The sequence below is a fragment of the Dipodomys ordii genome, unplaced genomic scaffold (assembly GCF_000151885.1).
Source record: "Dipodomys ordii isolate 6190 unplaced genomic scaffold, Dord_2.0 Scaffold197, whole genome shotgun sequence".
Lineage (NCBI taxonomy): Eukaryota > Metazoa > Chordata > Mammalia > Rodentia > Heteromyidae > Dipodomys > Dipodomys ordii.
In genome coordinates, this window is record NW_012267413.1 from 1,246,795 (window position 1) to 1,362,193 (window position 115,399).

The 115,399-nt window shown below is 38.8% G+C and overlaps 1 protein-coding gene across 3 annotated transcripts; it reads right to left on the reverse strand.

Moving 5' to 3' along the window:
- Positions 1 to 12,934: 12,934 nt before the first annotated feature.
- Rnaseh2b (ribonuclease H2, subunit B) lies at positions 12,935 to 76,056 on the reverse strand. 3 transcript variants are annotated; one of them, XM_013034854.1, is made up of 11 exons: positions 75,734 to 76,056; positions 53,333 to 53,404; positions 51,306 to 51,413; positions 48,013 to 48,089; positions 45,361 to 45,475; positions 36,158 to 36,222; positions 35,022 to 35,124; positions 30,201 to 30,282; positions 28,421 to 28,463; positions 24,467 to 24,547; positions 21,375 to 21,880 (listed from the first exon to the last, which is right to left on the reverse strand). In XM_013034854.1, exons 1-11 carry the CDS (start codon positions 75,795 to 75,797, stop codon positions 21,764 to 21,766), a joined length of 927 nt encoding a protein of 308 aa, XP_012890308.1. In that variant the 5' UTR covers positions 75,798 to 76,056; the 3' UTR covers positions 21,375 to 21,763. The 3 variants fall into 3 exon arrangements, with proteins under 3 accessions (XP_012890310.1, XP_012890308.1, XP_012890309.1); XM_013034856.1 differs by lacking the exons at positions 21,375 to 21,880; positions 24,467 to 24,547 and adding an exon at positions 12,935 to 14,824; XM_013034855.1 differs by lacking the exon at positions 75,734 to 76,056 and having other exon boundaries at positions 21,379 to 21,880; positions 51,306 to 51,426; positions 53,333 to 53,384.
- Between the last annotated feature and the right edge of the window lie 39,343 nt (positions 76,057 to 115,399).

Genomic DNA, 115,399 nt, shown 5'->3' on the forward strand with positions numbered 1-115,399 from the left:
CATTTTTTAAGTTCTGTGTTGATTTCCTTTTTCAAGATTTTAAAGTTTTCATCATAGAGGTCTGCTCTGTGGGTTTTGTAAGCAGAGGGTTTTCAAGGGGTTTTGTTTCCCCTCTCACAGGGGGCTCCATTTCCTGTGAGAAGAGGAAGGAATGGTAGCAATCTGAAGTCTACCTGATAGGCCAGCTTTATAGCTGTATTCAGTGGTGTCTAATCAATGTCTCTGTAGACTCTTAATGGTATCTAAGACCATAACACCCACTCAGACATCAACAAAACTAGACAACATCATCATGTTATGCTAGAAATGACACCCATCACATGCCAAGTACCCAGCTAAGTGTTGGCCCTGGTTTATATTCTTGTGAATATGAAGCAGTTATGTCACCCATGCAGGTGAAGGGTTGTAAAGTTTCCCTCGAAAAGCAGGAGTCTTCATTTAGGGTCCTTGACTTCAATATCAGGATACGAATTTCTGGACAAGTCATAATGGTAAGAAAACTTGGCAGAGCTTTATTGAGTAAGTAAGCCAGCAGGCAAGCAGATGGGCCAACAAAGAGACAGACAAGCAAACAGGGGACCTACTTTAACAGAGTAAGGGTGCTCTCAAAGGGATAGAGACTAAGAGGGCTAAATACATTTCACAGAGAGGAAACTGAGGCACAGCTCTAGTCCTGCCCATCTTTGTCGGACCTTTGCTTTCAGCCACTGTGTAAGCCCTCACTAATACTTTAATAGCCAGAGAGAGAAAAAAAAATCTATTCACTCACATACATATAACATGTATTGGAATCAACTGAACAGGAGAGTCTTAAATAAGACTTAATTTTATTAAATTATAATAAAGTTAAACCTTATTTTCCCCTTAGAATACAAAGCTGTTTAAATAGCTCATTAAGTTGGAGCCAAAAACATGCAGAACATTTTGTCAGTTAATGAGTTCTAAAGTAGGTTTAAAGAATGAAGAAGAAGGAAGTTGTAGAGCACAAGAAACCAAGTTTTGAAAAATACAGCATAACAAACAATTTAGGAACAGGGAGAACCACAATTGTAGTTAATCACCCTCAAATTGTGTCACAACTCATGTCATTCAACTGCTTAATGTCCACAATGTTATCAACTAAAGAACAATTTTTTACAAATAACTTATTTCATATCTTCATCACAAATTTTTTAACCAGTTTTCCTCTCTGTTTGTTTGTCTGTCTCTCTTTCAAAAGAACTGAGGTTTGAATTTAGAGCTTCCTACTTGCTAGACAGGCATTTTACAACTTGAATTATGCCTCTAGTTCTTCTTCCTCTGTTATTTTTTTGTGTTAGTGTCTTACTTTTTTACCCAGGCTGCCCTGGATGTTTATCTCCCTTTTATGTTCTCCATTGTAGCTGAGATGAAAGGCATATGCCATAACATCTAGCCTTTTTTCTTGATGTGTGTGGGGGTGGGGAGGGGAGTGGGGAGTGTTAGGAAAATGGAGGGGAATGGAAAAGGGAAAAGGAATAGGCCAGTCGTGATCAGATCATCAGCAGGCATGGACTGTTTATTGAGGAACAGGAGGGTTACAGAAATTCCCGTGGGTTTTGAGGTTGTGCCGAAGAGTTGGGACGGGAGCTGGGTTTTTATAGGAGGTCTGAGCAAGGAGGCAGAGGTTAATAAAAAAAGCCACTAGGTCAACGAAGGTGGGGGCATTTCAGTTGGGTACACAATGGAATGTTTATAGCTGAGTTTGGGTGGGTTCAAACAAGTTGACACATACCTGGGATTTTGCCTGGCATCTGTATGGGCCTGGAACAATAGGATGGGGGTCAGTTCTTCATATTCCATCTTTAGATACATAAAATGATTGGGCCAAGAGAGGAGAGGCAAGTCCTTCAGGGAGTGGTCATGAAAATTTTTTGCCTAGTCTCGCCTAGATCCCTGATTTTCTTTCTCTTAGATTCTTGTGTAGTTTGGGTGATAGGCATGAACCACGATACAGTTTTTGGTTGAGGTGGTTGGGGGACAGGGGAGGTCTCATGAACTTTTTGCCTCAGCTGGCCTCAAAATGGCCTCAATCCTCCCAATTGCTACCTTCTGAGTAGCTAGGATTACAGGTGTTTGCTATTAGCACCTTCTCAAAAAGTATTTCTGATTAAGCATTTGATTTTAAAAATAATTTAATGGAGCAACTTCTAACACTTTTCCAGAGTCAACAAGTAGCATTTTCTACATTATGGCAGAAAGATACAAAACCAGAGGTGTCAACTATTTTTTTGTGGTTGATAAACATACCTATCCATACACTATCATTAGTCACTTCTACTTCTAGAATATAGAAAATCATTTAGAAAACAATTCAAAAGTTTCTGGCTATTTGTGATATGTCTTTAAAATCCTCTAATTAAAAATAAAGGTTTTCTTTTTGCTATCACATTTACTTTAAAGTATTTTAAAAAGTAATCTTATAGTGACTGAGAGATTATGATTGGCAGCATCAAAATTTGTTTTTGATATAGCTATTTCAATATATATATATATATGTGTGTGTGTGTGTGTGTGTGTGTGTAGATTATATGTAAATGTATGTGAATAGCAACCAGCCTCTCAATGTATATTGTGACCACACAGGTGACTACTGTTGTCTTCATACTATCATAAAACTCTAGCATCTTAGGAAAAGTAAAGCAGATGTCTGGCAGAGAGGGCCCACAGAAATCAATAGGATTATCAAGATACTGTCTACTGGTTATTCCATATCAGCTAGTTGACATATCAACTTTGTTTACCCCTGATTATGAGCAATAGACCATAGAAAGCACACACATAGGGTTTTTCAGACTGCATTCTTTGTACCCAGAAACTCAACTCCAAATGAATCATAGTTACTCATGGAAGTGTCACTGGGGTTCGATGAATTGTGGTAGAGAAATAGTGGAAAACTGCTGATGTAGATAAGAACCTAAAAGGTGGTCATCATAGGAGCTGGGATTATGGGTAATTTCCTTTTTCTTTTTATGCTTCTTTAAATGATAGTATTGGCATGGGGCAGAAGTGTATGACACTGGATTTGAGCCACAAGGTTTAGGCTTTGTAGCTCATTGGCTTCTGCACCATTTTCTACTATTGGACCTTCCACTTTGCCTTGGTTGAAAGGAAGGCATCAGTTTCAAATATTTAAATTGCATATGAAATGGAAGCTTTGGGTTTGACAAGGAAGGAAAATAGATTCCTTATCCTCAGCTGAACGCAAATAGGATGATTAATTTGTCAGCAGTAAAACCAGTGGAACAATTAGCTATAAGCTAGATAACCAAAGGGACTATTTTCTAGGCTGATTATACTGCTTTGGTAGCAAAATGCAAGGAAAGCAGTGGAACTATAAAGATAGGACCTATTATTATTTCTCCCAAATAAGTTCATCACCTTGAGGAAATGAGAAAGGAGGTTTGAACGTCTTTTAGCTTTCTTAAAATACAAGTAGTTTCATTTCAAAATTTGAAAAAAAATAGATACATTAAGAAGTTTTAGCTGGGTGCCGGTGGTGGCTCACGCCTGTAATCCTAGTTACTCAGGAGGCTGAGATCTGAGGATCAGGGTTCAAAGCCTGCCAGAGCAGGAAAGTCAGTGAGTCTCTTCTCTCCAATTAACCACCAGAAAACTGGAAGTGGAGCTGTGGCTCAAAGTGGTGGATCACTATCCTTGAGTTAAAAAGCTCAGGGACAGTGCCCAGGTCCTAAGTTCAAGCCTCACGACCAACAGAAAAAAAAGTTTTATTCTTACACCCAAATATATGCATAGGTATTTTCCCTTATTCCTATCTTCTTAAACAAATTATACAGTAGTCACCTTATCCATGTCTGAAACCATGGATGGTTAGAATTCTATATGTAGTCTTTAAGTCCCCCCACCCACTATACATATCTTCTCACTTAAAGGAAGATCTTTATAGATTCTCCTTGAGCCACATGCTAATAATGCAAGGTAATAGCACAACTGCTGGGGGTCATTATGATAACCAATGGCTTGTAAGGATCAGTACATGTATAGTGTGAATACATTACAAGGAGATGATTTGTGTACCTGGCAAGATAGCATGTAATCATGATATTCAGAATAACATGAAATTGAAAACTTACGACTTATTTATTTCTAGAAATTTCCATTTAATAATTTTTGATTTCAGCTGATCACAAGTAACTGAAACCAAAGAGAGAGAAACTATAAATTGTGGTTAGTACCATGTCATATTATTTACATTGCCCTATGTTTAGCTTTTATTCACTTAAAACCTTTTCCAAGTTAGTACCTCCTTACTCTCTCTCTCTCTCTCTCTTTTTTACAATTGCATATACTTCCATTATGAGGTACATTATAGATGGTCCAAAATTATTTGCTCCTCTCTCCATTCAGAAGTAGATTATAGTTCTTCTCCCCTTGAATATGAGCTGGCTTTAGAGATTTATTTGACCCACAGAATGCTGTGTAATTGACAGGCTGTACCAGTTGCAAGTCAGGCATGAGGAAGGTCTGCTTCTGCCTCCTGCCATATGGGACATTCACCCTTGGTGTAGTCAGATGTCTGATCACTGTAATATTGCCTTGTTGTGAGGAAGTCCAGGCTAGCCTTACTTAAGAGACCACTTGGGGAGAGATGCTCAGCCACTCTCTCACTTCTTCAGCCACACCAGGACAAACAGCAGACATGGAAATGAGGATGGTGGAGCCTCCAGAGGCTTCTAGCCCTGTCAACAGCTAAGTGAGAACTGCCAGGCTGAGTGTGGTCAGCCCACAGAATAGTGAGAGAGAATAATGAATTGTGGTTCAAGCCATTAAATTTGAGGAAATTTGTCATGTAATGATAGATAACTCGAAACCATTATTCAGACACTGTAATTTAGCCCTTTACAGATGAACAGTGATGTTTCCAATCTTTCTTTATTTCAACCAACAACATAATGAATAAGCTTGCCTACATATATAAATGCTCAGAACTGAAATCAATGAGTCACAGTTTGTCACTGGGTTCATTTTGTTCCATTAATTGTCTTTCTCCACATCATTTTCTGTTGACTTGTGCCTTTTTTTAAAATCTTTTATAATATTTGATCTATTTGGAATTTTTCATATTTGCAATTTGAATCTACTTTTTAAAGAAATTACTAAATTGTACCAAATCATTTTTAATGACCCTTTCTTTCAGCTATAGATGTAAAATGAAACTTTCATTATATACTAGATCTTTGAATGCATTTGTAGCTTTCTATAGTCTTTCTGTGTTTTATCTTTCTATTTAACTTATATCATGCTTTTAATTTTTGTAACTTAAGATTTCACTGTGAGATGGATAAAGTATTCCTATTATCCTTTATGTGTGTGTGTGCACGTGCACACACATGCATTCATGAGCACACACATGTGTTATGGTAACAGGGATTGAACTCAGGACTTTGTGTTCATGCTACTAGATGAACTACTAGATCCATGCATTTTGCTGGTTATTTGGAAATGGTATCTTATGGACTTTCTGCTTGGGTTACTTTGAACCTCACTCATCCAGATTTCAGCCTCCTGAGTAGTTGGGTCTACAGATGTGACCCACCAATGCAAGGTCTAGTTATTGATAGTTTGAAGAACTTTTCTGAATATTTTATCCTAATTTCTCAAGGAACTTTAGTATCAACTTGTTGGGCCATAACACTATCCTAGCAGAGTATTTATTATAATTATAAATGACTTAGTTTAGGGAGGTTTAGTGTCAGTCTGATGTTCACTCCTTTTATTCAAGAATATGGCATAACTGCATTTTTCAAGACTGCTTTGTTTCTGTCAGTTAAAGTTTCTTAATATAGATCTGTAATTTTTCTTACATGTATTCCTGGTTATCTGAACCATAAATTCTTTTTTGGTTGGTTGGTTGTTTTAATGCATTGTTTTGCCATGTAGACCAGGCTGACCTAGAGCTCATGGTATTCTTGCCTTCTCAATGATAGGTGTGCATTATTATTATTTTTTCTTTCCTGTCATGGGGCCTGGGCACTGTCCCTCAGCTCTTCAGCTTAAGGTTAGTGCTCTACCACTTGAGCCAGAGTGCCACTTCCGGCTTTTTCTGCTTATGTGGTGCTGAGGAATTGAACCCAGAGCCTCATGCATGCAAGGCAAGCACTCTTACCACTGAGCCACCTTCCCAGCCCACAGGTGTGCATTATTATACAGCCAAACATGGTGTCTTACCTTCTGTAATTTCTGTGAATTCTTTTATCCCTACTGTGTGCCTGAGGGTTTTTTATTTTTTGGGTGTGTGAATGGCTTCATTACTACGTTTTGTAGTTAATTACTATTGTTACTACTTTCACCTGCTGTTTGACAACATCTTATCTGTCATTTCCTTTTCTTGATATCTTATTTCATGTCCTTCTCTTTGACCTAACTTGGGTTAATTCTTGGAGATTTCTCACTTTTGAGACAGATGAGTATTTCTTTGATATTTGTAGGGTCACATCTCAACCTTGTAGGAATTTTATGAACCACAGTTTTTGTGTATATTTTAGGACTATTTCTTTCCAGTAAATAAAGGTTGCTATGGGGCTTTGAAAAGCAATGTCTCTCTTCTACTGCCACTAAGAGAACATCTTTCCTGAAAGTGTGCTTCCTATAGGTGTTTTTTTTTTTACCTCTTGTCAAATTAAATAACATATCTATTACCTATCTGTGAGGGTCCTTGCAATGGGTGACACATACCTGGTAAACTATGTGATTATTCAAAGATGTCAGAGAAAAAGAGTTTTTATTAGTGAAAAGAAAGACGTTCATGGAAGACACTTGGGCACATAATTTAACTGGTTTTGAATACTTCAGGCTGGAGTTGTCATATGCTTATTGCTTAGAGGTGCCATTTTTTAACAAAGGTTCTACCAGGGCATCTTATCTGAATTGCTATAGTTTTAAAGAATGTGAAGATAAACTTGGGTTATAGAAATCCATGCTAGGTGAGAGGCATGACGAACATGGATGTGTATAGAAGGTGATGGAATGTCTTGTGGATTTTTTTCTCAAGTCCTTGAGGCAGTGATTATCCCAGACAGGTAGGCATGAGCCTTCTTCCTCCATGATTTCTTGGCTTCAGTTTTGTTTGGTCTGACAAGAAAATTTTCATTTTTATCAGTAACTTTCATAACCATATCACCCTCTGTCTTTCACAACTAAATTGAGTTCCAGAAAGTTCTTGCTATCCTGGTATGTATGATGTTCCCCTCTGTTTAGACCTTCCCCTTGTGTTACCCCTTCCTAGTAACAGATGTGTTTTTCTTGTTCTGGTTTCTTCAGCCATACTCTTCCTTCCTTGTTCTCCTGGATGCTTCCTACATTGTGTAGTACTGTATCGTTTTGTTGTTCATGGGTTTACAGAATGAATTGGTTTGATGAGTATTGGAGTGGTGGACTATATGGTGGTAAGATGGAATAGAGAGCAGGGATGGGAAAGAGGACAGTGGTAGCTGTAAACAGGAATGCTGTTGGTGGATTTCAGGTGGGATGGGCCTCACTCTTTCCCTCTGGGAAACAACTCTGAGCTCCAAAACCAGAAAGACCAGGACTTCAGTTCTTACACTGTCATCATAAGTCTTTTAACCTCTTGCAGGAGTGGAAAACATTTTTCTTCTTGGGGCCACTGGAATTATAACACTACTAGAGAACTATCAAAATTATCAGTACGAGCAGACAGACCAGGGAAGCTGACAAGAAGTATATAAGAAACATATATTTCTGCCCTGTCATGTACTAAATGGTTTTGTAGGTCTTATATACCTCAATTGACAGGAGCTGCCCCCATCCACTTACTGCCTCATTTTGTATGACCTTAAAATAGAGCTGATAATAACATTATTATCAGTATCAGTATGTAAAGAATATTGCCATACATAGTTTCTAGCACAGAGCCAAGCTATGCTAAAAGTAACTGCATTCAACCTGCATGGGTCCTTTCTCTGGGGCCTGTGTGCCTTACAGGAGGGTACTCATTTACTAAAACTTCCGTAAAACTACTCACTCAAAAAAGAGACCAAGCCAGGTGCCAGTGGCTCATGCCTGTAATCCTAGCTACACAGGAAGCTGAGATCTGAGGATCGCGATTCAAAGCCTGCCCAGGCAGCAAAGTCTGCGAGACTCTTATCTCCAATAAACCACCAGAAAACTGAAGTGGAGCTGTGGCTCAAGAGGTAGAGTACTAGCCTTAAGCTGACAGGCTCAGGGATAGCACTTAGGCCCAGAGTTCAAGCTCCATGACTAATGAGAGAGAGAGAGAGTGAGAGCAAGAGCGAGAGAGAGAGAATGAGAGAGCGCACAAGAGGAAATCTTTGAAAATATAGACTCTTTACCTAAATAATTGGGTAAACAAAGAAAATCCCACTCATTTTTCTCTGTATTTTTGGTTATGGCTCACTGATGAAATAATTATACATATATTATATATGCATATGAATCAATATAAACATCTTTATTTTTAATTTTGTGCCAGTCCTGGGGCTTGAACCCAGGGCCTGGGTGCTGTCCCTGAGCTTCTTTTGCTCAAAGCTATCACTCAACCACTTGAACCACAGTTCTACTTCTGGCCTTATGGGTAATTTATCACAGATAAGTCTCACAGACTTTCTTGCCCGGACTGCTTCAAACTGTGATCCTCAGATCTCAGCCTCATGAAGAGCTAGAATCACAGGCATGAGCCACTGGCGCCCAGCAAGATCTTTATGTTTTTAGACAAGTAAAAAAAAAAATTCATTTCCTACCAATGCACTTTACCTTTTGAACTTCCTTGGCCTTATAAAGCTGTCGTTAGAGAAAAGCGGGAGCCAGTTTTCTGAAGTCATGAACTCCACTACCCTTTTTACAAGTCTTTCTTCTTTGGAAAGGTACACACTTATTTTGCAAAGCATTAACTGGGAAAATAAATGAGCAGCAAAATGATTAGCTTTCATTGAGTGATTAGCTGCCTCTGGTCTGCTTGTTAAGCATGGAAAGGTACTTGAATAGCTCTGAAAGCTGACACCTATTTTCACACCTGGGCAAAGGAAATCTCCTGACTTTGCACTTACTCTGCCTGGACTTGTCCAGCCCCAGGGCCCTCACACAATTGCTGCCCTTCCAGGTTGTATGCCTGCCAGCAGGTTAGCTGGCTCTTGTGGTTCTAACCACAACTTAAACTGGAATTTTCACTGTGCTTTTAGACTACAGCACCAGGGAGAAAATAAGTGAAATTATATCCCTAAGCCAATGTGATATTAATTCCTTCTTGTCTTGATGTCTTGACACAGGCTGCCTGCCTTTGCCCTATGCTCATTCATTCCTGCTCAGGTCTACCTCTTACCCATATCTAGAAATCCTGTACATCTCTTTTCTGTCTCTTTTACACTGGTAAAAAAGTTCCCATGTCCATCCCCTTCAAAGCCAAAGTCTACTGAATAGCCATCCCTCACCCAGTTTATTACTCCAGGCACGCACACAATTCATTCATGGACAGTCATGATGAGTGTTATACAGGAAAGAGAAATCACAGCCTGTCCATCAACACCTGATTTATCTCACGGTGGCTGTCTTGCCTAGAGAAGCATTGGGGGAAAAAAGACAAATGGAGGATAGATTTACAGGAGAAATAGCTTTCCTTATATGCATCCTTGTTACAATAATGAGCTATCTCCAAACATTCAATATAAATCACTTACTTTCATCCCCCTTTGAGAAACATACCTCTCCTGAATGAGTCTGTCCCAGGATCATTTCACTTTAGGAGGGATTTCAGCACTTTTTTTTGGGGGGGAGGGGGGGTCCGGTCGTGGGGCCTGAACTCTGGGCCTGGGTGCTGTCCCTCAGCTCTTCAGCTCAAGGCTAGCACTCTACCATTCGAACCACGGCTCCACTTCCAGCTTTTTTCTTTTTGCTTATGTGGTGCTGAGGAATGGAACCCAGGGCCTCAGGCATGCAAGGCAAGCGCTCTACCACTGAGCCACCTTCCCAGCTAGGAGGGATTTCAGGATTTCACTTTCAGTAGCCCTAATGGGCCTGGCTTCAAATTTCACCTTATTGTCCCAGTTACTTCAGACTTCTTGTGCTTTTGGGGTATTAAGAGTGTGCCTGGGCTGTGTGCTAGGAAACTAGACAACAGCAAAATTAAAAAGAATACACTTGTCTTGGTGAAAGTGAGGGCCTTGTGAAAACTGACAGGGGTAGGGATGAGGAGGAAGAGGAGAGTGAAACACCAATAGGGGCCACATGTAAACACCTAGTATCCAGACACACCTACACCAACTAAAGCAGCATGTCTACAGTCAGGGCTGGCATCAGGACTTGTTAAAGCTTTGTAAACCATTCATGATATCTGGCTAATTGGTCATCAACCCAAATACACAGTGGGGAAGAAGGTGACAGTAAGTTTGTAAAACAGCCACTGAGCCAGAGGAAACCTTCTGGAGATCCATCTCTCACTACTACCACTTTAGAAAAGGAATGTTCATTCCTCCCTCCCTCTCTGCCTTCTTTTTCTTTCCTCTTTCTTCTTTCTCCTCTCTTCCTTCTCTGATCCCCCCATCATACTGAAAAAATATTTGTATTTCTAGGAGTTTTACAATGTAAAATGTATTAAGATAAGTGATCCACACTCAATTGGGAAAGACATTTATTGTACACTTGTCAGTATCTAGCCTCTTAGGTCAACATCCATACCAAAAAACTCTCAATCTCAAAAAATAGTCTCAATAATATTAATGTCTCATAATTTTATTAAATGATCAAATCATGCAAAGTATGAGGGGAAAAGATGCAACATTAATTTAGGATCATCCAGTTTCACATATTCCTAGAAGTGGTCCAAATCATTCCAAAAACATTAAAAGTACAGTCACCACTCATCTTGACTCATCCTTGTAAAGTCCTTTTGAAGAACCAGTAAGGAGCATTCAGGAACTGGTTCTCAAAAGCTTTCCCAGTAAGGCTGAGCAATTTGGTTCCTGTCTCTAAGGGAAAAAACTAAGAAGATGGTGGCTGTCAGTGAGTGTGAAATGTTCTCTTCTGTCCTCAATGATGGGATGCTTGTTCTCTCTACTGTGCTGGAGACAGAAATAGTCACTCTTCATTCAGGCTGTGATAGACTCTAGGGCATTTACAATTATTTCCAGGACCCCTACGAAACTTTCAAGGAAACTTTTTCAAGGAAAAAGAAATAGTTTATTTTGTCATCCATGTACACATTCCAAACACACAACTTAAAGCCCATCATCTTTTTGACTAGGGGAGGGAGGCAGGGAATCCCATAGAGAAATCTTGTAAGTCTAGGGATAGAAGAAGAGCCATTATTTGCTTCCTGGCAGTATTTGCTATGCATCCATGAGTAGTCAACTTAGAACAGTGGAATATCACTCTTCCATGCTGAGTCTTTCTCCAAGAAATTAACTAAGACTCATTTTTTTTTTTTTTAGGACTGGGGAGGTGGCTCAGCGGTAGAGTGCTCGCCTAGCATGCATGAAGCCCTGGGTTCAATGCTTTAGCACCACATACACAGAAAAAGCCAGAAGTAGTGCTGTGGCTCAAGTGGTAGAGTGAGTTTCCTAAGCAAAAGCAGCTCAGGAACAGTGCCCAGGCCCTGAGTTCAAGACCCATGACCAGAAAATTTTTTTTTAAAGATTTATGAATGTGAAAGGAACTAATTGTATACATTAATTATTTTTTAATATCACTAGGTATCCACCCTCCCTTTTTTCGTGCTGACACTGGGCCTTGAACTCATAGCTTCACATTCTGGCTTGGCTTTTTTGCTCAAGACTGACACTCTACCACCTGAATCACACCTTGGAGCTAAGAGTCTCACAGACTTTTTTTCTGGGCTGGCTTTGAACTGTGACTCTCAGATCTCTTGTCTCCTGAGTAGCTAGAATTACAAGCTTGAGCCACCAGTGTATGGTGTTTTAAAATTAATACAACAATACATGTTTATCATAGAAACTTTCTAAAAGAGGAAGAGGGGGAGAGAAGAAAAGATTGGAAAAGGAAAAACAAGGAATCATTGTACTTTCAATACCAAAATTTTAAAGTATTTCCCCTATCTTTCAATTTAGGTCCCCCCCCCATTTTCTATTAGCAGCCCCACAAAGAAGGTTCCTCCTTCTCCTAAGACAGTAATTCTAACCATGAGCATTGCTGACTCAGGGATGCAGAATTTGATGCTAAAAGAGATGCAGGATGTTTATTTCCACATTGGCTTTTCCAGCAGCCTCGACCACCTCCTCTGCTGGTTGAAGCACGATTGTTTTCTAAACGAATACCATAACTTGGGAAAGAGGAGGAATCTTAATCTGTCCATTAGTGACTCACATTTATGTGGGAAGACATGGCATGCTCATCACTGGGGTAACACCTCTATTTGAGACCCAGGCCAGATGGTCTCTGCTGGCGAGAAAGCTAGATATCCACGTGGGAAACATCCTTGGGCTTGTGGCAATAGGTATGCAGTGGGAAGGGCTGGTGCAGCCAGTGTGGCTCAGTAGTAGAGGACATGTCTGGCATATGTGAGACTTGAGGTTCAATTCATTTTTTAAGTTCTTATATGTGTTGACATATTTTAGTTTAATATTTCCCATGAGATTTCTGAAGGACTCAGTTAAGATTTGACTCGGATAAAATGACAGAAGTGAATTGCATAAACAGTGCCCACAGGCTAATTATTAAAAAGAGGACAGAAGCCAGGCACCAGTGGCTCACACCTGTATTCTATCTACTCAGGAGGCTAAGACCTGAGGAACGCAGTTCAGAGCCAGCCTGGGCAGGAAAGTCTGTGAGACTCTTATCTCCAGTAAACCACGAGAAAACTGAAAGTGGCACTGTGGCTCAAGTGGCAGAGTGCTCACCTTGAGTTGAAGAGCTCAAGGACATTGCTCAAGCCCAGAATTCAAGCCCCATGACTGACAAAAAAAAAAAAAAAAAGAGGACAGAAACTGGATGTTGGGCATTGTGTAAACTAAGGAAATTAGCAAATTCAGAGCTTACAACTGCCAAAGAACCTGTTTGGTGCTGGGGGAAGTTGTAGATCACTTTTGTTTGTGCTTGGCTTTATTTTTTGAGGGAATGTATGTTACTTACATAAGGGAACAAAATGAGTTTTTATAATTTTAGATGTGCTAAGTTTGACAGTTCTTCAAAGGTCAGAGGCCAATGGAATATGAACATAGGTCACAATAAGAGAAAAGGGCTTCTGGGAACAAGTTGGGCATATCTAGTAGCTCTGGCAGGGTGTGACTGGGAAGATAAAGGGCAAGGAGGAAGACAGAGAACAGAGAAGCACTAGGCTGAAGCTGGGAGTGATATGTAATATGAGGGTGATATGAGCCAGTGATAGAACTGTACCAACCAGTCATTCACAATCTGGGGGATCCTCATACTTGGAACCCACTTTCACAGAGTAAGTATCTTGCAGGACATACAAGGGTAGGGCTTCACTAGCCACTGTGCTAGGCTTTCTTGCTCAGAGGTTAGCCCCCACAAAACTATTAGGTCAAGGACTTAGCATCTACTCAGCAATAGCACTCTAGTGTTAGCAATTGCTTTGGGCCAAAGGCAGTGCTTGGGATTGTACAAGATGAGGATAGGGAAAGCCTTATTGTTTAATTCCATAAATGCACAACTGGTAAGGCTCATTAACCTTACCCAAATGGCATGCATGAGTTTCAAGTGGATCATTTCTGTGTAGCACCCCTTTCTGGAAGTCTGTAAGATATCCAGAGTTCTATACTGACTTTGTAGAGCTAGGGTTTGGGAAAAGATTTGCAACTCAACTTTGGTAAGCATAGAAATGTTAAAATTTCTCTGAGGTTATAAAAATAATTCTACATATAAAAGCAGATGTGGAAAACTAACAGACTACCTGTCAGAACTAGGTTCAACTTACTTGATGGATTTAGAAATTTAGAAACTCAGTTCTTGCAGATGATGTTGGGGGTCCATGTGATGCAGGCAGATCAAAGAACAGCAGCCACTCCACCCATTCCTCCTGCAGGTCTAGTACATGACCCTGCTTAAATCCCAGGACATGTTTGCATACGACCCCCACTACCTCCTACAACATTCCCCACTTAATTAATTACTTTTTGGCACTTACTTTCAGCATTCCTTCACAGCTTATACTCCCACTCTAAAAATAACAATAATACATACACTGGGCAAATCTATTATAAAAATGAAGAAATGTTTATAACTCTGTAAGATCATAAAATGCACATGTTAATATCATGAGGTATTAGAAGCTGCCAAGTTGGTAAGGAGGAAAGAAGGGTCAAATTTTTGGTAAATATTTAAAGTATGGGTTGAAACTTGGTTCAGCAGAGCCTTTAAAATTAATCAAGGGCTTATGTCACCATCTGTAGGACTAAACCATGCTGATTTTACCCAAGTAGGACAGGTCAACCAGGTCAGATTTAAGAAGTGACCCAGATTTCCCAACAGGCTTTCTCCTCTCTCCTCTTGATATTTTGCAATCTGAAGCTTTCTACTGCAAAGACCCACACTGTTATGGGAGGCTGGGGCTGGGGAAGAAGGTAAGCGAACCGAATTACTCAAATCTACATTAGATACCTTCAAGCCTAAGATAAAACTACCTTGCCAAAGGCTGCAGGTGGAAATACCCATAATTGATCAAAGAAATACAGCATCCATCACCGATTCTTCAAAATACACTATGGCATTTGGCGGTTTTCTAGAAAGTGCAGCAGAGTTTTAGACTTTCGCAGAGTTGGAAGTTACCCAGGAAGCAGCCAAGCCTGGTGTGGAGCTGTGTCACATGTCATTTGCCCCTTTTCTGTCTTTGTGTTGCCGTCTAGAGATGAAAGGAAAACAGTTACCTGAAAGCCCAAGCACTATCTGTAGCTTCTAGAACAGAAAGGTAAGGCTGGCTTGTCCTGAGTATGGGCAGCTGTACATTTACACTTCTAAGGGAGGGGAAAAGAAAGAGTTCCCTGATGCCACCAGCCTTGGCCACATCTTTCCCAGTCTAATCCCAGGCTTCTGGCCAGCTAGAGAAGAAATACAATTCTTGTACTACCAAAAAGAATTCTTCCAAAAGAATTCCAAGAGTTCTTCCAATGTCCAAAAGAATTACAAAATCACCCAAACTTATGGTATGGACACCATTATTTTAGGGGAACCCCCCCACAAAACTACAAGAACGGCATGAAGACAAGTTGCTGAGATAAATTCTTAAATAATTTTGTCTTTCTCTAGCATTTGTTTTTGCTCTTTTTTCCTTTAATGTAGATATTTTTTTTAAAAACAAAACATGTAGACTATGATATAAATACAACAAAAAACAGATAAGCATAGACTCGTAGGTAGTAGTTCCTGAAATCCTCTGGGAAAAAATGAAATTGAACAAATGTCATTGAACAAGTTGGTTTCTTACTGGGCACAATGTTAAGAAAAAAAAAAGTTTAGTCTGAAGTTATACAATACAAAAAACCAAGTTGCTATAAATCAGCTCAGCCTTTCCCATAGCCTCTCACACCATCTAACATGTCTTCCTATCCTAGAATGGAAACATTTCCAGGGCAGAGATTTTAATCTTCTACACTGTCAGTTTCACCATATAGTACACCTAAATCAATGTTTGAAACACAATGGGTGTTCAGAACATATTCTTAAAGAGATGAAAGAATCTAAGCATATTCCTTGGCTTCCTCTTTTTCAAGAGCATGATTTTACTTTTATACATATCCTAACTAAAATACATGTGTAAGGTAACAATTCCTTTAGTATTTATGAAGCTTCTGATACCTCTGTAAATATCTGGTGCTTCCCCTCTCTCACATAGGATTGGTTAGTATGACATGATCAAAATATCATTCACTAATGAGAGTACAGTAAACGCCAAAAGGCTGGCAGTTGAATTAAAGCTTTGACAGGCAAATGTGCAAACTAGTAAAGCTCTCCCTCAATTCTGGCGTGGCCTTCTGGGAACAAACTGACCTGCAGAATTCATTAAAAATATAGAGAGAAGACAAACAAAAATAGATTTGATTTTTCCTTTCTTAAAGTGAAATTTATACTTACAACAGAGTAGTGAAGGATGAGTGGTTATAAGCTACACAGACAAGGTAGAGGAAAGATCTGTGGGAAGCCAAAGGGAAAAGCCTGAGCTTCGGTATAGAAAGGAGGGCATCTGGGTACTGCCACCTACAGTCTAAAAACCAGGGAGGCCAACCCCTCAGGTTTACCTTTGAGGGTTATAAAGATGAATTTCAATTATAGCTGGGCTCCTATGGCTCAGACCTATAATCCTAGCTACTCAGGAGGCTAAAATCTCCAATATCATACTTCACAGCCTTGGCAGAAAAATCCCTGAGAGACTCTGGTTCCAATTAATCAGTAACTAAGCTAGACTGAAATGAGGCTCAAGTGGTAGATTGTAAGCTGCAAGTGAATAAAAACAAGCAAGAGCACAAGCTCTGGTACTGTCACTAAGTAAATAAACGAATGAATAAATTAATAGTTATGTGATTGCTGTAAAACCTGTGAAGAGATTTTACATAAAGCTAGGAAACATCCCAGTCACTCTGATAGGCCCCAAAGATGGTGTGTAAATTACAGCACATAAAAAAGGTGTAAAAACGGAGTCACTTCTTTTAGTTATTCAAACAGGGCAAAGTTGCTGGACATCTTCCAAACACTAATAAGGATACCCTTCCATCACCTCCTTAACCTGTCTTTTAGGAAGCAGATCACCAAATTTGGGTAACTCTTAGAAAAAGCAAACTTGAAAATACAGCAAAAGAAAATCTAAAAGTAGAAGAAGAAGAAAACAAAAACAAAAACAAAACCAGAAACTCAGTTCTATTCTCAGGACTATTAGGACTACTATGTGGTCAAGCATATATATAGCTGAAGTTCCAGAAACTGAGGGGAGAGCCTGGGGAGAACATAAGACTATTTGATAATACTGGCCAGAAATGTTCTAAGTCTGATGAAAATTATAAACTCAAATCCATGCTTATCCAATTTTCAAATAAGATGAACAAAGAAAACAACATTAATATATAAATAACTTGTAAAAAGTATTATGAAACAAAAAAACTATAAAAAGCCAAGGAGAGAATGCATTTATATAATGTGGAAGGAATCTTAAGAATTATCACAGATGTCTCATTAGGAATTATGCAATCCAGAAGGCAATGGTTCCTTGGATGGATAAAAGGAATTGATGAACTTTGCCTGTGCTAATCAAGAAAACAAAAAGACAAAAATGTCTGATATGGGTATAAAAAGGGAAATACCATTTAAATAGTAAGAGAGTAATGCAAAGATGAAATCCTATGCCAAAGAACTTGAAAACCTAAACAAAGCACACATATTTAAAAAGATATAAATAATCAAACTGACACAAAAGAAAGAAGAAAAGTGAAATAGCTATACAGCTACCACAAAAATTGAAATTGTAAACTCCTGGCCCAAATGGCTTCACTGGTAAATCTGTCTGCCTTATATAGAAGAAACAAAGCCAATCTCACAAGATCTTTCAGAATACAAGCTTTGATATTCCTAATTCATTATAAGAACAGTATTATTCTGACACCCAAACCAGACAAAGTTATAACAAGTAAATGAAAAGGCAACATCCCTCATAAGTAAATACATAAAAATCTGTAACAAAATGTTAGGAAATAAAAGTTAATGCTGTATATGAAAAGAAATAATATATGCACTGAGAAAACATAGTTTTTCCCAAAAAATGCAAGGTCAATTGAAGATTAAAAAAGCAATCGCTTATGCAGAAGGGAGACTACTGGAGGAGAGAAGGAACCAGTAGGAGGAAGAAGAGAAATAAGAGAGGGTAAGAAGATAACTATAAATAAAGTGTATAGTATTCAAGAATGCAAATGTCACATTAAAATCATTTCATAAAATTAATAAAAAAAACAAAATTTTAAGTGAAGGGAAAGAAAATTGGTTCTCTATGATTCAAACATTAAAAGATATTCCTTTATTGAAGGAAAATTATGGCCATCTCATTAGATACAAAAATTATTTGACAAAATTCAATACTCCTTGTGTACCTGGGCGCAGGCTCATGCCTGTATTCCTAGTTACTCAGGAGGCTGAGATCTGAGAATCGCAGTTCAAAGCCAGACTGGGCAGGAAAGCCTATGAAACTCTTATCTCCAATTAACCACCAGAAAACCGGAAGTGGCGCTGTGGCTCAAATGGTAGAGGGCTCGCCTTCAGTTGAAGACCTCAGGGATAGCACCCAGGCCCAAAGTTCAAGCCCCACGACTGACAAAAAAACAAAACAACAACAACAAAAACTCCTGGTGTAAAAGGAATAGAACACCATTTCTTCAACCTAAATATTGACATGAAGATTTAGAAATTCTGATGACTATATAATTTGTCTCTCTCGCTCTCTCTTACGTACGTACGTACACACACACACACACACACACACACACACACTTCTTAGCTTTGGACACTATTAGGTATTAACATGCCAAGAGCAAAGAACATAACTACTATCTAGTCTAAAGCTTTACAAAGGAACAGTGTTCCCTAGGGAAAAGATTCATTCAAGTAATAGACAGGGAAAGGAAAGGGCCTCTAATACCCTGCAGCAGAAGTAAGGAAATATGAACATAGATAAAAATTATACTGCAGCAAGTTTCTGGAACTATATGTACATTAAAGTTAATAGAGATACTATATTATAGCTCACTATATAAAATAAACATCTACAAACACATTCTGATCTGCATTTCTTTATTTTTGCCTGTCTTGGGGTTTACTCAGGTCATGGGCACTGTCTCTGAGCTTCTTTTGCTCAAGGCTAGCACTCTAACACTTGAGCCACAGCACCACTTCAGACTTTTTTTGGTTTATGTGGTACTGAGGAATTGAACCTGGGGCTTCATGCATGTTCCACAAGCACTCTACCCCTAAGCCACATTCCCTAGCCCCTGATCTACATTTATAAATGCTTATGTAGTAAGCAAAAAGGGAAATCTGTTCCATACAAAAGGATGCCAATGGATACAGAAGATATGATAGAAAAATCAAATGGGTTGGATATGGAATAGGATACTTACAATGTCTTAGACATTTTATCCACAAGTTATTTGTTAATTTCAAGGGCAGTTGATAGTAATGTGCAGTGGACACTATTCTGAGTGACTGGGGTTAATCTGACTAGCATTGGGAATACTGATCTCAATAGGATGCACTGAGAATGACATCACTCCTCTGGTGTCCATCCAAAGTATACAACTTGTATTTAATCAAGAGAAAAACTGTTAGACAAAAACTGAGAATCATTCTGACAAATAGGTGGACTGTACTCTTAAAAAATGACAAGTAAAAAACAGAAGAAATTCTTCCCAATTACAGAAAAAAAACTACAACAAGCAAAAAAAAACTACAACAAAATTGAAAAAATCTTCAGTTCTAGACACTTGTAGATAGAATACTCCTTGCAAAAGTAATTCTCTAGAACACGGGAAAAAGATGGAGAGCTAGTGTATGTCTAACACTTAAGTACTACCAGCAACTCTGTCATTGAAAATATAAAATTTTTAAAAACCCTAGAGATAATAATGGAAAATGAGTTTTGATACACACTAACCAGTCAGGCAGCATCCACAACATAACAATCAAAGAAAATGCCAAAGACAGTCATTGTAGTAATGGCTCGTTTCAAAAATCAATGGTAAAGCACATCAATAAAACCAGAAGTCAGAGGCTGAGAAGGTGGCTCAGTGGTAGAGCTCTTCCCTTGCATGCCTGAGGCTCTGGGTTTGATTCCTCAGCACCACATAAGCAAAAAGCAAAAAGCCCAAAGTGGTGCTGTGGCTCAAGTGGTAGAGCGCTAGCTAGCCTTGAGCTAAAGAGCTGAGGGAAAGCGCTCAGTCCCAGAGTTCAGGCCCCACAACCGGACCCCCCCAAAAAAAAAAACAAACCAGAAGTCAAAGATGATTATTATTACTCTTTAACACCACTCTGAATATCCTAGCATACATAAGAATACAAAAGACAAAAAAACAACAGGTATACTAGAAAGAATTACATATAAATTTTTAGAATTCATGACCTTATTTTGAGTTGAATATTCAGGATAAATAAAGACAGAAATATTTTAGATTGAGTTTAGTTAATTGATTATTTAAACAATACACATATAAAAATCTAAAATTTACCATAAAATGACCAATTAGTAGCAAAAAACAGATTCCATTAAAATAGGAAAATGCCGAGACATTCTACTAAAAAGAAGTATCTCTGAGAGATGATGAACAAAATCTCAGTGAAAGGAATGGTTAGGATCTGAATAAATATAGAGAATACTGTGTGTTTCTGAATGAAAACAATAAATTCTATAAGAAAATATTTGATTTCCTCAGAATAACTTATGAGTCTAACAAAGTCATAATGTAAATCTCATCAGAACTTACTCTTAAAACCCAAGAAATTAATCCCACAGGCAAAATGGAAAATAAAAATGGTAAGAAAAATAACCAAACCATAGCTTTATCTCATGTGTTGTTTAAAAATATTATCTGAGTGATTTAAGTAATTAAATACAAAATAAAAAAACTACCAAAATAGTAGAAGAAAATAAAAGCAACTAGCTAAGTTTTCTGTAGAGGAAACACTTAAGTGAAACATATTTCAATGTCATTACTAATCAAGTACAATAAATTTCTTTGAAATATATTTCCACATACATAAGCATATATATGGATAGATATAGATATATCTGCATATTATTATTTATTTTAGAGGTTGAACTCAGAGCTTTGTGCTAGGCAAATGTCTTACCATTTTAGCCATGCCCCTAGGTTACTTTTGCTTTAGTTTATTTTTAAGGTTGGGTCTTGAACTTTTGTCTAAGCCAGCCTGGAACCATAATCCTCCTACCTGTACTACCTAAAGTAAATCCACATTAGTAAATTTGTTCTAAGGACAAAAATATGTGGACAAAATATTTACATATAATCTGATTCTTCAAATACTGAACATTTGTAAATAAATGGGGACATTACTTAAATAACCAAGTATCTAAACACCTGAAAATTATATTGTCATAAAGGCATTTATTCACTTATACTAATCAATTTTGGTAGAACTGGGATTGAACCTGAGGCTTTAAGCATGCTAGTCTAGCAACAGTGTTTCACCACTGACCTATAGCCCAGCCCTGAAATATCTGTATGAAGAATATCTAAGAGCCTGGGAAAATGTTCACAAAATGACATTCCAAAAAAAAGAAAGCTACTAAAGCTGCTATTCCTTCAATTTTTTTTCAACACTTTATTGAAAGAAAATATACCAAATTATCTTTGGGCAATGAAAAGGTAGGAGATTATAATTTTTTTATTTTTATCTTTATTTTCTGAAAAATGTATTTATAAAAATAAAAAAGCACTTTTAAATATAAGCTTACTAAAATGTACAGTCTTGTTTCCATTTCTTTCAATACTCTGAAAACTATGTTTATAAAAGTTTATGCAAAGGTGCATAAACTAGCAAGCCATTCCCTCAAATAGCTGGTTTATGAGGACACTTCGAGGCTTGAGTTACCTCAATTTACCATGATCGTGAAGCTATACAATTAGTTTCCATATTTTGTTCAGAAATACTAAATCCAAAGCAACATTGAGGGATGAAAATTTCTCCCTGCCAAAGTGGTGATTAAAGATCAACATGAAAGAAGAATGAAAATGGAACATGTAGGAAACAAACATTTTGTTTTGCTTTATGAGATTTTATTTCTAAAGTTTCAGATCTTCCCGATTTTTTTTTTACTTTTTGCCCCAAAAAAGGTTTCAATACTTTTCATTCCGCTCTTGTCAACTTTAGCCAAAGCCTTCTGAGCTGCAGTCATTTTGCTACTTTTCTGTTGTGAAGATAAGAGAGAAAAGTTGTTATGAATGTACAACATTTGTAAACTAAACATGCAAATCAGACAAGACCGTGCAACCCTCAAGGTTTTCTCAGGGAGGTAAGCATCTGTTGCTAACAGCTTCATAAAGGAGTGAAGCAAGTTCTGATATCTATTCAGAATTCAGATTTCAGAGATGGAATATGTTAAGACAAAACTGCCACCTTCCAAGAAGGAATGTTACAAGTGGTGGTTTACTTTGGGGGAGTAATTCTGGAGGGTGCATTAAGTGTAATAACACAAACAATGGGACTGCCACAGGCGGCAATTGTCAGGGGGAGGAATTACAGCCTTGTATTACCACACGATGAATAATTCACAGCAATTTACAATCTGATTTTATTCACTCACTCTATGGGAAACCAAGGACAGCCTATATTCAAAAGATGACCTGTATTGCCAATTATCCCAGACCAGCAGGATAGCTGTCCTGTTTTTTTCCTCCTAAAAGAAATGCTTTCCATAAAGCTGCCTCCAATATTTCTGCCCTGTACATTTCTCTCTCTTCCTGGTCACTGTATATATTTTTATTATATCCTGTAAAATACACTAGAAGATGGTAAATAGCAACTGAGTTCACTAGGAGGCATTACAACTTTTTAAAACAAGAATCAATAATGGAAATCAGAAAAGAAAAAGAAAGATTTGTCTCCTTAGGAACTCTAAGACCAGATCCTTTAAGGACACTGTATAATTCTGCCATTTTGCTTCTCAATCTGCCTACCTTTGGTACGCTTATTTTGTGACTAGATGGTGAAAAGTGACAGTCTCTTTCAGACAAGTTTTCCCGTGCATTTAACTATAATTCTGATCCAACCCTCTTCTAGCACTGGTGGCTGGCCAAGTGAAAATACTGGGAAGTGTTATTTCTCCTGAAGGCAGGGCAGAAAGATTCTCTGAGAAAATGAAATGTCTCTGTCGAGAGCTAGCTATTTAGGTCAGTCTTAAACTGGCTCATTCTCAGATTGATATCTACTTATGAATAAAAGAATGACATTTATGCAAACATTGAACACTATTCAAATCTAAGAGGAAGTTAACATCTTGAAATGGGCATAAACACAATAAAAAAAACCCATCTCTATACTTAACTTCAGAAAGTTTAATTGTTTAAAAAAAATCAATTGAAAAGACTAAAAACACACCAGAAAATTGTTGGTACCATAAATGGGTATAAATAAATGGCTTTAGTACTATCCCAACATAAAAATAGGTAAGGAGAAGTGGGACTGTGCTCAAGTGGCAAAGCACTAGTCTTGAGCAGAAAAAATAGGCAAGGGACAAAAATAACTATGCAAAAATGCAAATAGACAATGAGCAACTAAAAAATCTTCTTCTATTTGAAAGGTAAACATTTTCAAGAATAAAAACAATATTTAATTCTGTTAAGAATGCTAGAAGTAAAGCTTTGACTCAAGTGGTAGCATGCCAGCCTTGAGCAGAAAAGTTATAGTACAGTACCCAGGCCTTGAGTTCAAGCCCAAGTACTGACACATAAAAAAGAAATAAATGAATAAGCAAAATAAATGTACATTCACAATTTCCGGGGCTGGGAAGGTGGCTCAGTGGTAGAGCGCTTTGCCCTGCATGCATGAGGCCCTGGGTTCGATTCCTCAGCGCAACATAAGCAGAAAAAAAAAGGAAGTGGCGCTGTGGCTCAAGTGTAGAGTGCTATCCTTGAGCTGAAGAGCTGAGGGACAGCGCCCAGGCCCAGAGGTCAGGCTCCGAGACAGAGTGGGGGGGGGGGGGAGGCGGGGACAATGGGACGGGACGAGACTTGAGCACAATTTCAATTATGTCAAAAATCATGGTCCCCAATTTAGTTCTAAATTGTGTCAAATGAAATAATCAGAAATGCAGGCTGTAAAAAAAATTATCTATCCTTTCATTAAAAAAAATCTAGAAGTAATCTGTATGTCTACATGTAGAGGACTGATTAAATGCCAAATCCCATATGATGGAAAAAAGACTTATGATTGGGTATTACGAAACCATGATTATGATTTCAAAGAATGTGTAATGACACGTGAACATTTTCACAATATACCAATAACTGAAAGGGGCAGAACCAGAAGCTATGTAAGTATTACAATGCCAATTTAAAGGCTACCTGTTATTATAAAGCATGTACAACTAAGTAAAAAATGTTATCCAACTCACATTTGTAAGGTGAATGCTGACTAGTGGAATTATTATTAATAATTTTTATCACTCTAATTCCTGAGAAGCTCTGGAGAAGTTAGGGTGACAAAGAGTTACCTATAGTGAAACTTCCCACCTACCAACAAACATGGCAAAACTTCAGGGCATTGTTGTTAAGCAGAATGCTTTTCTTTGGTGTGTAAAAGGTCTTAATGCCTTAATGCTTTCACTACCATACACTATTTTGAATGAACTATTAAGCCACAGAAATGCAAGTGAATAGTTTTCCCCAGTCAAAACTGTATCCACAATCAAGCATGCAATTATTTCTGGATGTGTACTGTATCACTCACTGAGGTCTGAGGACAGACAGTAGCCACTACACCTGGACAAACATACCTTTTCAGTCTTCAAATCTTTAGTGTTAAACTTAGTGTAATCTTCTTTTGCTTCTATAGGCTCATCTGATAACTTTGGTTTCTGCAATGTTAGAGCAGTGAAGAGCATCAAATATCACTCTGCCACTTATACCAATCCATTAAAAACAACCATGCAACTAAATGTGCAAATTTGTGCCTACACAGAGGAGCACAAATCTGGCAATGATTTTACTTTTATAAGCTGCTTTTTATTTGGACCAATCCATAGGGAAGGAAGCCACACATCACTTCCAGAAAGAATCCATGGTGATGATGGGATATGACACAACCTGGCCTCAGCCCCTTAACAAAATAAATGGTTTGTATATACTAGCTTCAGTGGGCATCTGGGTGCTGTAGACTTAAAGGATGTTAAGAGGCAAAATGCAAATCATGAAAGCTAAAGATGAGGATTCCCTTCTAGGGGAGCCAGGTGTCCAGCTGCAATCCCCACGTCTGGGGCTGGTTTATGCTCAAAATGAATATAGGGCAGCATTATTCTATTATTACCATCTATGAGTAGCTTCATATCCTTCCCTCTTTTTTAACTCAACTATCTCAATTTATCCACATGAGAATGGCTATATACAACAATCAGCCAGTAAGAGAGGAAACCTAAATTAATAGCTAAGGTCACCTAGTAGAGGGCTTCATTGAGATGTTAATGTTTATAAGTGTCCTTTCCCTTAGGCTCAATGTAGCTAAGTTGAATCTTTGTATTTTCACCTTTCACTAGAGTTTTGCACCAATGCATGTGAGAATCCTAGCAAGAACCAGACCTTAATAATAAATAATGGCCTTAATAATTATAATATAGAATGGCCATACTGCATGGAAAAGGTAAGAAGCAGGGCAGATTAGTCTTGTTTGACATGGAGGATTGATCATATGGTAATTATAATTTGGAGTTTTAAAGACCTTTAAGCTGTTAGTGGAAATATGCAGCAAGAGTCAACACGGATTTCCCCTAGGAAAGAGAGATTAGTCTCCAGATCTCTTCTTCATACCCCTGCCTTGTTAACCAAAGCACCAGTAGAGGTGGTGCTAACAGATGTCAATGCCTCCATGACAGGTGGAGATAAAACTATTAAAGTTTTTCAAAAGCTTTGCCATTAAAAAAAAAAAAAAGGAGATTCCCTTCGCCACAAAGCAATCTCTAGCAAATAAATCATTAAAAGGAAAAGACTAATTTACTACAAATCAATGACCCACCAACACAAAGTGAATGGATGTATCTCATGAATACATGTTCATGTTTAAAAGAAAATTTCAGTTAGGGAATGCCTATCTTAACTAGAAAGTTACCATCAACCAGTAAAGTGGAATTACAGCTTATAATGCTGAAGGCCACAACTGTTTCAGAACTTGAAGACATGAGGATATATTCAATGAACTGTATCTCACAGATAAGTCATTATAAATACTTGGACATTATTATAGGACATTATTCACATTATTCACCTTTGACAGTTCAAGTTGTAAAAAGTTCATGGCTAGAACTTGAGACAAATATATTTCTAGATGAATATGAAATGTTTATTAAGGGCAAGGAGTTGGTCAGATCTTTTAATAGCACACATTCAAACAAGACATGAGTTACAAGTGCATCTAACAAAAAAAAATAACTGTTACACTTTCTGCCCATAACTAATTTTTGTTATTCCCAGCACACTGTTGGAAATGTTGGAAAAATAGGATTGTCATATTTATTGAGATTCTTGCTATTTAAAAGACCAAAACTCTATAGTTTGGGGAGATACTTCAGCAGAAAGAGATGAGTGTCTCAGAAGCCAGTACAATGGACATAACCAAAGGGAGAGAGTTCCGGAAGAGAACAGAAGAGCACCACAGAGATTAATGTCAGGCCTGGACTTACCATCTTGCAAATAGTTTACAAGAAAGAGATTGGGAACGTCTCCAAACCCCTGACTGCATTCAGCTCTGCTAGTTGACAATGACAAATTCAAAAGACTAAAGAAGGGAATGGAGGAAGTCCAGCTTCAGAACAGACAGATATGTGATAATAAGGGACAATGAGGCAAAAAATAAGGAGAGTGAACTCCATCTATCCATTACAAATACAGACAGAGATGCCCAATGGCTGTCAGAAGGTATTTCCTGAAAATAATCAAGGATGTTGCTGTAAAAAAAAAAATCAGTCAAATCCAGGGCACACACAGGCAAACTAGTAGAAACTTAGCTTACACTTGTTTAACCTATAGTACAACATATACCGTGTACCCCAGAATCCCAGGAAAACGTACAGAGAAGAAAGCCTTGAAAAGCAACTAATACAACCTAAGAAGTGAGGCTGAGGTTCAGTGACAGTATTCTGAGCTCTAAATCAGGAAAAGAAAAAGAAAAAGAGACAAACTATGCCCCCACTGGCCAAATCCAGCTGGCCCTGGATTTTATAAATGTAATTTTGTTGGAACCTGGCCATACTAGTTCATTTACAATGTGTTGTCTGGGATGTTTTCTCACCACAAAAACAAGAGTTTAGCAGAGACTTATGCTTTAGGAACCAGAATCTAAACAGACCCTGAATCTAAGTCAAAATTTAAAACAAAATACAAATGACCTAAATTTTAGAAATAAAATAAAAGTGGAAAAGAGAAAAATAAACTATGGAATGCATTACTCCAGGAAATAACAGAGGTTAAAATCTTCAAGAACAAGTTTAGATGAATCAGTGGATATATTTGGGGAGGAAAAGAAATATTCCTAATTTTTCTGATGGAGAGAGATAAAAAGCAATTATTTTAGAGCACCTACCTTCCTAGTTATAGCAAGACGGTTATTTTTCTGTGTTCCCCAAGCTATTCTCAGAGATTAATTCCTAGTTTTTCTAAGAGCAACTGATTTCCATCCAATGCTATTCTTCAGAAGAGTAAAAGATATATCTGCTTTAATAATCTACCAAACATGGCTCTAAATTAATACATGTTCCATTTTCTAGTAAGACTCAAGGTGATAAATGTTTTCAGAGCTGCCACCATTACCTTTATATAGGACATGATACAAAAAAAAATCCAGAGTATGTTGGTCCTTCTGAAGCCCAAGGAATGAATGAATAAACAGTAAAAGAAAGTTATTTAGCACCAACAATGTGGGCACTGCACATTCACAAGGCATCCATTCCTCAACTGAGCAAGGACCAACCAAACATAGAAGAGGTACATGTGCTTATTTTCCTGGCTTGGAGCAGCACTATACTTAGCTGAGATGTAGCCTAGTCTGAGACATGCTAGATTGCCATCAAGTGTGGTTTATGACTGACTGGCTCCTCTAGTCTTAGTATCTGGGCAATTAACACAATTTGTAGAGGAGTTGTGGGTGGCAGTACAGAAGTCTAGAAGAGGAAATGGATTCCCACTAACAGATGAGATTTACATACAGATTCTTCATTTCAAATTCTGAATAAAAGCCAGGTTATCTTTCTTCAAAGGATTCTTTGTTACAAAACTCATGGTCTGTATACCTTTGTGTTAACAACAATTATATTCAGAAAACTATGTTTAAATTGTGTGTAGAGTATTCTGGGTGATTAGTAAAACTAGCGATCCATCTACTTTAAGATTTCAGCTAGGCATGATGGTCCACACCTGGCATGCAAAAGCAGAAGTAGGAAAATCGTGAATTTGAGACCAGCTTGGGCTAAGTAGTGCGAACCTATCTTTAAAAAATAAATAAAGATGTATTTATAATACTTTTAGAGAAGTATCTTTCTAAAATGAATTTAGTTTTCAGTATTCAGGTAAAGTCTAAAAACATAAGAAATACTATTGGAGAACAGTCTACATTCCACATTGCAATACTCCATGCAAGATGGATTTTGTATGCTTTAAAATACATAAGGACAAGCTAAATTCGTGTGGTAAAACGTGTTATATTGTTCCAAGCCCCTAGAGATAGCTTGGCCACAGTCTCTTACCTTTGATGGAGGGTTTGGCAATGGAGTTGAAGGCTCTGGAAGCCTAAGGAAGTTAAAAATAAGAATCATAGTCATGGTTTTTCATAGAGAATCTGGGCCAATTTAAGACTTAGGTAGTCCTTATTATAACTTTACCTCCACATGTCTTTTCAGAGTGAAGAATGCAGAATGCAATTTGTTTAAATGAATGAATCTTTATTTTGCTACTTAATTCCATATATGGGAATTGTCTAAGAAATAAAATTGGAACTCATTTTTTCTTTGGCCTCCATTTCTCATTTTGACATTGGTGTGTTTTGTCTTCATAAATAGTTCATTTGCAAGTGCAAATTATTCTAATTATTATACTGTCCAGAAAAGCCATACAACTCTATCTCTTCTATTAAACAGAAATTCTATTTCCATTATTTCTGCCTCCCAAATCTTTAGCCCAAATTTAAAAATTTCAGTGGAAAAGATCTAAACAAATAATGAAGTACCAAGACATAAAGTCTCTAAACAAGCATCTAAGAAATCCAGGCAAACATTTCTTTTTAGAGAATGTCATCCCTGGGGGCTGGGAAGATGGCTCAGTGGTAGAGCGCTTGCCTTGCATGTATGAGGCCCTGGGTTCGATTCCTTAGCACCACATAAGCAAAAAGAAAAAAGCCGGAAGTGGCACTGTGACTCAAGTGGTAGAGCTCTAGCCTTGAGCTGAAGGACAGCGCCCAGGCCCAGAGTTCAGGCCCCGTGACTGGACCCAAAAACAAACAAACAAACAAAAAGACCATCCCCACTACTACCAACAATAAAAACAAAATCCCTACATTTCCATTTCCCGGAGTTTATTTTAATAAATAATATTTTAAATGTTCAGAGAAGCTACATCTTTGCATTCCTCTCCTAAGGGTATCCTTCCATTGATTAGTCTACGTATGATTGCCTAAGTTAATATGCCCAGTTATATTTTAGCCCTCGTTTCCACATATGAGAGAAAAATGTACCATTCCTGTCTCTAAGCTTAGCTTACTTAGCATAATTTGTTCTAGGTCCATCCATTTCCCTGCAAATGATATACTCTTATTCTTTCTAAAGAATAAGTAAAATTCCACTGTGTATCTGTACCACATTTTATTAATCCACTTATCTGCTGTAGGGCATCTGGGCTGTTTCCACAACTTGGCTATTGTGAACAGCTGTGCTAGTTATCTTTAAGAGTCTCACGTTGTGCCACCTACCCTCAGACCTCCATGTCTAGGTGGAAAAACAGGCACATACCACTGTGTCCAGTGAGATTGAAATATTGAACGCTTTTTGGCCTCAGCTGGCCTGAAACCTCAGTTCTCACAATCTCAGCTTCCCACACAGTTTAGGATAATAGTCACATGTCACCATGCATACCTACCAGATGAGAAAGGGCCTCACAAACTTCTCTGCTAGGACTTGCCTCTAACTGAGATCCTCTCAACTTCTCAAGTAGCTAGGATTACAGGTATGAGTCATGGTGCCTAGCTTCTCTTACTCTCAAAATATTCATGAAGAACCATAATAGTTGAGTCTCAGTAAGGGATAAAATTTTAATAAACTTCATCCTCTACAATCATACAAAGCAATGATTCTAATTTTAACACTCACTAGTTGCTGCAGATCCAAATCAATTCATTCCAGTCAGTTAATTTGTATTAGAAATCAACTCTGACCCATATATGACATAGCCCACATCCACCAAGGAAAGCCATTGTTGGGGAAACCAAGAGGCATGAATACTTGTTAATTACAACTAAAGATGAAAGACACATACTTTAAATGTTTAGATAAGCCATCACTTAATTCTTTAGGGATGTAATCAGAGATCAGACCATGAGCATAATGAAGATAATCCTCTGAAAGAGAAAAATTATGAAAGAAAAAATTAGTGAGATTATGATAGTTTTATAGTCAAATTGACTTCAGTTCAAATTCTTCCTATATCTGGATTTTTCTATCAGGAAATTCATGTATGCTCTCACTTCAGTTTCCTCATTAGTTAACTAGGGATACTAATACGTATATGTAAGGACAGGAAGGAATACAGAAGATAATTCCAAAAATATGATATATTGAACATTAGATGGCCACCAGATGCTAGGAAACTAAACTAAAATTCAAGGTTGCTTTCTTAGTTGAGGTCTCTAAATATGAAAAGCCAATTGTAACAATACAAGATATTCATGTGTCTTTTTTTTTTTCCCTCTGCTGATCCTTGGGCTTGAACTCAGAGCCCAGGCACTGTTCCTGAGCTTTTATGCTCAAGGCAACCACTCTACCACTTGACCAACTGCTCCAAGTCTAGTTTTTTGGTAGTTAATTGGACAGTCTCACAGACTTTCCTGCCCAAGATGGGCTTGAACCACAATTCTGGGATCTCAGCCTCCTGAGTAGCTAGGATTATATGTGTATTTCTTTTTACTTTCTTTCTTTCTTCTTCTTCTTATTCTTTCAGTCATTGGGCTTGAACTCTGGGCCTGAGCACTGTCCCTCAGCTCTTCAGTTCAAGGCTAGCACTCTACCACTTGAGTTATAGAGCCACTTCTGGTTTCCTGGTGGTTTATTGGAGATAAGAGTTTCACAGACTTTTCTGTCCCGGCTGGCTTTGAACCATGATCCTCAGATCTCAGCCTTCTGAGTGGCTAGGATTACAGGTATGAGTCACTGGCGCCCAGCTACATGTGTATTTCTTTTAAGGTAACTTTTTCTACAATGTTTTCATATAGAATAAATGTAATAACTAAGCAGTAATGAATATTAGGATTTAAGCAAAATAAAATAAAAATAGTAAATAAAATCATCTCTTTGAGTTGCCTGTTAGGTATTTGCTTCCTAACAGCATTATATACACTCCCAAATTTAAAAAATAAAGCTTTTTCAAAAAAATGAAAAAAACTTAGCAGAATATATAATTAATAATTCATTTTCTAGTATCTGGACCCTTAACACTGACATCACATTAAATATAGTTACAACGAAATCTGTCTCCAAATCCTCTTTCCTAATTCAGTATTGTGTGTAAAATATGATGAACAATTGAATTTAACCTTCAAATGGGATAAGCACAGGGGCTATATAAAATACCAACAGTTGACCTCAGGTTTGCTGCTGGGATGTTCACTTACTTTCTTCTTCCTTCTTTTCTCTTCTACTTTCAATGTGGCTCAACACTATTTAGAAAATTACTGCCATCTGGTGATCACCTGATTTCATTTTTTTTCTTTTTTTTTTGTACATCTTTTTATTGTAAAAATTCTATACAGAAGGGTTACAGTTACATGAGCAAGGTAATGAGTACATTTTTTTTAGGGAGGGGGGCCCGGTTCATGGGGCCTGAACTCTGGGCCTGGGCACTGTCCCTCAGCTCTTCAGCTCAAGGTTAGCACTCTACCACTTGAGCCACAGTGCCACTTCCAGCTTTTTTCTTTTTTCTTATGTGGTGCTGAGGAATTGAACCCAGGGCCTCATGCATGCAAGGCAAGCACTCTACCACTGAGCCCATGAGTACATTTCTTATTGAGCATTGTTGCCTCCTCCTTTCTTTTCCCCCTACCGTCCTTTCCCTCCCACCGCCACAAGTACCTCCCCTCCCACCCTCCTCTCCCCCTCTCTGCCGAAAGTTGTAAAGTTCATTTTGAACATAGTGTTTTGTACATCTCATTGTTACAATGGGTCAATCTCTATCCTTATTTAACCATTTTGTTTTTTCCTTCCTCTTCCCGAATTAAAGAGGTATATATATAAGATACAAGCACTGACATCAAATTGAAACAATAAAAAGAAAGAAAAAAAATACTGTGTCTCTATCTTGGGGTTCATCATTTCGCTTAACACCATCTTATATGGTCATATGTACATAGCTTTTGACCTTTTCTGCTTGTCCTACACATGTACTAGTTACTGCAAATAAGGGAAACTATGGGACCTATGTTTCTTTGGGCCTGGTTTACTTCACTTAATATAATTTTTTCCAAGTCTTTTCATTTCCTAACAAATGGGGCAATGTCATTCTTTCTGATGGAGGCATAGAATTCCATTTTGTATATATATACACATTTTCTTGCTCTACTGAGGGACATCTGGGTTGGTTCCATATCTTAGGTAAATAATGCTGTGATAAACATAGTTGTGCTGGTAGCCTTAGTATGGCCTTGCTTGTGATCACTTGGGTAAATGCCCAAAAATGGGATTGCTGGGTCACAGGGGAACTCTATGTGGAGTCTTTTGAGTAACCTCCATACTGCTTTCCAAAGTGGTTGAACAAGTTTACATTCCTATCAACAATGCAGTAGGGTTCCCTTTTGGACACATCCCCTCTAGCATTTGTTGTTATTAAAGTTCCTGATTATAGCTATTCCAACTGGGGTGAGGTGGAACCTCAATGTAGTTTTGATTTGAATTTCTTTTATGGCTAGAGAGGTTGAGCATTTCTTCATATGTCTATTGGCCATTTGTATTTCCTCTTCAGAGAAGTATCTTTAGCCCACTTATTTATCGGGCAGTTGTTTCTTTGAGGATTTGTTGTTGGGTTTCCATGTATGAGACCCTTGTCCGTTGTATGGCTAGTGAAGATCTTCTCCCAATCCGTGGGCTTTCTATTGATCTTGCTAGCTATGTCCTTTGCCATGCAGAAGCTCTGCAACTTCATACAATCCCATTTGTCCAACCTTTCTTTGATTTGTTGTGTTTCTGGGTCTCTATTAGGAAAATTTAGGCCTGTGCCAAGGAGACCTAGGGTTTCTCCTATTCCTTCCTGCAATGTTTTCAGGGTGTCTGTTTTAACTCCAAGGTCTTTGATCCATTTGGAGTTGATTCTGGTGCAGGATGATATATAAGGATCTAGCTTTAGTTTTCTACAGATGATCACCTGATTTCAAAAGGTCTTTGGCAGATTATACTGTCAATGTGTAAGTTATGTTTGGACCCTTCTTAAAATATGTTCATGGTTATGCCAGGGTCCATGAAGAGATAAAGAAAACTATTTTAAGAAAGCCAACATACGGTTCGTTGGCTGTTACCACATGAAGTTAATGGACTATAAGAGGAAGAATGCAAGGTGTAATAGCTTCTTGGACACACTAAAGGGCAGAACAGCCCATCCCAGATCCTCAAATGGGGAATCTTAGCAGAAGCACTGGACTCAATGCAAAATACTTTGTTTACCAGCCAGAATAAGTCATCTATCTCTCTAGAACCAGTTTCCCATTCTTAAAGTAAGATCTGCCTGAAAAATATCTAATATCCTTTCTCCTTTGTTAGAAAAATGATCATATGGTTTTATCAACTGATAGCTCCATCCATCCACCTATCCATCTACTTGATTTAATTCTTCCTCTTTTTTTCTTAAAGCCATTTAGGACCCTAACTGCTGGTAAACTCAATATAGCAGGTGTGACATCTGCTACTCCTAGTAGTATGTACAAACAAGGTGTTAAAAATAGATTACTGCAAATCAAAGACTATTTGAATCACTACCACTCACAAACAGGCCACTGTTCCTCAGTCTATTTTCTGTTTGTATGCATGTGTGTGTTTGCTTTTTAATGGCTGAAGTCAGATTTTAGGAGTCACATAACCAGGTTAAGAAAATACTAAATTAGAGCTTAAGGTTAGAATAATTTCTACACCACCCATTTGGGAATGTTAACTGCAATACATAATTGTTCACGTATTTGTACATATAAAAATAAAAGGACACTATATTGAAAAGAGCAAAATAAAGTTCCTTGGTAACCAAAAGAAAAGAATTGCCAAGTGAATCAATTTCATCTAAGTGCAAAACATTGAGAGCTATCTAAGGAAATATGCCTCATGGGAACAAACTGCAGCAAAGATGAAGCCTATGTGCGGTTTTCCTATGTTAGTGTGGGTACAGTACGCCCAACAACAAGGTGAAGAGTGGGGATAGAGAATGCCAAGAACCATCCACAGCTCAGCCCTGCCACTTGCTAGTAAGGCAACTCTAGGGTGAGCCTCAACTTTCCTGAGCCTTCCTGTGAGGTCAGATGAGAAATGTGTGTTATATAGGCCAGTTAGCCATGGGCCTGGTACATCACACACTCAATAAATGATAGCAAGAGTCCCTAAAATTGTTCTCATTATTAATCTAAAGGAGCTATTTGCGGGCTAGCTCAGTGGTAAAGTGCTTGTCTTGCATGCATGAGGCTCTGGGTTCGATTCCTCAGCACCACATAAGCAGAAAAGGCCAGAAGTGGTGCTACGGCTCAAGTGGTAGAGCCCTAGCCTTGAGCTGAAGAGCTGAGGGACAATGCCCAGGCCGAGTTCAGGCCACACGACTAACCTCCCCCTCCCCCCCAGAAAAAGAATGTGTTGTTGTTTTTTTAAAAAGAGCCATTTGCTGAATGAAATGACACAAGTAGCAACTAGTAGCAGTCATTATGTGAGGTAGAAATAGTGCTGAATTTTGAAAGAACACACTTGTCCCAAGACCAATGAGCATACTGGCAAGAATACGAAGAGTGACAGTATCTTAATTCTGACAGTAAGATTGTTAACTCCTTAGATAAGCATTTGAAGAAACAATAACAACAAAAAAGAACTTATTCCAAACAAAAATAATTTCTGATTTACTTACCTTCTTTGTCATTAGAAACCTGGTCACCAGAGAACAGAGATGACTGGACCCGGGCACCAACAATGACATTATTGGCTTTTAAAGCTGCCACAGTCTGATGAACCTAGAAGCAACCACAGGGGAATCAGGATTCTTTCACCTTAGTTCTAGAACTCCTTGACTTTACAGATAGCCCTCAATCCATTTAAGAAGTACCTGAGAGCCAGCTATCAGAAGATGGGATGGCTGAGGATTTGGAGAGATGCTGAGAATCAATGCTGGTGCTCTCAATACATGGGCTTGCTTAGGTCTCCACAGTAGGGGAGATGGCATGTTGTGGTGACTGAGAACACTGACTCTGGAATGAGGCTGCTTGGCTTTGCTCTGTGATCATGGGTTAGTTTACATCTCTCAACTCTCTGTGAAATTGGCAAAAAACTAGTACCTATTTCCACAGGAGTCTTATGAGTCCAATGAGTCCTGTGAGTCCAATGTAAAGCCTTAGAACAAACCCTAGCACAAAACTTAAATGTAATACTTCCTCCCTCCCTCCCTCCCTCCCTCTCTCCCTTCCTTCCTTCCTTCCTTCGTCCCTTTCCTTCTTGAGCTGAGGAATAACATCTCTGGAGGTAGCTGTGGGGTTACCACACCCAACAACATCAGGCCTGGCATGATCTGGTTTAGGGATATGAGTCTGCATTAACCAAAAGCAGAAAATCCTTGCATTCAGTGGTGGGACCAGCCTTTTATCTTTTTATACAGTTTTTCTCTTTATAAAGGATATACAGGATGGTCTTTGAACCAGTCTTACTGCCTTAGCTAAGGATTTTTTTTAGAAGCAACATTACTATTTCTTTTAATCAAAAAGCAGCAGAAGAATCTTATACATACATTTTTCTAATTTGGGGAAGGGAAGGGAAGTAACAAAATGCTGAAACAAGGATACAGATTGACCTGTTTTAACAATGAGACATACAAGATACTTTGTTGAAAACAAACTTTACAAACTGGGTTTGGGGGAGAGATATGAGAGTTAGGGAGTAACAATGCTAGAAAGGAAATGTACTCATTATCTTACTTATGTAATTATAACCCCTCTGTACAGTCTCTTTACAATAAAAAAAATACTAAACAAAAGCAGAAGAGAGGTACTATACCTTTTTCTCCAGCCACTTCAATGTCTTTTCTTCACTATACTTGTAATATTTCTTCTTGTCTATTTCTAAATTAAAAGTACTACAGTAAGTTAAAAACACTACATACATCAGTTACAAGTTAACAATTTAAAAATAGTTTGTAATATTTTCTATTTCTAAAAAACCCTCATAAACCTGAGAAACATCATGAGATATTTTTTAAATGTTAGAAGTCATTCTACCATGAAATGAATGGGGGGGGTGTAAGAAAGCCCTCAAATTATAGAAACAACTCTCTAGAAGTAATTTTGAAAACTCAGCCAACTAACACACTAAGCAATCTATTTCTTCTGGAGAATTTAAGCTCACCTTAATGTTTTCAATGAAAGACTTCCTTTCTAAAATAAAAACGGAAGTCACAAGGGGAAAAAAATAACATTGAAGGCAGGTGCCTATGAAGTTCACTGCATATATTCAGGGGGAAAGAAATCTTATTAACTACTCAATGCTGCCCTGGTGGGATTAGTGGAGTAAAAAGAAGAGATCTTTTAATGTATTACCAATATAAGCATAGCTATTTCAGGGGAATTTAGATTTATGGTGGGCTCAACTGAGCCCTTTACAGGGATTAAAGTTTCACCTCTTATAAATTATACTTCCTTTCCTTACAATGCACATAGCTTTATATGCCATGTGATTAAGCCAGGATTTCCTTTGCAATGCTTTTCATTCACGGAGTTTCTTTTTCTTTTACTTAGCAAGGGCCACAACCCCACTTTAGCGGAAGTCACCTTTATGACCACCGAAAGCCAATGCAAACTAACCATCTGTGAAGTAAACAGGATAGCCTTTTCCCTCCTCCCCTCCATATCATGGAAAATGGACATTGCTTATTCAGGGGTAGTTTTCTGCAGTCTGTAAAAGAATCCCCAAGAAAGGTACTAAAGATCCTCAATCTTAGTTTTGGTGCATTTGCATACACACCCTACCTCATTTGAGCCAATGGTTGACAACACAGTGGACAGGAGAAGACAGGATAGAGTGGGGACAGAACCCTAGCACCCATCTTCTGAGGATGCTGGAGTAATGGGGAAGGATGGCTGCATATGACATCCATTAGAAGTGTGAGAACTGCTCTTCTATTGCCAGATAGGGAAAATAGCTTATTGTAGAAGCAAAGCCCAGAAGACTCGATTCCATTTCTCTGGAAACAATGTCCCACTGTATGCATAAGTCAGAAATTATATGGGCACACAGTAGTCACTCAGTACTTGTATAATGTTGAAAGCCTTTTAGGTTCTATTCCCCATCAGACTCTCCAAAAAAGTTCAGAACTCAAGTCCAAGACTCTGTTGTTAGCCTCTCTAGCACCTACCTCCAAATTTTCTGATAGAACTCCCACTCCTTGAATCCCCTGGGCCAGGGGGAGGGACTCTCCTATATCTCGTGAAGATGCTCTTGCTGAAGATGTGAACAACAAAGTGAGCCTTCTGCCTGAGTCCATGTGAACCCTAGCATGCATCCTCTCAGGGGAAACTCCCACCCTCTTGAAACCTGTTTCCTGATGAGTGAAGGAAGTTTCCTAGGAAGCTCTTTTGAACATGAAATGAGTGGGATAATCTACACAAATCCTATCGCACAGTGCCTATCAACAGAAGATACTTCATATTAACTAAGAAAAAAATGAGGACAGTGATACTGGTTAAGTGCATCAGAAACTAATGTTTGTTCAGGCACTTTACCTACATCTTGTCTTTGATGGTGAGAGTAAATCTCAAGTGAAAATGAGCTTATATATCCCATGTTGGAGGACTGAGTTTCAATGACATTAAGTAAATCGTCTAGAGGCAATGGCAAGTAAGTAGGAGCTTCAGCATTTCCACCCAAGCTGACTTCCTAGCCATGGACCTGATGTTCATTAACAAAAAGTATAAAGATCTGCACTCTTCTAGGTATCTCTGCTTACCCTGCTCTTAAGGGGAACGTTGATGAATGTGAATGCCACTCTTTTGGCTTCTATGAGACTGACTACTTCTCTGATTCTTTTGCCAGCTTCCTCCATAACTGAACCTTTTTTCCTGAGGTAATAGGGTCCTGGTTCAGAATTACAATACAAACCCAACCAGGAGTATATATCACATTTTCTTGATCCATTCATCTCTGAGGAGCATCTAGGTTGGTTCCATATCTTAGCTATGGTGAATGACGCTGCAATAAACATAGTTTTACTGGTAGTTTTAGTATGGCCTTGTTTGTGATCCTTTGGGTAAGTGCCTAAAAGTGGGATTACTGGGTCACAGGGGAGCTCTACATGTAGTCTTTTAAGGAACCTCCATACTGCTTGAGTCATATAAATTCTAGGGTCAGTTTATCAACTTCTAGCAAAAAAGAAAGTCTGCTAAACATTGAATCTACTAAACAATATGGAATCTTTCAACATATAAATGTGTTGTATTTCTACCTATTTAGCTTTTCATTGATTTCTCTTGGCAATGTTTTGTAGTGTTCCTTATATTGATCTTACATATACTGGGTCATATTTACCCCTCAATACTTTATAATATTTGAAGATCACATAAATGTTATATTTTGATTCTATTTTTTCTCTTTCTCTTCTTTTTTTTTCTTTTCTTTTTTTTTGGGGGGGGGGTGGTCCGGTCCTGGGGCCTGAACTCTGGGCCTGGGAACTGTCCCTCAGCTCTTCAGCTCAAGGCTAGCACTCTACCACTTGAGCCACAGCGCCACTTCCAGCTTTTTTTCTTTTTGCTTATGTGGTTCTCAAGAATGAAACCCAGGGCCTCAGGCATGCAAGGCAAGCACTCTACCACTGAGCCACCTTCCCAGCCCCATATTTTGATTCTACTATCCAGTTGTTCAATGCTAGTAGTCACACACTGTAGAATGATATTTTAGATCATATATAAAACAATGGTCCTGTAAGATTCTAATAGAATTGCATCTAGTGCTGTAGGTATTGTAATGTTGGGAGTGCAAGGAATCACACGTCTTTATGGTGATACTATTGTGAATAAACCTACTACACTGTTAGTTGTATAAAAGTCTAGCCTGCACAATTAAGTACAGCAAAATGACTTAATTATGCTAAAAAAAATTACACTATTCACTTAGGTGCTAAGTACACTACGTTTTATTGTTCTTTCTGACTGTACTCCTATTTGTGAAACAGCCTCCACAGGTAGTTTAAGAAGTGTTCCAAAAGAAGCTGTAGTGATCACAGGAAAGGAGAGCCCCATGAGTTAGACTGCCCTGCAGTCCTTCCAGTAGGCCAAAAATGTGCAAGTGGCAGACAGTGATGAAGATCCTGATTCTGTGTAGCTTAAGCTCATGTGTGTGTTTGTTAACAAACTTTTAAAGAATAAGAAAAAGTTTACAGAACAAGGATATAAAGAAAACATGTTCATATAACTATATAATATGTTTCATTCAGTCATTTATAAGATAACCTAAGGAATTTGCCACGGATACACATTAGCATATTAGAAAGTGCTCTTCTGTTCTTGATTTGCTGAGAATTTTTTTCAGGAATGAATTTTGTCTATTGCCTTTTCTGTACTATTAGATCTGACCAAGTAGTTTTCTTTTAGTAATGTGTAAATTTGTGAATTACTCTAAAATTCTAAGTTTCAAACAACCTCGAATTCCTATAATAAATCCCACTTAGAGCTCATGTATTTGATTTTGTAGACATGATTTTTTTGTTGTTTTGTTTTGTTAATTACTTCATTTGGTACTTACATATATTTAAGCTATCATGGTCTACTTTTAGTTAACAGATTGTTTCAGGAACAGTATACGAACTTGTGACAATATACTTGCATTTATCTCTCTTGGCTTTTAATGTGAGAAATAAGAAATTATAGACTTGATTTTTCTAATAATCTAATAATACCTTGTTAAGAATGTTTCAAGCTTAGCTGGGCGCTGGTGGCTTTCATCTGTAATCCTAGCCACTCAGGAGGCTGAGATCTGAGGATCTTGGTTCAAAGCCAGCCCGGGCAGGAAAGACCGTGAGACTCCTATCTCTAATAAACCACTAGAAAACTGGAAGTGGTGCTGTAGCTCAAGTGGTAGAGCGCTCACCTTAAGCTAAAGAGCTGAAGGATAGCGCCCAGGCCCAGAGTTCAAGCCTCACAACCGACAAAAAAAAAAAAGGAGACAAAAAAAAAAGAATGTTTCAAGCTATGATGGAATAAGATGGTCTAATTTTCTTTTTATAACATACCAGGGCAATTCTAGTCTCATAAAATTAGTTTTGCAAAATTCCTTCTTCATCTATTTGCCAAAAGAGTTAGACAAGAACTATCGCTTTGAGTATTATTTATTCCTTAAGGTAGAATAAAATTCACTAGTGAAGCCATTTGGACCTGGAGTTTTCTTTCTAGAAAATTTTAAAATTGTACCTTATTTTTAAATTAAACATTGCCTAAATAATCACCTTATCGCAGGTACTACACAAGGCCCAGTGAATAAACTATAGGTTATTTTTGAAATTTATAAATTCTGAAAAGTAAGAAAGTCTAAAATATTCATGAAGACTATACAAACTATTGGTAATTATGAAAAACATTACAGCATGTCCTAAATTTCATACTATAAGAGTCAGTGGGTTAGACAATATGTGTATGTTCTAGAGGGTTTCCTCCTTATGTGTCTGGTGCCTATAAAACTAGCCTGAAGCATCTGGAAAGTCTGGACTTACAAAATAAAGATGGAATAAATGTGCGTCCACAATTTAATTGCATGTTCAGCAATCGAGTAATCGGTTCACAAACTTGAATTTCCCCAATGTATCATTGAATAAACTGCCTAGAGCACATTTTCACTTCTATTTTCTCAATGTTTTCCATAACTGAGAAACTCATATAGTCGCTTGTTTCTCTGTCTCCTGGGGCAGAATCTTGGCAATTGTACTGGGATATTTTAATCAGGTAAGTTTTCTTGGCTCTTCTTGTTGATCACATCAGACAGTATGGTGCAGCTTTGGCTTGTACCATGAAACAGACTATTACAGGCAAGGCAAAGTTCATGACTCTTTACTAGTCCCTCCCAGGGTCACCTCTCCACTGAATGTGAGCTTTGTTGGCCAGAAATGTACTCTAAGCCCCAGAGTAAGCAAATGAAGACTTTATTTATTAGTGCATTTTCAGCAGTAATAAAGAAGTCAGGGCTAAGGTCATAGCCACATTCATTCAGATCACCCAATGATAGTGGCAGGGCTTGCATCAGGGAGAAGGCAGAGGAAAAGGAAGGCTTACATACACCTGGAGATCAGGACAGGACTCAAATTTATTGCCACAGCCACTGGGGCCTTTCTTGGGCTGAGTTTATTATGCTAATATCCAACTAGCAGGGGAGCCAGGGGATATTTCAGATTTTACTCTCTGTTCAAGGGACCATGGGGAAAAAAGTCCAAAAATAATCAGCTTTTCTTTCTATACCTTTGCTCCCTCTTATAGATGTATTCTGATCCCACTTTAGTAGGCAGAAAAATTGACAAGATGGAGCCAAACACTAATTTCTAAGAAGACAATGATCCAAATTCAAATAAGCAACTGATATACTCAACACAATCACTCAATGATGGCCTGGGCATTCTCTGCATAGGTAAGTGTCTGCTTCTGAAGCTGTCTCAGCACTGTCTCCCTTCCTGCCTCCATCTTCCATACAAAAGACAATAATTAATGGGGATTCCCCAAGATTTCAAAAGTAAAGCATGTTTCTATTTTAACCTTAGATACCACCTAAAAACTTTATCTGAATATCATGGAAGTAATTCAGAGCATTAAAAAGGAAGGGCAAGAGTTGCTATCAACAGACTTGGGGATAGATGCTGGATCTACTACTTCACATTCTTGGATATCAGGCAGCTTAGTTAAACCTTTTGAGTCCTGGTTTCCTCATCTGTAAAGACGCAGATTACAAAAGCAATGAAAGGGAATTACTGAAGGGCTGTTAACAGACATAAATTAGTAAGTACATAAGTGCTTCTGTTTGATAGGCTCTCATAATCAATTATAAGCCCCTAATGATAAACATTCCCTTGCAGATTTTCATAGAAAAAGATGTCCAGATTACTACACAGGCCTTACATACAGAAAAACAGCTCACATATATTTTAGGCAAAATGGTGAAGCAAGTAATGGAGAATTGCTTATACACATTTTGATAAAGAATCCATTAGAGGCTGAGGCCTCTCCTTCCTTCCCTTCTTTTTTATTTTAAAATTTATTGTTTGGGCTAGGTGCTAGTGGCTCACACCTGTAATCCTAGCTACTCAGAAGGTCGATATCTGAGGGCAGTAGTTTGAAGCCAACCAGGGCAGGAAAGTATGTAAGACTCCCATATCCAATTAACAAGCAAAAAGACTGGAGTAGAGCAATTGCTCAAGTGGTACAACACTAGACATGGGGAAAAAAGGTCAGGGACAGTACCCATGCTCTGAGTGCAGGCCCCAGGACCAGTACACACACACGCAGGCCCCAGGACACACACACACACACACACACACACCAGCACCCATGCTCTGAGTGCAGGCCCCAGGACCAGTACACACACACACACACACACACACACACACCAGCACCCATGCTCTGAGTGCAGGCCCCAGGACCAGTATACACACACACACACACACACACACACACACACACACGTGTTTGGTTGTATGTGTATGTGTGTATTTTTTTGTATCAGTACTGGTACCTGAACTCAGGGCCTGGGTGTTGTCCCTTAGCTTTTCCACTCAAGACTGGCTCTCTACCACTTCAACCACAGCTCCACTTGAACCACAACTCTACTTCTGGGGCTTTTTACTGGTTACTAGAGATAAGAGTCTCACAGACTTTCCTGCACAGGCTAGTTTCAAACTACCATCTTCAGATTTCAGTATCTTGAGTAGCTAGGATTACAGGCATAAATTATTCAACCCTATGTGATTTTGTTTGTTTTTAAACCTTTCTTTACTTCAACTTTATAGACTATTGTTCTTTCATGGAAAAAAACTGATTCTGAGAAAATTGCCAAAACCTCTATGGTACATGTCTGTTGCATGTGACACTTATTCTGAATGACTTCTCTTTCACTTACTATCATTTAAACAAAACAAAGAAAAACATCAGGCCTAGGTTTTAGAAACCTAATTATATAACACCCACACATACTCACACACACACACACAACACACATAAAAGTTGGTAACGGCTACTTTCAAAAAGAAAGTGCAGATCTTCTAAGAGTATTAGGTAATGTGGAAAAGTAAAGGGAACTGGGATAGAAATTCAGTGACACAACAGATAGCTGGAAGGAAGGAATGAGAGAGAGAAGGCCTATTTTAAGACACAGACTTGAAGCAAGCAAGCAGGAGACATTAGTCCTGTTTTAGGCATCTGGGTTTCTGAGTTTTGTTTTAAGATGACTGTTTTTATATAGCTAATGGCAGAATTCTGGATAAGTTAATTGCATTTTCAACTCATGTTAAGTTGACAGAAATTAAAATGACTTGTAATTATTCTTCATTACTATAGCTTTCAAAAGTGGTTATGGGCTATTTCATTTGTCACCCACAAAAAGATTCCTGTCTCCTACAAACTCAGAATCAGGGAATGCCTTTAATGGGACTGCTTTGATAAGATCTTGGCGCCATGCACCCCCCTAGATCCAAAGTGGAGCCATAAGTGTGGCCAAGAAAGAATTAGTAGACGTGAAATGCAACCAGCAAGGTTCTCCCTTTCCTACTGTAAACTTACACTTACTGGAATCACTGCTTTCTTAAGTCTTAGAACTGTCAGTTGGCCAGACTATCTATGACCCCAACAGCTACAGCTTATTGGCCTGTTCTCATTCCCACATCATTTTCCAGATTAACCCTGAAACTATTGGGGTGGTTTTTTTTAACGACACTGAAGTTTTCTTTTCAGTGATTCTAACCTGTCAAAATACATCCAACCACAGTGCCTCTCTTCCTCCTTTCAAAATTCAAAAAATAGGGCTGGGAAGTTGGCTCAGTGGCAGAGTGCTTGCCTTTCATGCATGAGTCCCTGGGTTTGATTCCTCAGCACCACATAAGCAGAAAAAGCCGGAAGTGGCGCTGTGGCTCAAGTGGTAGGGTGCTAGCCTTGAGCTGAAGAGCTGAGGGACAGCGCCCAGGCCCAGAGTTCAAACTGCACAACCGACCAAAAAAAAAAAAAAAATCAAATAAATAAATGCTACAATCTACTTCTCTCCCGGGCCTGCTTGCTCCTCCATGCCACCACCACATATCCTCTGGGTCAAGGAGCTAACCTAGAAATCATTCTTGACTCCTCCCTTTCCTTGACCACACTGGACCATGCATGTGATTAGTTCTGGGTCTAAATTGCTTCTTGCTTCTATCTCCATCTCTTAAGCTCAGGTTAGATTACTGTAACAGTTCTCTGCTCATGGTCTTGGCTTTTCTAGTACATTCTTCACAAAGTCACAATATCCTTATGAAACTTTCACAGGCATGCCATGACTCTTGGGCCAAGACCAAAGCCCCCCCACCTCCCATTCTGAACCTTTGCCCAGCTTTCCTGCCTTAATTCAGTGCAATTCCCTAAAACCTTACATTGCACTCTTAGAACTTTCCTCCATGACCACCTTTGCACATGCCCATGCCTTTGTTGTGCTGCTGTTTTGACTCATCCTTCTAGACTTTACTCAGAAGTCATCCCTCCCCACCCCCCAGAAAGCAAAACAATATCCACCAATTCACCCCATCCACACCCAGCCCAAGCCTGTCCTATGTATCCCTAGAAATATAGGGATCACTTCTACCTGTCATACCTGTGCACTGCTTGTCACTTGCCTCAGTCAAACTCAAAGCAAAGTAAGTAAATGCACAGTGTCTTATTTATCCCCAAAGCCTGGACCTCAGAAGATATTCAATGTAAGTACAGTTTTATACACTTTGACAAATGAGAAAGTTGAAGACTAAAGCAATAAAGTCAGTTGCCTAAAGTCAAAGAAATACTGAGACTAAAGCCATGTTCTATGACTCCTTTTCTGTGGATAACCAGCAGATTTCACTGTGTGCAGCTCCAAAGTAGGCAATCTACTGACAAGTAGAGCCACCCTGCATAACAGATTTCCCTTCCACCGATGAAGACTAAGCATCACCAGGGAGCTTTCTGCAGCTGCTGCGTGACCTTCCAATCAGCCTGATCTCAGAGGCCCACATGCTGTACCTTTTTCCTCTGTCACATGGTGAAGTAACTTCTCAAGTTCCGGCAGTTTCAGCAACAAGATGCAATCTGGAAATACATCATCCACCACAACTTGATCTAGGGGCTGAAACTTGCCCTGAAAAAAACACATTTATCAATCAGAATGCAAACACTCTCATGGATTAGCTACACATAAGGAGAGAAAAAGACACATCTCCACATGGCTAGTCCTTTAAACTTAGATGAGACCCCCTTGTTACATCCAAGGAATCATTCAAATGGGATGAGCTTAGAACTAGATTCACTCTCTATTCACTTTAGGAAGCTTTTGTAAGCAAGAATTTTACACAGTAGGCACCAAATGAAGAAGGGGACAAAACCCCTGGTAAGTTTAGGAAGCCCCAAGATCTTGAGATTGCCCAAAGTGACCCAACCTTTCAATTTGAAGAAGGGCCCACTATGGTCACAGAAAAGTCTGGATCAGCACAGTTCTGAGAAGATTTAGACATTCTAAACCAGCTTCTGCTAGGTAGGACTGTCCAAGCATGAGCTGTGTAGACCACAAAATTCAGAACCATATTCTTATCAGTTATGATTAGCTTCTCTTAATCTTACAAATTGCAAGGGAAACAAAGTTTGGCTAAGCAAAGAGATCAGTGCCCTGATTTAGGGATGCCAGGCCTCTAACAGGTATGCGATTGCCCAGGTTCTAACTCTGATCATTGGTTTCTGTGACCAAGCTTTAGAAGACAGAAAATCTGATCAGTTTTCTTTCTGCAAGAGCAGCTTTCTTTAATTTTAAGAGTGGAATCTTATTCATTCAGTAGCATGTGTGACAGCTTGCCACACTATCAGGTTAACAAGTGCTAAGAAATGTTCTCATTTTCCCTCCAATCACAGATTCCTCCAATCACACATCCCCAAAGTCTTGCTGTCTGTAGATTTCTACCTTACAACTATGGTCTTCTATGATCAGCTAATATTTTAAATATTTAAGTACCCCAAGGCAATACTTAGCACATAATGGACCACCACACAGTCACAATATAAAATAGCTTCAAAATTAGTATTTCTGAATTTCTTTATTATGCAACCACACACACACACACACACACACACACACACACACACACACACACACACACACACACAATGAAAATACAGGAAGCAATTTGCAAAACTGGTATCTTTTTTGGCCTTTTTCTTGCACAGACACTTGGGCCTGAACTCGGGGCATGGCCACTGTGTTTTAGCTTTTTCTGCTCAAGGCTTGCATTCTACCACTTGAGCCACTGCTCCACTTCAGCTTTTTGCTAGTTAATTGGAGTCAAGAATTTCATGGACTTTCCTGCCTGGGCTGTCTCTGAACTGTGTTTCCCAAATCTCAACCTCCTGAATAGTTAGGATTACAAGTGTGAGCACTGTTGCCTGGCAAAACTGTTATCTTTTAAACTTCAAGTATATGGTGCTAGAGAATACAGTGGCAGCTAGGGTAGTTGATGTCACTGCCCTGACTTCAGTTGAGGAGCTGGCAGTTTAATCCTCTAGATTTTGAATGATTAAATCATATCCACAGTGAAGAAGCCAGTAGCATCTTAGTATTATTTATGACAATAATAAAGTTTTGAGCTTGAGAATCCCAGGAAAGGGAATTAGGAATCCTTAAGGATTCATCAACAACAGTATGGAGACCTTGTGTTGGAAACTTTGAATGAAAGAATTATTTGAACTGTTTATGAGACTGGTGGGTTTCTTTTAAAAACTGTAAATGCTTGTAAGTTTGTTTTATGTGGTTCCTAAACTATATTATGTAGTTTGTGTGTGTGTGTGTGTGTGTGTTTGATGTTAGCATTTCTTTTCTTTTTTTTGTATGTTTTTAATTGCAAAAATACTGTACAGAGGGGTTACAGTTACATGAGCAAGGTAATGAGTACATTTCCTATAGAGCATTGTTGCCTTCTCCTTTGTTTTGGTTTGGTTTGGTACGGGGTTTGAACTCAAGGCCTTGTACTTGCTAGATAGGTACCCTCCACTTGAGTCATGCCTCTAGAACCATTTGCTTTGGTTATATTCAAATAGGGTCTCACTTTTTGAGTGGACTAGCATGGACCAAGTTCCTTTTACTTATGCTTCCTATGTAGCTAGGATTACAGGTACCTGAGACATCATCTTGGACATAAATGGAGAAGGGAGGTCAAGCAAGATTGTCTTTTCTTGTAACTTACATGCATGTATGAAAAACAGGATAGTGAAGCCAGTTAAAAATTGTTTAAGGGCTGGGAAGGTGGCTCAGTGGTAGAGCGCTTGCCTTGCATGCCTGAGGCCCTGGGTTCAATTCCCCAGCACCACATAAGCAAAAAGAAAAAAGCCGGAAGTGGCGCTGTGGCTCAAGTGGTAGAGCGCTAGCCTTGAGCTGAAGAGCTGAGGGACAGTGCCCAGGCCCAGAGTTCAGGCCCACTACTGGAAATAAAAAAAAAAAAAATTGTTTAAAAAGTAACAAAGGAGGATGAGAAAGAGTAATAGAGGGGGAAAATTTTATCAAAGTACATTATATGCATGGATGGAAATATCGCAATAAAACCACTTTGTTCAGTTAATATACACAAATAAAACAATCATAAAAAACAGTCTCTTCTGTCACTTCACTGCCAACATGTCAAGGGGACAGTTTACCTGTTTGTCAGCTTTTATGAAGTAGTGGAGGAGCAGAAATAGAGGGTCCATAGGGGTGGCAAAGTGAAGAAGGCCTCCTGTGAATGAAAAAGAACAAAGTTGTTTAGAAGGACAACTTGGCTACTGCATCTTAATCTCATTGTAACAAACATTTGTTGAAAAATACATACGAAATATCAAATTGAGAAGCTTTTATACAGACCTAAGAAATCTCATTCTGTGGCTTGTGTGACAGTCTGTCATGCTTCCATTAGGTTAACAAGTGGCAAGAAACTATTTCATTTATATGTACTCGTTTTTCTTTCAAATCAGGTATCTCAGGTCCTACTGTCTTTAGGTAAGGTTTTCTCATGATTGGTAAATCTCTCTCAAAAATTATTGTGGGCTCTGAGATTACCCAAACTCGTGTGGAAAAAAAGAGAGTTAAAACACCAGAATACAGTTTTAACTTTCCATTTCTTCTTTAGAAATCATTTTTATAGTCTCTCCCTTCCTCACCCTCCTTCCCACCTTCCCCCGGCCCCTCACCCACCCCCACAAAAAAAAAAAAGAGAGAAAGAAAAAGTCTACCTTAAGCTACAGGATAATGTAACTTCATGTGCCTTTGAGGATGAAGCTGACTTGGCTTTCTGTCCTGTGGCCTGGGGGGTCATCATTCAGTTCACTGCTTTAGCTCCCTATTTCACCTCAATGCTTGCTCAAGAGGAAAAAGGCAAATGAGCAGTGTCTAACCCAGCAAACTGAGAACTCTGCTCTCTGGGCGGAAAGGAAAAAGGGCAACCACAAAAAAGACTACCAGCGTCCTCAACCCCATCCTGGGCTCCTCTTTCTATAGAGCTGAACCACAGGAGCTATTTTCATTAATAAAACAATAAACACTTCATTTGCCTCATTCAAACTTTATTTTAGTTTCAGGAAACACATGTACTTATTTCTATTCTCAGACCAACCTACATATAGAAGCAAGATATCTTAACTCTAAATTATATGTATTCTAAGAAAAACATAATTTTATATTATGATGCCTTTTAATTATTTTTAAAAAAATAAAGTTTGTAAAAATAACCTATCAAAAGCTTTTCAAGCTAATTTTAAGTTTCTATTATACATAGAAACTAGGAATAGGTTTTTAGGTCTAACAATAGTATTATGGTGGTGGCAATTCTTTCTTCAAATATAATTTTATCATTATTATTAAAGTGTTGCACAGAGGGGTTACCATTTCATAAGTCAGATAACGAGTACATTTCTTTTTGGACAATGTTACCCTTTCCTTCACTTTCCCTGTTTCTCCCTCCCATCATCCTTGCCCACAAGTTGCATAGTTTATTTTCCCTTTGTACCACGACCATATTTGTCCACCTTTGTGGTGGCTATACTTTAAAATAGTTTTTTCTTTAGAATTAAATTTGCCAGTATTGTGGTTTGAACTCAGAGCCTCAAGCTTGCTTAAGCAGCTGGTTCTCTACTGTTTGAATTATAGCATGGAACTATGGCATGAAACCTAAAATAGGAGGATCAAGGTTCAAGCATGAACTTGGGCAGGAAAAAGACTTTATCTCATAAATAATCAGTGCAAAAAGGGGCTAGAGGTAAGGGTCAGTGGTATTATACTTGCCTAGTAAGCATAAGGCCAGAGTTCAAAAACTCAGTCCCACTAAAATAAATATATTAGTTAATAAGTAAATATGAAAACATAATTTCTCAGCAGGGCGCCAATGGCTCACGCCTGTAATCCTAGCTACTAAGGAGGCTGAGATCTGAGGATCATGGTTCAAAGCCAGCCTGGGCATGAAAGTCTGTGAGACTCTTATCTCCAATAAACCACTCAGAAAACTGGAAGTAGTGCTATGGCTCAAGTGGTAGGATGCTAGCCTTGAGCTGAAGAATTGAGGGACAGTGCCCAGGCCCAGAGTTCAAGCCCCATGACCACAAAAAAAAAGAAAAAAAAAATACTTACAAGCAGTAATCCTTTGTCCAGAGAGACAATCAAAGTGGCCTTCGTACCTTAGCATTACACTTGGAGCCAACAGACAGAGGACACAGGGAGAAGCAGAAAACTTGTTGTGCACTTGATCATATTCAAAAGGCTGAGAAATGACAGCAAAGTGCTTTCTGACAACAATGCAGGTGTGAGCAGTGGGAATGCAGACTGCCTCAGATATCTACCAGCTACATAACCCCAACTCACTCCAAACCTGGATGAGAACATGGCTTTCTTGAGTCTTTTTTCCCCTCTTCACCTAGAATTTTGGTGGTGGTGGCTTTTGTGTATGAGTATATATATAGGTGGGTAGGGGAATCATATTTTGAATCTAGAATGGCCCCCAAAGGCCCATATATTAAACGTTTATTCCAGAGTGATATTTTGGGATTGGAGAACCTCTCAGAGGTGAGGGTCAGTGGGAGGTCTGGGGTCATTGAGGTGTGCTCTCAAAGTTGACTGTGGGACTCTGATCTCTTTGTATTCCTGTCTTTAATTCCTGGCCATGGGGTGAGTGGTTTCACCACACACTACTAAGATGACACAGAGTGCAGGCCTCCAAAGCAAGAGAGCCAATGAACCATGGAATGAAACTTCCAAAACTGAGAACCTACATAAATATTCTTTCTTGTAGGGTTGGCATTCTCAGGTACTTGTTATCATAGTAGAAAGTAATTTATATCCCATATCATATTATTTATTTCTCATATAATCATTTATATATCATAATGGACAGTAATTCACATGACAAAGGATGTTAAATTCAAATATATTTTAGATTTACATTAGGATGCTCAAGGGAATAAGTTAAAAACTTGGAGATCTTCAGGAGAAGGAATTTCTAGTCAACTCAACATATACTTCACTGTACAAAGGTAATCTCACTTCTGCCTAAGGATGTGTTGATGTGTTAGGAGACAAATCAGAGTTATTAAAGTTTCCTATCTGGACACACATTGAGGTACACTGGAGACCCAAGTCCCAGTAAATTGAATGGATTTTTCCATTTCTTTCTTTTTCTGTGTGTGCTGGTACTGGGGTTGCACTTAGTGTCTTACGTTCTCACTTGGCTTTTTTGCTTTAATGCTAGAGTTGTCTTTCTTTTCTTCTGGACTAACCCCTTTCTGATGCCATTGAAAGCTCTACCACTGACTGCAACCCCATGTGAGAAGCACAGAAAAGCTAAAGCATGCATTTAGTTAATGTGTATATATACAATATATATGTATATATATATTATGTATATGTATTATGTATATATATGTATATATTATGTATATATACATATATACATGCACCAGTGGCTTACCTGATTGAACTGACTGATTTATAAACCAAGAATGATGTTTTTCCTTGAAAACTTTGATTTCAAACAGCTGCTGTAGACACATATTGAACAAGTAAATGGTCCCTTCCCCTGCAAGACAAATCTGTTTTTTATTTGTAATTTTTCTCACACATATACACACACATCAAAAGCCTAGACATAGTTCTGAAGAATGTTCCTAATATAAACATAAACATATATAGATATTCTCTATACAAACTGACTCCACAGAAAGCTTATGGCTATTATACCCAGATGCTTATTTTCCAGCTCCATAAACCTCACTGAATTTAAACCATAAAAGTAAAAAGTACAAGTCATTTATGTTAACTGCTACAAAATCTCTCATTGAATCTGCCATCAGATCAAGAGGGAAAAACAGACCTAAACTCCCAAACCCTAGTGATTTAGCCAGATGTTCTAAGCTGGCATATGGGTTCCCTCTCCAGACCAGCATGTGTTTTCCCCCACCCTCCACACACATACACAGGAACTAAGCTGAGGACCAAGCTCTAAACCCCAAGGGCCAAACTAGGTAAAAAATGCAAGGACACAGCAAGTGAGTAAAGCCCCAGTAAAGGGGATGGATTTTTCCCTGCCTCCCTCTCTTCCTGCCTTCCTTCTTTCCTTCCTTTTTGTGCTAGTACTGGAGTCTTACATTCTCATTTGGCTTTTACACTCAAAGCTGATACTCTACCACTTGAGCCATACCTCCATGCCTCCATTTTTTTTATTGAATGAAGCCTGTGCATATCTTATGTTTACCCTCCTCAACTCATGAATTTTCCTCCCCAGTTATCAAGGACCTAAGTTTAAATCTGTGTCCATCACTTGCTCAGTGTCACTAGGGAAGTTATATAACCTTTATGTGCTTCTGCTTCTACATCTGTCTATGGGACAACATCAAATCTATTTCAAAAGGTTTTTATAAAGATTATGATAAACATGTAAATATCTTAAAACATAGTAAGTGCTTAGCTCACCCTTATGTTTTGATTGCTATTCTAGCAACTAAAAACACCTGCTCCTGTGTTGCCTCTGCACATTTAGAAACTTTGGAAGAAGGCTTGCTTTCTGTTGTACCTATATTTTTGTTAAATGCTTTGGATAGTTTACTATTACCTAAAACTTTTCTTGAAGAAATATTTCTTATATTAACTTATATTCAGGCATAACTAAAAATTTCAAATAAGTAACCAATTACATTCAATTTAAGAGAAGTTTTCCTCTCTCATTGTTGTATTTATAATCTTTCCAAAAAGGTACTACCATTGCCTTTCCCTTACCTTCACTTATGTGGTCACTAGGGAATTTCTAACTTGCTAAATATCAGATGTCTACTCAAAACCTTACAAATTAATGGAAAAACAATTCTGCACAGAGATGAATGACATCACTAATATCACTACGTAGCTGAGTACTATTTCTAAAAAAAAATAGGAGATAAAATTGAATATGTATTGAATATAAAGTTAAAACTGTTTTCCAATAAACTATATGCCTCTGTAATATGCAATGCTTTTTTTTTTAATCATTCCTGATTGGGGAAAAATGTACCGCTTTTTGGTCAGAATAAAAGGAGGAAAGTACAGCTAAAAATGAAACTAATCAAAATGTCAGCATGCCAAATAAAAACCTTCTGCTTTTATTTTAGTTGTCTATTTTACTTCCTAACATAAAATGAACTAACTTTAAGAAAACTACTTTAAGAGAAGCTAGTGTAGGGAAGCCAAAAAAAAGTCGATCTGTTTTCAGGGAGAATTCAAGCATGCTACTTTTTTGTTATGCCAATAGTTCTGATGACTGAGAAGTTCTGTGAAGTAAAATTATAGGAATTTTTTTAAGTCAAATGAATAATCTGGGAAGGGTCATAATGCCATCACTTCATGATGGCACCTTAACTTTAAAACAAATTAGACACAGGCAAATCAAATGCCAAATGTGCATTGGCCATAATGTTCAACAAGGAAGAAAGGAGATGGGAAGGGATACTGTGTGGAGAGACTTACCTGAACATGGGTTAATCAATTTTACAAACATAAGGCCACTTTTCATTTTCTTTGAAGTATCTTTTAAATATTCTGAAAAAAAGGGTTGATTTATAAAAATTAAAAGGCATTTTCTCTGATGTTCACTTTAGTTACCATATTTTTATTTCCTTTCTTCAACCTCATAATTGTCCTTTCCACAATTTTTAACTCAATGTATCACTTATAGGCTGTGTAATCTGGAATAAATTATCAGTTTCTTGGCAAATCTACAGTGGTTTTCAAGTAGTTTTAAGTAGTTTTTTTTAGAAGTTATGAGGAGCAAGGCTCTAGATTCAGATGGCTTATAATCTGTCACCTTGAGCAAAGGTCATAGTCTCCTGACTCAATTGCCATTTATAAAATACTGATAATAATTACCCATTTGCTTCATAAAGAATCAAACTAGTTAATTTGTTGAGCACTTAGATAATCAGACCAAAAAAAAAATAAATGATAGCTATTGTGATTATTAATATTACCACTACTATCATGAAGTAAAACATTTTAAAAATATAAATTTATGGGATATTTATATTTTTTAAACTCTGAATGTTCTGTTAACCTTTTTCTTTGCCCATGTATAACCCAAATAAAACAGCAATTAAATATATAAAACCACTGTCCTCAAGACACTGGGCCATGCTGGGCATGTAATCTCTGAAGGATGGGAACAAACAAGGTGAACCCTAATGCTTCCTAGCTTACTCCCTTTCCAGTTCAAAGCATATAGGGCACAGGGCTCGGAAATCTATTATTTATAAGAAACATGTTTAATATAAAGACACAAGTAGAATAGAGTAAAATGAAAGCTTCTTCTACACATAGGTCAAAAGAAATATTTAAGAGGCTATACTCATCACAAAGGAAATTACTTGTAATATAAGATCATTTTATACTAATAGAAGAGTGAATTAACTAAGGAGATACAACACTCCTAAATGTTTATGCATCAAATACAGAACTTCAAAATGCACAAAGCAAAATCTGATTCTCCTCATCCTCTGCCTCAGATCGCAGCCTCCTGAGTAAATACAATTACAAGCATGAGCCATTGGTGGCTGGCTTGAGATATTATTTTTGATGAGTTATTATCATTTCCCTTGATGAGTATTGTAATAGAGAACTTTGGATCCAGTGATTCTTACACATTATCCTTCAGCCTTCTGTTCTTCCATAGCCTAAAAGAATTACAAGATTTAAATTCCAGAAGTTGAAAAAAATATATATCTATATCTATATTAGCTGTTCAAGGGAAGAACTGCTTTTATTTTTCCCATGAAAGCAGTAAGTCCAGAGGATAAGCTACTACTGACTGTATCAATGCATTATGCATAATACATTGTGAAACGTGTTCTGGGATATACAAATGTAGACAGACCTAAAATGTCTGTTTAGTAGGGGAAATCTTTTTTTTTGTTTCCGGTTAGTTGTGGGGCTTGAACTTGGGGCCTGAGCACTGTTGCTCAGCTCTTTTGCTCAAGTCTAGTACTCTAGCACTTGAGCTACAGTGCTACTTCTGGTTTTTCTGGTGGTGGGCTGGCTTTGAACCACGATCCTCAGATCTCAGCTTCCTGAGTATCTATGATTACAGGCATGAGCCACCAGCGCCTACCTGAAATTTTTCTTTACACTGAATAAGACAACACAACTTGCTCTTGGGCTGAATGTTTCAACACTAATTTCAAGTGAGATGATATAATCAGGTTTTTAACCTCTTTACTATGGAATTATGTTTCAAGATTACTTTGTCTTATCTATTTCACTTATTCATTCACCAAGCATTGACTAGTACAAAATAAATCCAGCATTGTTCACATGGAGTTCATGGAAACTCTACAGAAGAGACAGATTTTAAACATTCACAAATTCATTTTGCATTCACAAATGCAAAGTGTACAACTGGTTAAGGAGAAATAGTTTAATAGGATATGAAACCTTACGATAGAAGAGGTAAACAAGGAGACTTGGCAAGCTTCCAATGCCTAGAACTGCTTACATTGTCTACTTTCATAGCTAAGGAAATATATAGTTATGAGGTACAGTATGTTTTGATACATATGTTCAATGTGTGACTGTATACCCATCATTATCTCAAACCTTTCTATTCTGAAAAATACAGTAAATTATTAACTAGTAACTCCACTGTGAGACCCTAGACCTTCCTGCTATCTAATTATAATTTTCACTCCATCAACCACTCCCTTACCCCTTTCTACCCTTTCCAGTAGTAACCACACTTCTACTCTATTTCCATGAGATAATCTGTTTTAGCATCCACAGAAGTATACCAGGCAGCCAACTGACTTGACAAGGGTGTCAAAAACATTTGTCAGGAAGGGTCTAATCTCTTTGATAAACAGTGTTGGGAAAACGGAATATGCTCAAGAATATTCAGAGTGAAACTAAACTTTCATCATATACTAAAATCAACTAAAAATAAAGACTTAAATAAAAAACTTGCAACTATGAAACTAGTAGAAGAAAATGCGGGAGTTTGCTCTAAATAAGATGATGTTTACAACAAAGCCAAAAATAGACAAATGGGATATATTAACTGAAGTTTCTCCACAGGAAAGGAAATAAGAGTGAAGAGAAAGTCTGTGGAATGGGTGAAAGGTTTTGATATGCTTATTTAAATTTTTTTGAGTTAGATGCTGATATCTGAAAGCCAACTCGTTTTACATTCAGCACAAACTTCAAATATAAATATTTCGCCTATCCATAAAAAATGTTACTGAGTAAAGATTTTGACTTTTACAATTAAAAACCCTGGCAACACACTGACAAGCAGCAACCACCAGGATCTAGTTCTTTTTGGTCCCCTTCAGTATCTTGTATATCATCTCATGATTAGGCTATCAAATGCTATGTCTGCCCTCCCCTCCCCCACCCCCACACACCTTGCTTTCTACATTCTATGCATTCACAGCAGAACTGGTTAAATATTCAACATTAGGTAGCTAAACAACCACTCAGCCATAACCACCACTACATCTTGCTGAACCTTTTTATACTACCAATTTCATGCTGCCAGTTCAGACTGTCAGTTCCAGGAACTAGGAATTCTGCTGTGAACAAAACAAAGCTCTTTCCCTCATAGAAAGCCTGTGTAATACATCTCTTTATCTCCGGTTTCTACAACTCCAAACCAAAAGGATCACCCTGATCTGCCTTCACCTCTCCATCACTCAGTCCCTACAGGGCAACAAGGTGGAGGACCCAGATCTACTGGAGCCTGGCAGGCCTGATCTACAATTGCACTGATCAAATAAAATACATTCCACAAACCTGAACCTCATATGTAAATTTTTCTACAAGCCACATTAAACATGGTCAAAAGAAATTTTAGTAATATATTTTATTTATCTTAGTCTACCTAAAATATTTTCACCATGTAAAAAATTTCACTGGCATGCTATCTGAGTTTCTTGTAGATGCCTTTTATCAGATTGAAAAAGTTTCTATTAATAAATTGTTAAGTGTTTTTTCTTTAAAGTGTGAAAAAATGTTAATTGTGTAAAATGTTTTTTCCTATGGTTAATGAGGTGATTAAATGGATTTTAGCTTTTATTCTATTAATATAGTGTATTAACATGTTTGAGCCAATTTTCATTCTTAGAATAAATCATGCTTGGTCATAGCAAATAATCCTGTTTATATATTCCTGGATTTAGTCTGGTTGTTGTTGAAGATTTTTACCTCCATGTTCATAGAGAATATTGGATAAATTTTCTTGAAATGTCTTTGTCTGGTTTGGGTTTCAGGGAAAAACTATCTTCATAGAATGAGTTAGGAAGTATTTCTTTTTTCATTGGTGGGAAGTTTGTAAAGGATTGGAGCTTTTCAATGTTCAATAGAATTCTACAGTGAAGCTGTTTAAATGCCCTCCCCTGCACCATGGGGGGAGGGGGGAATCTGATAATTTAAATTTATTTACTTGCCATAGTTGTATTCAGATTTTTTTTTATTTTTTTTTTTTTTTGTCGGTCGTGGGGGCCTGAACTCTGGGCCTGGGCACTGTCCCTCAGCTCTTCAGCTCAAGGCTAGAACTCTCACTTGAGCGCTACTTCCAGTTTTTTGGTGTTTTATTGGAGATAAGAGTCACAGTCTTTTCTGCCCTGGCTGGCTTTGAACCATGATCCTCAGATCTCAGCCTCCTGAGTACCTAGGATTATAAATGTGAGCCACCAGCACCCAGCACAGATTTTGATTTTTGAGTCAGTTTTGGAGTTTATCTTCTTTTGTATTTTATTTTTTGTAGTTTATCTGGAAATTTTTCCATTTCTTCTGAATTATCTGTTTCATTGGCAGACAGTTGTTTGTAATATTTCCTCACAATGTGCCAATTACAACCTTTTAATAGAAGTGCTTAATGTTTCACATTTAGTATAATTATTGATTTATTAGCAATGAATTTTCTGTTTTTTTCTTTATCTGAGAATATCTTCCTTGTTTTTCAGTGATAATTTTGACAGACACTGAACTCTCTATTGTGAGTTATTTTCTTTCATTATCTTCAGCATACCATCCCAGACTCTAAGTTCACTGAGTTCTCTTTTGCTTGATAACTCATTTTTTTGCTGTTGCTTTCAAGATTCTTTCTTTTGACCATCTGATACTTGTAGAAATGGATCTCCTTTATTTTATCCTGTTTAGAATTTGTTTCACTTCTTAGCTGAATAGATTTATTAATAATCATATTTTGTAAGTGTTTGAACATTAATTCTTGAAATATTCTTATTCTTCTGGGAGATTTCTATTATGCATATGTTGATAGGATTGATGGTGTCCTACAAACCTAAGCCTATACTCAGTTTCTCTGTTCTATTTTCTTTCTGTTCCTTAGGCTAGATAATCTCGATTAATTTATCTTCAGATTTTCTAAAGCTTTCCTCTACCAGCTCTACCAGCTCATATCTGCTGTTGGGTATATCAGGGAATTTTTCATTTCCGATATATTTTTCAATCTCAGAATCTATATGCTCTTTGGTAATTTCCACTATCCATATTGACATTCTCTATTCTATTTCATTGTCATATTTTTTAACACATGCAAAGCCCAAAAAAGATATACCCCTATTGACATAGTCCCCTAGTAGCATACGTCATCCTGCAAAGTTCTACATCCTAACTTTTTTTTGGCCCTCCACACTATTTGGGGACAAAACATTCTACACAGAAGACTATGGGGGATATTTCTGTGGTATTACTGGAAATGAGATGCCCTTGCTTTAACTCACTAGAACCCCAGGATTTTTGTTTGTCTTGGCAGTACTCCCTCTTATGCTTGGGATATTTTAAAGATTTGGTCTTATATTTAGGCCCAGGCCAGCATGGACTGTGATCCTGTTATTTATATTTCCTGCACAGCTGGAATGACAGATATATACCATCATGTTCAGCTTTTTATTGGTTGAAATGAGGGGGTCTCAAAAACTTAACGCTGGGGCTGGGAAGGTGGCTCAGTGGTAGAGCTCTTCCCTTGCATGCATGAAGTCCTGGGTTCGATTCCTCAGCACCACATAAGCAAAAAGAAAAAAGCCGGAAGTGGCGCTGTGGCTCAAGTGGTAGAGTGCTAGCCTTGAGCTGAAGAGCTGAGGGACAGCGCCCAGGCCCAGAGTTCAGGCCCCTCGACCGGACCATCCCCCCAAAAAAAAAACTTAAGGCATCTGGATGGGCTTGGGGGGGATTCTCAGCCAATGCAACAAAGGTAAAACTGAATTCGGAAATCCTTACCCAAAAGACAACCAGAGACTGTCACCAATGTAAAAGCAAAGGAGTCTTTATTGCAAGCTCGAGCTTGGTCCCCCTGATAAATGGCAGCAGCCCATGACGCTGAGAGGCCCCGAGCCCAGGGTTACAGCACTTGTTATACATTTTTTAGGGAAGGCAGGAGCTTTGCATACATCATAACTTCTTGTAACAAATGACTACAAACCACGGGAAAATCATAAAACAACTCTATAGGTATGATTGGCGCACTACAATGTGGGGAAAGGACCAGAAACAAGTTGTTGGTTAGATCAAGGGGGCTGAGGTACTTTAAACTGGTTGGCTTGCACCACAGGGGAGTCTCAAGAGGATAGGTGCTAAACTGCAGGGTGTCTGGTTTAGATAATGGTCACCAGACCCCAGGAGGGGCAGTTCTGGAATTTCAGATACCTTGACATACTGTCTTGAGAAAACACCATCTCTGTTCCGAGAATTGTTTGTGCAAGTCTTGTTGTCCTAATTCCTAGCATTGGGGCTGAAGTGGGTCAAGGGTTAAGTTGCCGAACTGAGATGGGGGGTCTTAAGTGAAATGGAGTTGCTTAGGTTCCTCAATATGCCACCATGCTCAGCTTTTTATTGGTTGAAATGAGGGGTCTCAAGAACTTTTTGCTCATGCTAGCCTCAAATCACATTACTCCAATGGCGATCTCTCAAGCAGCTAGGATTATAGTCATGGGCCACCACACTTAATTTGGGGTTTTTGTTGTTTTCCCCCTCCCTTTTTTATTTTTTTTGTCCCTCATGGGACTTAACTTGGGGCTTGGGCATTGTCCCTGAACTCTCTTGCTCAAGGCTATGTTCTACTACTCTGAGCCACAGCAACTCTTCCTGTTTTTGAGTGGTAAATTGGAGATAAGAGTCTCCAGGGGACTCTTCTGCAGGGGCTGGCTTTGAACCACAATCCTCAAATCTCAGCCTCCCAAGTAGCAAGGATTACAGATGTGAGCCACTGGCACCCAGACTGTTTTTTCCCTTTTTAATGTCACTGCAATTGTTGCTATTTGCTTGTTTAGTGACTTTCCTATACTAATTCTGTAAAGTCTGTATTCTCTGTATTGTGGAGTCACTGATACCTCTGTTCAGTTATCTTAGTGACTTTGAACTAATAAGTTTCTCAGCCTTTGCTAAGAAAATAAAGCAGGTCTTCAGAGTCTCATCATCAGTCATTGAGAGGTTACAAAGTTTTCTCAAGTCTTTCCTGAGCATGCCCACATACATGTAACTTTCTAACTCCCTGGGAATTAGTTCGTTTTCCAAAGTTCCTTATGGACATCTTGCTCCACAGTATCTTCCCGTTAAGTTTCTAGCCATGGACTGGGAAGGTGGCTCAGTGTAAAGTGCTTGCCTTGCATGCATGAGGCCATGGGCTCCATTCCTTAGCACCACATAAGCAGAATAAAGCCAAAGTGGTGCTGTGGCTCAAATGGTAGAGCACTCGCCTTGAGCTGAAGAGCTGAAGGACAGTGCCCAGGCCCAGAGTTCAGGCCCCACGACCAAAAAAACCCAAAAAAGTTTCTAGCCATATTATAATCTGCTAAGGCGGTATTGCTCCTCAGAAGCTATAGTGTTAAACAGCTGCCATTGTTTTTGACTAATGAATGCCCTGGGGAGAGCACTTTTCTCAAAGAGTAAGCTTTGGCTCCAAGTCAGGTCAAATAACAACACAGCCTTGTATATGGGATTTTCCAGGGAATTGGAAGGCAGGTCAAATAGGGACAATGTTGTGGGAAAGGGATTTTTTTTTTTTAACAGCATCAAACCAGTCTGTCCTGTCCAGCACTTGCAAGGCTGCTGGTTTTCACACGTACCAACTTTGCAAACTGCTAAGTTTCAAGCCTACTACAGAATGGTGCAGAGGGAAATCGGAATAGTTCAAGTTACAATGCCACAAACCCTGCTGTTCCTAATGAAATTCAGCAGCTTTCCTTGAATAAACACTCTTCAGACTGTTGGAAGCTTTTGGCTTATTTCAAGAGTTGGGAAAAGTTGGATTGACTGTCTTGCCATGTTTCATTGTGTTTATGGAATGGTGGGTTTGTTCTCATTGCATTTTGAAAGCTTAGCATGAAAAATTGCTATAATACCACTGATATGTTCTTTAATCTGTACCTGGTATTAGTGTTCAAAATAAAGTGAGTGGTGGTCCATTTTTAAGACAAGACATTTGATTTTGAGTGGAGAATTAGCAGTACATTGCTTGCATAGCAATTTTCAGATGTGTTGGAAAGCCTGTAGATAAACAGACAAAATTAGAAGAGGGCCCAGCTGATTAGCAAGGGGAAGAATAAAATGAGAAAATGGGTAGAAACTGTAGGTACCAGCAAACACACAAGAATTCCCACCACAAAAGAACAAAGGTAAGTAAAGACAGCCAAAAGCTCCTTTCTAAATTTTAACCAGTCTCACATGGTACATGTATTCAAATTACCCAATAGAAAGTAATATAACTTAGGAGAAAGAATGTGAGCCCCATATTTCTCAGACTAATTGGGGGAAGGGAGCTCTCAGCACTAGATATAAAATTGCTGTTGTAATCTTGGAGCACATGCCTACCATCACACAGACACTCCATCTTCTAAGATTACCATTTAAGTCTCACTTTTATTGTACTTCTTGTCTTGGAGTCAGTACTTGGAGCTTGAACAGGTGAATGAGCTTTTCACATCAGGACACAATATTACTTCTGCTTAAAGAAGTTCTATCAAAGTTATAGTTTTCACTTAAATTTGGAAAATCCTGAATTATTCCAAAGGCTGGCAACCTCTACCAAGCTTAGAAGTGTTAGTATTATGCTCACCTTTGGTCCTCAGCTCCACCCACACCTGGGCCCCCTCCCATTCCTAAAGTTCCCTCCAAACAGCTGGCCCCTCCCTCTCTCCACCCAGACCCACCTGCACTCCCATCTACCTCACTTCCTATCCCTCAGACCCTGCTACTAAATGGATGGTGGCAGAGCCATGTGCTCCCTCTTGGGGGAGATATGACTCCTCTAATAAACCTTATACCTGTGCCTGCCTGCCTCTGCATGGTCTCCTGGGATGGTTGTGTGGGCTCCTCTTTCACTGGTGGCCAGTACACGGGGATAGGCTCCCCAGTGGATTTGCTCCCCAATCCACTTGAGAAGGGGGTTTATTTAACCAGCTGTCCTGGGACCTATCCTGAGATCCTACACTCTGGTCGCCAGACGACCACCAAGTGACCTGACCGAGTGTTCTACCAGCCCATCCAACACCGCTAATTAAGTCCTACTCCAGGGTAAGTGTCCAGTTTATCCAAGGGCTGGGTTTCTGATTCCGATATCTCGGTGGTAAGGCCACCTGGGCCTTTGTGGGCTAACCGAGCCCTGGTCTGGGCAAAATCTTGGCCAAGTGCCCGGACCTAGCTGCAAGGGGCCTTACCGTGGCCCAAGGACTCCCTGGACAAATGTGATGTTCTCCACTGGCGGGGCCTCCCCTCTTTTGGAGCCAACCAACACTGTAGAGAACGCTCTACAGTAGGCACATGGCTTCAAGTCACTTACTATGGGAAAGTCACTAAATTTCTTTACATTAAGGCCACCTGGGCCTTGGAGGGCTGCTGAGCCCCCATCAGAGTCAAATTTGGCCCCAAATTTAAAACTCCACTTTTGTGAGCACTCGAGCAGATAAAAGTCTCTCTCCCCCTCCTGTTAAACTCTGCCCCCTTGCTATTCCAAAATTAGCTTCTGGTAACCTCTCCCTTCTTCCAACTAAAGGTATTCACAAGTATTTCATATGCTAAATCCTTGGTAAAGTCCAGGAAGAAGGTAGCCAATAATGGCTTGTTTATACTTCTTAAGATAATAGAATGGATGAATTTTAAGTTTAAACTCATCCCCCCCCCAAAAAAAAAGGTCAACAAGTTTGGACATTACCAAAAGTGTATTAAATTCTGTTAAATCTCTCCAGCATGGAGCATGTAGTGGATTTGCCATCTTGATCATTCAGCTGCTGTTTCGAGCCGACTCTACTTGATTCTGTGACCTACCCCCCACCTGACCTGCGGCGCCATTATGCTAGGCCACCTGTCTATTCATGTCTTGTCTCTTGTTTACTAAGTTTCTTGTTGGCAAAGTTTTGTATTTTAAACTGACCACGTGGTTCCATCCTAATTAGGAAAAGTAATACCACTAAAATTTCAAAACTTTAAAACGGCCGATTTTAAAATCTAAGCACACTATAATCTGTGCACAAATGTGTCTGTGTCTATTTGTCTATATGTAAGTGGTTATGGTTTCAAGGTTATCAAGTATTTTATGTACTAAAAGATCTTTGTCAATGAAAGGTGTGATTTCACCTAAATTGCTTTAAAACTTTGTGACCTGACTGACTATAAGCCAAAGAAAAAACAGGCAGTTTTAAAAGGCTTTTGGAAAGGAGTTTAAATTTTTTAAAGTAAGTTGGCTGAGATTTATGTCATTCCTATGTCCATCTATGATAAGAGTTAAATAATTGTACCTCTGACCATGGCTAGTAAACTAAGGCTAAGGTTTAATTCTCTGTTTTCTCCCCTGAGCGCCAATCAACTCCCTTTAAGATCAAGGGACTAAGGTAACTCAACAGTGTGGTGGTGAATGGGAAATGCCCAGGAAACAAAACAAAGTTGTCACAGCTGCCTAAGCCAGTGACACAAATATACAAAAGATGGTGTAAACCAGGTCTTTAACCAATATATATAGAATTTTGCAGGTAACCAACAAGAGCTGCAACAGTCTATACACACTGGGAGATGCCACAGCCTTGCCCAGACCTAGCCGGCCTTGCTCCAGGACACATGACCGAAAGCCTGCTGATTTGGGGTAAAACACAAGCCACTTCAGATATTTGGTTCTGTAAATGTTAATTCCCACTAGTTAGACCATAAGGGTGTAAGAGCAAAAGATATAAGTTGACTTCCATACTATTTTACAATTGGATGTATTTGTAAAAAAAAAAAAAAGAGATGCTACAGCGCCAGTGTGATAAAGTTTCAACGAAGAGGTAAATAAAGGGTGTAGCCCAATGTTTCAATGAGGCATTTAAATGCAAATTAAAGTAACTTTACAAAAAGGGATTAAAATGATGTCTCCTTTGTAAAAATTTGGGTAGGTGTGGGGAGTGGCTGGCCTCCCAGACTAAAGTTTAAAAGATAAAATTGTCCTAAAGATTTATTTCAAAGTAAAAAAGGATAAATTAGGATTATTCCAGTTTGTCCTGAAAGCTTTTTTTGTAAGTATTTCCTGCAGGCCCACAGTAAAAGACCGGACAAGTTTGTCAAATGTAACTTAATAAGTTCCAGGTGAAACCATGCTTATAAATCTACTTCCAATGCCATCTTTGTTATTTTTAATTGAAGTAAAAGGGACCATTTGTAAAAACTCATTGATCTGGGAACTACAGTTCAAAGCCAGCCTGGACAGACCAAAGTCCCTGTGAGACTGTCATCTCTAATCAGCCAGCAAAGTGCTCAAAAGCTCAGTTGCTTGGGTGCTCAAAGTGGCCAAGTGCTAACCCTGAGCTGGAGAGCTGAGGGGCAGCACTCAAACCCTGAGCTCAAATCCAGCAACTGACCAGGGAAAATGCCAAAGGTGCATTTATCCCAACATAAAAAAGGCACTCCGGGGACCCTGACAATGTTAAAACATCCAGAGGCAATTACAAACAATTGCTTGGATGACAAAAATGGTATCAGATCCTGAGTTACTTGAGCTTGGCAAAGCAGGAGGTCATGGAAAGATACTTTGTAAGCATGCCTAACAACCATGTTGGTCTAACTGGACAAAACTTGCCAGTCATCTGTGATAGCAGTAAAAGTTAAGGTTGTAAAATGTAAATCCCAAACCCACTGTATCTGTTCAAAGTCCTAATTGGCAGTAACTTTTGAGCTGGTTAAATCATCTGTTAAAAAGCTTGTAGAGGGCTGGGAAGGTAGCTCAGTGGTAGAGCACTTGCCTTGCATGCATGAGGCCCTGGGTTCAATTCCTCAGCACCACATAAGCAGGGGGAAAAAAAAGCTGGAAGTGGTGCTGTGGCTCAAGTGGTAGAGTGCTAGCCTTGAGCTGAAGAGCTGAGGGATAGCGCTCCCAGGCCCAGAGTTCAGGCCCAGGACTGGACCCCTCCCCCCCCCAAAAAAAACACAAAACTTGTAGAGCTGAGATTATGTCCCTATTGAGATCTGTCTAAAGGCCTACATAGGTAGGCATTGTTGGGGCCACTAGAAATCAGGTTCCTCCCACCAGCCAAAAAAATGCTTTTATAAATCAAGGTGTTAAACAGGCTCAGCTGCTATAGCCCAAGGAAAGGCCTGTATGTTTGTTAAAGGTTAAATGTTGTATGTAAGCCACTTTAAACAGGCTGCCCAGAGGCAGTGGGCAGTATTTACAGTGCCAATCAGTCCCAGGTTAAAAACATCTACTGTGTTTTATTTTAAAAAATCTGACAAGTAATTGTTAGTCAATTGTTAACAAGTTATAGGTAAGCTCTATCTCATTGATCTCCTTGTTGCTTTTATTGGAAATAAAAAGGGCTTTTGTAACAAAGATTCCTTTGCCACAGTTCAAAGCCACCCTGGGCACAAAAGATCCCTCTAAAACTCTCATCTCCCAGCTAATCAGCACAGAGCCAGGCTGGAGGCATGGCTCCAGACTCAAGTCTAAGTATCCAGCCAAAGGCTGAAAGTGGCATTGACTCTAAGTGGTAGAGCACTAGCCTTGAGCAGAAGTGCTCAGGGATAGTGCCCAGGCCTTGAGTCCAAACTGAAAATGCCAACTAAGACAAGCTATCCCAGCAATGGACACTGTGACACCCACCAGGACAAAGTCAGTCCTGACAATAGAAAACTGTGGGGAGCCGGCGCGAAGGCGCCGCCCACTTCCTTGCAGTTTTGAGGTAACTCCCTATTAGGCAGTGCTTGGCAGGACGGTGGGTCCTGGGCTTTGTGCATGCGCGAGCCAGGTAGAGTCCCTAGCCAATCCCGTGGCACCTGGTGACGGCGAAAGGCAGACGACCAATGGGAAAAACCGTTCCTACTCCCTATATAAACAGCCATGCTTTGGGTACACGCTCTCTCGCGTTCAAGCTCTCCCATCAATTCAAAGGCTCTCCAATAAAGCGTGATCTGAGAAGACTCCTGGTGTGGTGGTCGTTCTTCCTCGCTGGCCGAGAAGGCGTTCGCCGCAGAAAACCATGGAGAGGAGTAAAGAGATGACATTCTAAATGGAGTCACTTTATGCTTGTCCTTTCAAAATTAATCAGAGCCAGGAGATCAAAAGAGTTGCTTGCCCACTTAATGTCCATACCTGTCTACCTTCTAACTGGACAGAAAGTTAACAGTCTTGCCTTTGTTACCTGCTATAACTTCTGACTGGTACTCTCAAACAGTCCGTTATGTTCCCCCAACCCAGTTACTCAAAAGACTTTAGACACTCCTTTCTACCTTCTTTTCCCAAGTCCAGTTATTTTACCTTCCCTGTAATGGACTACAACTGGGCTTTATAATCCAAGAAACGTTTCTGGCTCATGGCCAATGTATATTCTATGTCATTCATGTTAATTGACCTTGTCACCCTGTCAGCTTTTTGCTTGATCTTTTGTTAGCTTTTTGCCTGATCTTTCCCAAAGTCTCTTTCAACAGGATAACATCCCCTGCTCAGGATACCACTTGGAAACAAGTCAAGGCCATCCTGTTCCTACAGGTAACCAGAGACATCACTTTCACTGCCCTGCCTTACCAGTGCAGACCCAGACCCTAAAGATCCCAGTTCCAGGGATTCCTTGATGCCCCCAGTCCAGCAGGAAGTAGTCGAAAGAGCCCAAGACACCCTTTGGCTGTGGTACCTTTAAATATTTCTGCTACCCCCTCCTCCAGGATGCTGGGAGTCAGGACCATTCTGTCTCCAATAAGAGACAAAAAAGTAATTTCAGGTCTTTGACAGCCCCTTCTGGAAATCAATTCCTCCATGGCATATTCCTCTCTTGGGGTACTAACAGCAATTTTTGCCTTTTATTAATTGTGTCTTACATTTAACTACTGTCATGGAAAAAGGAGGACCAGGCCAAGCAACAAAGCAGAGACCCCTTGGCAGCAGGAAGCAGCTCCAGAAGAAATGACCTCTGCCTATTGCCCCTGCCGCCACCCCCCCACCCCCAGCCTGGTACCCCTTATTCTTATTAAACAACAGAGCTGGGAATATTAGTATTATGCTCACCTTTGGTCCTCAGCTCCACCCACACCTGGGCCCCCCTCCCATTCCTGGAGTTCCCTCCATACAGCTGGCCCCTCCCTTTCTCCACCCAGACCCACCTGAACTCCCATCTACCTCACTTCCTATCCCTCAGACCCTCCTATTAATGGATGGTGGCAGAGGCCATGTGCTCCCTCTTGGGAGAAATATGATTCCTCTAATAAACCTTATAATAATCTTTCTCCTGTGCCTGCCTGCCTCTGTGTGGTCCGCTGGGATGGATGTGTGGGCTCCTCTTTCAAGTAAGCAAGCAAGTTTGGAAGCAAACAAGAAAATAAGCCATGCAACAGGTACTGGCTCATGCCTATAATCCTAGCTACTTAGCGGCTGAATGGTTTGAAGCCAGCTGAATGGTTTGAAGCCAGCTGAATGGTTTGAAGCCAGCCTCGGTAGACATACTCTAGTCATTAACAAAAAGGTGGAAGTGGAAGTGCAGCTCAAGTGCCACTGATAGGTAAGAAAGCTGAGCAAGAAAGATTACAAGGCTCTCCTGATTTGGGGCCGGGGCAGGGAACAGAACATAATGTGTAAAACCAAGATAATACATGGTAAAATGCCCAGCAGAACTCTATGGGACGTATTCAATAAATTAATATGTGTACTTCAATTCTAGGAAAAACTCAATTAGAAATGATGAGCCAGCTGCCAGTGGCTCATATCTATAATCCTAGCTACTCAGGAGGCTGAAGCCAGCCCAGACAGAAAAGTCCACCTAAGTCTTACCTCCAATAAACTACTCAGGAAAGCTGGAAGTGATGCTGTGGTTCAAGTGGTAGAACACTAGCCTTGAGCACAAAGAGGCTCAGGGACAGTACCCAGACCAAGTTCAGGCTTCGGGACAAGCCCAAAAAAGTAAAGAAATGATTAGAACAAATTTTGATCCTTAAAAAGTCAAACTTCATTATATAGAAAACTTACATGAAGCACCTTCCTCCAAAATTGTACTGACACACTAGACTTCATGCTCTATTTTAAAAAGACTCAGCTTTACACCTTTTCCTTCTGACTTTTATGGAAAAAATGACAAAAATGCTGGATAAAAGTAGTATTTTTTTGCAAAAATAGAAAATAGTTCAGACAAATTTGAAGTAGCTATCAGTTTTGCTGGCCATTTCAGATTCAGTATGTTGGACTTCCCAATTATCTCAAGCATGCCACTCTGTTTCCTTATATCTAACTGATTTCACAGCAGTCTGCCTGTGATCTCTTAAAGGCCAACTGAATGCTCCACTGGGGGGGGGGTGAGGGGGGGTCCGCTAATGACTAGCAGCAAATCTTTCTGATTTATTTCCCCCTGATCTCAGTACCACAAAGCAGTAAACTGCTACTTTCCAGATGTCATTTGAACTTGAACAAACACATACCAGTGATAAAGTGACAACTGTGTCCAATGAATATACAATCTAAAAAAAGAAAAAAGATAATAGGTAATATGCATTGGTCCTTTACTATCTGCTAGGCATTATGTAAATCCTCTATATAGGTAACATAATGCAATCCTTATAACATCTCTATGAAACAGGTACTATCTTAAACTTCACTTTTTATAGAAAAGACTCGTAGCAAGGTCAAAGTACTAGTCAAATGGACAGCCAGGACTGAAATTCAGGCAAGTACTACTGCAGAGGCAACATTTTAAAGTGTAATACCCTAGAGATTCTCTTCATTTTAAAACCCCTCCTTCCTAATTCAAAAAACACAAACTGCACAATAAGTATCTCAATGTGACTTTCTCCTGTGAGGCAAATGTCTCAAACAATCTCTCCTCCTTGATGTCCTTCTCAAGGAACATCTTGACCCTACTGTGATCCAGCCAGTAGAATCTAGTGCCAGGGACAGCAAAGGAAGGAAGGGGGAGCCTTTTCAAGGCAAGATTAAAAAAAAATACATAAAAGGAGCAACAGATACTTAGTATGAAATATACAAAACATCTCAAAACACACAAAGTTCAGGTTGATTAATGTGAAGTAAAGGAAACTGATCTTCCCATTCAGGATTATAATATTGTATATATAGCTGTATATGCTCCTTAGTAATGTGTGACTTAATGTGTAAAACATACAACACAGCATGCATAAATGCACAGACATAATGACTCTGTAATTGTGAAAAATTTATCACAAAGTATATTACACAGTTTTCATCTGCAGACTATGTGGCCTGGTCACTACACACACAGTTGATAAGAAATTATCAACCAGTCCTTTAAACTCGGCAGCTCTTCTTTATCCCTCTCTTGGTTAAGACATGTTTCTTCCTATTGGTCGAACTTCAAAGACAAAAGACAGGAGGGAGAATCAACTTTCTGCCAAATATTCTTATGACTTGGAAGTACTGGACATTGTTCAGGACCCTGTCTGATTTTTGTCCCAGACAAGATAAGCTCTGAGAAACACCCCATTACAAGAAAGAAAAAAAAAAAGACTGACATCAAAGCATAATACACTTTATTTTTAGATATTACATCAAGGCTATTCGGGTTCTTAAGAAGATCTAAAAGGAAAAGAAGAGGATGAGATTAGTTCTATCCTCATAACACTGCATCCTACACAGGCTCCAGTTCATTTTCTTTAGGCTTCCTCTTGCCTGATAAACAAAGACCTCCTTGGAAATACTTTGCTAGGACACAAATATAAAGCACACAAGACAATCAGCATGATTTTCAAGTTCCTGATGCTTTTAGGAATGCTAATTTTAGTAATAACTATAGGCCTTCATTTCTCAAGACTTTCCTGACTTTGAAGTTCTCTGTTTCTTCAAAGGCCACTAAGAGGCAAATCTAAAAGGAGTGAGAGAAGTATACACTAGGAAAATGATTTCCAAGCGACTAATACAACTTTCTTTTGAAGCTTTAGAGGAAAACTAAAAACTGGCCTTCACCAAGACCATGGAATTCAGTCTCCACTCTTTTAAGATGTCTCAATCAACAGCCAAACTTTTAGAAATGGCTTGTCACTGGGAAGTGGCTGGAGAAAACATGAGGTTCACAACCAGCCCAGAGCCACAATGACCAGCAACACATAGAGATGGAGCTTAAAACATCCTGCTACTCAAATAAAAAAAATCATGAACACTGTTAGCATTCTTTTTATGAATATTTTTCTGTCCTGAGGGATAAATACATAGGAGTCGCTAATTCTTACTTGTTCCAGGTCTTTTAGAACAATTACTGAGCACTAGGATCAGGTTTCAGATACAGCCTGATCATACCAGCTGGCAAAGGATTTGGTCCATCAACTCTGAGTGTGCTCAACCAGCCAGACAAGCAGATCCAGGGGCCATATGAGAAAGGCAGAGCTCCACCAAAACACATTCTGTTAAGACAAAGCCAGGCTCAGGAATCATGTGGAAAATGTTCAAACATGTCCCATGTTAGAGACTGCCTGCAGGAAACCATTGAGTAAATGGCCTATCTTCTAAGCTCAGCCAAGCTCTACACAGCTTGTCTCAACTTTGAGCTTGGATTGGCCACATTGCCAAGGGAAGAGCAGCTTCTTCCATTTGAATAAGCTCTTCTTAAAATAAAGGAAGATTCAGCCATGAGGAATATTTCTAAGCACAAAGATACATATACATATACAAACAGCAACCTGCTTCAACTTTTCTTCTGCTATTATCCACATGCCTGATCCTCAGGATAAAGAGGAAAAAAAGTTGTTTTTGTGTTTTAGGGCCACTGAAAAATCAAGGGTGTCTACAGTAGTCCTTCTTTTGCTCTAAATTTTTACACATTTCCTTCCTTTTTAAAAAATCCTCTCCCAAACAAGAGGTGCTTCTTTTAGGCATATATATATATATATATATATACATATGTACATATATATACATATATATGTATATACGTATATATATGTATATATGTGTGTATATATATATTAAGGCAACAAGACTACAATCAGAATAACAATAACATAAATTTCCTCCATCACTAAACAGGAAAATTAATTTGGAAATTTCATTGTTTAAATATTTTAATGAGAATATAGTTCTAAAGTGTAAATGTGCATTTGGAAAGGCAACTCTCATATTAGTACTTGTGATTATCAAGATGTTCCATCTTAAAAGATGCCACTGAATTTGAAATGTCTCTGGTCCTCAGACCTGGGAGCCTTATCTCCCCAAAACTAACCATATTACACCCACAAGAAACTATCACTTGTGCTCCCTGTAGGGAAATAAATAACAAGTATGGTCTTTCCTAAGATATCTTTTAACACGTATTTTTCTAAAATAAAGAGAAGGGCTGGGAAGGTGGCTCAGTGGCAGAGTGCTTGCCTTGCATGCATGAGGCCCTGGGTTCATTTCCTCAGCACCACATAAGCAGAAAAAGCCAGAAGTGGCTCTGGGCTCAAGTGGTAAAGCGCTAACCTTGAGCTGAAGAGCTGAGGGACAGCGCCCAGGCCTAGAGTCCAGGCCCCACGACTGGCAAAAATAAACTAAAAATAAAGAGAGAATTTTACACCAAAACTTGTCTATAACTGAAAGTTCAGTTGCTTCTAGGGACTTTTTACTCTTGCTTTGGGGTCATTTTATGATCAGGTTAAATGGACCCAAATGAGGTTTGAGGGTTTCAAAATGGTCTTGATATCATTTCTATCCTTTCTATTTTTCCTCAAATAACATTAGGATTTCCCATTGTCTTAGTATTTGCTAAAAGTGACTCCTGTTATTAGTTCAACCCTGATACCTGTGGCAGATTCAGCTTGCAATACCCATAATCTCTTACTGTACACTCAATGTGTTCCCAGCTGACCCTCATACCCAGGTCCATCCCAGATTTGTAGAACTGACAAGTATACAGAACTTGGACACACAACTCCAACCAGAGAAAATTATATAAAATACAACTCAAGTATTTCCTTTTAGGTCAAGAGAGGGATGGAAACTTCTCTAACATGTTCCAAAAAGTAGAGATGTCAATGGCCTCTGAAATAAAAGAACTACATACAACCTAATATTTCCAAGCCATGCTGGAAACATAGAAGATCATTCCAAAGGAAAAGAAGTGTGTATCTTGCTTAAATTGTAAGTGGTTCTGTCTCCACCTGCCTATGGAAATTAAAGTCCTGAGTCTGAATATCTTACAGCCTCCTTTCTAAATTCCAGCTTTGGTTTAACTGGAATACTCAACTTTAAACAAAATTACAAACTAGAGGCAAATGGACCTAAACCCAAACTCCTTCATGATAATACATAGTGCTATGATACGAATTAAAAATAGTGGAAAAAGACGATCAACAGGCCACGTGGTCTTGATGGTCTCATGGATAAATCTCCACAGAGCTCTACTGGCTCTTGAATAATGTTGGATAATGCACTCACTTTTCCATACCAAGTGAGTTCTTCAGATTCTAAAAGTTTTCTAAAACTGAGTACAAATTACCTCCATCAAATATTCTTGAAAATGTTTATATAATCTTTACTTTATTAAAGCCTAGTTTCACTGTAGCTACTTTGCTTGCTCAGCACGTCTCCTGCCTTTCTAACCACCTGGGATAAATTTCTACTTGCTGGTAGTAGTAAAAACAAAACAAAAAAAACAATAAAGGTTGGGAAGGTGGCTTAGTGGTAAAGTGCTTGCCTAGCATGCATGAAACCCTGGGTTCAATTCCTCACTACCACATAAGCAGAAAAAACTGGAAGTGGCACTGTGGCTCAAGTGGTAGAGTGCTAGCCTTGAGCAAAAGAAGCTCAGGGGCAGTGCCCAGGCTCTGAGTTCAATTCCCAGGACTAGCAAAGAAAAAAAGAAAAACACAATAAATACTGTGAACGCCAGCCTCATACTCCCTACTGCCATGTACTTCCTAATCATGCAAACTTTGGCCCGCCATCAAACAAACAGCCCAACCTGGGCTATTTGGGATGCCTACATCCTAATGTAGCTCCCAAGGGCCGGTCCTCACTATATTGGTTCCCAGGAGTGGATCTCAAGACCTATCACAGCAGCAGCATCTGGGAACTTGTTTTAAAAGCTCATTCTTGAGTCCTAGCTCAGGATCTACTGCTCTTCAGGAGGAAGGAGAGAGGATTGGCTCCCAGGTGTTTGGAAACCCACTGTCACACTTTCATAGCTACCAAATCATGTTTGTATCCTGAGAGCCTGCAGGTGGCACTAAAGGCCAGCTGGAAGAACAGAAAAAAGCTCAAGTTTTAACTGCTATAAAACACCATGCTCCTCCCTGACCCTTGACCACAGGTTGCTATCAGTTCTTTAACTGCCACTTTCCCACCCTAATGTGTTAGCAAGTGACAATACAGTTCAACTCAACACCAGAACTAGCCTAAAATTCTTACTATGGTGCAACAGATATATTAAACTCACTGATTTCAGGGACAATATGAAACAAAGAATGAAGATAACAGTATTGATAAAAACAGATGACAAAATTAGAAACACAAATTATCATCAAGTATCCTATACATTTGAATAAAGCAATGAACTTGATTCCAAAAGGTGTTTCCTACTATGAAAAATCAAACTGTACTGGTATGACAAAGAGAGTATGTATTATTTTTTTTCCCAACGAAAAGCAGTGATGTAGCTAGCCCTTTGCTAGAGTCTGTCAAAACCCTCAGTTTCTTATTAGCTGTTTTTCCATCCAAACACCTTCATTGAGGATGTGGAACAACAGGAACTCTCCTGCTCTTCTGGCAAGAGTGCAGATCGGTATAACCACTTTGAAAAACCATTTTGGAGTGGCTTCCAAAACTAAGTAACAAGCCATTCCACTCCAGGGTAGTGACATCCTAGAGAAATGGGTGGCAATGTTCTTAATCACAAATTTGAAACCAACCAATTAGATTGACATTCATAATGAACTCTAAGCAGCAATGAAAAAAATCAACCAATCAACCAACCAACCAATTGCTGCATACAACATGGATGGATAGTACAGACATAATGCTGAGGGAAAGCACTTGGACGCAAAGGAGTATGCTAGTATCCAAACGTGCAAAACTAATCTCTGGTGCAAGAAGAGGTCAGCATAGAGAGACAAAATGCTGCTGGGTGAAGTTCTATCTCTTGCCATAAGCCAAGACATATGAAAAGTTGGAAGGGTTTAAGTAAATCTGTCCTTTCATTTTTCTTATATGTTAACTAGAAAGTATAAGGCACTTCTTACTTACATAAGTGTAACCCTCGATACATCACTTTGACAATAAAAAAATATAAACGGTATACTGAAATGCTGGCTTGAGAGGATGAGACACAGAATCAAAGATATCAAGTAATGGGAGTGGAGTTCTTCAAGAAAATTAACGTCAAAGAAAAATTTTGGTCCTTTATGTCATCTACATGTTTAAAAAAAATCAATAAACTTATACACTGAAAAAAAAGTGTGGGGATGTTAAACATGCAAAATGCATGACTATCCTACAACGATTTTCAGTACACATACTCTAGAGTAGTGGGCAATTTTGTCATATCATAACGGAGTCGACTTCGCATAATACAAAATTAAATATAGTTAGCAAAGGCTCTTTTTCCTTTCTTCCAATATGATCCCACCAACTGTATCATCTAAAAGACAACCAAACATTCCTGGCTTGATTCCAGTACAAATTTTTACTCTGTGGCACTGGATTGCCCAATGTTCCCAGCCCCTACATGCCCTGGATGGCTGCTCACCACCTACAGAGAGGCCCAAGGGCCTGGCTCTGGTGGTCTTTACTCTCAGGAATTGTTTTGACCCCTCTTGGCCTAATAGCAATCTCCATTCAGTTCTATCCCAGGCCTGAGCCACGTTAAAGCAACAAAACACTCTCCCGAGCCACTTTGTGGGCCCTCGGATCCAATCCAGTAAGACCCCTTCAAGCTGCCGGGTAGGAGGACCCTAAATTAACCAAAAGGGCAGAGTTAGCAAAGCGCTGGTGGCTCACGCCTGTAGTAATCCTAGCTACGGAGGAGACTGAGATCTGAAGATCGCAGTTCAAGACCAGCTCCCACAGGAAAGTCCGTGAGATTCTGATCTCCAATAACCACCCCACCCCCCAAAAAATGGGCAGTGCCTAGACCCTGAATTCAAACTCCAGGACCAGCGCACACACACACACACACACACACACACACACACGGAGCCTGGGTCAACACACACACACACACACGGAGCCTGGGTGCCACTGCAAAACTCGGTCCTGCCAACCCAATCCCCAGGGACTCGAGAGCTCCACCCTGCACTTCCGGGTTAGAAGCCGCGCGACGGGATACGCCACGTGACCCAGACGTCCCCAGGGAAGCCGAGCCTCGGGTTCCCTCCCCCCCTACCCCACACCGAGGTGAAGGGAGCGAGGGCGGGAAGGGGGGGCGGTCATGGCCGGAAAACCACGCCCGCCGTCCCCGCTCGGAGCCGCCGGCCCGCTGGGCTTACCTGGAAGCAAGAACACATGCTGCCCGGCCCTGGCCGCGTCCCCACGGTCCACGCCTGCGGCCATGCCGCCCTCCTCGTCCTTCCGGGCCGCGCGCGCGTCCTGCCGGAGATGGCGGGAACAGAGTCTGTCCCCGGGCTGAGGACCCGGCCGCTCCCGGGCGGGTGGTTCTGTTTCCAGGACCCGCCCGCGCTCGGGTTTTATTTTCAAATTTAGCGCCGAGCTTTGGCAGCGCGGGTCGGCGGCGGTGGCCGGCCGGCAGCGGGGCGGGTCCCGACCTCCCTCTCCCGCGCGTTTTCCCGCCAATGAAAGGAGCTTCGCGCGCGCCCCGGGGCCGTGAGTGACGGGTGACGCGGCGCGGGGCATTGTGGGGGTGGCCTGGGGACGCGGCGGGCGGAGGCGCCCGGGCCCAGGCGCGCGGCCCAGCGCCTGAGCAGGCTCCAGCGGGTTGGGGATGTGGGAGGCTGAGGGGGGCTGGGGAGGGGGAATGCAGGACGAGTGGCCCCGCCACATGTCACACCTAACGTAAAGGAAGCATATGCCCTATTCTTTGTGAGCCTGTAGTCTTGAACCCTCATTGTCGGTGCACAGCCAGGCGCCGGTGGCTCACGCCTGTCATCCTAGCTACTCAGGAGGCTGAGATCTGGGAATCGGGGTGTGAATCCAGCCCGGGCAGAAAAGACCCCTCCATCCCCCCCCCCCCGCCGTGAGACTCTTCAATAAAACACTCCAAAACCAGAAGTACCTCGGGGCTCTAGTGGTAGAGTGCTAGCCTTGAGCTCAAAGAGGCTCGGGGACATCGCCCAGGGCCTGAGTTCAGGTCCCACTCCAGGAAAAAATAATAATAACAAAGAGAGGTGCACAGATGAGGGCTCCAGGTAGAAATTTATTTTTTTTGGAGAACTCATTCTAATAGGTTAACAAGCCATTTGAAAGGTGAGGTTTAGAAAGTTTAGGGACGTGCATTTGGAAGAGTTTGAAACTTTTGAAAAATAAATTTTAATTAAAAAATTTAATCCTTGAGACGTGGTTTTTAGAAATAATTTATTTTATACTTTATAGAGAAGTATATCCCCACACACACACACACACGCACCTCAGATCCCACATTTAATGGCAACATTTCTTCAGAATTTTCCCATGCAAATTCAAGTCCATGTGTCATCTATTGCACAGAGAGCAGTGTACATAATTCTTAGGCATGCTACTTTTCTTATTTAATCTTGAAGATTTCTATAGCCCTCCATTTCAGTAGATTAGCTGTTTCCTATGGATTGACTTAAGGAGTTCTTAAACTAGACACCCCACACACACACCAAAATAAAAGGAAAAAGCAATGCTGAGCTATATCTAGTTATCAAGCTGGCTGAGAAGTGGAAGATTACAGTTCAAAGCCAATCCAGGCAGGAAAAAAAAAATCATTGAGACTCCATCTCCAATTAACCAGCAAAATAAAGGTTGGAGCTGTAGGTCAAGTTATAGCACCAGCCAATGAACAAGAAAGCTCAGCAAGAGTGTCAGACACAGGACTGGAACAAACAACTTAGAAAAAAAAAGCCAAATTATGAAGGCAAATTACTTCAGCCCATCTTCATATGCTACTGTCTTATATAAGATTCAGGTGTAAATAGGGGAAAAATTGGGGTGAGGCAAAAAGTATGCATAATTAAGCAGTTTTGGACAAACTGATCCTTTTGGGATAATCTCATCTTAGTGGAAAAGGGTTTCTGTTGTTGTTGTTTGGGTACTGGGAATACTTTACTACTTGAATCCAAGCTCTACTTCTGGCTTTGGGTAGTTAATTGGAGATAAGAGTCTCACAGACTTTCCTACCTGAACTATCTTCAGACCAAGATCCTCAGATCTCAGCCTCCGGAGTAGCTAGGATTACAGCGTGAGCGACCATTGCCCAAGGGAGCAACAACAAAAATCCCTTTTAGCCACCAAGATGAGATTATCAAAAGGACCAGTTTGACCAAAACTGCTTAATTGAGCATACTTTTTGCCTCACCCCAATTTTCCCTCTATACCTGAATCTCATGACATTAGCATATTACCTCATGCACTGAGGTAATCTCTTCATGGAGTGCTGAGTGTAAGGCTCTGCTGTTCCCAGAATCAAGGTGTCTACAGGTTAGAATAATGACTGGAAACTTGGAGACATTTCCCCCCCAGGGGCTGTGATTGTCTAGAATAAGACATTATGAAAAATGACAATAAGATTCCTTAGTTACTCTTTATATCTTCAGCCTTGAAGGGGGATGAGATAGGCATCATTTTAAACAGACATTCCTTGACTGATTATCGTTGCCTGTGCACAGTGTTAAGCAGTTAAGCAGACCCAGCATTTGAGACAATGCAAATAAAAGCTGGGATGCCTGGTTATTCTCATAATTTTAGTTAATTTGTAGGACTTTGTGAGGAGTAGGTGCTTTTAGCAAACAGTAGTTCCTAAGTACCTGTGATAGCAAGACAAGAGCAGCTGAAGTTGATAGTAGAACATAGGAATGGAAAGGAGGCCTCTCTGGCTGAGGAGGGCACCCAATGCTTCTTCCTCACCTTCCACCAACACCAGGACAACTTTTCCACATCTGTCAGGTCTGTCAGTCAATGCCTTCTCCATACTTTGCTCTCCTACCTCCTTATGCTCACCCCAAGTATAAGTGAGATGTCTCCAGTCTCCCACTGATCACATGAGAGAGAAGAGCCAGTCAATTCTTGAGGGAAGGACATCATTCCAGTAACTCACCACTTTATCCTAAAAAAATCCATAAAGACTCACTGAGTACAAATACTAGTGGTCAACTTGTATTATTATCTCTTTTAGCTCTCCAGTAACCCAAAGGGATAAGAAATATTATTGTGGTCATGCATTTAATATAGGAAGAAGGTAGCATTTAGAGAAATAAGTGATTGTCTGAGCAGGAATTTCATCCTGAGCCCTAGGAATCCAGATGTTGGATTATTAATCTTCCTCCCTTTCAGTGGCCTAGTATCTAGGGCAAAGATACATGGGCACATGCATGGGCACATAACATGTATTGGACTAATCCTTCTTTAGGAAATGATTATATAGACAAATAGGAGGTGATGGTGGCTGTGGTATTCCCAAATCCCATAAATCAGAAGAAAATGATTATATTGATAAGACATTTTGTATTTCTATAAATATTTGATGAAATAGCCCATAAATTAATTTGTGTGCTCATCTGTACACTAACATGCACAGAGACTGCAGGTGTTCTCCAGAGAATAAGAGAAGAACACAACCACAACACCTCTGAGTTGAGAATCATGGAGGATCTTTTAAATGCCAGCAACAATAGATGTTAATTTCCTATCCAATAGAAAAAAGAAAAAAATAGTGGGGAAGGGAACTAGCTTAGCAATGCTTAGAAGTAATCAGAACATAGAGAAACAATCCGAACTAAAGGTAATAAAAGAATCTTTTGATTATTAAAAAACAAACTTGAAACACCACTTCTTTCAAAATAAAAATGAGCTGGGCACCAGTCATACACACCTGTAATCCTAGCTACTTTGGAGACTGAGATCTGAGGATTAAGGTTCAAAGCCAGCCCACGTAGGAAGATCCCTGAGACACCCTTCTCCAATTAATCACATAAACCTGGAAATGGAGCTGTGGCTCAGTGGTAGAGTGTTAGTTTTGAGCACAAAAGTTCAGGGATGGGCCCCAAGCCCCACGACTAGCAAAAAGTATAACTAAATAAATAAAAATGAAACCACACATTTTTATAATGATAAACATGAGGTTTCTTGTTTTATTACTGAATATTTATCAGGTGACAATAAGAGATAGCAATACTATCTTCAGGCCTGGGATAGAGAGAGGAGGGGACTGGTAAACAGTACTGAATTGTTCTTTCTGGGTGGGGAAACTATTCTCTTAATGTTCTTTCTTGTCCAGCCCTACCTAAAGTTGAGTCATCCAAAAAAGGCAATCTGACACATAGGTACATATATACTTATAAGGCCTTCCATCTCCAGAATCAGGATGACTGAAACTATTTCAAAAAGGCAAAGATCAGACATGACATTGAAGTAGGGATGTTGAATCTAACCAGTGTCATCTTGGCCACATGGTAGATAATAGGGTATTGGGTTTAAGTGGCACCATCTTTTCTTCATGTTGAAAGCAGGAAAGTTACACCTCCCAGGTGATAGGCATGCCTGAATTCCTAGAGGCAGGAGTGGGGACTGGGACAATAGATTACTAGGCCTGCTAGTCTTGGGTTGTGAATTCTCAAGCTCCCTGTGACCCTGACCCTACTTAGACCCAGACCAGTTCAGGTACAATTGTACCATACCACATGTCTCCATTTTCCTATCCTGTGTCCTGACTCTTCTCCAGTCACCATTGCATCCCACTTCCACTCTCCATTGGAGCTCATATGGTTTGCTGGTATTGTTTTTCTGCTTTTTCTTTCCTCTCTGGCTTTCGTGGCTTAGTTTACTAACAAGGTTAAGTGTGTTCACCGGGCTACAGGTCTTTGCAAAAGAGTTAGCCTGCATTCATTGGCCTTTTAATAAAGATTCCAATTTAACCTCTCAAAATGTGGTTTCCATGGTCTGAAAGAATGAATTACAAAAAGAAGTAAAAAATTAAAAGAAAATGTGGCTTCTCTGTTTTCTCACCATATAACAACATCAGAAGCTGGCCTGACTCTTGTGGATTGACCTTGCACTTCTCCCATCAGACATGAAGAATCTCAGACCACTCACCTCAGACAAGTCCACTCTCACCAGCAACACATGACCAAGCAAGGCCACACCACAGTTTTGTCTGAGCTCAGACAAAAACAAGGTCACTCTGCCACCCAGGAAACACCAGAGACCAATATCTTGGCCAAAATGAGGACTGCCAGTTCTCCACCAATTACAGCTTTATTCTCATTCTAGTCTTCCCTCTCAAGATAAGAATCCCTAAATTCCAAATTATAAATAGCCCTGTTTTCTACCAGCATCCAATCTGGAGTGAAATCCTGCTTCCTCCCACACCCTCCCTCCACTCAGCCTGAACCTAAACCTTGAAAAAGCTTCTAACATCTTCTTCCTGAGACACCTATGTGCAATGAGAACTAAATTAGACTTGTTCAACTACATGTTCTTCTTTGGCTGAAGCATAGAACACTGTTTACACATTCACGCATAGATAATGTGTGTACATGTAGATACAGTAATGAATATTACACAAATATTTATATATAATCAAAGTAGCTAGAAAATACAGGCAGTTCATACCCTAAAGTGCATTTTTTTGAGTGTGTCTAAATTATCAGAGCAAGATTACCATAATCACATGAATCAGAGAATCTGGTCATTATTTTTCTACCTGTCAAACTAAACGATCACCATGTACTTTATAGGATTTTAATAACGTGTCCCAATTTTCACTTCATTTGTTTTTATATACATTATTAATCCTTTCTACCTGTGCAGCACTTTTGAGATGTATTGTTAATCAAGTTGTGCAGTGTGTGATGAGAAACACCGAAATGCTGGAGTATTTTTTATTTAAATACTTATTTTCAAAAATCAAGATATAACCTTGTTTAGAGAGTATACTCATAGAAAAAAAAAACACCTTGAATAAAATACTGTCAAGACCTAACCATGGGTGCCCTTGATTTTTTTCTCTAATTTTCTAAGATTCTTTTAGCTAATTTTAATTTGGTAATGGAGATATTATTCATTTATAATTTCATTTTACTCTGTGCTTCCTCTTGTATCTCACACAATAGCAATCTGGTTCTCTTTTGGCAAAATCTGGTTACTTTTAATGGTGGTCTCTACAAGTAAGAGCCTCATAACAGGGGAGCAATCATACCTGCTGCTTTCTTCATACCTGCTGCTTTCTTTCTCCTTAATACTAAAACTATTAAAATTAACTAGTAAGAAGTTATAGTATTTTAATGACTCACTTTAACAAATCATTTGAGGACAGGAACTGAACTGCTAAATAAGGCTTCTGTATTGCCATAAAGTTAACATATTTTTCCAGTAATGTAAGATGTTCATACAATGTTTTGTTCAACAACAAAACTAAAAAATACCGATTGTTCAAAGAGAAAGGTGGTAAGTACAACCATTCATGTTGAATCTTTTGATTGGGTTGATGATGTAAGAATTTCTCCAAAAAATATGAAGTATATTTATTTTGTTATTTAAACTTCTACTCAGAACAAATGAGTATTGTTTATTTCCTTTAAAAAATTCTTTTTTTAATTTTAAATTATCTTTAAGTAGTTGTACAAAGGGGTTTCAATTGCTTATTTCTGAGGAGGCTGAGATTTGAGGATTAAAGTTAGAAGCCAGTTTTAACTCCAGTTAGCCAGCAAAAAGCTGAAAGTGGAGGTATGGCTTAAATAATAGAGCCCTAATCTTGAGTGAAAAAGCCAGGAAAGATGTAAAGTCTTGCTGGGTTCCAGTGGTTCCTACAACCCTATCTACTCAGGAGGCTAAAATCTGAGGATCATGGTTCAAAGCCAGCTTAGGCCAGAAAGTCTGTGAGACTCCTATCTCCAATAAACTATCTAAAAAGACAAAAGTAGAACTGTTGTTCAAGTAGTAGAGCCCTAGCCTTAAGCAAAAGAAGCTCAGGGACAGCACCCAGGTCCTGAGTTCAAGCCCTAAGCCTGTCATATACACACCAAAAAAAAGGTGCAAAGTCTTAAGTTCAAGTTCTTTCTCAAAGAGAAAGAAAATTAAAAAAAAATTATACCAGAGGTGAAGAATTTGTAGTAAGTCCAACATCCTTTGTTTTAGAATTGGGGAGAAACTAAGGAGATTTTGAGAGTAGGAAAGGACTTCCCTGTACTTAAGACTGTAATATTTGTCCTATAGCTTTGCAATTGATAAACTGAATTGTGACTGAATTGACTAAAAACTGACAGATTTACTGAGGAACACAGACTTTTTCATCTTCATTGTGGATGGGAACCCTGAAGACCTTTTTCTATGTATTTAAAAATTGTCTAAAAGTTGAGGAAAAGAAGTATGAGCAAGGCATGGTACAATATTTTGGGCTTCAGTGTTAAACACTGAGCTAAAAAGCTTTACAGTTGAATTTGTGTTTGAATTGCTTAGAGTGCAAATGTGGTTTGGGAGAGGTAGCTATATGTTTGGAAATAAAAGAAAAATATTAAATACCCTTGCTGAGTTTTTGTGAGCTTTTGTTTGTCTGATATGTCAATCTATTTAAAGTTACATCTTTGATTGTTTTCTTTATTATTTTGTTTTGGGGTGTTTTTGTTTTTTGGTTTGGTTTTTTTGTTTGTTTGTGGGTTTTTTTGGGTGCCAGTCTTAGAGCTTGAACTTAAGGCCTAGATGCTGTTCCTGAGTTTTTGTGCTTAAAGATAGTGCTGTACCTCTGGAGCCACTTGCAGCTTTTATTTTTAGATAGTTAATTCAAGATAAGAATCTAACAGACTTTCCTGCCTGGGTTGGCTTTGAACCATGATCCCCAGATCTCAGCCTCTGAGTAGCTAAGATTACAGGAATGAGGGAGTAGTACCAGGCTATCTGTTATTTTTATTATCAGATGTGTATCTTGTGTTCCAACATAAAATAACATGCTTACAAAAACAATATACAGCTAAAAAATTATTTCTGCCATTTTGACAAAAATGATTTATGTACCGATGCTCTATTTCTTTAAAAAGTAACACTACTTTATAGCAGTACTCCTTATAACAATATCTAGCTCCAGCTATCTGTTTTAAATTGTTGGCTTTTGGTGCCAGTACTAGAGCTTGAACTCAGGGCCTTGTGTTCTCACTTAGCTTTTTCACTCAGGGCTGGCACACTTGTGGATTTTTTTGCTGGTTAATTGGAGATAATAGTCTCCCACCCTCCACTTCCCGGACGGGCTTTGAACTGCCATCCTCAGATTTCCTCCTCAGTAGCTAGGATTACAGGAATGAGCCACTAGCTCCAGCTATAATTATGAAGGATGCACAAAGACGTGATGGACATCATTTGGTATAAGTGGTGTGCTCAGATCTAGCCATTTTTGGAAAATGTCAGACAGGAAATGAATGCTATGTCCCAAGCACATAACTTTCCTATCTCAAAGAGCAGCTTTATAGTTTACTCCTCAAACTTGGGTAGTTCCAAGAAAAGGTGTATGGTAGGGGAAGGGGATTCAGGGCCCATTCTTTTTGCCCTTAGCTTTATGTTGCAAACCAATCAAGCCCACGGTTTATCCTCTGACCTGCTTTACCATTTCATTTCTCATGTTGGATAGCTAAGTTAGCAGAAGCACATGTGTTGTTGATTTTGCCTAGATTTGCTGTAGAGTTACTATAAATCTAACCAGAGGGCCATTTTTTAACTTTCAATACTTTCCTTGAAGCTCTTAGTGTAATCTTGTAGAGCCAGATAAGGAATAGGCTTAGAAGAAGAAAAATCAATATATAATAGCTGCTTCAGCAGTGTTTTTTAAATAAAAGGCAAGTTTTTAATTAAAAAAAAAAGCCTAAGAATTCAATACCAAATTTGCATCTGATTCTGTCTCTCTGCGTGATTCTGTGACTGTGACTGTCTCCTCTTGCTCTTTCTCTCTGGCTCTGACTCTGTCTCTCTCAATATCTGGCCAATCTGAATTAATTAATTGAACAATGTTGATTAACACTTTTCTGATTGTATGGATTAAATCAGTAAGCAAAACATTCAAAAAGTCTCTGGGAGGTTACCCCCACAGAGAGACAAACAAGCAATCCACAGAGAAGATAAGCCTGAGAGCTTGATACAAGATGGCCATTGCTACAGAGGGAAGAAATGCAGCAGGGCCAGGGGTTCAAGAGTGCAAGAGTTGATTTTAATATTATAAAGTGGCCAAGATAAACCTCACAAAGGAGGTAAGACTTCAACAAAGACTTGAATGAAGAGAATTCATTGTGTCTGAGGGAAGGCTGTTCAGGCAGAAGGAACAGCAGTACACAGGCTCTTCAGATTTAGCTTTCTGTGTGTGTTTAAAGTCAGCTAAAGAATGAGTGTGAGGTGAGGAAAGATAATAGAAGATGAGATTGGGGAAGAGAGGCTCTTACACAGCAGTAACAGAGATAAAATGGGATCCAACAAAGGGCTAACCAGGGAAGGCATGTTAAAGAAGCATAAAAGTAGCCAGGCACCAGTGGCTCAAGCCTATAATCTTAGTTGTTTAAGAGGCTGAGATCTGGAAGATCTTGGTTTGAAACCAGCCCAGGTAGAAAAATCTAAGAGACACAAGCAAAAAGCTTGACTGGCCATGTGGTAAGATATCAGCCAAAGGAGCAAGCTGAATGATAACAAGAGGTATTGTGTTTTGTTCTGGTACCCATTTTGATCCTTATTTAGCCAAGAGGAAAAAAAAACAAAACCCAAAACTCAAGTTTCAAATGAAAATGGTTCAGTATTTCTCAAAATATTTTTATTGTAATTCCTAATCAGAAATATATCTCATAGCCCTTGCTACCTGGGAGATCAGGAAGATTGTGGTTTGAGGCCAGCCAGGTTAAACAAAAAAAGTTTAATGACACCCTCATCTCAGCCAACAATGAGGGGCATGGTGATTCACATCTGTAATTCTAACTACTTGGGAGAAATAGCGAAAAGGATCACTGAGGCCAGCCCCACCTCTATCCAGAAAGTAAAGTGAAGGGCTGGGGTCATGGCTCAAGTGGCAAGGGACCCACTTAGCAAGCATGCAGTTCAGACTTCAAATCCCAGTACTGCCAAAATGTAAACAAACCCATAAATAAATTAATTACATCTTACTGCATGACTCATCAGTTATACAAAGACAAATCCATGGTGAAAAAGATTTTTGCCAACCAGAACCTACATACATTGTGTACTGTATGTTTCTTTATTCAACACCAATAAAAGTGAGTTCATTGACTTCACAACTTAGTAATGAGTTGCTATCTGCAATTGAAAAATCACGCCCATTGGCACTGGGATCATTTTTGTTACACCCTAACAGGAGGATAACATAATCAATGTCGTGGTCAACTCTGAGCATGTTTTGGATAAAAATTAGATCAGGACTAATGACTTTAAACATGAATCAACATGAGGTAATTAATCAAAATCTCATATATACATATATATATGATATTCCTCTCTTATGACAGCTGTGAGTATATGAAAATATTGTAGGTGCTGGTCAATTCTAGGAAATGTAAAACATGTGAAATCTGGGTGCTTTGTTTATGACAGGCAGTCAATAGGTAGTTGGCTAAAGAGATTTTACTTCAAATACACAAATGTTTAACATTTCTATGAAAGAATAGCTCTGCCTATAATTAGTAAATTTGCAAATAGATTTTTCTTTATTATCTCCAGACCTATCTTTAGATTTATTTGTTTTTAGAAAACAGTGATGATTTTGGAACTGGATTTCAAAATGTTTTGAGAGGTTGTTTTTTTTTAAGTGTTTGAGAATAGCATGATTTTATGAGTATATAAACACTAATATTGTGCTGACCTGTTAAATTGTTCTCTCAAACTCAGCCTTCATTTTCAATCACATTACATTTTTAATATCTTTTATTTTCCCACAGTCAAAAGCTCATAGGTTTACTACTGGGTGGGTTGGAGTGTTAAAACATACCAACATCCTTTCCTCCTGCCCACCTGCCACACTGCAGAGCCCAGTGTTTTCAGGCGGTACTTCCTATGGCTTTTTGCAGTGGTGAAAAGACTCCTTATTTGTGCTGTCACTTGAACTGACCATTAGACATGATGTGTCAAAGAGACATAATTGTTGATTCATGAGCTTTTTTGGTTTATTTTTATGCCAGTAGTAGGGTCTTGAAGTCAGGGCTCCATTTTTTTATTTTTTTTTGCTTAAGTTTGGGACCATAACTCCACTTCTGCCTTTTTGCTAGTTAAATGGACATGAGTCTCTTTGATTTATCTGCTTGAGCTGACTTCAGACTGTGAACATCAGATCTCTTCCTCCTGAGTAGCTAGGATTACAGTTATGAGCCACCAACACCTGGATTGTGTGTGTGTAGACATACCTTTTATAAAATTGAATTACATTATGTTTTAATTAATTTAAATTTAAATAGCTATGTGGAGCTGGTGGTTATCATATTGGAGAGTATAGTTTTAAAAATGAAAGAATAATCCTTCAGAATCCTTAGCCTGGCCCTCTCTACTATCGTGAGTTGACCCCTGCAGTCACTGAGCTCTGGGTCTTCTACCTAATCCTCCAGCAGGTCAGGCTCTTTCAGCCCTCAAGAGCTTACAAATTGTTCCCAGGAAAGTTCTTCGTATTTCTATTCAACATTCCTCTTATTCCCTTCCCCCATCACCTGATCAATGCCTACTCTTCTCTTTCTCTCATTGGTATACTCATTCATTCATTCAGCCCAATATTTGTTGAGTTCCACTTCTGAGTCAGGCACTGTGCTACGTACTGAGGAATAACTGCAAAGATAACAGACAGAATATTATAGACAGTCCCACTGTACTGTTAGAGTTTGTAGTTTAGTTAAGATTACATTCATTATAAAAGCAAATACTTTGGTGGGCATCTTTTTATTCTTTAATTTTTTAATAAATAATTATGTTATACAAAGAATTTTCAGTTCAACATATCAATTTTCAACATATCAATTTATTAGTACAGTGCATCTTGATCAATGTCACCTCTTGTGATGGACATCTTTAAATGAAGCATAGAGCTAGATCAGAGGATGGTGGCAGGTGAGGAGAATATGACATTGTCAGAGGATATGACATTTTCAGTGAGGGAAAGGAGAACACTCAAGTGACACTCAAAAGCAAAAACTAAGCTGGGGAGTGGTGGCTCATTCCTGTAATCCTAGCTACTCAGGAGGCTGAGATCTGAGGATTGAGGTTTGAAGCCAACCTGGGCAGAAAAGTCCATGAGGTTCTTATCTCCAGTTATCTTCAACTAACCACCAAAAAGCTGGAAATGGAGCTGTGGCTCAAGGGGTAGAGCACCATCTTTGTGCAAAAAAGCTAAAGGATAATGCCTAGGCCCTGAGGACTTAAACTGGCATACATACAAAATAAGTACTGGCACAACAAAAGTGAAGAAAAGATTTGTGATTTGGTTACATGAAATATTTATGACATAACAGACTCAAAGTAACGTTGAAACACAGACTGGAAGAAGATATTTGTAAAGGAGTGAGAACACTGAGGCCCCCATGTCACAGCTGTAGCAAAAGTTTACCTTGTGATTACACATTTATTCATGAGACAGGAATCCTGAGTATCTTGCCTGTATTTTTGAAGCCCAGTGCCTGTTACTTAAATCTTGGTCAACTCTTCATAATGGATGCACACATAAATTTTTTGAAATCTAAATGCAATAGAAGAATTGCTGTACAACAAGTATAAATGGAAACGTATTATCAGTTATTTACTCTGACTTAAACAGCTCGAAGGATTCTAACCAAAAAAATACAACCCATGGTGCTTATATGGTAATGTTCAACCATCACGAGTCGGTTGCTTATCATCATATTCTCAAAATGTCTTGGAGAAGCAATCATCCCTTTGCTCTCATCCCCAGTGCCCAAATTCCTATTAGTTATTCAACTCAACCAGAACGAAACTGTTCCTCTCATGTGTACTCCAGATCCTGTCTTGGCAATGAGAAATCAGGTGTATGCTAATTCAAGATTGCATTGCAGGTTCAGACACCAAGCCCTCATCCATGGCAGTCCAACCAAATAAACTGTACAGATATGATATAAAATTAAAAAGGCATATCATCTTAGTGGGAAACAAAACAAGCATTTTTATGAACTATAAATAAAAAATACAAAACACTAAGTTGGGGCTGGCACTGCAGTACTATGGGGCCCCTTGCTCAGAAACAGCTGGAAGCTCCATTCTATGTAGGTTATGATGACTTACATGTAACTCAACTCTGGAGAGGTCCACAAACTGATATTATTTAGGTAAAGAATCTGAACACTCAAAAATGATATGTAATGTATATGGGATGTATGTCTATATTTCTTAAAATAGATGCATATGATACATGCATATACACATACCATTTAGAGTATATATAAAAAGTACACACAACATGTCATGTACATATGCATGATTGTACTATTATATACTATTTATTTATTTAAAATATTAAACCTGTTTAGCGAGAGTATGTGTCTAGCTTCAGAGTAGTCATTATCCTTCAGGAAAGCGAATAGACAATGATATGAACGTATATCATCTATGTCTACAATATCTTAATTTTTGTATGTAGATGTATTACCGGTACTGGGACTTGAACTCAGGATCTGAGTGCTGTCCCTTATCTTTTTCATTCAAGGATGACACTAAATATCAGTTGAGCCACAGCTCAAGCTCCATTTCTGGCTTTGTGCTGGTTACTTGAAGGTAAAATTCTCACAGATTTTTCTGCCCAGGTATTTCAAGCAGTGATCCTCAGTTCTCAGCCTCGCAAGTAGGTAGTATTATAGGCCTGAGCCACTAGTACCTGGATCAGAAGAATGGTTTTGTAAAAAGTTTGACAATTGTTTCATTAAATATAAATGTCTTTTAAACTAAATTCTAAAAAATTAAAGCATATGGCTGAGACTATCACTCAGCGGTATTGTCAGCCTTAGCACACATGAGGCTTTGTGTTTGATCTTCAGAAAAATAAGGAAATAGCTCAGATCTCAGCCTCTTGAGGAGCTCAGACTACAGACATGAGTCACTGGCGACTGGCAATATCTTAATTTTTTTTAAACAAATGTCACAACATTCTTCTGTTTCTGTAGGTTTGAACATTTAAAGGCTTGCCTCTTTATAATCAGTACTGCAGATGGTCATTTACCTTAAAACTGAGTCCAGATAGAAAACACAACACCTCGTCCTTAACGAGTAAAGAAGATAGTCTGGTAAATGCATTTTTACAAAACAGTTACATGGTGTGGACACAGTTTTCAGCAAAAAAGCCCTAGTTTTTGTTTTTCCCTGAGAGATGAGATAAAGGGAATAGACTTGAGTTGCAGCCAGAGAACTTTAGATTAGAGGTTGAAAATAACTTCCTATCTCTACAAGACACTCAAGACTGCCTGGGGATTTTGAGAACAAGAACATTGCTGAAGCAGCTTAGGTCCTATCCAACTTGGAAGTAGAAGAGATTATCAATGTCACAGATACCTGTTGATATTTGACATTCTGTCTGCTCTGTCTACAGGTCTGAAATCTCAGCTGTTCTACTAAGAATCTAAGACAAGGCAAGAAGTCTTCTGTGGAACAGAACAGGAAGGCCTGGTGCTTAGACTTCAAGAACTTAATCTGATGTGAAAAGCAGCTAGTATCCCAGCAGGACCAGAAGCAGCAAAAGTTCGGGGATCGCAGGATGCATCGGAAGAGCATCCTTTACTTATCTCTATCCACTAGACATAATCATCTGAAGGCAAGCTCTCAAATTCCATGTCCTGCAAGGTGTTCTGTGGAATAAATATAAGGAAACAATATCATTGTTTATTTTTATAAAGTTTGAAATCAAACCCATATGGATACATACACATGAAGCAATTAGAAAGACCTACTAGACCAATTGGAGACACAGCAATAGTTCTATTAAAGCTAAGAAAATAGTAGTAGGGTCTGGGCCCATTGCAACTGAGGAGGGATTTATGAGGAGCCTCGAGGAGAGGGTGGACTTGAACAGTCAGGGAAGATGGTAGAGAGCATTTCAGATGTGGGCTACCTATGGGTGAAAATCTGAGGGAGGGAGTGATGTTCATGAATATCAGAGCACATTGTTCAGTGGAGGCTTGGAATTTAGTGCAGATGCTTTAAGAGAGCTCAGGAGGTGATGAAGTGTAACCGTTGAATAATTAGTGGAGTGTGGTTACAGAATGCTTTGAAAACCAGCCAGAGATGTCTGGACTTGAAAGTAGAAGGCAAAATGAGCCAGTGTGAGTCCCTGGGTAAGGCAGAAATATATTGAAAATCACGTTTCAAAGCTTAGTGTTGAAGAAATTTTCATAATTGAATACAGATATTTCATATGAATTTGTTATATGATAAAAGATCAGCCTGATATTCCTATTCTCTCTCTTCCTTTCCTTCCTTCTTTCTTTCTCCTTCCTTCTTTCCTTCCTTCCTTCCTTCCTTCCTTCCTTTCTTCTGTCTACCTTTCTTCCTTTCTCTTTTAATAGATGGAATTCTCTTGGGAAATAACCCTTTCTCTCCTTCTTTCTTTCTTTCTCTCTTTCTTTCTTTCTTTCTTTCTTTCTTTCTTTCTTTCTTTCTTTCTTTCTTTCTTTCTTTCTTTCTGTCTGTCTGTCTGTCTGTCTGTCTGTCTGTCTGTCTTCCTTTCTCTTTTAATAGATGGAATTCTCTTGGGAAATAACTCATTCTAAGAATTGAGCACATCCATTCTGATCTAGCACTGGAAAAAAAAGGGGGCGGGGTGGGGGGGACAATATGGAGTATATTGCTCATTATTTAGAGTCTCCTTCTGGTCCATTCCCTGTGGAGTAGTATTTGGATTTTAGCAAAAATTCCAACATCAGGGTACAACTTAAATTGAGTAGTTTCAATGGATTCTGAGACACTTACCTACACAACTAGATTCCAAAGGTAGAATAACATTGGCTCCATTCAAAGCCTAGTTCTGCTCACAATGTGGCTTCCTGTGGCTGGGAGGTAGGGGAAAAGGGGGGAATCAGTTTTTTTTTAGTTTATACAATATATACATATAAATAGTTTCAGATCATGAGCATACCCTTGTCCAAATCTCAGTGGATGGGGATTGACTTTGATTTGGCCTATACAGATTTTATCCCCGGTTAGTCTGATGGAGTCAGAGGACTCTGAGATGTATGGAAAAGTAGGTTTTTGAAAAGCACTTTAGTTCTGGAAAATACTCATGCATATTTTTCAGGCAATGGACACCTTCCATGACTGATCTGGCATGAGGGCTGAAGAGACAGGCATCTACTAGCTGATGAAGATGCTCATCTGAGGACGCCAGAGAACTGGACCATTGACAAGATGGTAATTGTAATACTTTCATAGAAGTTTGGAAGGGCAGGTGTCATCAAACAAAAATGTAGTTTAGGGCTTGGCTCTGGTGGCTCACACCTATAATCCTACCTATTCAGGAGGCTGAAATCTAGAGGATCATTGTTCAAAGCCAGCTCCAGTAGAAAAAAATACATGAGGTTCCTTCTTCCAAAATAACAGCAAAAACAGGTGGAGGTATAGCTCAAGTGGTAAAGCAACAGCTGAACAAACAAGCCAAACAAGCATGAGGCCTGAGTTAAAACTCTGGTGCCAGCAAAAAAAAAAAAAAGTCTGCTAAATCTAATGGTTTCAATTCTTTGTATGAATTGGATTTCTTATTCACAGTTATAGTTTTCAGCTGGAATTTGTATTCCAAGCAGCTAGAAGAAAGTCATCTAAGAAAAGTTCTGAAATACACATGGCATTGGAGACTTACAGCAAATGTACAGATGACGAACTTGCTGGCTGGGATTTAGGATGAATGAAAACTCAAGAAATGCTTTTTGACAGACCGCTGGAGATCTAGTTAAAAGTGTTTTTTTTTTTCCTTTTCCTTTTCCTTGATTTGTAGTATCATAATACTTCAACTCATGAACATCTAATCAGTTTTTTGATAGGTGAGTTTGAATTGCAGATATTCTAGTTCAACCTTTGTGCCTGTCATGGAATGATTTTCATGTTAATGCCATTTACATATGGCTCCTTTCTTTAATAACACAACCTGCTTGAACCAATTAGAGGTTGTACCATCTGTGGAAACCCAGCCTTTCTCAAAGCACCCACTTTGCATGTCAACAGCAAGCTTGGCTGGGGTCTAATGAATTTCTATGCACTTAAGTGTGGTTTTCTGATGAAGAAAATGAAACCATGTCTCCATGTCATTATGAGCTTAACATGAAAGCTAACTTTTTTGTTTAGCTGTGTATTTGAGTTATATTGAACAATGCTATTTGTACTTTAAAAGTGGGGAAAGGCATGGAGGTAGGGCTTAAATTTATATTACGTGCCTGTAAGGTACTTTAAAGAAAATCAAACCGTTTGGGTCTAATTTGATTTGTGTAAGATTACTGTTGAGGCAGAGGAGAGCTATTTGAAACTTTTGTTAACAATCTGCTATGTGGACTTAATGAAAGCCCTCCCCAAACTGGTTGTTCACTTTCTCCTGTCAAATTCTTTGAAGATATTGGGTAGATGTCAGTATGAAAAGGAAACCAGAACACAAGTAAAATCAGAAGTGTGTTCCTAACTGCAAGGGTTGAGCTTTTCTTAAAAACATCTGTCACATTGCCTGGTACTGGAATCCCAACTTCTCAGGAAGCTGAGATCTGAGGATCACACTTTTGGCCAGCCTGGACAGGAGAGTCAGTAAGACCCTTATCTCTAATTAACAACCAAAAATCTGGAAGTGGTGCAACGCCTCAAATGGCAGAGCACACTAGCTTTGAGTGGGACAAGCTAAGGGACAGCACTCAAACCCTGAGCTCAAGTCCAAGTACCAGCACCAATGCCCCTGCCCCCCCCACAAAAAAAACCCCAAAATTTGTCACATGACAGAAAATGTTCACATTTATCACCTCACATAACTTCCTTCACTTGTCTTTGGTATATGCATCATTTTTTGTCATTGCTCTCATAAATTTTTCTTTCATCACTGATTATGTTACATGAACCATACTGGTACTCATCTAGCATGCCAGGGAGCCCATGCAGAGTTGGAAGCCTACTGTTCTCTAGAATGTGAAAAGTTGACAGAACATCTCAGCCACCTTAATGCAATAATGTACTAAACTTACAGTAGTCAATAGGTCAAACTCAACTGTTGGAGGAGAAGGTGGAGAGGAGGAGAGAAAAGGAGAGAAGTAGAAAGAGGAGAAGGAAGAGAAGAATAAGTAGGAGGCAGGTACCGGGGCTTCAACTCAGCCTCATGCTCACACTTCACTACTTGAGCCACACCTCATCCACTTCTGGATTTTTGCTGGTTAATTGGAGATGAGCGTTTCTCAGATTGTCTGCCAGGCTAGCTTTGAACTACAGTCCTCAGATCTCATCCTCCTTAGTAGCTAAAATTACAAACCCAGAAAGGTTATTTTTTATTTTACATTTTACAGCTATCGTCATCAGGTGTCCATAACCAAGGATTCCACAGGCCAGGCTTCTCTGCTACAACCAAGGGAGTTTCAGAGGGCTCTGGAGTTACTCTTCTCTTATTAGTTACAAATCAGATCCTTTCATTTTTTTCAGATTTGAGATTTTTCTCTCATAACTTCACTTCATAGCTTTTAAAGTGCTATTCCTTTAGTCTGTTTCCATTTTGTTTCTAGGCTATGCATTTCAAAACCACAGACCTTCTGTTTCCTGGTTCTGTTTTTGCCTCTTTCATTCACGTTCCTGCTGTCTGCCTCGATTTCCTTTCCCTTACTTGCTTTCCTTTCTCTTACATTGTAGTGACTTTTTGGATGGCATTTGAACTGTATTTTATCTCCAATCCAAGGCCCAGAAGACAAAGGAGCACCTCTTCCCCCTGCCCCTTGTTTCCTGTCCAGAGAACAGATTCTGTTTCAGTAGGGGAGAGGGGGAAGGGAGGAGGAAGAGGAAGATGTTAAGAGATTGCAGACAAATCTTTTGAAAACTTTTTTTTTTGGGGGGGGGTGGTTGATCACGGGGCCTGAATTCTGGGCCTGGGTGTTGTTCCTCAGCTCTTCAGTTCAAGGCAAGTGCTCTACCAGTTGAGGCATAGCATCACTTCCAGTTTTCTGGTGGTTAATTGGAGATAAGATTTATATGAGCTTTCCTGTCCGGGCTGGCTTTGAACCGCGATCTTCAGATCTCAGCCTCCTCAGTAGCTAGGATTACAGGTATGAGCCACCAGCACCTGGCTTGAAAACTATTTCTGTAACCTCCCTCATGTAAAGTGAGGTGTGGGATTTAGGTTGAGTCTCTAATTTAGAAAAGAGATCTTTAATTTTTCGGTGCTTTCTGTCAGGGATAACTGACATAAAGAAAGAGGTTTAAAAAAATTAATGGAAAAGTTTGTGGATCACCTTGCCCTTCTCATTCTTTGTGGATCCCCTGGCTGTCACCACAATCTGGATTCTTGCTTCTTCAAGCTATCGTTTGTACTATGATGAAATTGTACCAGCTCTCACTTCCTCTTGATTCAAAACAGGATCTCTTTTTACACATATATTGCACTGTCATGCTGAGACTCCAAGACAAAGGCTCTGTGGTCACATTTCTCCTGGGCTGACCTCAACTTCAAGATCCTTTTGCCTCAGCCTTTTCAGTGCTGGGATTCCAGATGGACACCACAATATCCAGATTTTATTACCTTTTAAATATTACTGATGAAAATTACATGAGATCATGTAGAATAAAGTAGAAAGGTCTGGCCCCTTTTTCATATTTTCTTAGGCTGTCCCATTTGATTAGGGACAACCTTTGTGAGGTGTTATCTACCCTCCTGCACAGAGCTTATATTGGCTGTAACTTCTGTTCCAGGAACAGTTTTCTACCTTAGTGTATGGGGCTTTTTGTGGAGTCTTTGCCCATCTCTGTAGTGTAAATACCTCCAGTACTGTCAGTACTGTCACTTTCAAATTATCCCGTTGGCATCACTGTGGTTTGCACAGTTCTTGGATCAGCTTGTTATTATTATTTTAGTTCTAGATTCCATGTCTGAGAGAAACACATGCAGTGTTTGTCTTTCTGAGCTTAGCTCATTTTGTTCCTCATGATTTGCAGTTCCATGCATTTCCTAGCAAATGATATATCTTCTAATATGTAAAATTCCCTCTGCCTTTTTTTCCCCCTTCGTTGATTGCACCTCTTCAAGTCCAACAGTCTAACAACTTGTTCCTCTGAGAATTCCCTTTGGCAAAAGACCTTGCTTCAAGTCGTCCCCTGTGTCTGCCAGATGGGATGAGGTGGAAGATTCAACAGAGAGACCTGACCTTGCAGAGCAGTCCTCAAGGGATACCTCAATTCTAGGGCTGCTGAAAACTAACTTTGCTTTATGGACTATTGTGACGTTCTTTGTGGTTCAGATTTTCCCTTTGCCTCTTGTTTCTCTCATTCCTTACAGACTATCCCCAAACATTGCCTCAGTGTGAATGGGACCATTTCCCCAGGAAACCCAAGTGGTAGCATTGTACAACTTGATTTTAACATACACCATATGCTAAAGATTTTTTTCACATTTATATATGTCCAGTGCATTTCTATTCCTCTTTTTCTTCCTCCTCCTACTCCTCCTCTTCCTCCTTCTCCTTCTTGTTCCTTTATGTATAGAAACTTACATAGTTCTGTGGTATGTGGTTATAATATATTTCAGTGTAGATATCTTTGAGTTTATTTGACCTGGACATAATTGAGCTTCTTGGACCCACAAATTCATGTCTTTCACCAATTTTTAAAAATGCTATTTAAAAATATTTTCAGTCTCTTTTGTTTTGTGGTACTGGGTTTGAACTCAGGGCTTTGCACTTGTTAGACAGATGCTCAGCTCTAGTTGTGTTTGTCTGCTTATTTTGGAGATAAGGTCTCAAGTTTTGCTGAGGCAGGCCTGGACTTTGAGCCTCTTACTCACACTTCACTTGGTAATTGAGACAACAGGTTCATGCTGTCACTCTAAGTTTTTCATGTTAAGACGGGGTTCTCAAAAAACATTTTTTTGCCCAGGCTGACTAGCAGCCATGGTCCTCCAAATCTCAGCTTTCTGCATAGATGGGATGAGAGTACATACTACCACACCCAACTATTGGTTGAGATGGGGGTCTCATACCAAGCTGGCTTCAAACCACAATCTTTCTGCTTTCTACCTCCTAAGTAGCTAGGATTACAAATATGAGCCACCAGTATCCAGCTCAAAAATATTTTAAGAGTGGTTGAGCAAGTTTACATTCCCACCAATAGTGAAGTAGCATAGTAAACCCAATGGATAGTATAAGACAAATAATTACACTGGACATGATTAATTAAACATTCACACAGTGAGAACAAAGGAGGATATTCTTAGGAGAGAATCACAAGAGCTCAATAGTAGATATCTTTGCACATGATCGTATAAAAATGATGCTTATTGAAATGAACTCCAAGAAATGTAAATGAGAGATTTTTTTTTTTGTCAGTCATGGGTCTTGACCTCTGGGCCTGGGCACTGTCTCTGAGCTCTTCAGCTCAAAGCTAGCACTCTACCATTTGAGCCACAGCACCACTTCCAGTTTTCTTTTGGTTTATTGGAGATAAGAGTCTTGTGGTTTTTCCTGTCTAGGCTGGCTTTGAAACAGAATTCTCAGATCTCAGCCTCCTAAGTAACTAGGATTACAGGTGTGAGCCCCTGATAACTGGCTATGAGAGATTTTTTTTTGTACCATTTGCAGGGTTTTTTTCTCTTTTCTTTGGTTTATTTCCTTTTGTCACTGGTTTTTATTTCTTTACCCTTTTAAAACTTATATACAAATAAAACTTTATCTGATTGGGGGAGGGGAAGGGAAGCACAGACACAGTAGAGCAAAGGGTAAGCCAATTCAGCAGTGATAGATACTATCATTAGACACTATGTTGGAAGTGAACTATACAACTGGGGGGGAGGGAGGGTAGAAATGAGGAGAAAATGAGGGAGGAGTGATACTATTCAAAAAGAATGTACTCATTACCTGACATGTAACTGTAACCTCTCTGTATATCACCTTCACAATAAAATTTTAAAAAACAAAAGAAATACTTTAAAAATATTCTCTTACCGGGCACTGGTGGCTCATGCCTATAATCCTAGCTACTCAGGAGGCTGAGATCTGAGGATTGTGGTCAAAGCCAGCCCGGACAGGAAAGTCCATGAGACTCTAATTTCCAATAAACCACCAGAAAAACAGAAGTGGCACAGTGACTCAAGTGGTAGAGCGCTAGCCTTGAGCTGAAGAGCTGATGGACAGTGCTCAGGCCGAGAGTTCAAGCCCCATGACTGACCAAAAACAACAACAAAAATTCTCTCTGTCCTTTTCTTTTTTTTTTGGAGTCCAGTTATGGGGCCTGAACTCTGGGCCTGGGCGCTGTCCCTCAGCTCTTCAACTCAAGGCTAGTGCTCTAGCGCTTGAGCCACAGCACCACTTCCGGCTTTTTTCTTTTTGCTTATGTGGTGCTGAGGAATCGAACCCAGGGCCTCATGCATGCAAGTCAAGCACTCTACCACTGAGCCACCTTCCCAGCCCCCTCTCTGTCCTTTTCAAATTGATAATTGATCCTCCTGCCTCAGCCTGCAAATGCTAGAATTTCAGTTTTGTACCACTATACCAATAGTTGTGCATAGTATTGCATCATCTTCTAATTTATAATCACACACATTATTTTTTTTTGTTTTTTTTGTTGGTCGTGGGGCTTGAACTCTGGGCTTGGGTGCTGTCCCTCCTCTTCAGCTCAAGGCAAGTGCTCTACCACTTGAGCCACAGCGCCAATTCCGGTTTTCTAGTGGTTTATTGGAGATAAGAGTCTTATGGACTTTCTTGCCCGGGCTGGCTTTGAACTGTGATCCTCAGATCTCAGCTTCCTGATTAGCTAGGATTACAGGCATGAGCCATGGGTGCCCGGCTTCACTCACATTTTTTTCTTTTAGTTATTTACACGTGGAGTTAAGTGATCAGTACTTTTATGCAGTTACAAAAGTGTTGTGATAAATGACTATAAATATACCCATAGTGCATACAGTGAGAGGTTCTCTATGGTCTGTACATAAAAGTGGAACCACCTCAGTTATAGGTTATATGTGCCACCAACTTTACTTAGGACTAAATTAATTTCCCAAGTGGCTATCACAATTTGCTTTCTATCCAAGGAGTTATTGTTGTCAGAAGACAATAGAGAATAATTCCTAGAATTATTTTCAAACTTATTATGGCCTGACAAAGTAAACAGTCTTTAAATAGAGTCAATGAGAACTTTGCAAAGTGTTTCTTAATATCTTCAGGCAAAGTTGAGAGTATCTCTTCCCCGAACCAGAATGCCTCATTCTTCCATGATTTTATTATGGAATTTGTTAAATGTATTAAAGTTATTAAACTGTGAGTCTTTAAGAACAGGTTTTTTTTATTCTTCTTTGTATTCCCAGCTCTTACCACCATGTAGAAACATCAATGCTGACTCAATGAATGGCATTAAAAGTATCTATAGCTCTAAAGTTATCTTAATCTAATCAGTTCTATTCGAAAGAATAGATCCCTACAGCAGTCTATTGAGACTTCTCTCCCTGGCCATATATGGGCACAGGGCTATAATGCATTGCTTTGATGCCCCTTATAAGCCTTATTAGCTAGATCTTGAAAAGCATGTAAAATAAGGTCATATTTTATAGTAACACACAGGCAAAATATGTCAATTCCATGAATAGCCCAGTCCTAGGTCAATTCATTTTGAGTATGACTTATACTTTCTTTTGGAAAGTCTAATTATCACTTCTTTTTTGAAGGTTTATCAACAGTGGTCCACAGGCTAAAATCAGTTTGCTGCCTGTTTTTGTAAATCAAGTTTATTGGAATACAGTCATGCTCATCTACTTTTTTTTATTGTTAATGGTTGCCTTTTCTCTATGACAACAGAGTTGAATAGTTGTCACAGAGACTATATAGTTTGCAAAGCATAAATTATTTCTAATCTGAATCCTTTAAGAATGTTTTTAAAAATCTTATTGTCAAGATAATGTACAGAGGTTTTACATTTACATACATAAGGTAGTGAGTATATTTCTTGTCTAGCAATGTTACCCCCTCCCTCATTTTTTCCACTTTCCCTCTCCCCCAATCCCCCCAAGTCATAAGTTCATTTCCAACATACTGTCTTGTGAGAATTGCTGTTGCATTGGTTTGCCATTTGTCTCATCATTTTGTTATTCCCCTTCCCTAATTCAGATAAGTGTATATATAATACACAAAGTACCAAAATCAGATACAGTGACAACAATGGGAAGGAAAAAAAGAATGAAAGAAAAAAGAAATAACTTCACATAGTACATTAAAAACAATAACAATAAAGAAAAACATTGTTTCCATATCTTGTAGTTCATTTTACTTAGCATCATCTTATATGGTCATATACGCACAGCTATTGAGCTATTGTGATTCTCTTCTAGGACTATCCTAGATATATGCTAATTATTACAAATGAGGAGAACCATGGAGTCTATGTTCCTTTGGGTCTGGCTTATTTCACTTAATATTATTTTTTCCAAGTCTTTTCATTTTCTTATAAATGAGATGATGGAAGCATAGAATTCCATTGTGTACATCTACCTCATTTTCTTGATACATTCATCTACTGAGGGGCATTTGGGTTGGTTCCATATCTTAGCTATGGTAAATAATACTGCAACAAACATAGCTGTGCTGGTAGCATTAGTGTGGGCTGGGTAAATGCCCAGAAGTGGGATTGCTGGGTCATAGGGGAGCTCTCTATCTTTTGAGGAACCTCCAATACTGCTTTCCAGAGTGGTTGAATAGTTTACACTCCCACCAATAGTGGAAGCAATCCAGAAGTTCATATGGAATAAAAGGAGACCCTGAGAACATTTTCTGACCTCTGCTTTAGCTGCAAAAACTAAAATAGTGTAAGTAAACATGATTTTGTGTCTTATGTTAAGCATATTGGACAGTTCTTTGGTTTAAGCTCTTAATGTGATTCCAAATGATAACTACTATGAAATGTATTTTTCCACTTTTTTTCATAGTCCCAGTTGATTCAGTAGAAATGAGTGCTATACAGTCATTTGGAATGGTCTGCTCCTGGATTAGCTCTTCACCCATGGTTTTCCTCTGACACACACACACACACACACACACACACACACACACACACACACACACACGGCTCTCTCAAAATTACAGATGAAGACTCATTTTGAACTTGAATTAGTAACTTCTGTTAAATTCTACTGGGCTGCTTATTAAGTGAGCATTAACAATGGAAAAAAGTTATACGGAGAGAAGAGCATAATCAGCATAATCCCCTTACTAGCTGAATGCTCCCAGCACAGAGCACTCCAGATTCTTGGTTTTTCCATGTAGAGCTCTGATTTTGCTGAAAGAAATGAAGTCTAATGGAGTCAGGCAGCTCCCTGCTGGCCGTGCATCTGTATAGAACTCAGAAGCATTGTTTATTTCAGGAGAGATCTGGAATAAATTATCCTTAATAATTTGGCTCCTGAAATGACTGTGGCAAATGTTAGACTGTGGTGAACTTACATATTGTGAGAGCACTCAGTTTTTTCAGAAGTCTGCTAGAATGTAGCATCCACAGGACTCAGCTTTATCCCTATATCCTGCAACGATCCCCAGTGTAGTAGGTATACAGTGGTTGGAAAGCTTATGTAAATTTTATCACAGATATAGAGGATCTCAAGGAGGGAAATTTTGGATACTAAAGAAAGTTTAAGCTCTGTCACATTTGGTTAGGATGTTAAAATTATAGGCCTTGAAGCATTCCTCAGCCATTTAAAAAGAGAGATGTTATGATATGTTATGTGTGTATGAGCACATAAGGCAACAGTGATAAATACACAACCTATAGCCTGAGAATAGTGCATAAAACCTGAGACAATAATGTTTTTTACTTTTGTATAAGATGCAGAGTTGCAATGCCATTCTTTCTCTAACAATGAGAACAGGCCAGAAACACCACAAAATTGTATTATTTTATTTTATTTTTATTTACATGTGTTGTACCCATAAACCACCCAGGAGACACAAAGAAATTACATTAATGATATTTCAGAAAGGATCACATCTTCCTGGAAGAGAAGTACCCACCGTGGCTTTTATCCCTAGGGACACACTGGAAACATCACAGAAAGGAAAGGGAGAACTCAGTCTATAAACAAATCTGGATGGTTGTGTGTGGCCTGGCATAATAGGCTAGAGTCACAAGATGTTGTAGTGACAATTTATACCTACTAGTAACTATGAAGCCCAGTGCAGAAATACACTGTATATTCATACCAGGATAGGAGGACTAAGAAGAGCCCCTCAATTTGAGTACACTGTTATCTTCCCAAAGCACAAGTCATAGATTAGTAGAAAACACATCCAAAGCATGTATCTGAGAAAGGATTTATGCCTATAGCTGAGCCTGGGCAGTTTTTGTTTGTAATCCTAGCTATTCAAGAGGTTCAAATCCAAATGATCAGGGTTCAAAGCCAAACAAGACAGAAAAATCCAGTTAAAAGCCTGGCTGGAGGGTTGGCTCAAGTGATACAGTGTTAGCTAGGAAAGCAAGCCAAGAAAGCCCAAGGCCCTAAATTCAAAGTTTGTCACTGAACCAAAAAAAAAGGACTTGAACCCAGAATATATACAAGGATTTTTTTCAAAATTCAATAGTAAAAGAAGAAATTAAATTAAAAATTGGGCAAAATTCTGAATACTTCATAAAAGAGCATTCTCAGAGCTAGGTGTCCCCATGGCTCATGCCTGTAATCCTAGGTACAAAGAAGGTTAAAATCTGAAAACAGCAGTTCAAAGCCAGCCCAAGCAGAAAAGTCTGTGACACTCTATATATAACCAGAAAAAAAATGTGCAGATGTGGAGTTGTGGCTCAAGTAGTATAGCTCCAGCCTTGAATAAAAAAGCTAAGTGATAGGACCAGTCCCTGAGTTCAAGCCCTAGTACTGGCACGAGAAAAAAAAAACCACATACACATAACTTATATGAAGACACACCACATTATTAGTTATCAGGAATATTCAAATTAAAACTTTCATGAGAAAATATTCCAACCCTCTTAAAATGTCTAAAATTATAAAAGACTATCAGGTATTTGGGCAGAAAAAGGAGTACACACATTTCTCATGTGGTTTAACCTTGGGATGAATTTTTGATTCTTTGTTAAAGAGGTAAACACACAGACACATTAAAAAATTACATATATCATTCTACTCTATGATTATTAATTTTATGTGTCATCTTGATTAAATCAGGAGTTGCTGGATATATTGTAAAACACTGTTTTGGGTGTGTCTATGGTGTCTATCCACTTTAAGTGGATGTAGAATTTTGCATGTAGGTTGTATGTCAATGAAAAAGTGAATATGCCTTTCTACCCATGCAAATACATAGAAAATAGTTTGTGCACTCACTTCTTTTCAGGGAAATAGACTGGGAACTTTACTATTTTGATCTTTATAGTTCCAGATTTTTCAAGTATGCTATAAGCTGTATTAGCATATGTATTAAAAGATTAAAACCTAAAAGGCAACAATTCAGTTTATAACTAAGTTTGAAGAAGTTGACATTGATTCTTTGATTGGTCAAATTTTAACCAGGCTCCCCAACTTCTCATCCGAGCACTTTTTTTGTTTTGTTGTTGTAGTTTTAAAAGTCTAGTTTTAGCAAAAAAAAAAAATTTGCAAAGACAGTTTGATGAGAACTTTCACTCTTGATATCAGTCAAGACTTCAATATCGTATTGGGTTCCTTGTCCATCATCTCCCAAAAGATGTCTGCTCTGACCAGATTGTTTTCAGCAGAAATTCTATTAGTTCTGTTTAGTCAGAATTCTTCCCCTGTAATGCTTCCACTTGGTAGATTTCTATTCACTGGCCCATACCCTGCTTCTTGGCTACAAGTTCCCATTTCTGGGAGTTCAGTCTAATCTCTGTCCCTGCTGACAAGACTCATTGCCATGGTCTCTCCCCTAACAGGATGGCCTGGACAAAGAGTCTTCATTATGACTCCATAAATATCACTGATTTTTTTAAAGAAAGTATAGAAACTGTACAGTAAAATTACAAATTTTCCATAATGTTATCACTCAGAAAGGACCTTCTTAACATTTTGATTCAACTTAAAGTAGGATCGTGTGTGGATGTGCTTGACTGCCCACAGGCACATAAAACTGAGGTCATTCTGTTGTAATTTTTTGTATCCTGCTTTTTAAAATTGAATATTATATTAAGAGTATTTCAAAATAATCTATGCTTATGTTTAAAAAGCACGATTTTTATGGGAGCAAAGCATTATACTCTATAGAAACATCATAATCTATCTAACCAATTCCTTATGGTTGGGTATGTGGGTATTTTTAAATTAAAATAATGTCCTAATAAATATACTTGCATCTTAATCTTTTTGTGCATGCTTATTTATTATCTGAAATAGATTCCTATATGTGAAATTTCTGGATATAAAGCAGTACAAATGCTCTCATTTTCCATGATGCTGACAGCACTCCTTTTCTATTTAACACAGCACCATGCAAAGAAAAGGCTGTCTGCATTTAAAGGTTACTAATGTGTATGACCACAAAACTTCCAAGGCATCCAAAAACTGTGCTCATTTACATTTCCACTCGCAACCTATGTTATGTCCAAGCCAAACCTGGATAATGTCACTTGTAAAACATTTGAAAGACAAAAAAATCATAGTATTTAACTTTTAATTGGTTTTCCTTTTATTATAATGACATAACTTCTGTTACATGCTTGTTGGCCATTGGTATTTATCCCTTGGTGAACTGTAAACTGCTTTAAATTTTGAGGCAAAATGCTTTGCATAGGCAAAAAGGAATTTTAATATGAGCTTTATTTCTCTATGGCAATCCCTCAGCTCTCCATAAAACTTTCAGATCTTTAGAATTACCACACTGTAATTCTTAAAAATGAATCTTATGTATTATCAGCATGAGTTCATATATCCAGTAAGCAAAAGCTGCCAGAATAAAAATAAGTGAAAAATAAAAATAAACCAATATCTTCCTTTAGTGTAACTCAAAGCTTTCAAACCCACAAAATTTGAATTGACAAAAAATGCTAGTAAAAGTATTATTATTAAATGTTTTGTTGTCTTTAAATAGTTGTACAAAAAGGTTTCAATTCAACATGTCTATTTGTGTATACAATGCATCTTGATCAATGTTACCTCTACCCTAAATCCTCTCCCATCTATCCACACACACACATTTATTCCTCATCTATTCCACACACATTCCCTAAAGTTACGTTTTTACAAATCTATGGAGTATTATCACTCATTGTATGAAAAGAAACTATATTTTTTCCTATATAAAAGTTAGAAATGGAAGTAGTTCAGGTCAGTATTTATAGTAGATAACTTTCCACTATCAATTTAACAAAGTCCTATTTGTAAATGAACTTGAAAAAAAAGAATAACATGTATGGCTTGAAACATATCTATTGAAATACAGGACAGAGAATATCAAACTAATACTGTCTTCCAGTTGAAGGCCTACACTCCGGGTTAGGCACATGGTAGGCTCTCAATAATGAACTGTTAGCAACTACAGCAAAGAATGACTAATAAATACTCTGCCTATTCCTTAAAACACTTGTTTTCATTTTTTTTTAAAAATTGAGATGTGGTTTACAGACATCCTTCACAGGACTTAAGTATTCAGTCTGAGTCTTGGCAGTTATTTATTCCTGTCTCATTACCACCCCAAACAAAATATAAAACACTTTCATCAGTCTAGAAAGTTCCTGTATGTACCTTTTCCAATTAATTCCCCATCCTTGAAACCCAGAGGCAACCGGTCTCTGACTTCTACCAGCATAAGCTTTACTCTTCAACATAATCCAAATTTAGTGGATAAATATGTGTTCTTTTATGTGGAGCATTTTACTCAAAATAAAAACTTTAAGATCCATCCATTTGATGTGTATATGAGCTATTTTTATCAGAGTTAATTTCACTGTATGGATATTCTGCAATTTGTTTATCCATCTTCCTGCTGATGTATCTGAGGTTATTTTCAGCTGGAGTCTGTTACAAACAAGGGTGTTGTGAACATTGTTATCCAAGTTCTTTTGTGGACCTAAATATATTTTTTTTACATAAATTCCTGGGAGTGGCAATGCTCACTTCTGGGGACAATGTCTACTAGCTTTATGAGAAACTGCCAGACTATTCTCCAAACTGGTTATACTATTTTATGGCAGTGCATTTGGCTTCTAGATTCTTCTAATCCATAACAATGTGTGTCAGTCTTTTAAAAAGTTTTAGCCATTGTTATGAAGATAGAGTGGTGTTTCTGTATGTTTGTGTTTTACTGAAGATATAAAATTTAATGGGTTTTGACAATTTTATAAAACCAAATAATCACCATGTAAAACAACATACAGAACTTTTCTATTGTCTCAGAAATTTCCCTTGTGCCTCTTTTCAGCTTGTTTTCTCTTTTTCTGACTTAGATCATCATGGAATTTTGCCTCTTCCAGTAACTCAAGCAAATAGAATCATACAGTGTGTTACTTACGTATTTCTGTATAATCAATTGCTACATATTTAGTGGCTCAAAACAACAACCATTAATTATCTTACAGTTTCTATAGACCAAAAGCCTGGCAAAGTATGGGTGAATTATCTACTCAGGGTCTTGCAAGACCAAAATCAAGATGTTGGCTAATCTAAATCCCGATTGGGGATCAGAATCCTTTTCTCTGAACTGGTTGTAAAAACAATTTCTATCCTTCTAGCATTTTCCATTTGGAACTTCCATCTTCAAGTTAGCTTATTCTTCCCAAGCTTTAAATACTTTAGACTTTCCATTCCATCTCTCCTTTGAGCACTCCTATGATTAACTGGGTTTACAAATAAATCCTGAAAATTCTGTGTCTTAAAATCAATTGGTAAGAAACCTTAATTATAACTGCAAAGTTCCTTTTACTGCAGGTATAGCATATTTACAGACATTACATAACTAAGGAAATAGGAACCAGATTTGAAAATCTGAAAAGTACTCTTTGAAAAGTACTCTTTGTTCATTTATTGTGATCAGATTAATATCTGTAAGAATCATGCAGTTTTTGCAATTAGCAGTCATTCTATACCTTTTCTCTTTGAGAAGGAATCCATTCTGTGAAGATATCCTAGTTCATTTATTTAATGTTCCAGTGGACAGACCTGTGCTTTCTAGTTTTAGGCTATTGTATATAAGGTTGCTATGATTATTTATTTATATCTTTTATTAACATATGTTTGTATTTCTTTTGTTTTGTACCGAGGAATGTAATTGCTTAGTCAGAAAGGACATGTATGTTTGATTTTATTTAAAAAAAACTACCAAACATTTCTCCAAGTTGCTGGTACCATTTTTTTTTTGCATTTCTACCAGCAATGTAGGAGATTCAACAACTCCAAATCTGCCTCATTTGTGGTTGTCAGAGCACATACATCCCCCTTTAGTCATAAGTGTGAAGTTCTATCACATTGTGGTTTTAATTTGCATTTTCCAAATGACTAGCATGATACTCAGCTACTTTTCTTGTGGTTGTCAGATGTTTACAATGTCTTTTTTCCTTTTTGGTAAACTTTCCAGGATTCTTTTTTCCCCCATTTTTTAAATTGAATTTTTAAATTATCAACTTGCATATAGCAGGCTTTGCCACTTTAAAACTTTACATCTATAATTGTTATTTGTAGTCTTTGCTACAACCCAACATCAGGACATACGTGGAGTGGATTTTATGGGTTATCTTTACTTCCTTGGAATGGACATGCTTTGAATGGCTATGCTTTCATGTCAATGAGTGTCAAGTACTTTTTGGACACTTGATTTAGTACATTGTAGTCACTCTGGATCTCAGGGGCATTCTTTGAGTATGGCTGGCTTTTTTTTCTCTTAGGCAGTTACGTCTTTTGAATTTACAGTAAATGGTGTACCTTCCCCTGATGATACAACACCTGAGATCTTAGGCTTGTCCATAGCTGCTTTCTAACCTAGCCTCTTTTGCACCATTTACCAGTGAGCCAAGTCTTTGGGTATTGATGGGGGTCACCCAACTGCTGCCCTGGGTGGTTTCTTTGTTTTTAGGGATCCTTCTAATTTTCAGCTGCTCTCTTGACTATAAGATTCCTCCTGCCCCCATTTTTCAGATGTTTAAGGGCTTTCTTTTTCTGCTGACCGTATTGTTGTTTGTTAAGACATGTATTTGGGAATGGGGTAGTATGACAAATTCAAAAATCTGGCCCCAAGTGACTTTGTCAAGAGTAGGTTTCCCATTGTGTATTTATTTTTTTGAACCCCCAACAGCTCCTCTAAGTCTTTGGAGTTTATCTTTTACATTTGGACTGAACTTATGTTCAGAATTTGTGTTTTCCTTTTCCTCTTGATTTCTCACTGCCAGGATTTTTCCTTTAAAATTTCAGCTGCTTTTCCATCCCTCAACCCTTATCTCTGGCACCTTTAACTAATAAAGATGTGGTTTCTTCTACAATTTTCCACAGTTATAGCCACAGGCATTGGCACTGCCCTTGGGCCAGAAAGCCACAACGCATAATTCTTACCCTTTCTAATTGTGGTGTTTTGAGCTTAATTCTCCTGCAGCTTTAGTCACACACACTTTGAAGACAAATCAACAATCTTACAATGTTTTTATTCTGCTTTCCACTTTTTATAAATGCTGAGTAAAGTGAGGGTTCATATGATAAGTATTCCTTTGCATTATCAGAAGTAGCAATCAGTACCTGTCTTCTGTATAATTTAAAAATATATATTTGGAATCATTGTACACCAGCTATGTGACTTTATAAAAGTTCTGTGACTTTTTCAAAAGTGCAGAAGGCTTTGGATATTTTTTGATGTCAGCACTAATATTCTTTTTAATGCATTTCTTTAGAACAGTATACTATATTTATCCATCCTCCCAATTATGTAGATGAGGTTAAAGAGAATAGAATTTACAAAGAAATTGCCAGTTAGATGTGGTCGTATAGGCCTGCAATCCCAGTACTTTAGAGATAAAGGTATGAAAATGCTGAGTTCAAGCCCAGCCTGTTCTACATAGTGACACCTGGTTTCAGAAAAAAAAAAAAAAAAAGCTGGGCACCAGTGGCTGAGGCCTGTAACCTTGCTACTCAGGAGGCTGAGATCAGAGATTTGTTTGTAGCTGCACCAGGAAGAAAGATTTGAGAGATTCCATCTCCAAATAATCTGCAAAAAACAGGGCTGAAGAAGTGACGCAAGTAATAGAACAATGAAGACCCTGAGTTCAAACCCTGATACTGACAATAATAACCAAAAATTGTCAAATGACCAAGACTCACCATTAATAATTTGGCAATTATGTTATATAAGAACACAGATAGTATATTATTATTACATAACATATATAACAACCAAAATACATTATACTATGCTCCTGTATACTCATGCCTGTGTCTGTATCTGAAGAGGATGGGCTTCTTTGTACCAGAATCAATTGATTCTCCATGGCTTCACTGTCTTTTTCCAAGGGCTGTACCTAAGCAAAGAGGAATAAGAGAAATGCCTTTTCATATTGGCTATTTAATATACCTCTTAGACAAAGGTGGCTTAGGGGACATAGATTTGCTGTATTCTCCTCTGCTCTTTGCCATATCTCCTATGGCTTTTCTTAGCAATGGCATTTGTGTGTGTGTGTGTGTGTGTGTGTGTGTGTGTGTGCGCACACACACACGTACACGTATGTGATCCTAGGGCGTGTGAACTCAGGGCCTGGGTGCTGTCCCTGAGCTTTTTCCGCTCAAGGCTAGCACTCTACCACTTTGAGCCACATGGTGCCACTGCCTGTTTTCTGGTAATTAATTGGAGATAAGAGGCTCATGGACTTCCTACCTGGGTTGGCTTCAAACTATAATCTCAGCCTCCTGAGTCGGTAGGATTATAGCCACTGGAACAAGGATGACTTTAACTTTTATCTGACAGATACCATATTATGCTAACATTTTATTTTAAATAAAATACCTAGCCACATATTCAAACCCATGAAGAAGTACTAAAATTTTAAGTTGCAGCTAAAATTTTATAACTGAAAGCTCCTTGTATCTCTATAGAATACACAGACAATGTTAATGTCCTTAATACTTTAATTTTGCATATTCCACAGCATTTTCAGAGATACCAGGATATTCCAAGACCCCATAGCAGTGTCTTTTCACTGGCACCTGAGGGGTAGGGTAGGTAATACTTTTATACTTATAAATCATTAATGTCTCAAAATAGCACCAAACAAAAAAATGAAAGGAAAGCATGTTTGTTTGTATTTTTTTTGTATAACACTTTTGAGTGTTATATGTAATACAGATTTTTTATATGACAAAGACTCTGCTTTCATGGATGGAATTAGGAGTCATTATAAAACAACTGAATGGGGCATTCATCCCTTTTCCACCCCCCCCCCCCCCCCCCCCGCTCCCCAGCCCTTTCCCCTCTGCTATGTGAGAGCAGTGAAACATGTTGACCTTGGGCTTCTGGCCTTTAGACTGTTTACTAAGATAAATTACCCAGTCTGTGGTATTATGTCATAGCAACACAGATTAAGATAATACCCAATGATCATACCATTAGTTATTATAAATAAAACCACATATGTATATAGACTATTTTTGTACCATTTCCCCATGTTTAGCATTTATGATAGCTTTTAAAACATGTGTTAGTATTTTATCACGGTGACAAAATTTCTGAACTAAAATCTTAAGGGAGGAAAGACTAATTCTGGCTAATGGTTGCAGTCCATCTGGATGGTAGGGAGGGCATGTCAGAGCAGCTCACCTCAGAGGGGTCAGGGGCAGGGAGGATGTATGGACTTCCTCCTCTTCCCCCTTTATTCCACAAAGCTTATTGGAGAGTCTTGTTGACACTGAATGTAGGCGCCATGCTTAGTTAATCCTTTCTGAAAAATGATGTACAGACACCTAGAAATTGTTTTTCTAATCTTCCCAGCATCCCCCAATCCATCCAGCTAACAATCAAGAACAACCATTAGAAGTCAGGCTAGGTGTGGTGGCTCATGTTTAATCCCAGCTACTCAGGAGGAAGAGATTTGGAGAATTGTAAAGATCAGTTTGGGCAAAAGGTTAGCAAGACTTCATGTCGATCAATAAGCATGGTGAAACATGCCTGTGACTCCAGCTACATGAAAGTCTATGGGTAGGAAGATCATAGTTTAAAGTTAGCTCAAGGCAAAATATAAGAACTTATCTGGTTGGTGTTGTTTTGTGGGGGAAAGTCCTAGGAGTTGAACTCAGGGCTTGGGTGATGTCCATGATCATTTTTTTCTTTTTATCTCAAGGCTAGTGCTCTACCACTTGAACCATGGATCCTTTTCTGTTTTTTGGATAGTTAATTGGATATCAGATTCTCATGGACTTTGCTGCCTCTGGTGCCTTTGAACCATGACCCTCAGATCTCAACCTCTTGAATATCTAGGATTATAGGTGTGAGTCCCAATGCCCAGCACAAGACCTTATCTGAAAGGTAACTGAAGCAAAAAGTGCTGGAGCAATGCTCAAGCAGTCACCCCTGAGGGCAGGGGTGGGGTAGGGGGAGGGGGAGAAAGAGAGGAGAAAGGGAGGAAGAAACAACACTCAAACACATCTCCTTAAACAATAACCCTCTGCCTCTTGCCCTCAAATACTCATATTTACCTCATAATGCAGAATTCATTCTATTTCCAGGAATCCCCTTTCAACCTTGTCCAAAAGTCCAAATTCAAAATGGTCTCTGAGACTCAAGGCAAATGCTTAGCCCCCTATGGTACACAGAACAAACAAAACAAATACATACTACCAAAATATAATGCCATATAGTAATAATTCCTAGTTCAAAAAGGAGCAATGGGAGCCCAGAAAAGAGGAATTGCACCAAAGCAAAACTGAAACTCAGCAGTGTAAAAATCAAAATCTTGATCCATGTTTTACCTCTCTCCCAAGGGTTTAGGAGCCCTCTATCACAATGCTCATTTCTGCTCATATTGCTTCTCTCTAGACCTAGCATTGTTCACCTGCTATGGCTTTGCTCAGCAGATATTCCATGTAACTGGAATTTTCCGAGGGTTGCCTTTATTCTGACAGCTTCATGCAGTGTCCTTGCAGGGATACCTACAGGTAGGCTGACCTTCTAACACATCGCTGCCTGGCTTTCTAGGTTTTCCTTTGAAATCTGGATGGAAGTCTCTATGTCCACAAAACTCTTGCACTCTGCATGCCTGAAAAAACCAGCATCATATGTTTGATGGCAAGGTCCACTACCAACTCTAACACTGTCCAGAGACCTTGGTTGAGTGCTTGAACACAGCAGAATGAATCCTAGAGAAATAACTTAATTGGCCCAGTGCAAACAGATGAGCTTTCTCAAAAGATGTTCCCTTCTTAAAAAATACAATGGAAGGTTATTATATGAATTTATACTGTTATCTGCTTCAACTTGTGATGTCTGGAGGTTGGGCAACTTACGAGATGTTCTCAAGAGATTTTTCCTCTTGTCCTTTTGCAAAGGACTTCAAGTCTAATCCCAAGAGTCCTCATTTCCATTTGAAACCTTATGAGTGTAATCGTTATTGTCTGCATTCTGGTCTTCTGAGTTGCACCAAAACTGCCCATTAACCTCCATTTGCATCATTTTAAGGTTTCTCTAGTCTACTTCTCTAAAGCCCTCCAAATGTCTTTCAACAAATTAGTCCAAATGCTTTGGAGCCACAGATAGTAATGACCCTACTTCTCTGGTACCAGTTTTCTTTCCAGTAAAATAGTTTTGTCACAATGACCAAATATCTGTGAGAAACAATGTAATAGATCTTTGATGGATATTTTGGCTCATGGTTTCAGAGGTGTCAGTCCAGTATAGATGAGAGGGTATGGCAGAGCAGCATAGCTCACCTCATGGAGACCAAGAAAGATGAAGGGGGAGAGGGAGAGAGAAGAGATTTCATATTCTTCTTTTTATTTTACCAAGGACTATCCACATTCAGAGCAGATTTTCTCCACTTAGTTAATGCTCTGTGGAAACATCCAGTCACATCCAGAACTGTTCGTTACTAATCACTTAGGTATCTTAATTCAATTAATTTGGCAAACAAAATTAACTATCACAAGCTGGGCACTGGAGACTCATGCCTGTAATTCTAACTACTCAGGAGGCTGACATCTGAGGATCTTGGTTTGAAGCCACTCCAGGCAAGAAAATCTGTGAGACTCTTATTTCCAATCAGCCACAGAAAGCCAGAAGTAGCACTGTGGCTCAAAGTGGTAGAGCACTAGCTTTGAGTGAGAAAAGCTCTGGGATAATGCCGAGCCTCTGAGTTCATTCTTCATGATCATCAACAACAGCACGAATTTTTATTTATGGTGGAGACCATTCTTCCTAATTAATCTCATTTCAAAATTTCCCTAGCACTTTAATTCTAGATGAACTTGGGAGTGTGCTTACATACAATTACATAAAGCTTTAGTTAGGCTTTCACTGGAATTGCATTGCCTTTCTAGTTTAATTTGGAGAAATTTTGATAGCTTTATAACAGCTTATTCAACAAGAAAGAGAATATTTTCTTCATATGCTTAAGTCTTTGCTTATAGTTTTTAGAAATTTTATGTACATAGTTTTAGATTGTAGTTCATGAAAATGTTTTATTAATTTATTTCCAGTTTGTTATTATCACAAATTAGATCATTTTCCTTCTTATATTTTATTGGTTATTATGGTATTTAAGAAAGCTATAGGAGGGGATATGGGAGGCAGTGGGGGAGATGGGAAGGGATAGGAAGGGGAAACAAAGGAGGAGGCAACAATGCTTGATAAGAAATGTACTCATTATCTTACCCATGTAATTGTAACTCCTCTGTATGGTATTTTCACACACACACACAAAATTCTATACAGTTTAAGCAGGGGGGGGAAGGGGGAGATGGGAGGAAATGAGAGAGCAAGGGAAGGAGTGACATCATCCAAAAAATACACTCTTTACCTGACTTATGTAATTGTAGCCCCTCTTTATATCACTTTTATAATCATAAAATTTTTAAAAACTCAAAAAAGAAAGCTATATGAAATATTGATAGTATATATCATTTATTTTTCAATAGCTTCTCTTTAATTTTTCAGACAGATTTCTAGCACAGACAGTAACAGAACCTGTTAGTTTCTACAGTATGTTGCAAAACAGTTATGGTTAAAATTGGGAACTGAAAACATTAGCTTGAAATTTAGGGAAGCTACAGAAAAGTAATTTATAGAATAGTATAAATTGTATTAAATAAGTAAAAGGTTTCAAGGGAGACTTCTATGTCAGATATTTTATCCTAATATTAAAATAATAGTTACTCAAAATTCTTTTAAAAATAAATGACTGGGGGAAGGTAGGGAGGGAAGGGATGGTAGGGGAAAAACAATGGAGGGGGTAACAATGCTCAATAGGAAGTGTACTCATTACCTTACTCATGTAACTGTAACCCTCTGTATAGTATCTTTACAATAAAAAATTTAAAGAAATGACTGATAAACAGAATTGGCAGAAATACTAGATTTTTTTAAAGTAAAATGAATTTGACAATAATAGTTCCTTCAATGCTTCTTTAACAAATCTACCATTGTCTGGGAATGATCCATTGAAGCCTATGATTACACTTTTGAGAAAGCTTAGATACTTGAATAGAAGCATAAAAAGTCCTTTGGAATGTGGTTTCAATTTTTTTGAATGAGGGGCATAGCCCAAATATAAGTTGAATATGACTTCTTAAACAAATTAAAATTTGACCACTTCTATAGATCATTTTGTGCTTTATGGTTAAATCAACTTTTCTGAGACTCCCCTGAATAACAAAAAATTATCCAACTGAGAGACAGATAGAGATTTTTTAAAAAAGATATCCTTTGTGCTAAAATATGTAATATCATATTTTTATATAAACATAAATTTAAGAATGTTTTCCTCTAATGACAAGAGAAACTCCAGTCATATCCAACAAAACTGTATTTTAAGCATTTTTTTACCTTATTTCACCTCTTCAGATGATTCTCAATAATATTTTGAAACAAAAATGATTAAAATGACCAAACAAATAAACTAAGCAGATCTGTTGGTGTCTCTTATTTTCTGAACATAGAGGGCCAAAGGAGAAAAGAAGTGATCTAGTTCTCAAAGCTGGTTTAGTTCTTCATTGCACTCCGGGTTATAGAGGAAGAAAAATCAACTGAATCACCTAGTATGAAGTTTTAATTTCATGAAAGCATATTCAGTGGCAGACATTGAACAACAACAACAAATGTGTCTTTCAGATTCTTCTTCCTTTTTCACAACAATTATAGGGAAGAGAGCTCTGGGAAACACAAGGGAAAGGGAATAAATAAGAAGTGGATAAAAATGTTTTGTAGGCTTGAACTCTGAGCCTGGGTGCTGTCCTTGCACTCTTCAGCTCAAGGCTAGTGCTCTGCCACTTGAGCCACAGTGCGACTTCCAGTTTTCTGAGTGGTTTATTGGAGATGATTCTCACTGACTTTCCTGCCTCAGCTGGCTTTGAACCGCAATCCTCAGATCTCAGTCTCCTGTGTTGTCAGGATTATTGGCATGAGCCACCAGTGCTGGGGATTGATTGCTTTTTTTTTTTTTTGCCAGTCCTGGGACTTGAACTCAGGACCTGGGCACTGTCCCTGAGCTTCTTTTGCTCAAGGCTAGCACTTTCCCACCTAAGCCACAGCACCATTTTCAGCTTTTTCCATTTATGTGGTACTGAGGAATTGAATCCAGGGCTTCATGCATGCTAGGCAAACACTCTACCACTAAGTCATATTCCCAGCCCTTAGAAAGTTCTTTTTTTTGGGGGGGGGGTCCAGTCGTGGGCCTGAACTCTGGGCCTGGGCACTGTCCCTCAGCTCTTCAGCTCAAGGCTAGCGCTCTACCAC

Excerpts from the sequence above, each read along its gene's own strand:
- Rnaseh2b (XM_013034854.1), bottom strand. The coding sequence starts at position 75,797 with ATGGCCGCAGGCGTGGACCGTGGGGACGCGGCCAGGGCCGGGCAGCAT. Across the intron at positions 48,090-51,305 it reads AAATCAGTCAGTTCAATCAG|GAGGCCTTCTTCACTTTGCC; the intron begins GTAAGCCACTGG and ends TTTCATTCACAG. Across the intron at positions 28,464-30,200 it reads GGCTTATCTAAACATTTAAA|GCTTCCAGAGCCTTCAACTC; the intron begins GTATGTGTCTTT and ends TAACTTCCTTAG.